This window comes from Pygocentrus nattereri, chromosome 20 (genome assembly GCF_015220715.1).
Source record: "Pygocentrus nattereri isolate fPygNat1 chromosome 20, fPygNat1.pri, whole genome shotgun sequence".
Lineage (NCBI taxonomy): Eukaryota > Metazoa > Chordata > Actinopteri > Characiformes > Serrasalmidae > Pygocentrus > Pygocentrus nattereri.
Window position 1 is genome coordinate 13594893 of NC_051230.1, and position 121896 is coordinate 13716788.

A 121896-nucleotide genomic window follows, 5' to 3' on the forward strand; every position below is an offset into this window, starting at 1 on the left:
ACACAATTAATGTTCTAACACATGTAACTCTTACATGAGTGCTGAGCTCAGTGGTGTGTCTGAAGAGGTCCATAGTGTCATAGCTGCCTACAGTCTCAGCAATAAGAGCCTAGCGCACAGAAAGAGAGAATAAGTCAGTTCTAGTTTTCATTAAGTGAATGGGACATTATCCACATAAAATGCAGGTGTAAGTGCACCCACTTAGAACGGACTAAAATACAAAATCACTTCAGGAGGTGGTCTAAGGCGCATTTTAACCAGAGTTTAATTCAGTATGCTTAAAACAAAGGACAAGTTTGGTTAATCTTTACTTCGCCTCACCGTTATTTAATGTCTCGCTGCAGCACATTAAGTTTTAATGTAAGTGGCACCTGACTATGATGGCTAATACACAATAAATCAATGTCTTTTTGTAAATATCAGTGTAACAATTCTTAACAGGTTGCAACCTAGATACAAGTCACATAAAACATACAGGTGTAAAAGAGGGATTAAGTGGACATTAAGTAATTAACTATGTTTCTTATACCTGCCCAATCCAACAGTTGACATACAACGGTTCCAGAGATTGGGCGATCTTGAAAGCTTCATGGGCAAGCTAAAGGGTAAATAAAAATAATAAGGAAAGATTTTAGGAAAGTACCAAGATGAGACATGACACCTACAGCACTACAAATATTCATGTAAACATTCAAGTAATCAAACCTAACTTACCTCAATGTTGCCCTTCTTTAGATATAAAGTTCCAAGGTTTGTCCATGCTACAACATTCTGAAAATGTAGAAGTATAAATAAATAAATAAATAAATAAATAAAATCAGTGTGATGCTCAACATTTACCCAAACAGGTCACCGGGTTACTGCACTTACATTTGATTCCACCTTGACTGATTTGATAAAACTGTGCTGAGCAAGAGCAAAGTTTTCAATCCCTGAAAGCATGAACAGAATATAATTAATTAAATAAATTTGTACAAGCACAGTTTCAACCACTAGTCAACAAAAAAAAAAAAAACAATTTAAGAACATTAATTTTATTTAAAATGCTAATGGCTTACCTTTAGCCATGGCCACTACCCCCAATGCATTCCAGTAAGTGTGATTTCCACTGTCCAGCATAACTGCTTTTTTAACACACTAAGGGAAGATCAAACAAAATAATTTCTAGCGACATCTTATCTCACTAGAGAAACCTAAAAAACACAGATTCCAAGTCAAAAAGGAATACCTGGAGGGCTTTCTCCAGTAGCGGCTGTATGTCCTGCTCTGTGGACTGAGATAGGAGCAGCCTGGACTGGTGGTAATAGTTGAGACCCAGATCACACCAGATGCTTGGGGTCTCCGCCATCAGTTTCAGAGCACGGCCATAACATCTGGGGCACGGAGGTTACAAAATGTTTCAGATAAGTAAATTGTACAGCTCTGAGAGCGAAACGGCACTATTTCTCAAGCCAATTAGGTGCATAACAGCAAAAAAAGCACAGTATTCGTATCACTTTAGGCATCTAGGAATCCATTCAACATGACAATGCAGATATTCCAACAGTTTTTAGAAACCAACATCTGTGATCATCTGTAACAGAATGAGGTCATCCTTCATGTCTATCTGTACAGTGTGTGCATGCGCATAGCCCACCTCTCCCCGAGAGTGAGTAGTTGTTTTTGGTCCAGCATGTGGTTCTGATCTGCAGGCTCTGCTCCACACAGAGCTCCAGGCACCAATGCACTGGCCCGGTTAGGAGATACAGTACTGCAGCTAGTGCAGGCATTTCCCAGCAACTTCCACAGGCAGGACAAGTCAGAACGCTTCTGCACTGCCCTGCATATGCAAGAGTCACACATATTAGAGATTCCCTAAGGACTTGCCAAATCATAAAGTACATACAGAATAAAAAAGGCTCACAACGGTATGGTACCTGAACAAATATTTAATGGCTTCCTGTATCAGGTCTACTGCTTTGCCATCCAGGTAGTCCTCCATTGCAGTCTTAGCCAAGGCTAAAAGACACTCACCAAGACCTAATAACAAGAATAAAATAGAGTTGATTTAGCTCTTTTGTACTTGACAATAATTACACAGATTTAGCAACTGTTTTCCACCAACTAGGTTTCATCTTTCTTTTATTCAATAAAAATCAAGCTGAAAAACACATTTCATGCCCTAATGTAATCAACAGTATCACACAGATATGAAGCAGATATTTATTTTTTTCCTTGGATATAAATACATGTGCAATCATTGCAGGAATACAAATGTCAAAATGTGGATCAGAAACACAATAATTTTAACAACTTGTATCAAAAAACCTGAAAAAACACGCTCACCCTTCAAAGCTGGCACATATTCTTCTCTCTCTATAATGTGCAGGTACTCTCCTGCAGCCTCTTTGAATCTGCCCAGGATTTGTTTAATTGCAGCGGTCTGGTAGAGGCTGTAGATGGAGCTGGGCTGGAGTAGATGGGCCTTGGCAAAGGCTTTAAGGGCAGCTGTAAAGCTGTGGCGGTTCAGGTAGGCCTCACCTAAACACTCCCAACAAACCCAGTCCTGAGGGTCGGCCCGCAGCGCTGCCTGCAAACTGTTAGGAAAGCTGTTCAGCATTAATTTGGCATAAAAAAAAACAACAAAAAAACACCACATATATTTTATGTTGAATAAGATATACTGAATGAATGACTCCTACTCAGCAATAGCCTGCGGGTGCTGGCCAACTTTAAGGTAGTACAGTCCTCTCCGCATCCAGGCCCATTTGGCTGAACCTGGTGTTGCTCTCTCGGTCACTGACTGCAGAATTTCTAAAGCAGAACCCTATGCAAGAGATAATACGGCATGTTAAAGTATATGCCATCATGTGTAACATCCTCAGTGGTTCACAACTCTGGTCCTTAAGTACCCTTGCCCTTTGTATTTGGAGGGATCCTGGATCTAATACACCCTATTAGCTAGTTAATAAACCCTTCCTGAGTTGATGTGAGTGTGTCAAAGCAGGAAAAGTGCAGAGCAGGTGTGTTTCAGGGCTGTGATTTGGAACCAATACTGTAGGTCCACATAAACAAACGAACAGACAAAAAAAAATCCCAGCAACGAATGCATTGTGGTCTGTAGTACTTACCATGTCTCCTTGCTCCATGCAGAGGTCCACAGTGGCAGCTCCAGCCTCTCCATCAGTGGAGTCTAGCTCGAATGCTCTCTTATAGCAGCCTCTGGCTCTGCCGAGGTCTTTGGCTACCTCCCTGTAGTAGTGACCCAGGTAGCGGAAGACTGAGCCCAGATGGGGATCCAGCTTTGCAGCCTGGACAGATGGTGTAATAATGAAAAACTCTACTCCAAATAAGATAAGATAAGATAATCCTTTATTAGTCCCACAGCGGGGAAATTCACAATGTAAATAAATGAGGTGTAAATCTCTGATGTCACAAATTTCCATAACGATTCTTTAGAATCCACATGTCAAACACAAGGCCCAGGGACCACATCAGGTCTGCAGCACAGTCTTTTCCAGCCCGCAAAATTATTTTGATTTACTATTAGTATTAGCTCATTTCACAACCCCAGCATGTACTGCAACGTAATAGGTAATCCCAATCCGCTACCCCAACAACAATGTACGGGATAGCAATTACACCACACAGTTAAAAAAAAAAGAGAGATCAGCTCAACTTTAAATAACATAGTAACTGGTTTCATGGCTTTTCTTGAGTTCACTCAACTTGAGGACACAAGAGTTCACACAAATCAAACTTAGTTGAGTCAAGAGTTCTCAATTTTTTTTAGTTCTGCATCTCAGTTGGGTAAATAAAATGAACTTGTTTTTTTATACTCAGCTTCCCCACTAGCCAGGACTCTTTCCATCACACAATCCTGCTAGACATTTTCCTCTCGAGTACACACTTATGGATGGCTATGGCATCACTGGGGCTCAAACTCACAACCTCCTGTTGGGTTGACGGCTTAGTCTGATAGTCAGATTTTGTGTCTACAAATGTTTAATACATTTCATGTGGTGAAACTGTTTAATAATTCATGCCAACATCAGGAGATTGTTAGTTTGAATCCCAGCAATGCCACAGCTGTCCACATCCAGAAGCTCAAGAGGAAAATTTGCCAGATGGGACTGTGTGACAGAAGAAGTGGCAGCTAGTGGAGAAGTAAAAACACAAATTCAATTTTGTTTATCTCACCGAGATGCAGACCTAGAAACAGTAGATGGGAGAACTTAGTGGTTGAGACACCCTTGCTTTAGGACAAGTGGTCAGTCCTAGTCGGCTGACCATAAGGCATGATACATAAAAGTCACTTAACCTCGAATTGGCCAGGAACCGCTGACACCCCAAAATCTTTTACTTTTTTTTTTTATTTATTTTTTTTTTTATACACACCTCAATAAAACATAAGACTAACTGAGCTAGTGAAGCCCTTGTAGTTAAAAAAAATCTTAGTATGTAATATGCCTGGTATTTTAAGGGGTTAAATCACATTTGCCTCAACACAAGTACAACTAAAACACCCAGTGAGACTGAAAAGGACAACGGCTGGGGAGATAACTGCAGCAACCCACCTTCAATAGATGAGTGTGGGCTTTGCTCCTGTCTCTCCGTGTCTCCTCTCCCATGCTCCAATATAGCTTTCCAAGCAACAGATACAGCTCTCCACTGTCTGACCTCTGAGATAGAGCTTCTACAAAGCTATAAATCAAAGACATAAATGTAAAATGTCTTTGTTATGTCTAATCAGGATAGACAGTAACTTTAAAACAACCTTCTTTCTGTATTGTCACCGTCCATTATATCAGCTCTTTACCAAAAAGGGCACCTTGTAGCTCCACAATTACAGACTTGTTGTTGTTCAGCAACAGGTTTTAAATGTTATGGCTGATGAGTGTTTGTGGATGTGTGTATGTGCGAGTGTAAAAGAACATGGGGAGAAAGAGTGATACCTCTGCTCTGCTTGTTGGTGCTCATCTTTAGACGCATGAGCCAGTCCCTTTAGGGTTAACCCCTCCACGGAGCCAGGGTGAGAGCTCAGCAACTCAGAAGAAACCTTCAGGAGATAAAAATACACTGTGGACAACGCTGTGTTTTTTCTGCCAAATGAAGTAAGGTAATACATTAAAGAACAAAAAAAGGTTTACATCACAGTGGGGGCCTGGTCTAGCATCACAGATGAGGCAAAGAGACAGTTACTCTAAACCAGCAGGCTAATGGTTTTCAACTATATGTTGTATGCAGCACACTTTGTATTTCAGTAGGTCACTGAACACAGAGAGGAAGCTTCAAGACACAGAGCCAAACACGAGAACAGAGACTAAGAACAGTCCAATTCTCAGAGGTTTTGATGTATGTGTAACAGCTGGGAAACTGAGCCACAAAACTTTTTAAAAGACTAAGATCTGTATCTGCTACTCCTATCTCCTGTGGCCTCTATGCCATTACAGTCAATGGTTCATAATCACATACTTAATGGTCAGCAGGAAGGCTGAACCTAAATAAGAAAAAAAGTGTGAAGATTTGTACCTGAAATGCGTCTGCAAGCTGTCCCTTCTGCAAGTAGGCTCTCCCTTTTAATGCTAACAGTGCAGGGTCATTACTGGCATCTGCCATCTGAAAGAAAGTCATTTTGGCTGAGGCAATGAGCTGATCGCAATGGAATGTAATAATCTCCCCACCCCCCCAAAAAAAAACATTGATCGTATGACCTGAAGCGTACCTGAGAAAGCAGCTTTAAAGCTTCTTCTGTACTCTGCTCCGTTCCAACTCTGACAAGAGCCTCGATCTTCACTCTCAATAGCTTCTGGGTCCAGTCTTCATCATTCCCTGCACTCGCCATCAGCCCTGAAACACAAACCAGGGGCTTATGTTGTCTAAATTGCCATTACTTACATATGTTTTCCATAGTCTTCACTAATAACTTTAAACCTTTCATTTTACTCTTAAATCTGAAAGCTTATTACTTTGTTATCTTAAGGTTTATTGTCCAGTGACTAATGAATTGCTCAATAACAGTGAAATAACTATGTAAGGTGTACAGTCTTATGCAGTATATACACAGTAGTTTTGTTGTGTAGACAGTCTAAATGTAAAACACTACAGCCTTTACAATATTTAGAGAAAATAGCAAATTAGGGTGTGCTCACCAAAGTACACACACGTGCAAACACACACACACACGTGCAAATACACACCTTTGTAAGCCACAAGTCAGGCAATGAGAGACATATTGTACCTTGACTGGAAGACAGTGCACTGTCAGCGTACTTGTGCATTTTCAGCTCAGCCTGAGCAAGGTTGTACCAGCCAATGATGCTGAAGCGCATCCGTCTTAGTCCTGTAAACAAAGGCAGCAGGGCTGTTACAGAAGGCTACTGCAGTGTCTTTCCCTGACTGCCCCAACATAAGACAAGTGCAAAATTGTACAAACTTACATGCTTTGGAGATTTTCTATTTTATATTTTACACATCCTCTACAGGGAACATGCTTAAATATGATATGATCTTATCATTTTAGTGCAGAGCTTCTATGTATTTTAAAGAGTTTAACATACTGGGAAAAAAATAAAACATAAAAAATGTAAAATTTGCAATAGATTTTGCACAGGCCACATTTTATGTTTTATTTTCCAGTCTGTTAAATTCAGCACATAAACAGTAATTGTAACCTTTAAAATGTGCATATGCATGATCACCAAAAAAGACGTATGCTTACTTTCACCAAAAAAAAAAAAAAAAAAACATGTAAATTGACCAGGGGTACCCAAACTTTTGAATAGTTGTATATGTAGACTTCTGAGTGCCATCATGTTTTTCTGCTGCTTTTCATACATGTAAAACTAAAATAAGATTTACTCATTCTGTGACACTGTGCCGTTACATTAACGAGAATAAGTTTCATTCTTTAATTTCATACCTACCAAGACCTAAGCTTTTGACAGCATCTTCATATTTCTTATCCTTAAGAGCTTTTACACCTAGGCCAAAGTGAGCAAGTGAACTGGCTGGGTCCAGCTCCAGCAGACGAGTGTAGCAGCTAACAGCATCCTCACTGCAATCATCTACCAAACACAAACACAACAAACAATGAAAATTACCATTAATACATTCAGCACAAATCAGACATTTATTATCTGCATTACACTGTTAAATGCTGTGTCATTTTATATTCGTAAAATAACAAAAATCTTGACTGAAACCTGTGCCACTAAGTATTCATCTCAGGAGCTTTAGGCAATTGGTATGTAAGCAGAGTAAGGTTTTAATGTCTCTAGACACCACACCTGATATCAGATAGTACTCTCCTAGGACTTCTAGAGGGTATGAGTCTTTTGGGTAGAGGGACAGCATGGTCTCACACATCTCTTTCAGCTTCACCACTTCATGAGGGAGCTGGGAAAACATGCAAGACAGGTCACATGTGCTTATTTTTATTTCTAAAAGTTGACTTTCCTGATAACATGATATTGAAGGAGAGCACTTACTTTTGAGAGACATTTAATATAGTCTTTTGTGAGCTCCATATGGTCTTCACTAGGTACATGTGCTGTTAGCTGAAGAGCTTGTTCAAAGGCAGAGAGGAGCTGAAAGGCACAGACACACTTACTTACCAAAAAGATCCTATGAACTGAAATAGAAAAAAACAGAGCTAGCCAGTATACCATTCAAACATTTTACTTTAACCCATTAATGGCTTCAAATTCTTCATGTAGACCCAAATTTCAATTTCTCACTCTCACAGTGACACAAACTATATGCTGCATTGCTTCCTAATAGTTAACAAATAATTGAAAGCAGTCAGTGAATAATAAGATCAATAGGGTGATATTTATATGCAACCTCACACTAAATATTTAACCACATAAGTCTTATTTCACTCACATGCTGTTGAGTCTCATTGTCCTGCTTTTCCACAGTACTCAGGAGCAGCCTGGTCATTTCCCTCCATAGTTCAAGCAGCTCAAAGTTCTCCACACCTTCCTCTGCTTCCCTCATCTGGATGAGTCGCCGCCACACTCTTGCTACCTGCACAAGACAAGACATTACATGCACTTAAAGACTGAATTTATTTGCAATTTATTCCAAGCTTCTCTCTTCCTCTTACAGATTGCACCTGTAATTGATTACACATCAGGCTGAGACATCACTCACATCTTTTAGGTCATATTGTGTGTTACAATGTGTGCTCACACAGATTTGACTACTATTCAATTAAAATACATTGTCCCTTTTTAGGTGCTGCCGCAATCTTTGTCCATTCATTGTACTACTGTTCTAAATGTTGGATCTATGAGCAAAACCTTTTTTTTTAAAAAAACAAAGAAAACATTTAAAAAATGTATTATAATTAGGTAGCATGCAGTATTAACCCAACTTTCACCCCTTGTCTGAAAACGTTAAGATTATCATGTAAAACACATTGCTGCACAAACTGTATGCATGCATGTAAACAAAAGTAAACCAGTCTGAACATCTCATTTCTTTACCTGTAAATAGTTCTTATCTGCCTGATAGATATCCACCAACTTCTTGCTCACTTCAAAGCATCTGACTTTGTCTGAACTGCAAATCCAGAGAAGCATGTTAACATATACAAAACTCATATACAACATATACAAACAGATACAAACCTCAAAAAAGCTGAAAGTAACACTAAGGGCAAGAGTTATTTAACTCAGATACACTCACGTTTCATAAAGTGTTATGAGTTTTTGATAGATTTTGGGCAGTTCAGCTTTGAAGTCTTCTTGGTTGCTTTTTTCATACAGGTTTGCAAGGCCCTGTAAAACACACCCATCACAATGTTCACTGTTGTTTAAAAAAAAAAAAATGCTGCACAACCAAAAAAGCATGTCAAACCATGTAATTGAGGTTTTGACTACCAGGACAGAGTATCTGCACACATCCTCAACTTAAACTCAATAGTATAGTTTTTGATGCTATACCACACAAAGTTTCTTAAGGGTTCAGCAAATAGCGATATGGATGCTAAAAAGAACAGTCTTTTTATTGGAGACACTTATATCCTTAAATATAAATGAACAAACAGGTATATTAGGAAAGTAAAGTCTAATGAAAGAATTTCTGAACAACCATATTGGTCTTTTGCCTTTGGGAACATAAACTGGAATAAAACATGGACAATTTGCGATAAATATTGTATGAATAATGAAATAAAGGAAGTGACATTAAAAATTTTACTCAACATGTACTCTGTTAAAAGTGTTTTAGAGAGATTTAGAATTATTAATGAATATTCCTGTACCTTTTGTGGTTTGGAGAAGGAAACAATTATCCATCTGTTTTACCAATGTACGTATACTAAAGTGTTTTGGATTGATGTGGAAAACTTTGTAAGAAGACTGGATACTGTATTACACTGGATGTTTCAGATGTTATTATTTATTTTTCTATGGACAGATTAGATGTTAAAGTATTTCTTTTTGTACAATACTTAATTATTATGGGTAAAACCACGAGATTAAGGCACATGGCATTTCTTAAAAAATAAACAAACAAGAAAGCAAAAAGGACTTTAGAATTATATGTTGATTATGATTTATTTAATGTATAAGCACACTCCTGGATGTTGGTTATTATAAGTCATGTTATTGTATAATAATTAAAAAAAAAAAAAGGTAGACCCAATATTTTTAAGCTTTTTTAATCCCACTCCAAAAATAATTTTACACCAGGTTTACACTGATGATATATCAAATATAAAAACACAAAGTAATTCACACCGATATCATTGCACTATATAATGCAATAACTTTGGTGACGAAGCTTTTAGAGACATTAAACTCTTCAGACATCTGGTTTCTATCACCACCACTGTGAACAATTCTGACTCAGGAAATTTCTCTAGAACGGAGCATCTCAAATCAAAACACCCTGAATGACTTCGTTTACATCATAACCATTTAATCATGCAAAGATTGTGAAAAATCGGTGGAATTCCCCTTTAAGTCTTGATATAAGAAAGAGATTACGCATTCAGTAGGACCTGTCAGATGTTAGCAGTACCGACCTGCCATGCAAGCAATTGGTCGGGCTCCAATTCTGCTGCCTTCTTGTAGGCAGTCTGGGCCTGATCAGGCTGCTCCAGCTCACCAGCCGCAACTCCAATGAAAACCCAAGCATTGTAGTTATTCTTCTCAAGTTTGAGAACAGCCTGGAATGAAGATAATGTCAATTTAGTGAGACAACCACCCTGTCAGGACAAAACTGTGTCTGCTTTAGCAATATTGGCACCACCAGCTGCTGTCAGCTGTGAGGAAATTCTCACCTTACAGTGTTTCAGAGCTTCTTTAAACTCCTTATTTTTGATAGCTTCCCTGGCACTTTTTAGAGCCGACTTTACTTCTTTGTTTGACATTGTCTATGAGAAATTTAAAAAAAACGAAACATTAAAATACAATAAAGTAATCTGTTGTATTTTCAAAACATTAGCCTGCTAGCTAACTTCATTTAACGTTACTGGCTAGCAACCGGAAAGCTAGTTAGGTAGAAAAACAGCAAGAAAATAATTTAAATGCGCACCTCAGTAATATAACGCAGCTCAGAGCACAATCTTTTTATACAAGACAAAAAAACTACTCCCAAAAAAGCAGCAGTTATATATACATATAACGATAGTCAAACTTCAAACACGCAACGCTAGTCTGATTCATCCTGTGCTTTTCTGTGAACTGCGCATGCGCACAACAGCAACTTGAGAAGCATTCAGTGACGAATTGTAGATAGCAAATAGATCATTGTGAGCTGCTTACATTTTTAAAAACAATTTAAAATATAGATCTTTCAAACAGTAACACTGGGCAGTCTTACTGGTGCTTACAGAGGGCTTTTATATAGAGCTGAAATTCAGCTCTGTTGCAAGCTCATAGAAACTTGACTGGAAGGAGTTTCTAAGAGGAGTTCAGCCAACAGGCTGCAAGCATATCAAGCAACTAACCAATCAGAACACGTGTACGTCACGGTTAGGGTTTGTGTGCGGTACCGTGTGCTCCATGTGAGCGTGCAGTGTGTTGCTGTGGTTTGTACTGGCTGGAGAAATAATTCCATATATTTATGTTTTCGTTCTTCTGTTCTTGAAATCATTTGCATTTAAAGATGAAGAGGAAACACTTAACATCAGCTCAGAGCCTGGAAAATGAGGTTTGACTTTTATTTTATTTTATTTAGTTGTGCAGATCATGTACTGTGGTCAGCTAACTCAAATTAGGTAACCTAGCTAGCGTTAACTTACAGAAACTAGCATGCTTTTTTCTCATAATATAGTCACGATATGTATATACGGTACTGATAATAAACCCGATCACTGGTATATAATCAACTTATACCATGGGTTCTTAGATTGGAATCCTCTGCTTCTTGTTCATGACAGTAACCTACATCGATTGTACGCTTACAAAAATGATTGGTGCTGACATGTCCATGTACTGTAACAGATGGAAGTATTAAACGAAGGAGAAGAAAGTGCGAAGGATACCGAAGGCATAAAGAAGAAAGCGGAGACAGTGAATGAGGATGGTGTCCTTCGTCCACTTAAGCTTTCCAAAGGAGAGCTGTACAAAGCTCCTACAGTTGAGGAGCTCAACCAGCTGAAGGAGGCAGAGAGTCTGTTCCACTGTAGTTTGCTGAAAATGCAGGTCAGTAGAGCTTTCAGGTGGTTGCCCATCATATACATGTCGTTCCTTTTGTAGCCATGCATGTGACCGTAATCTAAAGACCCATACTGAATTTCAATAATCTGTAAACTTGTTGTGTGACTGGTTTGTATGGTTGCTCTGCAGATGGATGAGCTGCTGAAGGAGGTGGCACTGAGTGAGCGCAGGAAGAAGCTGGTGGACTCCTTTGTGCAGCAAATTACAGATGTCCTGCAGTCTGTCCCAGAAACTCCAGTGGTGGAGGTTAGTAGCCATCCAAGAGAACGGTGTCATCTGATCTGGCCTAAACTTGGGCTATTTAAATGATTTGAATATTTTATCCTGTCACTGTTGCACTTCTCTGAAGATATTCCGTTTTGACTTTTTCCTAGTTGACTGACCTGTCATGGTTGGTGGATTCAGGCATTGATGTCCCATTCATCCTGGTTCCTGATGCAACTAAGGGCAAGTTCCACATGGAGCCTCCTACTTCTATTGACCTGATTGGGAGTTATCCATTGGGCACCTGCATTAAACCAAAAGTTTCTGTTGACCTAGCTGTCACAATTCCTCATGTAAGATTCAACTGCAAGCTGAGTGTGGCAGCTGCCATCTATGTACACTAAATATACACATTACATTGTAATTTTTGGATATGGGGCTGGTTTTGATAATTGAACATTTAAGAACACAACCCACTCTTGAATGTATGATTACTTGTTTTGTTTTGTTTTTTCTCATAGTCTATCCTACATCCAATGGATGGCATAAACCAGAGATACTCTCGTAAGAGGGCTCTGTACCTGGCAGGTCTGGCAAAGCATCTCTCCTGCTCGTCAGCAGTGGGCACACTGCACTATTCATGTCTTCATGGCAACCGGCTCCGTCCACTCCTGTTAGTCACCCCTTCAGGTATGATGTTTTCTTCTTATATTACCAGTGTGAGTTAAAGAAATCTGATTCCAACTATGTTCCTGGTGATCTGCTCGCTCTTCTGAGTTTAGTTCCAAGATCTGATCTAACACACCTGGTAAACCTGATCAAAGAGGCCAGGAACATGTCAGAGAGCCTTGATCACAAACATCATTGGTGTATCTTTAACTGTAATGTTTCAGATTGTGTTATTTGAACTTACAGCCCATGAAAGGTATTTCACCGGAATGCACACATTCAGATTTGCTCCAGTACAGACGATGTGATGTGTTAATGGTCACTTCTGCACAATTTTTCTGTGGTATAAACTTTCAAATCAAAAGTGTCACAGAAACGTTACACATTTCTGGCTATGCTGTACTGCTATCGTGTAGTAGCACCAAAACCTTTTTTTCCCCCTTATGTGTGTTTTTAGCTTCTTTTCTCAGGGACAATTTGCTTGAACTTGTGCAGATAAATAAGATACTGGAGTTTTGACTAGGGTTTATGATCAAATTTAACCTCTTCCTGTTTAATTACGATTAAATGATATTGTAAAAGTGCACGTGTGATATGCAGACTAAGCTTTCTAAGTTAGTGGATCTCTAGGAGTGGGGTTGGGCAGGCCTGCTTCAGGCCATATTAGGCCAGGATGTTCAGATTTGCTGTGGGCGATATCCCAGTACTTCAAGAGATTATCACAATACACAGTATACATCATGATTTGAAGTTTGAATAAGTTGGAACAGATAAATTAAAAAAATTAATAACTTGATATTCCTTTGTATTCAGTGTTTAACATAACGCACTGCACTAGACCTCCTTAAACATGGTTAATTATGCTCTGCTTGGTCAGAGTTTTATTTAAGTATGGATGATACCCACTATAATTTCTGAAAAGCATATTGTTGTTATATTTTGTATTTATCATAATATTAACTGTATTGTGTAGTTCAGATTGTGTGCTGCTTTGTCCCTTGCAGGTAAAGACAGCAACATCTCATTGCGAATCCATGCCCTTCCCCCTCCGAACTTCCTCAAACCCAGCCGCCTCCATCCTCAAAAGAACAACATCCGTACACAGTGGTTCACTGGCAATGATTCTCAACAAGGTAATGGAGTATTTTTTAGCATTCCTCTTGAGAGTTTTACTCTTAGCCTGCTCTTAGCTAACTTTGATATTATTTTTGGTGTTGTTTTTTTTTTTTTTTAAAGACGTCAGCAGTGAGCCTCCCACTCCTCATTTTAACAGCACAGTACTTGGGGATCATCTTCCTCGCTCACACCTGCAGTTCCTCATTGCACACAGTGCACAATGCCCTGCTTTTGGAGATGCTGTGTCTCTGCTCAAAGTGTGGCTGAGGCAGAGGGAACTAGATCAGGTAGGCAATATCAAATCCTATGTAAAGAATAATGTGTTCATCTTCAAATCCTTTTCTCCATCAAAACTTGTCTTGTGTGTTTCCTTAGGGGATTGGGTGCTTTGGTGGATTCCTAGCTGCTATGCTAATGGCTTATCTTCTCTCCACACACAAAGTTGGAAAAACTATGAACGCCTACCAGCTGTTGAGAAAGGCGCTGCACTTCTTAGGTAAGGGCATGCTCTCTGTGTGTGAAAGTGAAGATGACTTATTTTTTTTGTTTATTCAGCTTTGTGACTGTAGAATCCTAGATTTGTATCATTGCAGGCTTTACTTTACTTTTGCAGTGTGGTACAGCATGGTGTGGCTACTAATTTAAATCCATAGCTATCTTTCTGATTGAGTACCTGATTCCTATCGCACAACAGAATCATGAAAGTAGACAGAGTTCTCTGTAGTTTTTGCAATGGTCACATGATTTCTATAATACTAGTGTCAGCAGTACATGCACACAACAGTAACAGGGAGTCATGAATTATTCTTTACTCAGCATTTTAAAGGGCCATGGATAGAATTTTAGAAATGGCTTTCATCTGAATGATGATGCGTGACAATTGTGTGACTAGTCAATGGCCTGCCTTATTTCTAGCTCCACCCATACGTTCCAGTTCGAGCCATTTTGTACCCCGGCAAGGTTAATTCAGCATTGGTGCTCTGGTACAGTCCTCTTGAGTTGATGGGAGTAATTGTGACAAAGTGTGTGACCATGGAATTGTTACTGTACCATGGAAAAATACTGTGAAACACTAAGTGCAGCAAATTCAGTCTTTGTGAAACCTTGCTGTATATTCTCTCCTTAGCTTCCACAGATCTGACTGAGAATGGTATTACCTTGGCTAAAAACCCAGATTCAAAAGCGGTGAGCAGTAATGTAACTACAGTTTTAATTATTAGGTTCATCTTTTCTTCATACTGTGTCATGACTCTTTCTTTTTTTCTTTTTAGCCATCGCTGCCTGAATTCCACAGTGCTTTCCAGGTGGTGTTTGTGGACCCCTCTGGGCACCTCAATATGTGTGCAGACATGACATCCTGCACCTACAAACAGGTCAGAATTGTTGTTAGTTTTTCCAAATTCCATGGCTCTAAAAAAGCAAGAGTATCAAACTGGGTTCTGTCTTGGCCACAGATCTGCGCAGATTGGCATTTTCTTTTGTTCTAGGTGACAGAAATTAGCTGATGAGTTGATTTCAGGTGTGTGATAATACTAAACACTGCCTGTGGTCTGGTAGGGAGTTCCTAAACCTTAAATCCCTCCCCTGAGTTGACAAACTTTTTCACCAGAAGATTTGTTTGTGTTTACATGTGCAGCAGATACGTTACTGTAATTGTTCTAACATAGTATGAAAAGTGCTAACATAATATGAAAAGTGTAAAAATGTCTTGTGCAAACACAAACCTATGGTAAGCACACAAAAAGCTTCAGGAATTACATTTTTAGTCACTTAAGGGATTTAGTAAGGACTAGTTCCTTGGTATAGGCTTTCCAGAAAAATTTCTTACCACATAAGACTATTCATTTGAACATGAGGCTCAGTTTCACATGATACTCTTAAAAAGCTTGCCATTTATTGATGATTTAAGTAGAATGATTTTAAAAAAGTGACAAAGCATGGCACTGTTCATTAAATAAAGGCTTTATTACGACATGTTTATTTCCCTTTTAAAGATCCAGCATGAGGCATCGCTGTCTCTCCAGTTCTGGGATGATCCCACACTAGATGGCTTCCAAGCTCTGCTCATGACTCCTAAATCGATGATCAGAACATATGACAATGTCTATCAGTGAGTGTCCCACCCATTTTCATGTTATATTTTTCACATGCAAGGAGCTATACATTGGGAATGTGTATGGCTGCTCAAGTGCTTGTTTATTTGAGGTGCTGGTATCTGAACACAGAATCAATAAAAAGAATAGTCTCTCACAAACATACCTGTTGGCATACATCGTCCACCAGGGGACCTTACGTAGTAGACGACAAGTCCTCATCAGGTGCCTTAAATTTGAGTTTGTAGAACTTTATTGTAGTTACAATATTTAAACTGTTTCTAAACGACGCTTGTCTTTCTTTCAGACTGAGTGACTTGGTGAAAATGCAGGCCTCCTGTAAGAAGCTCGGTCTCCTCGCCAGTCTCATGGACCACAGTGGGAACTATGTTCTGGCGGCACTACCTTTCATCTTGTCTCTTCTGCAGCGAGGACTTGGGGATAGGATCCGACTTCTGACTCACTCGCTTCCTCCAGACCCTGTGGTAAATTAATGACGAGTAATGTGAAATATATATCATATGTATTTGTTTTTTCATAGAAATAGATTTGAGTTCATATGAATTCATATACTGTAAATAGCTGTTTTTTGGAAACATTGTCCTGTAGTTTCTCTACAGTGTAATGACTTCAGTCTCTCTGGTTGATTTGAATAGTGGCCAGTGAACAAAGAGCCTCCAAAGCACAAGGACCAGCCACCCCTGTCCATTGGTCTTCTGCTGAATCATGAACGTGCCCTTTCTGTGCTGGAAAGAGGACCTCCAGCAGACAGCCCTGAGGTAAAACTGCTAATTACAACTTTAGTAGTAGTTGGACAAGATTAGATTTATATGGAGAGGTGAGGTAAGGTAGTAATGGCAAGAGTATATCTATAAATTTAGTCATGTATGCAAACTCCTTAGACAACAGCAAGTAAATTCCACAAAGACAGTTAGCCAAGTAGATGAATAGGATAAGAGGAATTACAATAAACAGTAGTATATTTTCTACTTGTGAGCAGTCGAATCCACATGCTATGGCAATTAGTAAATCTAATGATAATCCCTTCTCTCTGATCAGCCATTTTGAGAAAAGTGCTGCTTTCTTGCTTACTGTTGCTATGTTTGTTGAGCGTTCTGGTAGCATTGGTGGCTCTTGTGCTAACAAATGATTCAGTAGCATGAAGGAAAAATGCAAAGAGGAGTACATTTGAAACATTTCTTTGTTCAAAAATAAACTGGATTTATGAGATGTTCAGTGCAGGTATGTCTGAGAACTGACAATATATGAATGTAGGCCTAAAAAAAGACAGATTTAGGAAGTCATGTTGGCATTAATCAAACCAGGGAAATGTATTAGTCTCTGGACATGACTGTGGAAGGAGTTTCTTGATGCGTTCGGAACGATACACTTATTGACATCCAAGATGCTGTCTTCTAAGAAAATGTCACCTTAAGAAGTACATTTTTCATTCAGCCACTGCTGTTGTATTAAAGTATATGCATGTAACCCTATGGACTTTTTGGGTAGAATTACTAATTAGCTAATTATTTGTTATTTATGTCATTATGTGAATCATATTTAGTGGCTAAGATAAGCAGCTAAAATTAATATAGAATAAGATGTATTTTTATTTTGTTATTTAGTTAATACACAATAAATGGCATGATTTGACCAGATGTTTTATATACCTACTGCAGCCGTTTATATAAAAACAAATTTGTTTAGTTGAGGGAGGCCCCAAGTTCACAAAACACGGGTAAGGGGGCTTGAATACCCCTGCCTCTGCACCAGCTGAACAGGATAGTGTGTGTCTGAACTGCTCACCAAAACACTGTCATTAAGTCTGATTCATTTATTGACAAGTTTGCTACTGTTCTCTCAGAACAAACTGCAAATGTTTGACCTCCCCTTGATGGAGAAAGTAGTGCTGAGACACAGATTACACTCTGACTCTCAAACATTACAGACAACTTGTGTTAACATTAGACATCTAATCTAGGCAAAATCTAGGCTTTCTTCATGTTCCTAGATTTAAATTGGTTTGTATGGGTGGTTGATCATTTAATGTAGTAGTTCCCAAGTCACAGAATACTGTCCCACAGTTTATTCGGGATGCAATCTCTCTCTTCATTTAAATCTCTGTTAAAGACGTACTTGTTTTCACTGTGTTATTGTTGTTCTGTTTATTCATGAATGTTTGCCTGTATTGTCCTTTGTTTAATGTGTTGTTGTTGTTGTTGTTTAATGTGTTGATGTTCTTTGATTGTAAAGCTATATAAATAAGTGATGATGACATAGGTGTATGCAAAAGTTTGGGCACCCATGGTGAAATGATGAAAATAAGTTAATAAATCCTCTGTATAGAACACACTTTTTACAGCATAATTACTGTTTATTTGTGAAATTTAACATATTAAAAATGCACAAATTATAGCCTGTATGGCACATTTAATATTTCCCAATATCTTAAACTTAGCAAATATATTTTTGTAAAGTTGTGCATTAAGCCTTGAAGAAAAGTGACTGTTAAATTTCCTGTAGAGGATGTCTTTACTTAATTTTGCTCAAATCAACAAAACATAAATTGACCCCATGGTTATAGTATGTTCCAGCTTTTGCATATGCTGGTATGACACTAAAAAGTATACCGTTTGAATGACAGAATCGCTTCTGCAATGGTTACGTTTTTGGTATTCTACAGGCCTCAGAGTTCCAGCAGTTGTGGGGCGGCCGTTCTGAGTTGCGACGTTTTCAGGACGGAGCGATCACTGAAGCGGTGCTGTGGTCTGGCACCACCACCTGCCAGAAGAGACACATCCTGCTGGAGATCATTGTGTACCTTCTGGAACTGTACGTGCAAATCACCATAAATACAATAGAAGCAGCTTTGTACAACATGCATAATACGTAATAAGTTTTATTCTCGTTCTCTCTCTTTAGTCATGCTGATATACCCGAATCATGTGTCCGGTTTGTGGGAGGACAGGTGGATGATGTTATTAAATTTGGAAAAGAAGTATGTATTCATGAAATGTGTAAATCATATGTACTTTTGCATTTTAACTATGCCTACTACTATGTGTAGCCAGTGAAATGACACCTTAAAAATCTGTTCTAATCTTGCTGTTGATCAGGTAAGCAGTACTGGAGAGGAAGAGAGCCTAAAGGTGATCCAGTCTTTTGATGACTTGAGCAGAAAGCTGTGGCAGCTGGACGGTTTACCTCTCTCCATTACCTCAGTGCAGGGTGCCCACCCAGCCCTCAGATACACACAGGTTAACTTTATCATGATCTGCTGTTTTAAGGTTAGTCATTGCTGCCTGTTTCTTTTGTAAAATATGTGTTCTGCCTCCGTAGGTGTTCCCACCTGAACCGGCAAAGCTGGCCTATTTCTTTTTTAAGGCAAAAGAGAAGAACTTCCATGCTTTGCTTCCACCAGAGGGGAAGCCTTGTCCTTACTATATCACTCCTATTAAAGGTGCTATTCCTGCCCAAATTTCAACACATTACCTGTTCTGTACTCTACTTTAAAAGCCACCAGGAGCATTGTTTAGTGAACAGTAGTACAAGGAAAAAGCATTGGTTGTTGGTGTATTGTTGTACACTGACCGGCCATTTCATGAGGTATACCTCCTTGTACTTACAACATTTGTCTATTCTACAAGTTTCATTTACCATATAGGTGTACTTTGTAGTTCTGCAATTACAGATCATAGAATTACCACTGATAAGATAAGATAAAATAAGATAATCCTTTATTAGTCCCACAGCGGGGAAATTCACATGAAGGACTAGAGGATGACCAGCACAAATTGTGCAGCAACAGATGAGCTATTGTCTCTGACTTTACATCTACAAGGAGTCTTCTAGAGTGGACAGTGAATGGGCACAGTGTTTAAAAACACCTGCAGCGCTGCTGTGTCTGATCCACTCATACCACCACCATAGCCACACACACTAACATGCCACTGCCACGACATTGTCACTGCAGTACTGAGAATGATCCACCACCCAAATAATACCTGCTCTATGGTGGTCTTAGGGGGTTCCTGACTAGAGTAGAAGTTGGCCTACAAATTATGCAGAGAAACAGATGGACTGCAGTCTATAATTGTAGAGCTACAGAGTGCATTTATATGATAAATGGACCTGATCAAATGGAGAGAGTGTAGATACAAGGATAGATACTGTAGATAAAGTTCATATGTATACATTGATCTGGAGATAGTGATTCAACTGCATCAGTTTTTGGAATGTTAGTGTCTATTACATGAATGAAGTATGTTTGTTTTTTTTAAGCTGCAATAAAATTCTCTTTTTTCAGACATAATATCGACAAAGGCATGTTGTTGTGTTTTGTCTGTCTTTTGTTTTACTATTTCTCTTTTGTTTCCCCATTTGTCCTCAGTTATTTGTCACATGGAGGGCAGTGGAAAGTGGCCTAATGACCATTTGGCAATCCGCCATATTAAAGCAGCCTTCCACATCCGCCTCGGAGAGCTTCTCAAACAGCAGCATGCCTACACATATCGGGTTACGCCTACATATCTGGATGTATGGAAGGTAATGCATTTGTTTGTATTGCCATACAAAAAAATGGTTTTATAAACCAGCTGTTTTTGTATTGTTATTTGAACAGTGCACTGAATAGTGCAAAGGTGCATTAGTAAAGATTTTGTAGCATTTCACAAAGTTTCTCAACTGAGAGATGTAACTCTTTTTGTAGAGAGATATGCCAGTATGCAAAAATACTGAACCTGAGTTTTTTTTGTTTTTTGATATGCTGTCTTATGTGTATCCAGGATGGACTGGCGTTTCGGATACAGGTCGCATACCACAGAGAGTCACAAGTGCTGAGAGAAAGTGTGACTGCAGAGGGTATGCTCATTCAGCGAGACAACCCAGAGGCACAGGCACTGGAACTTGAGACCAAGCACAAACCCTTCCTCACCAGCACCCTGCATGGGTACGACAACACAGACATGCATGCTTCTGAGCAGAGCTGTATATGGAAATATTTCAATTGAAAGGTTGAGAAATGTGTGCAGTGGAAGTGACTTTAGGTTAGTCAGTAGGATATTGAATTCCATGTGCCTAAAACGCAAAGATTAATGAATACATCAACTAAACAATCATGTCTCCTAGGTTAACTGTGAGCAGTATATGTATGGTAAACTTTCCATGTTTTTTGTAGCAATATCAGATATTCTCTTATTTGGATTTGATGACTTTGTTAAAAATGCAGATTTCAAAAATTATAATTATAATTATTATTATAATATAGAAATAGGTTAATACCTTAAAACCCCACATGGATGCTGCTTTCCGGTAGTCTGTTGTATCATGGAAACACCATATTCACCACATGAATGCCCTTCAATGAATTCAGGTACATAAAAAAAATTCCATATAGCACAAGTATGCTGAGTTGCAGAAAACTAGCAAACCATACAACCTTAAAGACACACATGACAGAAGATCTGTTATTGTTGCTGTGATGTCATGCCGAATATGAGAGTAAGAGAGCACTTAAATCCCTGTAAAATTTGACTAATAGACAACCACATTTTATAGTTTGGTCTACTTTACTGGTCACAGTGTGAAACCAAATGAAAAAGATGGTCACAAAAACCCAGGCTCTTCTGCAGAATTTGGCAAACAATCTTAAGTATGAAAGTGTCTACTTGAACTACAATGTAAACATTGCTCTTATCCAGATTGGCTTAAAATTATGTTATAGAGGCAAATGTAACATTTGGAGTCTTGCCCAAGGACTTTTATTGGCAAACTGAGGAAACGAACCCCATTCTGCCATGGGGAGGGCAGTCATTCTGGTCCATTCCTAACTGATCAGCTGTTCTTAATCATTATGTAAACCACCTAGCTGAGTTGTAATAGTAGAGGCAAGGGTAGGATGGGGTTCTGGCCGTTCAAAGGGTTACATGTCTATCTGTAGCTTCTTATCCCCTGATGGGAAATGTGTGATGTTTCTCAGTCTCCAGCAGCAGCACCCGTGCTTCGGTGCAGTGTGCCGTCTGGCTAAACGCTGGCTGGGTGCACAGCTCTTTAGTGGACATATAAGCGAAGATGCAGCTGACCTTTTAGTGGCTTCCCTTTTCCTTCAGCCAGCTCCCTTCACGCCTCCCAGGTAATATATTTTTGTGAACGTCTAGTAGTCGTCATTGCTGGTTATGTCCTGCAATAATCATTCTTATTATGGAAAAAAAAATGGTTGATGTGAATTGATGTACTAATGTGTACATTTATGCATTTTTTTTCTTTTTCTATGAATTTCAATAAAATATAATTGCAAAAAACGCTCTTGCAGGGCTGATGCCAGAATTAAATGGTTTTGCCTTCTCATTAGTGCTGAAATTATTTGTGAAGTGTTATACTTTTACACTTCGTTGTTGGCTTATATAAAAGTATGTAAATTGGAATTAGCATAACTTTTTTGATCAAAACCTTCACCTTCATTCTGTCACCTGAAAACATTGTGATGTAGTTTTCAGTGGCTGATGCTTTGTTGTGTCACACTTTGGGATGTTCATGTTTAGACTGCAGGCATCATTGTTCTCCTTACCTTCAGTTCTCCTCAGGTTGGTCTGCTTCGCTTCCTCCACCTGCTTTCCTCTTTTGACTGGAGAAACAGCCCTCTAGTGGTCAACCTCAATAGCAAACTCACAGGTCAGCAATGCTTTAAATGCTGCTTGTTTATATCTGTTGTGTTCTGGATTTCATGTTTTAAAATAAGTGTGTTCTCCCTTTTTATAGCTGCTGACTACACCCAAATTAAAAACCACTTTATGTTATCAAGGGAATCACTTCCTGTAATGTTTATTGCCACCCCCAATGACAAGAATGTCTCAATTTGGACCAAGGAGGGACCCTCAGTACAGGTTAGTGAAGAAAACAGGTACCAAGTTATCTAATAGAGACCTCTGATGTTGTATTATTTGAATCTATGCTGCTTCTTCCTTTTAGGTGCTTCAGCGTATCGTGACCGTTGCAGCAGAGAGTCTGCGTGTCCTGGAGGCCCAGCTTATCAACCCCCGCCAAAAACAAGATGTTCGGGTCAGTGTTTTTTGCCAAAGTTAAAACAAACCGGGGTGTATAAATGGATCTGAAGGTGGTCATTCACCTCTGTCAATTTTGCAGCGTTTGAATTGATAAGAAAAAATATTTAATAAATTAATCCTTTTTTGACGAAAATAAAAATTTCTGTCTATTTTCATGTAAAAATGAAAGTTAAATTTTTTGTTTTATTAACAGGTGGTGTTCAGACCCCCTTTGGATACCTATGATGTTCTCATCCACCTCAGATCCAAACAGGTACCCCTTTCAGCCAACGCTGTGGACCGTCCTACTACCACTGTCCTACGGGGCAACTTGGATGGGGAAGTACGCAGCTCAGGAGGACCATTCCCTGTCGTGGACTTTGATCCTGTTAGACTGTATCTGTCTGAGCTCAGGGTGGGTTTTGCCATCATCCTCAATATTACATAGTAGCATTATTCAACTCTAAGCAAATATTATTAATCATTCTCTGTATCATTTGAAATAGATGTGACATTTTATTCTATGAACTATTCTATTCTAAAAATTGTTTATGCTGTGAGCAATTTGTTCAGCAGTAATAAGTGTTACATAATGTAGCATCAGTAAGCATTGTAGAGCAATTTTGTTTTGTTTTTAAAATGCCCATAAAACCGTAATTGTTTCTTAGTTTATTGGGGTTCAAGCACGTTGAACCCTATTGGAATTGTCAAGATTTTTCTTATTATTCTTTTTCTGCCGTAAAACGGAACGCACAGCCCAAACCGTAAGTCCTACAGACTTGAAACTTGGTCAATAGTTAGTAGTCCCTCCCGCTACTCAGGCGCAAGAAATCAGCCCAGTCGGCCACAAGGGGGCGCTATAGCGCAGGTCAACGCGCTCTGGCCTATAACTCTTAAACCAGATTTTTGCCAGACATGACACATTTTTTTTCTAGGTTCTTTGGGTCCAAGCAAACCATTTTCGTATTTGGAAAGAAGAAGAGCCTGAACCTCAATAATTATCAAAAACATTTTGACTTTTCCAAATAACATGGATAAATTCAAATTAATTCCAAATTAATTGAAAAATCTGTAACTCAAGAATCGTTCAGCCAAAAAATTTCAAACTTGATAGTCCGTGTCCTGAGGCCATTCTGAGGTAGCCATTCCATTTTTATGTGCATATGTAATTAGGGGGCAGAGCAATAAAAACAGGGCATTTTCACAGCATTCGTACATCCATTCAAGTTAAAACTTTTCATGCAGCATTATATCGCGACACTACAAATGATATTCGAAGGACAATTGGATACGTCGAAATTTGCGGCCGCCATTGGCCAATAAGCATTTAGCAGGCCTTTTGACAGGCTTAACATTGACCAATCATCATGAAACTTGACAGGTATCTATATGTAACCACTTTGTAACAACCAGTCAAGTTTCAAAAGATTTGGCCACTAGAGGGTGCTATTCACGAAATTCTCATGCTATTACATGTTATTATAATATTATTACAAGTTTCATCTATAGACACATTTATTGCATCATGCCAAACAATTTTGCCAATACATGTTTGTTAAATATGCATAGTTTTTTTTTTTTTTGTAGTCAATAGCTGTTTGAAAATGCTCTTTTTTGAACTAGTCTCTGGATTTTGATCCAAACTTTTCAAAATTGGTCTAGAATTACTCTGGGGCATCTCTAGGTAAATAATTATTGAAAAAATTTTGACTTTTCTACTCTGGGTCATGTGGATCAGTCAACTAACTACTGCGGTCATGGTATTTCTAGCTTGATTTGCTATAACTCAAGTCATTGGCCAGATGATCTCAAAACTTGAAACATGTGAACATACTGAGACTATTAGGGTGTATGCCACTTTTGGTCTAGATTGGCCTTTAGATGGCACTTCAGCACTCAAACACTTAAACCAATTAAATTGTTATTACAATGTTATTACAAGGTTGATCAATAAACACTTGGTGCCATATGACTCAGTTCACTCACCTGAACAACTTTCTAATTGCATGTCGTCAAAAATTGTACTGCTTGTCTGGTATTTTGCCTTATTTGTTCAAGGATTTCACTATACAAAGGCTTATTATACAAAGGTCAAAAGGTCATTCTGACCAAAACCTGGTGAACATCTATGCTTTTAGTCCTTGATCAATACTGATATCAAATTGAGGCCTTTTGACTAATTCTGACCCACTTTCACTGAGCTGCTGTACACCTAAAGGGCTCCTTATGACTGCATTAGGCCTCACTATGGCCTACATCAAGTCAATGGGTTAAATACTGAACCAGTCCTCTGTGCAAGTGGTACTATGTGAGAAATGCTGCCATTAGTCATGTAGTTCTGACATCTATGTTGAAAACCTCTTGGATGTTCTAGCTCAGTACATATGAATGTAAACTTATAATGTGGGTAAAGACCTCTGCTCCTTGTTTATGGCAACTGAAGGCCTTTTGATGAATTGACATCATTTCGGTTCTATTCACTCAGCCTTTGAATAAGATCCGAACAGCTTGAGGCCTTTTTAGGCCTGATGGGCTAAACCTGCGGAAGGGCTGGTACTGCTTGTGTGTTCTTGAACCCGCTCATCGCGGCTTGCGGCTATATTTTTCTTTGTATCTTTTTAAAATAATTGTTTAGAAATAAATTTGATTATTAATTTTCACATTATGATATTAGTATATATGCGCTTTAATTACACAAAACAGTGATTTTTACTATAATCAGTCCATGATTGACTCTGTTGACCTGTCATCGCAGCTTTAGTCTGTACTACTTGAAAAATACTCAAACAGTGTTTATATAATGTTTTCTCAGGATGCGTTTGGGGATCTGGCTCTGTTCTTCTGCGACCCATATGGAGGAACTGTAATCGCAGTTCTGTGGAAGCCTAAAGCCTTTCAGGCACAGCCCTTCAAGGTTAGTTTAAAAAATACGATGCAACAACAGTGTTTTTCGCAACAACATAGTGTTTGTAAAATTAAAAAAAAAAAAAAAGTAGTTCTGACTTACTCATCTGTCTTCCTTTAGACATCTCTGATGAATGCTAGTAAAGTGGAGGTAGCTGAAGATGTGGCCACTACCGTTCCTAATGTAGAAGCCATTGTGCAGGATTTCCAGATCATTGGGGAGGGTCTGGTCCAAAAAGTGGAACTAAGGACTGAAAAATGGGTTGTCTGAGCACAACTTGTATACTCTGTGCCAAGGATTTTTTTGTTTGTTTGTTTTTTTTAAAAAGTGTAATTGTTTTTTTTTTTTTTTGTCCAAGCAATTTCTTGAACAAATGAGAAGAAAATGTGCTTTAAATAGTGTGGAATGTTTTTATGAAAAAAACGATCAGCTAATAATTATAATAAATTGATCATTGCATATGGCTTGTCTTGTTTTTAAATGATGTATTATTTTAATCTCTCCTTAATCTCTACATACTTCACTTGTTAAGTAAACAAAGTAATTCAGAGTTGTTTGATGTCAAAATGTGTTACACACAACGAATTGTATGCATGCACTGTCTGATGCCGGAGATATTGTTTTACGTCCACCTAAATGATGGAACTAATCTAACTTTGTGTAAATAGACCACAATATAGAAATATGTACACACATGCAGTCGAGACTGGCATGTTTCTTTTTTTCTGAATTCATACAAACTTTCATTTTATAGTAAATTAGTTTGTTAGTTTATGTTTATGAACAGAGACCTACAGATCAACATAGTAAAGGAAAATTTATTTGTGATCCTGAGTTTAAAGCAAGATTTTATTAAACTTGCAACTAAGTTACAAAGTAATCTTAATCTTAAACTGAAACTTTGCTTGTGTGTAAAAGTGATTTCAGAGCCACTCGGTTCTCCCTGATGGAAACTGTTTACCTTCAGTGTTTTGTGCTTATGATCATTTTAATAGACGTCAGCGTCACTAATTAATGACGTTCTATTAAAAGACTGGTTTACCAAGAGAGACACTGGAGGATTTTCACCTAAAATGAGTTCATGAAGAGAATCTTATTATAAAAATGATAACAGGAATATTAGAGCCATAATTAACCTTTAGTACTTTTACTTTCCATACTTAAGTACATTTGAAGGCAAATACTTTTGTACTTTTACTCAAGTTGAGGTCTAGAGTAAGGACTTCTACTTTTACTGGAGTAATATTTTACCGTGTGTATCTCCTTTAACTCAAGCACATGATTTGTGTACTTCGTCCACCTCTGGTTTTACAGTAGTTTTGTGACAACATTTGGCTTTAAACTGTTCATGCCAGAGAGGTACATGCAGAGTGTTGTATAGAAAAATAGTTCCCAAAGATAATTATTTTATTTATTTATTTTCAGATTTAACCTGATTTTATTATGAACTAAAGACAGATAAAAGCTCAGAAGACGTGTAGGTTCTCTGGTATTTTGAATATTTTGTGGGAATTTCATGTCTAAAATGCAAATATACAGTGCATCCGGAAAGTATTCACAGCGCTTCACTTTTTCCACATTTTGTTTTGTTACAGCCTTATTCCAAATTTAATTATATTAATCTTTTTCCTCAAAATTCTACACAAAATACCCCATTGTGACCATGTGAAAAAAGTTTTCTCGAGAGTTTTGAAAATGTATTAAAATTAAAAAACAAAGAAATCATATTTACATAAGTATTCACAGCCTTTGCCATGAAGCTCAAAATTGAGCTCAGGTGCATCCTGTTTCCACTGATCATCCTTGAGATGTTTCTACAGCTTAAATGGAGTCCACCTGTGGTTGATTGGACATGATTTGGAAAGGCACACACCTGTCTATATAAGGTCCCACAGTTGACTGCATGTCAGAGCGCAAACACCAAGCATGAAGTCAAAGGAATTGTCTGTAGACCTCCGAGACAAAATTGTCTCGAGGCACAAATCTGGGGAAGGATACAGAAAAATTACTGCTGCGTTGAAGGTCCCAATGAGCACAGTGGCCTCCATCATTCGTAAATGGAAGAAGTTCGGAACCACCAGGACTCTTCCTAGAGCTGGCCGGCCGTCTAAATTGAGCGATCGGGGGAGAAGGGCCTTGGTCAGGGAGGTGACCAAGAACCCAATGATCACTCTGTCAGAGCTCCAGCGTTCCTCCGTGGAGAGAGGAGAACCTTGCAGAAGGACAACCATCTCTGCAGCAATCCACCAATCAGGCCTGTATGGCAGAGTGGCCAGGCGAAAGCCACTCCTTAGTAAAAGGCACAAGGCAGCCCGTCTGGAATTTGCAAAAAGGCACCTGAAGGACTCTCAGACCATGAGAAACAAAATTCTCTGGTCTGATGAGACAAAGATTGAACTCTTTGGTGTGAATGCCAGGCGTCATGTTTGGAGGAAACCAGGCACTGCTCATCACGAGGCCAATACCATCCCTACAGTCAAGCATGGTGGTGGCAGCATCATGCTATGGGGATGTTTCTCAGCAGCAGGAACTGGCAGACTAGTCAGGATAGAGGGAAAGATGAATGCCGCAATGTACAGAGACATCCTGGATAAAAACCTGCTCCAGAGCGCTCTTGACCTCAGACTGGGGCGACGGTTCATTTTTCAGCAGGACAACGATCCGAAGCACACAGCCAAGATCTCAAAGCAGTGGCTTCAGGACCACTCTGTGAATGTCCTGGAGTGGCCCAGCCAGAGCCCAGACTTGAATCCGATTGAACATCTCTGGAGAGATCTGAAAATGGCTGTGCACAGACGTCTCCCATCCAACCTGATGGAGCTTCAGAGGTACTGCAAAGAAGAATGGGCAAAACTGCCTAAAGATAGGTGTGCCAAGCTTGTGGCATCATATTCAAAAAGACTTGAGGCTGTAGTTGCTGCCAAAGGTGGTTCTACAAAGTATTAAGCAAAGGCTGTGAATACTTATGTAAATATGATTTCTTTGTTTTTTAATTTTAATAAATTTTCAAAACTCTCGAGAAAACGTTTTTCACATGGTCACAATGGGGTATTTTGTGTAGAATTTAGAGGAAAAAGATTAATTTAATTCAATTTGGAATAAGGCTGTAACAAAACAAAATGTGGAAAAAGTGAAGCGCTGTGAATACTTTCCGGATGCACTGTAGATGTTTTATTTCCTATCCAGTACAACCAGTGAACCTGTACGTCTTCTGAGTTTTTATATGTAATGTTGACCATAGTGGTAAAATTTGAAGAAATTGTCTTAAGTCACTGCCTGTATCTCTGTATCTGCCGTGAGTGAATTTGACAAAATGTTTTAAGCTACAACCTTATCTCAGCATTGTTAAAGGGGAGTTCCAGTTCAGTGGTTGAGATGTAACTTTCTGTGAGGCAGCATTTGGAGGTGGACGTCGGGTTCCTGTCACCGCCACCGTGAACAATTTCACGCCATTTCACACCAAACCACTCAATGATTTTGTTGATATGTTTGTCATTTCATTTTTAAATTTTGAAAAATGTGGAGTTTCCCTTTAAAACAATGTCTCAGGGTTCTGGCACTGTATTCATAATTTCGTGTTATAACTTTCTGTGAGGGAGACTTTTAAACGTCTGGTTCCTATCTTGTTTCTCTATAATGGACCACCGTACGTCAAATCCCCCCAAATAATGTTTATATATTTACATCACTGGTTTGAATCGGAGAGAAATGTAGAAAAATGTGTGCTTTCCTTTAAGATCCAGCAGGAGGCGCACTGGTGATTAAGTGAAAATGCCACTAGATGGCGATAGATACTTTGTGTTTATTAACGACTGAAAAGGGCACAGGGACGAGGCGGATACACGTCTGCTGGTCATGGAAGGGACTTTTATAAGAAGTGTTCATCTTGGAATTCGTTCCCAGCGCTCAGACAGTTGGATAGCCACACGGCAGGCTTCAGTCTCCGAGAGCGATGAGCAGTAAAAGACGCGATTTAACCTGCAGCAGAAGCAGCTGTTCTGTTGATAAAGCTCACTAGCACAACAGAAATGACAGCTATGTTGCAGAAGACGCTAATTTAGTTTAGCCTTGGATGTGGTCCCGCTGTCCTTTTGAGGGCATATGCAACACTTTGGATAGACGTTGGTCCTGAAGTGAAGGCCTGCACTACCATGAAGCCCGTCTTGCTGCTTCAGCTTTTCCAGCTCCGAGTGGTCTGTTCGTATATTAACAGCGCGTCCCCTCAACCGCCAAACATAGTGATGGTGATGTCTGATGCATTTGTACGTGTTTTTTTTTGTGGGGTTTTTTGTGTGTTTTGTTCTATGTGGATAACATTCATCTAAACTTTTATTTAAAATCTTATGCTTCAATAAAACAATTAACCTACTTAAGTACTTTTCCAAAACTCAGGAACAAGTACAAAAGTACCAGTGACCACCTGCATGGAAGTTTAAATGAAAGGCTTAAAAGGGAAGTCCCATTAAATGGTGAACATGCCAGCAAAATAATTAAGTGGTTTGGTGTGAACTGCTTTGTTCTAGAGGAACTTACAGAGTCAGAATTGTTCACAGTGGTGGTGATAGGAACCAGGCATCCACCTCTAAAAGCTCCCTCGCGGAAATTGTAAGAAATGGTTATGAATATACCGCCTAATGTCTGAGACATTGTTTGGCAGTAGCTATGTGATAGGGATTGGTCTAAAACGCATTTTAGTCGTTTGAGGCCATCTTTGGTGAAGGGATGTATATAAATGGTGTTCTGTAGCAAAATAGTCCCCAAAGAAAACTTCTTTCAGGTTGACCATGGTTTTATCATCATCAATGCTACATGTAAAAACCCAGAAGATGTGAAGGCTCACATAAATGTTGATATTTGTGTTGTAGATGTCAGAAGACTGGGTTCCTATCACTACCGCTGTAAAGAAATCATATGCGAGTATGCAAGTTTCTCTGCGAATGAACCATTTCACATCAAACTAATCTGAATGACTGTTTAAACACCTTAACCATACAGAAAGTTTTTAAAATCCCCTTTTAAGGGGTAAAACGAAAGCTGTAACTATTAACATCAATGTTAATTTTGCAACTGTCAAAGAAAAGTGCTGAACTACGAAGTTAGGGCTCGAAACCTAATTCTATTTTTTTTTTTCTTGTCACTTAAAAGCACCTCATAGAAAGGGGAAAAAAAAGGGAAAATCTTAAGGCTGAAATTTACTTAAGATGTTTTATGACAACAGGTCAAAAACTACCAACGAGTTTACTATAGAACTTCAGTAGAACATCTTAGTACACCCAGCATCCATAAGCATTGAAACATAAGGTTGTTTGGCATTGTTCTTCTCTTTTTTGGGATCATTTCAGTCTATGTCAGTATGCTAAGCCTCAAAAGTGTGATCAATAAAAAGATCAGTATAGATATTGTCACCAATGTCAACAAATCAAAATGTATTCTAAAGAAATTGAATACAAGGAAGGGTCAGTAACTAAATGTTGAAATACCACAAAAAATATGATATGCAGAATAATGTTAAATTGTACCGGAATGAACAGTAAATTACTTTCCTTGCAAGTATATAAGGGTTACAAATAAAAGTGAAAATACTCAGGAATTCATTGTTTTTATACATGTAACTGGGTAAGTGTAACTGGCCGCTGCTAATTTCTGGAGCAGAGTTAGTGTGAATGACTATTTCCTGTATGAGCTGACCATTTGCATAGTATTTTCATTAAGTGAGTTTATTTATGTCTGCTGTAGGACGGGAGATTAACCTTTGCTCCAGGGAATAAAGTTGTCCAACTACCTTTCATTAACTACATCAGGCAGATGGGTGCTGTCTTTCTCAACTCGTACACCAACTCTCCTATATGCTGTCCTTCAAGAGCAGGTACAGTGCGGTACACTGTTGTAGACACACCTACATCACCGGGTTTCTCATGCATGGAATAAGCGTAACCTTGGTTTGAATGGCGATTCACATGTACAAAATCTTGGAAACTAAATGCTAAAATTCATATTCTATTTGTAACTAAAGTTGTGTTTCAGCTAAAGATAGAGAAGTTTATCTCTGAGTAACAATGCAACACTGTATTCACCTTCCAGCCATGTGGAGCGGTCATTTTGTCCACTTAACTGAGGCCTGGAACAATTATAAATGTCTTGCTCCCAATGCCACAACATGGATGGACCATCTAGAAAAGGCTGGGTACCACACCCACAGCATGGGGAAGTTAGACTACACATCTGGAAGCCACTCTGTGAGGTGAGTGGAATGAATTTGATCACTCATAGTTGAGACTGTAAATCTGCGATAATAGACTGAAATAATTCTGTAAGTCACATACAGCAGCTCTGATCTTATTATGCTGAGAGTTTTATTAGTCATGTAGATAGATCTTCTGTTTACTGAAGCTAGACGAATTAATATTTTAATTGATACATTTAAGCGCAAAAGGGAATATAATTATGACCACAATACTTGAAGGCATTCTCATGATATGTGTATTTTAATATTTATTTTTATGTAAACAAATTGAAACAGACAAAATATCTTATTCAATAATGATAAATAAGATAATGATATGGTACAGACATTTAGTCAGGTATTTGTTACTTTGAAGTTTATTCTGCAATTATATATGTTTTGTTGTTGTTTACATGCTCTCTGTAATTGGTCTTTATAATATATGCAGTCAAAGATGGCACAGTACCACTTTTCCAGTACCACTGTTGAAATCTTGAGTATCAGCTGATGTAGATCTGATATTGTTTCCTTTAAAATTACTTTTTAAAATGAGCAATTTTTAAGTGAAGCACTTAAGATGAGCATCTAAAGGCAGGCTATCACACTCAGTCTTCTCAATCACTCTATCTATCTACATCACGTCACACAATGCTATTTCAGTATAGATTTGTTAGAGGATTTAATCAGATTCATTCTTTTTTTTCCTTCCAATATCCAGTCCAGGTGTTTCCTGCTGATATCAGCCCAGTACTGAATTGATGCCATCTGTTCATGCAGGTGTTCAAGCAGAATTACTGATACATACGAAATGCTCAGGAAGTGGATTGTGATGTAACTTCTCATAATAACCCAGTGTTGTATTTCTCACTCCTAAATTCATTACATCCAGCAATCGTGTGGAGGCTTGGACCAGAGAGGTGCTGTTTCTCCTGAGGCAGGAGGGCCGTCCAGTGACAGACTTGGTCGGTGACACTTCTACATTGAGAGTCATGTCCAAAGACTGGAACAACACAGACAGAGCTGTGCAGTGGATCAGGAACAGTGCTACAGCTCTCACGCAGCCATTTGTCCTGTACCTGGGACTGAACCTACCTCACCCCTACCGCACAGAGGCCCTGGGCCCCACTGCTGGAGGCTCCACCTTCCGCACCTCCCCCTACTGGCTCAAAAAGGCAGGTTTCTTCACACTGACACGCTGGTCTAATTACAGCATTTTATAATCAGATATTTACTGCAAATTGAAAGGACAGGAGTTGATGCTCGTAGCACAGGTAAATAAAATGCACTGATGGTTTAAACTCCAGTCCTGGAGGGCCAGAATCCTGCACAGTATGTTTTCCTACTCAAACATGCTTGAGTCAACTCAGTAGCTATTTGCCAGTTGTTGTAGGTGTGTTAAGAGCGGGAAAAATCACCAAAATGGGCTGTAGGCAGCCTTTTAGGACCTAAAGTTTGTTAGCCCTGGTTTAGTCCTGGAATACAGGAATTGTAGTCTATGACATTTTCTTTTTAAACTCTTCGGATGTCTGCGTCCTGTCATCAACAGCGAGAACTGTTCTTCTATAAGTTTCCAACTGAACTTTTCACATAAAACAACTGTGAATGGCGTTGTTTGCCTTTTTAATTGTCTGGAAAGAATGTCGGAAAAAATCTTCTGTCATTCTGTTTTTGTTTCTAAATTTCTGTTTTATTAGACTTAAATGAGATGAGAATCGAGGCGAGACATCAAAGCATCACTCTCCGGAAGTGATAAAGCTAATATATATTTTTTTAAACTGTGAGACACTGTTTAGACGTTTAACTGTCAAATACAGGAAAAAGGCATTTCTGATTGAGTAAAACAGTATGAAGTAATTTAAGTAAATTAAATATGAAGAAATATAAAAGTAAAAAAAATCTGAAAAACTGAATAATTGCTATTGTTATTAATAATTTCAGTGCTAGAAATACTGACACTTTTACTTGACACCTATGCAACTTGTGATAATTAATAAATAATACATTTTGCAGCTGTTCTTGAGACTGGGAGTAAAAATATTTTAGAAACAACAGTAATATCATCCATCCATCCATCCATTTTCTAAGCCGATTCAGTAATATCAGTAACATTAATTTCATCTTTCGTTCTCAAAGGTCTCTCTTGAACAAGTTTCCGTGCCAAAATGGTTGCCATTTTCAGAAATGCATCCTGTTGATTATTATTCTACCTTCACCAAAAACTGCAGTGGTGACTTCTCTGAGCAGGAGATCAAAGACATCCGAGCCTTTTACTATGCTATGTGTGCTGAAACGGATGCCATGCTTGGTAAGCATGATGCAGTGGCACGTTTGGTGAATCAGTTCTAGTTTGGGCATTGTTTACAGTACCTCATCTGGAATCTGATATAGTTTAACTCTGTTACAGGTGAGGTGATTGCTGCTCTCAGGGATACAGGCTTGTTGAATTCCACAGTGTTGCTGTTCACTTCTGATCATGGGGATCTGGCTATGGAGCACAGGCAGTTCTACAAGATGTCCATGTTTGAGGGGAGCTCCCATGTACCTTTACTTATGATGGGGCCAGGGGTTAAGACTGGCCTTGAGATCAGTTTACCGGTCTCACTTGTTGACCTGTATCCCTCAATGCTTGGTAAGTTGATTAACTATCATAGTTATGGCTGTTACATCTATAGTTGTGGTTCATAGTATCTATAGTATGTGGTTCATATGCAAGAAACAGTATGTGAACCATTTGGAAAGACTTCTTCTACATTGGTTAATATGAACCGCACATATAGACAAACCCAATAGGCTAAAGCTATCACCCAAATAGTTATCTTTCATGTCTTTACCAATGAAAGATTCACAGTGCTGGTGAACGTAAGTGGACCCTTTGATTTAATAACAAGTTAAACCTCATTTGGCGGTAACAACCTCAAGCAAGTGCTTCTAGTAGCTTTTTTTGCAAGGCATTGTTCACATCAGCATATGTGTCTTGTGAATATCAAACGCAAAATGTTTAAATATTTTTATCCAAGTTGCTCTAACACATTCAATTCCTTGACTAGACTCTAGGTTTGCTAACTTCAAATGAATTAGCATTAGCCTAGGAGTTCAGACACTTTTTCCAAAGTATCTGTTTGAATGATGTATTTAATATGGACAGGAACAGTACATAATGTTTTGTGCTATTAGTTTAGATTGTGTTTGTTCTTTATTGTAACTTAGATGAAGTCCAGACCATATTTTAAGATGATTTAAGGTTCACATACCTTTAGTGCTGCTGTAGCAGAGAAAAAACCTTATGGTTAAAGGAATGTTTTGGCAAGAGAACCTACATGACTAGTATGGCTAAAAAGCAAAGGAAGTTTATATCCCACCAGTTAGCATTGCAAAACTACATGCCTAAATGATCACATGCTCGTCTCTAACCACATCAAGTTGTTAGTAATATCAAATATATTTGTACGTGGTTTGGACAGCAGACAAATGTATTTCAGAAGAAAACACCTTGGCTGCAAAAAAAAAGAACCATAATGCTAACTGGAAGAATATAACCATATATTACATGTTAGCTACAATAGCTTCTTATCTGAAAACCATGTCTTGTTTGACTGACTAAAAATACAGAATGCAAGGATATTTATACCTACCAAACCATTGCATATTATTCTATATAATATTTGTTTTCCCCCCAGATATTGCAGGTGTTCAAATACCAGATGACCTGAGCGGTCACTCTCTCATGCCTCTGGCCTCACAAGCTAATGAGCCAAATCACCCTGGCTGGATATTAAGTGAATACCACGGTTGCAATGCTAATGCCTCAACTTATATGCTGAGGATGGCTCAGTGGAAGTACATCACCTATTCAGATGGCTTGAGTGTCCCGCCACAACTCTTTGGTGAGCTGCTGGTCATGTTCATGATCATCTGATGTCAATGAAGGGACAGAAATGATGTTATATAGAGTAAGGGTGTCCAGCTCTGGTTCTTTAGGGCCTTAGACCAGCACAGTTTATTAAATCCCTGCTCAAACACACCTAATTCAACTTGGCAGTTAATTAACCAGGGTTAACTTGTGTATTTGAGCAGGGAAATCACCAAGCTGGATGATTTGGAAGCTTCTGATGTAGACAGAACAGATCAAACATGATTTGTATGTTAAAAATGTTAAATTTTATAAACATTACCATTACCACAGTTAGCTCAGAAGATGTTTCAGCCAAAGATGCTTACACACTAGTAGTACATTGGCATTATTTTTTGTTATTTGTAAAGTGTTAATTACTGGTAAATTTTCATGCCTTGTTATCAATGAGTTTTTCTGAAGGACACCTATTGTGATATATTTGTACCAATCCCCAAACACAAATGTGTGTTGCAAATGCAAACAGTAACACCTAGTGTAAGTTTTCCAAAGATATTCAGTCCCTTTGCGATTTTCACTAGCAGCCCTTGGCCAGATCAGTTCACTAATAGACACTTTAGAGTCAGTAGCTTCTCCTGAGGCCTACCCACCTTTAAAATATGTCAAAAATCATCAACAAAAGAATGACAAAAGTAAATGAAGGTTTCCAGAAGCAGAAGTATTTATTGCAAAATCCATCAATTGAAAACCAATGAACGCAAAGCCTGGCAAATGCTACCAAAAATGCGTAGTAGAAAAACTGTATATCTGTTGAAAAAGTTAAATTTCTTTATGTTTGTATTTGCAACATATGTTTTTACAAGCGTGTCTTATGTAATTTTGGGAATTTGGAAACCTCTCTAGTGGAATTATGCAACATGCGTAAGAAGGTTGTGTAATGTTGGTTATACTTCAGAGTGCAGTCTTACCATAGTTTAGCATTTTTTGGCTCAACTTTTGGCACAAAATTAACTCCATATACTCTTTTAGCAATGATAAAATACGTAATTGTATTACAGCTACAGTAATGCTCTGTTTTCCCCACCCAATCAGACCTCTCCAAGGATACAGCTGAGCTACACAACATGGCCTCCCATTACCCTGGTCTGTGTCAGCAACTGGATAAACTCCTGCGTTCTATAGTGGACTACCCCACAGTTTCTAAGGCTGTCCAGCGCTACAACAAGCAGCAGTTTCTAGCATGGAAGCAGGGCCTTGGGAACAATTACACACAGGTCATTGCCAACCTGCGCTGGCATATCGACTGGCAGAAGAATCCACAGTATAACGAGAAAGCCATTGAGGATTGGCTTACAGGCCTCAGAATGACCTAATACTCCTGGGACCAACTAAACAAAAGAAGAACAAGAGTGAAAGCTTCCTACAAGAAAAGCGAATGATTTTTCTTTCTAGCACTGTCTGTGACTGCAGGTGTGATTTTGAAAATAGGTTTTTATTGATTACAAATGCTTGGGTGTAAATGAAGTCTGGTGCTGCTAACAGTGGGACTAAATAAAGGGGAGTGCATGCCAAAAATATTTTGTACTATTATAAGATTGTGAATTAAATTATTTTCTTGAAGTCAGTGCAGATGCTGTGATTAAGTATTCATAATATTTATTATGGCTCACTGATGACAGACCACAGCGTTCACACATTGTTTACATACATTTAAATTTGAACAAGTGTCATTAATACTAGAAATCAAAGGAAATTTATAACTGAAAAAATCTGTTATAGGAATATATTATAGCATGTAAGAATTTAGCTGTCACTGGTATGAACACTAGCACTAGTATCACTTAAATTTTTTCATGTAATTTTGTTTTCATATGACACATTTGAAATTCTTACCAGTGAAAACAGAAATGTTACATTTTCAAATTCAGTTCTTATGTGTAAGAACTAAAAACCTATTTTACATTTGAGAACTAAGATATAACAAATAGATTTGTATTATTGAGGTCCGGACTCTGTGCAGGCTAGTTAATTTCTTTCACACCAAATTCGCTCATCCATGTCTTTATGGACCGTGCTTTGCACACTGGTGTGCAGTCATGTTGGAACATGAATGGGCCATCCCTAAACTGTTCTGACAAAGTTTGGAGCATGAAATTGTCCAGAATCTCTTGGTCTGCTGACGCCTTAAGAGTTCCTTTCACTGGAACTAAGGGGCCAAGCCCAACTCCTGAAAAACAACCCCACACCATAATCCCCTTCCACCAAACTTTACACTTTGTACAATGCAGTCAGACAAGTACCATTCTCCTGGTAACCACCAAACCCAGACTCATCCATCGGAATGCTACCACTTTGTGGCTGAGATGCTGTTGTTCCCAATCACTTCCACTTTGTTATAATACCACTGACAGTTGACTGTGGAATATTTAGTAGTGAGGAAATTTCACGACTAGACTCGTGGCACAGGTGGCATCCTATCACAGTACCACGCTGGAATTCACTGAGCTCCTGAGAGCGACCCGTTCTTTCATAAATGTTTGTAGAAGCAGTCTGCATGGAAATATAGTGTATATATGCATGTATATATGTGTATACATTTTTACATTTATGCCATTTAGGAGACACTCTTATCCAGTGTGTTTGTGGCCATATTCCAAACTAGCTTTCTGTAAGGAAGCTTTTAAAGACATACTAGGGTTTAAAAGGTACTTGAGTAAAAAGATACTAGGGTTTTCTGGTTCCTATCACTGCTGCTGTGAATTGTTCTAACTGTAGAGAAACTTGCTGTGTCAGATTTCTTTACAGGGGTCTTTATGTCTACAGAATAAATATAGCTGTTTAATTCACTGTGAACCTATACGTGTCTAATGATTTTATACATAATGATAATAATGATAAATCTGAGAAAAGGGGGGACTCCTTGACTTAGAAGACATTTTTTATGTATCTGTCCACCATAAATGGATTAAAATATGTTTTAAGCCAATATCACAAACCTTACTTGCTTTTCCGTAATTCAGTGGTTGGGATGTAAACAGTCATTCAATGTGGTTTGATGAACTTTTCTACACAGTGGTGGTGATAGGAACTAGGGGTCGCCATGTCTGCCACACATATATAGACATTTCATTTACTATCCAAAACCACCAGTGTCTTCTGAGTTTTATATGGGATGACGATGGTAAAATAGTGGAAACTGAAAAAATAAGTTCTCTTTGCTCACTGTTCTGCCTTATAAAGCCCTACGCATACTCCTCTGCCATAAATGGATTTAGGAAATGTTTTAGGCAAAAACCTTCTCTCAAAACACATATACATAAAAATATCTCAGACATCAGACAGTGTATTCACAACCACTTCATTCAGATAAGTTTGATGCGAAATGGTTCATTTACAGAGAAACTTGCAGACTCTTGATTTCTTTACAGTGTCAGCGATAGGAACCCAGGGTTCTGATATCTATAACACAAATATCAACATTTTATTTATTAACCAAAACCACCAGTGAACCTTCACATCTTCATAGATGGACTCAAATAAATTGATTAAAATGCGTTTTAGACCAATCCCCATCACATAACTACTGCCAAACAATGTCTCAGACATTAGGCGGTATATTCATAACCATTTCTTACCATTTCTGCGAGGGAGCTTTTGGAGGTGGATGCCTGGTTCCTATCACCACCACTGTGAACAATTCTGACTCTGTAAGTTCCTCTAGAACAAAGCAGTTCACACCAAACCACACTGAATGACTCTGTTTACATCTTAAATATTTACTTATACAGGAGTTTAGAAAAATCTGTGGAGTTCTAGTATCACCTTGTGATAAGATATTTAGTATAAATTATTGTTAATAAATTTAACAAGTTAGTAGTATTATTATTAAAGTTAATGAGAACACTTTTGCTGAGTGTAGATGCTCTTACAAATCTGGCTTGCAGTTGTGTGCAAAAGTGGACTGTTTTAATTAATTTCTTCTTTTAAAATGTTAACAAATGGAAACTTAGACAGCATTGTAAATGTGGCAATGTAGACAACATTCGGACTGCCCTTAGTATTACAATTATATTGCTATGAGTTCTGATTGATCCACCTTACAAAATATTAGAAAGGGAATTTAATAATTCAGACTGTTCTGCATTTTTTACGGCCAAAATCATTTACCATTGTCAGCACATGACATGATTTGTTGACATTTTATCCACTAAGTTATGCAGAAAATTTGAAAAATCAGTGGAATTCCACTTTAAAAGACTTTCCACACTCTTATTATTATTGTTATTGGAGCGAAACACAGAACACATCATATGCATGTAAAAAATGTACAAATAACAGTATTCAAATACATCAATAAATTTGCCAGGGGGATACACACAACTTCACAAAAAATCTTGAAGTGCATACATGCGTTAACAGTTCTAGTAGCTTTTTTTTTAAGAGGGATGTATATATAATTCTATATGATGTTTCATCTCTTTTTCAAAGGAAACAAAAAAAGTCAACTTTTGCCTGAGAGTTTACACTTATGAACTTAAAAACTAGTCATTAAAAGTATATGACTGAGTTTTGCCATTTTTACATATTGCCAATGCCAAAATAGGTGAATGGCTGTCTCTGGGTACTTACTACAGAATGAACAAGTCGTTTCAGTGTTTCATTTTATGAAGTAATTTCAGCTAGGTAGATTTTATAGAAGTTTATATGACATTTCTTTAACTTCTTCATTGACTGTGAAGACTTTCCACACTCATGGCTAACAAGTCTCTGTTTGGTACGTGCTTATCTACTTTGAGCAGGAACGTTGATGTTTGGGCGTGAGGCGCGCAATACCCTGCACAGCCGGATGGGGGCGACAATCAAATCAAAACTTTTTCCTCGTGAGGTGGGATAAACATCAACGCACCAAGTCGAATTTACAAAAGTCGGACGGACTGAAAGAACCACACGGAGTCGGACGGAAATACAGAGCATTCAAATCTTCATCTGTAATATGTTTCTAAAAACTCTTCAGTTGGAGCTGTCGAGGTTCTGCTTGCTGTGGCGTTGTTGCCATTCAGGATTGGCGAGCGACCCAGCAGGACTCTGAGGAGGGGGAAACAGTTCGAAGTCAGTTTTTAGAGTGGGTGTGCTGTCTTCAGTTCGGTTGAAATATCATCGAGCTGACGTTAGCTCAGTAATTCAGAAGGTTTCCTGTGTTATTTGTCGTGTCGTCAAATTAGCATTAGCCTACGTCAACTTGCCCTCAGCGGCAGACGGAGACGGTAGAACACAGCAGGGATCAGGACTGCGTGCTTGGCTGGATATTGTTTTGAACGTTTCTTACGGCTAAGTTGTAGTTCTACCTAAAGATCCATCAGTCCGAAAAGGAGAAAGGAAAGCTTGTAAGCTAGCCTGAAGTCTCGGTTTGACTAATGTCGGATCAGAGTTCGTCTCCTACAAGTTCTGATGAAGATGTGGATCCTGAATCAGAGCAAACGGATGAGCTCGGTGGGACGCTCAGCAAGGTAAATAATTCCAACTGACTGCTGGTACGTTGCATACTAGCCTCCTCGCAGAGCTAACGATGCCTTAAAACAGCCTATTTTAACCTTTATATTTTTCCTGCATTACGAGGCTGAAGATTGTTTAATATTCGCCAGCCTTTTGTTCGAATTTTACCGGTCTGTCTTAAATGGTAGTTATAGCAGTTACAGTCGCTCAGAAGGCGCCAGAATATAACTGCTGGACCATTTAAGGTGGAACGGGAAAATTCGATCAAGAAGCTGACTTAAACTTCGTTCCTGTATTTTAAATCGAGACATCAGATAAGCCTTCATTCAGTCCTCCTTTAAGTATTTTTTAACGTGCTCACAAGATCCTCAGATCACTGTGACTTTTTACCCACTTAAAGACAGAGCAGGCTAGAGAGCAAGGCCTGTGACTGGCAATGCAGTGATGAAAGCACCTGTTTATCTTAAGATCCATAGTTTTGTATAGAATGTATGAGAGATTCTCTTATTAAAAAGTTGCTCATATTATATTGTAATATACTCATATTATATTATATTGTATATAATTTACTCAAAAACATTAAGGTGCATCCTAAAAGTCTACCAATGTTAAAGACTGTCTCGTGCTTTACTTGCAGTGGACCAACTACATCCATGGGTGGCAGGACCGCTGGGTAGTGCTGAAGAACAACACCTTGAGCTACTATAAGTCAGAAGACGAGAGGGAGTATGGCTGCAGGGGGTCTCTCTGTCTCAGCAAGGCAGTCATCACAGTAAGGCTTCCACTACTGCCACTAATCCACGCTTTATTTATGGATGCACAGTTGGTTTATTCTTAGGGTTATGCACAATAGAGTTAGATTTAATAGAGTTACTATTTGAACTATGGCTTGTTGGCTTTTCCTCATGTTCTTTGTATACAGGCCCTAAATAATTAGTTAAATGGAACGAAATCCCTTTGAAAACCTTTTACGATAATAACTTGGTGTGTAGCGTTAGCACACTAATGCTGACATCCACAGTCAGCAGCTGCACTTGCCATACCTGTCTGACATGTTATGTCCAGCTTTTTTGAACTGTACGAGTGAGAGACAGATAGTGAGAAGAGAGCTGGCGTGGATGGAGGGCGTGTACTCTACAGTCTTGTTTGAACAAGCACAGCTTGCAGACTCTAGGTAAATCCTCAAAAAAGTTGAGTCGATACACTGCTCTTTTGTCATGCTGCCTGAAGTATGCGGAAATTGTCAGATAGAAAAGAAGTGGAACAGAATATGGCATGGCTGCTCAAATAGAGAGGTCACACTTTTTCCACCTGCTTTACGTTAGCACAGAGCAGATAACCCCACATGTTATTTATGATGGATCAATGTTGTATTGTATTTGGTTTTGATGGTCATCAGTGTAGCACATTTAATGCTGTCAGCTGGTAGATTTACTTGAATTCCTCCTTTATTGATATTCATTCAGATTAGGGCTGTTATGATTACTTTATAAACGTTTTTATTTAAAGGGCCAATAACATAGAGAGCTGAGTTTTCCCTGTTTTTATTTTTAAAGAGTATGAATCATATAGCATGTAAACACTCTTAAACTTTTTAAATGGTGTATCCCACTCCATTCAGTCTATTTTGTCTGAACTGCTTTTTGAATGGGACACAACACAGGGAAGCCAATCAGAACATAGCTCATTTGCATATATTAATCAAAAAGGCACAGTAACAAATTCTAAGTTCTAAATTCTTAAGTTCTAAGCAGTAGGTCTTGTAAAAATCAATTTTGACTGTTTTGGTGCATTAAGCGACATCAGTGTTGTAACTGTCAGGGTAATAATACAATACATTGAAAATGTAGGTTATGGGCTCATTATTTAATTATTATTTTTTTTAGTTATGTTCTCAGTTAATTGGCAATGATATTTAGCACGATAATAATGCATCGTTTAAATGTTCATTTTAGTGTTTCTTAAAGTGAAATACAGCCTGATAGGCACACCAATTTATAGGCATATTTGCTACAAATATTATTTCTTTAATTTCTATCTATACTTAAATATTTTTGATATATAATTTTTTTTTTTTGGAAACCTATGCATTTGGCACTTGTTCAGTTAAGATTCTGTTGTTCAGTTAATTGTCTAAATAACTGATACATTTCTCAGTAATGCATGTAATTGATAAATTATGGCTTAGATCATATTTTAAGCGATATTTAGGTTGAATTAAATTGTAACACATGCGTTTTTTCCATAGTAGGCCTGTATTTTAGTAGCTCTAAATTCAGCAAGGTAATTTTCTAACAAAAGGAGGATTGTCTCAGCTGAAAAGCCCCACAGTAAAAGTATCCACTGTGGCAGCATTGTTCTGTCTCAGAATTATCTTCATCAGGGTAGCAGACCAGAACAGAAAGAACAGCACAGCATGCAGGCTCTACAGGAAAAAGCTGAGTGAGCTGAAATGTGAAGTTTTATTAAGGCTGTGAGGTCATTCTCCTGCAGCTTAGATTTGAGTAGGAAGAAAAAGACTTTGAATAGCGTCTATCAGAAGTCAGGGACAGTCTATGTAGAAGAATTTGTTCAAGGCTTTTAGTTTTATGAGCAAGATAAGATTTTATAGAGGGCAATCTGTAAATAACACTAAATAAGTTTTTGCTGTTTTGGCTCTGTACTCAAGCACATTGGACTTGAAATGTGACAGACTAGAAGGTTAAAGTGCAAAACATCAGCTGTTTGTATCATTATACAGAATTAATTTTAGAAATATAGTAATTAAACTGTAATCTAAATGCACAAATGTGTTTTTTTACACAAAACAGAAAATTCAGGTCTCCATGTTAAGTATTCATAACAGCCCTATCCTGAATGAATGTCAGTAAAGGAGGTACGCATATAATCCTACCAGCTGACAGCATATTGAAATGTGGGGATAATTTTTACCAAGAAGCAAAATTAAACTGGAGGAGGCGTCAGCAATGATACAAGGATAAACATTGGTGTGGCCCTTCCAAGATGGAAATTACTGATGAGGGACAAATGTTTTCATAGTAACACAGAAATTGGTTTTCTACTGTCCAGGTGATTAAGCGTACCAGGCTACCTACCAATTCTACTATATGCTTGGAAAGGGAGGGGTGAGGGAGGAGTATTCACTTGGTTGTAATCTGCAGCCTCGTCACTAGATGCCACGAAATCTTACACACTGCACTTCTGAGATTCTGTTGTGTACCTTAAAAGTCTTAAGGTACTCCACATTCAATATCCTGGGATAAATACAATTTAAAAAAAACCCTGGAGTCAAGAAACAGAATATGATAAAATTATGTTCCCTAACTAAAAGTACTAAAGGTAGACCCTTGATGGTACCACCACAGTAGCATATCCACTGGACTGTCGACTACTCCTCTCCTATTAGACAGGTTTGAGTGGTGTAAGTTGTCTGGTTTACTAAGAAAATGTGAAATACTGTCTTGGTGGGACGGCAGTTGTGAAACTTGGGTTTAGCAGATGTAATCTGAACATGTAGGATGAGCCTAGATGAGTGAGCTCTAACATCATCTACCATAAATGACTGCCTTTTATGATTCAGCTCTTACTGTTACATTGATGTTAAGGCTTAAGTACATTAATTTGTTTATATGCAGTCTAATCAATTGTTTTCCATCATTGTCCACAGCCCCATGAGTTTGACGAGTGCCGCTTCGATGTCAGTGTAAATGACAGTGTCTGGTACCTAAGGGCTGAAGATCCTGACCTGCGGCAGCAGTGGATTGATACCATTGAGCTTCACAAGGTGAAAGACTAATGCCAGTGTGTGCTGTAAAGTTCTGGTTTGTCTTGTCTTCTGCTGTCTATCTGCTGTTCTCTGAGAGATAATTGTAGACATGTTAAGGTGGAAGAACCTGATTCTACATACTTGAGGGCAAATGAGTGTTGAAACTGGAAGTGCATTTATTGGAATGTTCCCATTCAGAGACCCGACCCTACATTAGCCTTTGGCCAGTATTTCACATTATTAAATATTGCAAGTATTTAAATAAGTGCTGATATAATGCTATAATTTTTTTCATTCTCTTTCATTTGCCAGATGTTTTTATTATTGATTTAACCACTCTTTTTTTACAATCATTCAGATCTAAAGTTTATAATTTATAGCTCTAATTATAGGCTATACAAACAGAACATCAGGAATTAATTACAACGTATATGTACTGTCAGTGGCACTTAAAAAGATTATAATAAACATTTTTAGTCCAGAAAAGAATGCTGGGGATTGTTGAAATGATACTAAAACTAGGATTTTTGGTCAAAATTTGGTATATGAGTAAAATTGACAGGCTTATCCTGATAAAGAGAGTCAGTGAGCAAGTTTGGCAATGTTATTGTTTCCAAACAAGCGAGTACATTGAACTACTGGTTGTTAACAGTATTGTTTGCCATCTGTGCCGAATATAGTTGCTATTATAAATTATTAAATAATATTATAAGTTATCCCAGATGGTATTTGTATGGTAATTATATTAACATCAAGGAAAAAGCAAGCCGTGAGGTCAGTAATTAGAGTCATAATTCTATAATTTATTTCGTCTAGTAGACAGATTAAAAACATGTGCACTGGCCACTACTAAATTTTAAATGTGCCAACTACACAGTGCAATTCATACAAATGTTTACATCCATATACATATTGCAAAAATCACTTGGACGATAATCATTTCTCTAAATTTCCACTATCATTACAGAGCTTAATCTGCTATGACTATTAGCTATGACTAATTATAAGGCCCAGGTAAAAATCAGAATCACTTGATGTTGCCAAGTATGTTTCACATAAAAGGAATTTTCTCGTCATACAAGGAATTTTTACGTTGAATAATCGCTGATGACTCTATGAATAAAATCACAGGAGAAGGCAGTGCTTTGCAACATGTGGCATAAAAAATTCCCACTTTTAATATCCATGATGAACCTCAACTCCTGATGTGCCCCCTCCTGAAGTACATTTCTAGCCTTAACATTTGTACAGTTGTGCAAGTGGGCATTATGTTACATTGTTAAACTTGTTTTCCCCATAAGGCTTCTCTAACCAACTTAATTTTTAGTTGCATACAGTCTAAAGACAAGCATAGTGAAGGAGTGTCTCCAGGAATGTAGCCGTTGTTATCCTGCTCACTCTGGGACCAGAGCTAATCTTTGGGAAAGGTGTGTGAGGCTGTGGTTTCAACACACAGCTGCTCACATGTTTGGATCCAACTTTTTGTAGCTGTGGGCGTGTTTGTCTGCACTTGGGTGGGTGAGTGCTCATGAGTTTGTTTGGGATACTGTTAGGTTCAGATTTATGTGTTAGTTTTGCTAATAAAAAACACACGTTGTCTGTTAGTATAATAATCTCCACTGCTGTTCTGGCTTAGAAAGGGAAAGTGTCTTGGATATGGTATCACAGTTTGAATGAAATATAGTTCAACTTCAATGTAATATTCTGTAAAGGAGTACTAGGACATGATAGTTGTCAGGTTTGTTATAGGCAGTTTTAAGGTGAGACACTATAGCTGAGAAGCGTGATTTTTTTTAAAAAAAGAAAAAAGATATCACTGGGATGTGAATCGATACCAGATACCAACAAGTTTTTTTTTTTTTTAATTTAATTGGAATTTTTGCAAAAAAAAATACATTTAGACATGCAATGAGATGTTATATTCTTAAATATGCATTTATAAAAACAAATATCTAGTCATTGAATGATAGTTATAATGTGAAGGCACAACACACTACAGAGAAAGGATTTTACAGAACTGATTATTAAAGTCTTTTATTGTTAAATCAAGAAAACGGTGGCATTCCTCTTAAAAAAACGTTTCAGGTAGTAAGAAATGTAGCATGGTATGTTCAACAACCTTTTGCATTATCCTTCAGAATATGTTAGAATATTATCTTCTTCTTCACCACAGCAGATCATCTGCTTCCATCTTGCCCTATCCACTGCCTCCTCTACTTTTACACCAACCATCTCCATGTCCGCCTTCACTACATCCATAAACCTTCTCTGAGGTCTACCTCTTCTCCTTCTACCCGGCAGCTCCATCTCCAACATTCTTTGCCCAATATATCCACTATTCCTCCTCAACACATGTCCAAACCATCTCAACCTGGCCTCTCTGGCTTTATCTCCAAACTGCTCCACCTTCACTGTCCCTCTGATCTGCTCATTTCTAATCTTGTCCATCCTTGTCACTCCCAACGAAAATCTCAGCATCTTCATCTCCGCCACCTCCAGCTCAGCCTCCTGTCTTTTAGACAGAGCCAAAGTCTCCAAACCATTCATCATAGCAGGACGCACTACTGTCTTGTAAACCTTCCCTTTCACTCTTGCTGCTATCCTTCTGTCACACATCAGCCCTGACACCCGTCTCCACCCACCCACTCCATCCTGCCTGCACCCTCTTCTTCACCTCTTTTCTACACTGTCCATTGCTCTGGATGGTTGACCCAAGATATTTGAAGTCATGCACCTTTACGACCTCTACTCCTTGCATCTTCACCTTTCCACCTGCCTACGTCTCATTCACACACATGTATTCCGTCTTGTCTCTACTGACCTTCATTCCTCTCCTCTCCAGTGCAAACCTCCACCTCTCCAGATTCTCTTCCACCTGCTCTCTACTCTCACCACAGATTACAATGTCATCTGCAAACATCATGGTCAATGGAGCCTCCTGCCTGACCTCGTCTGTCAACCTTTCCATCACCATTGCAAACAAGAAGGGGCTCAAAGCTGATCCCTGATGTAGCCCTACCTTCACTTTGAAACCATTTGTCACTCCAACTGCACACCTCACCACTGTCTCACTATCCTCATACATGTCCTGCACCACCCTAACATACTTTTCAACTACACCTGACTTCCTCATACAGTACCACAGTTCCTCTCTTGGCACCCTATGATATGCCTTCTCTAGATATGTTATTATGATATAGATGTTAGAATATTATAATATTGTCACATCTTGTTATGAGGATATAAAGTTCTATGAGCAGAAATCATTCTGGCTGTTACTCTACTCATTATGTGTGTGTGTGTGTGTGTGTGTAAGGTGAGACAGAGTGGTTTAACAGCAGAGATGTTCTTTGTAGGGAGCACTGCATAGTTGGAAAATGTCTGAGCAGCAGCATCAGCTGGTGGCAAGTGACTGTATGATGGTAAAAGTGCTGATCAAGCAAGAACGGTTGCTTCTAGTAATTGTGACAAGCCTAGTTTTTTTATTGCGCAAGATCCTCAGCCAATCATTGAGAGATATGATTGATGAACAAAAGAATAATCAAAAATCTTTTTTTTCATGTAGTTTGAGCCTCTTGTGTCCCAGTCATCCTATCTGAGGCTTGCTTGTCTACTTTTGAATGATCAGCAAGCTGCTATTGATTGTTTCCCACTCTGGTGTTGAGCTGCTTCTGGTAGGACAAAATATGCTTCATCGGAATGTTTTTTTAATAATGTAAATATTTTATTATAATCAGAAATTCAGTGATCTGTTTTGCTGATTGCAGGGTTCACATGAAACTCGCATGATTTCCATTATAGACGTCCAGTGAGAGCAACTGTTCCAACTGGTGATTGAGTTTGTATGTTTTATATATTGTTTGAAGCTGCTCCCTTTCATTCATACAGCTCTTGGATTCTTGTTATGGTGGAAGCTATTGATCAGAACTCTAGTTTTCCACTTTCCTATTGTTCTGTTAGTTTGCTGCTTGTTGATTTATCCATAGTTCTCTTACAAGCACTGTTTAATGTAGTCTGCTGAAGGCCAAATGCATCACTTTAAAAGCTATCATATAAAGCTGAATTTGTAGGAGCGGGTTACACTTATGGATTCTGTCGTAGCAGCATACAGACATGAATAGTGCGTTAATTCTAGGGACTATAAAGCACAACCTTTGTTTACTGTCTATGCTAATCAGGCTAACTCCATGTTGCCTTTCTTACATTTCATGCTATACCTATATATATTTTTAAAAAATTTTAAATGGATCAAAAAATAAATTGGGAAAATAGAAATTAAAATATCTACCTAAAGGAACATTATCAGGTCTGCCTTATTTTGCTGTAATGAAAAATGTACTGACTTAGGATCCCATCATATATCGTATCGAATATTACATCATATTGTGCTAGCTTAACCAGAATATGTGTATTAACATATTGCATTTTGTGTACTTAACATGCCTTTTTTCTTCAACTCTCCATTTCCCTCTCTGTCCTTTCATCTGTACGCTTGCTCGTTCTGGCTTCCTGCCTCTTGACGTTGAAGCATCCACTTGACTCTGCCACAAATGGCTTTTAAAAGTAAAAACATTATGTAAAGCAGAGCTTTTCCAAACAAAAGTTCACAGTAGAGTGGATGCTGCCCTGCAGGTCAGTATTGTTTGCCGGTAGGCTTGAATCGCAGTGCTGAAATCTGTGTGGGCGATTCAAGCAGAAGGGGATGGGCTTTTTCCTGCTAGCATTGAGCGTTCCACATGAATAATGCATGGACATGTTGCGGCTGAAGAGGTACAGGCAACGCTTCGCTTCAAGCAAGTGAACTCGTGCTCATTAAGAAAAAGGAGTGGTCCTGCTTTGGATGCGTCCTGTGGAACCCACCACCCCCCACCCCCACCCCTTGCAGATGTAGGTTTTTGGTGCGGTCCACAGCAGATTTTCTTTGGTGTGGTCCATGCATCTGCTCACTTAAAGGTAACAGGAAGAAAGAAAGGGGCATACAGACCCTGCCTGGCACTGAGGAGATTTACTTGCCCGGTGCTCTTGCACTCGCTCTCTCTCTCTCACTCTCTCTCCACACTCACACCACTCTTCGTCTCCACTCAGCTGCTGCAGAAATGGATGCTGCTGGTCGATTTGAGCGAGAGGTTCCTGGATGCTGTAATGTGTATCTGTGTGTGGGTACTGAGGTAGAGTGAATGTGTGTCTATCGTTAAAGCATCTCTCTCTCCCTCCTCTATGTCTGTCTTTGTCTCTCTCTATGTCCCTTTTTTATCTATGTCTCTCTAAACTCTCCTTTTTTCTTTCTGCTGTCTCCTTCCATTATCTGCATGTCTCTTGTCACTCTGTCTCCTTCTCTGTTTCTCTTTCCTTATTTCTATCTTTCATCTTTCTTTTTCACACTGTCTTCCACTCACTCTTGCTTGTTCTCTTTTTTTTTATACTCTGAGTGTATCTATCATTAAAGCATCACTCTTTCTATACCTTTCTATTTACTTTCTCTCTTCATTTCTTTCATATTTCTCTTCCCTCTTTCCTTTTTCTCTCTCTCTCTCTCTCTCTCTCTCTCTCTCTCTCTCTCTCTCTCTCTCTCTCTCTCTCTCTCTCTCTCTCTCTCTCTGTCTGTCTGTCTCGCTTTCTCCCATCCCACTCCGTCATCATGCTTTACAGACCCGCCCATAAGCTCCCCGCTCATAGAGTGCCTTATAAAGTCACACAGGATCCAACACTTTATTTCTTCTCTTCAGTCATTGCTTTTTCTGCTGCTTTTATCTCCTTCTTCACCACGTGCCAGTGAAGAGTCTGCAAAAACGCTGGGACTGTCTGGCGAGGGTGCTAAGGAGCCATGCTTCAGTCAGCCGGCCACAATTGTAGCAGCTCCCTCTTCTGCTTTGGCTGCTGGAATGGACGAATGGTGGGCTTTCACCTGATAGCATGTTAGCGTGCATGCTGCTTTCATTCATTTACTTCTCACCCATTACCATCTCTTCAAAATGACGGAACGTTCTGTGGTCTTTAGCTGTTAGTATACCATGCTGAAACTGCTAATGTTTGTTCAGTGTACTTTATCTGAAGTTCTCTATGAGAGATGCACCAATATGGAACATAGCCAAATATAGCTAATGCTGAGAATCAAATCAATTAATTTTCATGTACATATCTGTTGATGCTGTGTTGAGGCTACATTGACACAACTGAGATTAAACTTGCATTACAGAAAAATTTAAAATTTATTTCCATATTTACAAATGTGGTAAAAAAAAAATGCTGGCATTTTTGCACTGTTACCTAAACATACTGCTCTTCCGGAATACATTAAGCACAAAGATCGTTTTATCATCTTCTGTCAGATCCAAGCCTCGGTCTGCTAATGATGTATTTCTATATATAATGTATTTATATATATATAAAAAAATAGGCTCCACACTAAACATTTAGAGCTGATAGCATATGTGCGTGGGTTAATTTTTATTTTTGGGTTTTATTTTTTAGTCTTGTATCTGCTTTCCATCAGTGGCAACTCCTGCAGACTTGGTAGCTAACATCCATTGTTATTTTCCAGTGGTCAGGTCTGCATGTTTGTCACACCACTTTTCCTCCACTGCTGGTGATGCATCTGTTTTGAACTTGTTTAATTCGCATGTTTGGTTGTATAGTTTTTCAGGAAAACTGTTCTTGTTTGGATGACAGTGTGTTTTATCAGCAGTATAGTCAATATCTCTTTGCAATTTAATGCACACTGCATCTTTTCTATAAATGTTATATTTCATACATGTAGCATACCTATAGTAATGTTTGAAAGTCAGAGATCACCCTACACTTAGTTTCCAGTCAAAATCGCCATGCAGAACAAGTTATGAATTGTTATAGTGCCAGGAAAATAATGAGATTTTTCAGTTTAGTGTTTCATGTGTCCACCCTTTGCTTTTATCACAGCGTCCATTCTTTTTGGGAAGATTGCTCAGTTCTTTAAAGAAATCTGCACAGATAAATCTCCACATCTCCAAAATCCAGTTTTAAAAGTTGTATTTTCTGGTTTTTATGCTATAAGTAATTCCAAACAGATCTGGGCTCAGAGAACATAAGCAGCTTCTGTGTTATATTTGCAAAGTTCTTCCATTAAGTTTGTCTTCTCACAGTGGAGGGAAGGACAGAAATGTAGGTTTTTTCAGGTCTGAAGCAAGAGTGTAGCTTGATTGTCTTGTCTCTTTCAGAGATGATGGCTTTAAGTACTGTTTTTCTGATGGTGACAGTTTTGCTCGTCTGTTGGGTCAAGCTCATTTATTACTGACTGCTTTTTTTCCTGTATCTTTAAATCCTTTTCAAAAACTTCAGTTTTGGAAACTCAAGGTGTCGTCCCCCCCCAATATATTGTCCTTTGACATTCCCCTTCTGTATGCAGGTGGATTCGCTTATATCTAATTTCCTCAAAAATGTCAGCTAAAAATAAATAAAATATTTAATGGATGTTTTGACTGGACAGTAAATAAATAAAAAGAGGCGTATGTCGTGTATACTGTACTCAAACTACTATAAAATACATTTACCCCATTTCTGCACTCTGAGTATATATGTGTGTATATAAAAAGGATCTTGATGAAATGCAGTAATATTACCTGAGTAGGAAAAAAAATGCAAGATGTTTTAATTAGCTATATTTATAGCAGCACTTTGTATCCAGTGCTTTATTCCCACAGCTGTGTCAGTGCCCTCTCTAATCCTTCATTGACCATTAGTTAAACCACTTTAGATAATGAAATCCTTCAAAAGCCTCCATGTTAGTGGTTATATAACAATGAGGGATGGCACAGAGGAATCTGGTTTAGTGTCTTCAACAGAGAGTTGTTTGTATTTCTGTTGTTTGTGATACTGTTTATAATGATAATTTACTTAAAATGCAGTCATATCCAGCTGGAAAAATGAAAGTGTTGGCAACACTTTTGGCATTGTTAATGGTTCAGTAGTTTCATGGAATCTGTAGCTAGACATATATATTCTGAGTAGTGGAATGTGAAATATAATATGAGGCTCCAGTTTTTGTTCTGTTATATGCCTTTAGATAAAGATGGTGCCATTATGTATTAGACATGAGGCATAAATTATCTCTTAAATGTCCCAAGCAAGCTCCCAGATCTCTTCTAAATTGCAGTGTGTTCATGTCTGTGTCCTTCTCTACAGCCTCATGGGTTCTGTGGCTGTTGCAGGAACATGCATGATAAGTACAGCAAGGCGCAATTTGTAACTTAATGACCATAATTTAGATCTAATTTAGGTCTTTTCACTGGGAACCATGTCTTTCTGTCAGCATAAGAAGCTAAGATGTCCAAGTAAAGAACATCTGCTTGCTTCTACATGTTAAGGAGCAATGCTAGTCTTTTGCTAGCTATGACATCTCAGCTGTACGCTCATCTTGAGCCGGACCCTGTAAATTTACCTTAGAAATTCTTAGGTTTCTCAGATATATTGTGTGCACTGTTAAATCCATCTAAATGTATTTAACTGGTATGCCTATACTTCCTTGAGTTTATGGTTCTATAGACTTTTTATTTGGAGAGAGAATTGAAATGACCCTGAAGCATCTAAAACCTGATTGTGTGTCTTTGTAGGCTGAGTCAGGCTACGGTTCTGAGAGCAGTCTGAGACACCATGGCTCTATGCTGTCCCTCACCTCTGCAGCCAGTGGCCTCTCAACCACCTCCACATCATCCTTCAGGGTAAAGGAACTCTGCACAAAGACAGTATTACTTTACTCTAGCTACACTACTTGCTACAGAAAGAGAATATGTATAGGATTTCTTCCTAGAATTAAATGGTGACCCTAATAAAGTGTCCAGTGAGTGTATAATATTTACTTCAACTTACAGCATGGTTAGCTACAGTAGATTTCGGCATGTCCATTTTTATGGGGGGGAACAAGTATTAATGTTTTTGAGACGATTAACAAGATGTCTCAAGGCAATAATCTCATATTTGAGTTTGTTTCCATATTTGTAAATGTAATAAAATAGTATTATGGTTACTATGGTTATATGGTTAACTGTAGCAATTTTAATTTGATATTGTTAGAATTTACTGAAAATTGGATATTACTGGTGACTTCACAGAAAGGCCACAGTCTGCGAGAGAAGCTGGCAGAGATGGAGACATTCCGGGACATTCTGTGCAGACAAGTGGACACTCTGCAGCGGTACTTTGACAATTGTGCAAGTGGAGACTACAGAGACGAGTATCACAGGGACAAAGGTGAGATTTTAAAATGTGTTATGATGTTTTATAAAGTAATCCTAGACTAACCAGTCGTGTACATTGGACTTTCAAAATGTTCCAATAGGGGGCAACATAAAAAGTAAAAGCAGATTGGAAATTAAGAGCTGTGGGTGAAACCAGTTACTGACAATCATCAACTGATTATTCTCTGAACAGCCCATGCTCTAATTAGCTTAATCATTTTATTTGGTAGGTTTCTGTGGGTCTCTACAACTTTGTTTATGTTCATGTGTCTGCACTAGGGTTATATATCTGCTCACTCAGCTGATTTAACTCAGATTCTCTGTTATTCTAAGTTTTGATGTTTTGTCATGCACTAGTTGAGGATGATGAGGACGATTTTCCCAGCACACGACCAGATGGAGACTACCTACTCAATAACAACAGTAGCAAAGAGAAGCGTGAGTATGGTTATGTATTATATGCATATTTGTTTTCTTTTTAACAGTGGAGGGCTGCTTTCTGGACTGAATTATCCACCTCTGCCTATCAAGGCGTCAGCTCCTAAACCAGACAGTACGTTGTCATCCATGCGGGCTGTGTGAGCTGTCTGATAGTTGGCCTATACTCAAAGAAGAATCTCCCCATTTAACTGGAGTTTAAATGGTTAATATGAAAAAAATCAGTTTCCCACCCACTTGTTGACACCTCTAACATCTAAATGTGTTCCTTTTTTTGTCTGTCCCTTAGTATTCCCAATGACCAGAGGACCCACTGGCATTGATTTCAAAGGTGAAGCCATTACTTTTAAAGCCACTACTGCAGGGATCTTGTCCACGCTGTCCCACTGTATTGAGATCATGGTCAAACGGGAGGAAAGCTGGCAAAAGCGTCTAGATAAAGTATGTCCTTTAAATATGTTCTTTGTGACCATTCAGCACCTTTTCCTGAAACAGACAGATTTGCTGTACACAAGACATGAAAGGTCTTTATTATCCTGAAGCAGTATTGCGGACTGACAGGTTTTGGAAGGAAACTTTTCTTTTTTTAATTTTTTTTTTTTTTTATGTGGAATCACTAGATGATGATTGCAGTCGAGTGAATAATGTTGATTTGTCCCAGTCCAGTGGTAAACAGTAACTGATATCTGAAAGTATTTGGTAAAGGTACTTTGGACTGGTACCTATGCACTCAATGCTGCATTTACATAAGCCCTTATGTAATTGGTTGTTATAATTTAATGGAGTCTAATGAATGAAGATGAGACTGTCAGCTGTGAATTCATATTAGCTTTTCAGGAAATTATGTCGTTTTTGGTCTGTATAGCTTAAACCACATTCTCTGACAGCCTTCTCACCCCTAATGAGACATTCAGTAGATCATTATCACTTTCTGAACCCCTTGGAGAGCTTAGGTGGGTGAATTTAAACACATTGAATTACCCAAGGTCCTTTAAGAAAATGTTATGTTACAAGAAGAGAAACTTTCTTTAAGAAAAGATAAATATTTAAACTCTTTGAAATACTAACAGACACTGCTATGCAAAGTCAGGTAGCTCCCTTCATTTATTTAATTTCCAATCAAAACAGCCAAAAAATACAAATTATTCATATTTTAGGAGAAATTACTTAGGAGATGAGATATAAGATATTTTCCTTGCATAAGAAAGGGGAAAGTAAAAAACAAAGCAGATATTTCTAAAACTGGAAATATAAAATATTTAAAAAATATTAAAAGATTTAATTAACCTCTGAGACTAAACCTTGGAGGTCTAGAAAAATATCCCTACAGATTTCTTTTAAAAACTGGCAGCAGGTCTTAAGAAAAGAATTAAAGCTGTGATCAAGGCAAAGGATGGACACACTAAATAGTCCCGAACATTTGCTGCACTCTAACACACACACACACACACACACACACATATATATGTGTGTATATATATATATATATATATATATATATATATATATATATATATATACACACACTGCTCAAAAAAATAAAGGGAACACTCAAATAACACATCCTAGATCTGAACGAATGAAATATTCTCATTGAATACTTTGTTCTGTACCAAGTTGAATGTGCTGACAACAAAATCACACAAAAATCATCAATGGAAATCAAATTTATTAACCAATAGAGGCCTGGATTTGGAGTCACACACAAAATTAAAGTGGAAAAACACACTACAGGCTGATCGAACTTTGATGTGATGTCCTTAAAACAAGTCAAAATGAGGATCAGTATTGTGTGTGGCCTCCACGTGCCTGTATGACCTCCCTACAATGCCTGGTCATGCTCCTGATGAGGTGGTGGATGGTCTCCTGAGGGATCTCCTCCCAGACCTGGACTAAAGCATCCGCCAAGTCCTGGACAGTCTGTGGTGCAACATGGCGTTGGTGGATGGAGCGAGACATGATGTCCCAGATGTGCTTAATCGGATTAAGGACTGGGGAACGGGCGGCCTGTCCATAGCTTCAATGCCTTCATCTTGCAGGAACTGCTGACGCACTCCAGCCACATGAGGTCTAGCATTGTCCTGCATTAGGAGGAACCCAGGGCCAACCGCACCAGCATATGGTCTCACAAGGGGTCTGAGGATCTCATCTCGATACCTAATGGCAGGCAGGCTACCTCTGGTGAGCACATGGAGGGCTGTGCGGCCCTCCAAAGAATTGCCACCCCACACCATTACTGACCTACTGCCAAACCGGTCATGCTGAAGGATGTTGCAGGCAGCAGATCGCTCTCCACGGCGTCTCCAGACTCTGTCACGTCTGTCACATGTGCTCAGTGTGAACCTGCTTTCATCTGTGAAGATCACAGGGTCATTTTGCAGGGCTCTGGCAGTGCTGCTCCTGTTCCTCCTTGCACAAAGGCGGAGGTAGCAGTCCTGCTGCTGGGTTGTTGCCCTCCTACGGCCTCCTCCACGTCTCCTGGTGTACTGGCCTGTCTCCTGGTAGCACCTCCAGCCTCTGGACACTACGCTGACAGACACAGCAAACCTTCTTGCCACAGCTCGCATTGATGTACCATCCTGGATGAGCTGCACTACCTGAGCCACTTGTGTGGGGTGTAGAGTCCGTCTCATGCTACCACGAGTGTGAAAGCACCACCAACATTCAAAAGTGACCAAAACATCAGCCAGAAAGCAAAGGTACTGAGAAGTGGTCTGTGGTCCCCACCTGCAGAACCACTCCTTTATTGAGTGTGTCTTGCTAATTGCCAATAATTTCCACCTGTTGTCTATTCCATTTGCACAACAGCATGTGAAATTGATTGTCAATCAGTGTTGCTTCCTAATTGGACAGTTTGATTTCACAGAAATTTGATTTACTTGGAGTTATATTGTGTTGTTTGTGTTCCCTTTATTTTTTTGAGCAGTATATGTATATGTGAACATACATAAGTTAACAGAAATAAGAAGACATTGCAATACACATAGATAAGTTCATTGCTAGTAGCCACAAGGATGAGCTGTGTTCCTGGTGCTAATTTATCCTCAAGTACTTCTTCTCAGACCAGTGTTACATTTCTCTAGCATCTAACCGCAACATTTTAGACTCGCTCCACCGGTTTTGCCTTGTACAGACCAGCCCAGAAGCATAAGAAGGCAGGAAGTACTTGAATTCCATTCCTTTCCAAGCATGAGCAAAGTAAAGGGGTGTGTCTGTATCTGTTCATTGAATCAGAGGAAATAGACCTGCAGCTTATAACCTGCAGAGTTCCAACATCTGGCTGTAGTTCACCAGTTTTTGTGGATGCTTGCTTGTCTGTGGAGTTAAGATGTTGAGCAGTTCATGCCGTTTCTTCATGTTGAATGCCTGGCCTCTCTGGCTGGCTGAATCTCTCCAGTCAGGCACACAGAACTGGATTCCTCTGTGCACACGGAGCAACTTCTACGCTGTAGGTGATACCTGCTCTGCTTGCTTTGGGCTGGTAATGCCTTTATTTTGGCGAGCATTGGGCCCAAGAACAGGTTTTATGTAGTGCTGGGTGAGAAGTCATCATTACAGGTGTACCATGATAGAGCTTTTCTGTTTTAGCAGTATTTTTGTCATAAATGTGATATATATACTGGGCATAAAATAGCAGTGTTTGTGTTTTGTTTTTGCTTATTTCATTATATTTTGTGCACTTTAATCATGTTATTCATGCCTTGACATATTATTTTGAAATCGATAAAAAATGTACAACAAAAAGGAAAAACTAGGATTTTTCCTTTTCTTTCTGGTTAACACTACTGTGCATGATTGACATAATATAAGGGACGAAAACAGAGCTGTATTAAGTTTGTAAGATATTCATCTTAGCTGAGAATAGCAGTGCTTAAGAAGCACATGATTATTCACATCAGTGATAAATATTATCTGACACCAAGATGTATTCAGATAAAAATGTGGTGCTGTATTTTATGAAGGGCTGGTTTTGAGTGCTCTTTTATTATTTGTTTCCATATTTGCAATGAGAGATATTTACATTTTTGGGTGCGCTGTGAGTGAATTGAACGTGACATTTGCACAAGGTTAAGCTAGCCTTTTCAGGCATGATGCTGTTTGTTCAGTGAGGTCATATGGCATACTGAGGCATTCCTTATTCGTATGTCATTTAACCAAGGTGTTATTGGTGTTTGTTTTCTTTGTTTTCTTCTGAAGGCAAATAAACGTGAAGGTTGCAGTCTTCCAGCTGGTCAAACCACTCCCATACAAAAGACTCAGCTTACCCATTTTTAAAGCAAGCAGTTATGCTGAAACTATAAAAAGAAAGAGAGCCAGTCCATTGTACCTTAAACATGAGGGAGATTACCAAAATGTAGAACTGCTCTTCATTTATAATGGGGTTTAACTTGGTTTATTTACAGTGGTTCATTATCCTAAGCATGAGACTGGAGGTAGGAGAGAAGTGCTGTCTCAATGTATCCTGGGACCAAAGATGTACTTTCAGTATACTTTCAATACTTACTACTTTCATTATCTGTATTTTCAAATTTCAGCCTATTTTCGTCTTGTTGTTGAGTCTAAAGTGACAAAACTAAGAAGTGCATCTATTTTACTTGAAAGGAAATGGAGCGGAGAAGGAGAGCAGAAGAAGCCTATAAGTCAGCCTTAACAGAGCTAAAGAAAAAGTCTCACTATGGAGGACCAGATTATGAAGTAAGTAATCAGTGTCTTACATTTCCAACATTTTTTTTCAGCATATATATAGGCAGTTGAAATACTGTGTTCATGTAATATTTCACTTCCAGGAGGGACCCAATAGTCTCATCAATGAAGATGAATTCTTCGATGCTGTGGAAGCAGCCCTGGACAAACAGGACAAGTTTGAGGAGCAGGTAGGCCTGTCACATTTGTAGGATAGGATGTTCTGTACTGGTCAAAGCTCTAAAATGTAATTGCCTCCTGTGGGATGGCATTAGACTGCTTACGTCAACCAACTTTAGGCTGTTGAACACAAGCTATGTCGATTATGTACAGCAAGTACAACTACATACTTGTGCCTGACTGAACCTGCTGCAGGAGCTGCTTTACTGAGCCATTGACAGATTAGATTTTTTTTTATTGTTTAGTGTTTCTGACAGTACTGAAGAAAAAAATGATTACTTCTGTAAGGATGCTAGCTAGAAGCTGCCATCATGTTTTTTTTGTTTAACTGCTAATATTATACAGGATGACTGGCTTTTTGGGTTTGAACCCAGTTTGTGAAATTTTAAAATGAAGGGCATGTAGATGAAGCCAGATTCTCTGGTTAAACAATATTATCTTCAAGAATGTTAGTGTGTAGATTGACTTGGAAAAAGATTTGCTCACCATCAGCCATGTACAGTGGGTGAAATAAGTATTGAACACGTCGCAAATTTTCGAAGTAAATATATTTCTAAAGGTGTTATTGACATGAAATTCTCACCAGATGTCGGTAACAACCCATCCAATCCACACGCAAAGAAATCAAACCATAGATGTCCATAAATTATGTGTCATAATGAGAAATGACAGGGAAAAAGTATTGAACATGCTTATTGAAATTTATTTAATACTTCGTACAACAGCCACTGTTGGTGGTGTCCGCTTCAAGACGCCTCCTATATGGAGAAACTAGTCGCATGCATTGCTCAGGTGTGATTTTGGCCCATTCTTCCACACAAACATTCTTCAAATCCTCAAGCTTCCATGGGCTCCTTCTGTGAACTCTGTGCTTTAGTTCCTTCCATCGATTTTTCAGTTGGATTCAGGTCAGGTGACTGGCTGGGCCATTCTAGCAGCTTTATTTTCTTTCTCTTAAACAAACTGACAGTTTCCTTGGCTGTGTGTTTGGGATCATTGTCTTGCTGAAATGTCCACCCTCGTTTCATCTTCATCATCCTGGTAGATGGCAGCAGATTTTTATCAAGAATGTCTCGGTACATTTGCCCATTCATCCTTCCTTCCTAATTATATGAAGCATGCGAGTGCCGTATGCTGTAAAGACCCACACCATGAGGTTCCCACCCAAAGTTCACTGCTGGTATGGTGTTTTTGGGGTGATATGCAGTGCCTTTTTACCTCCAAACATGATGTGTATTATGGCGTCCAAAGAGTTTAATTTTGGTCTCATCTGACCAGACTATATCATATGTGTCATGACTTTCCATGGCTTTTTGCACCTCTCTTTCTTCATGTGTTCAATGCTTTTTCCCTGTGTCATTTCTCATTATTAAACATAATTTATGGACATCTGTGGTTTGATTTCTTTACATGTGTCGATTGGATGGGTTGTTACTGACATCTGGTGAGAATTTCATGTCAGTAGCACCTTTAGAAATATATTTACTTAGAAAATTGGTGACATGCTCAATACTTATTTCACCCGCTGTATGTGAAGGGCAGCTTGTTACTTTCATGTTTTTTGTTTTTTTTGTTTTTTTTAGAATGAAAAAATTGTATATATAAACAGGGACACACTTCACATTTGAGATGCACTACCAGCTGCTTGTTTTTTAAACATTTTTGTGGTTCATTGCTGTACACTCAGTAAAAATTTACATTACAAAATTGCAAGATAATGGAAAGCTGTTTTTAATTCCAAACCACTTTTTATTTAAATACCCAGTTAAATAGAAAGAATGCAGAGATGAGTTTCAGTATACCTGCCCTCAAGCTGCCTAAATTTATTTGACATGTGTAACTCACCGAACTTAGTGTTGTCAGCTCTGAAAAGATGATTGTCACAAATAAATGTGTAGGATATGAGCTACTTTTCCGTCTGCCTTCTCTCTCCGCTTCTCATATGCACACAGACATGAGACATGAGATGGCGTGAATACACTTAAAAGCAGATTGTATGGAGTTATTTTACTCCACTAAACAGTCAGTTTGTTTAATAGCAATACGAAGTATTCCATTTTTTTTACATGCACAAGGTTATAATCTTGTAAAGCTAATATATTAGCTAGGGGTCCACTGTCATTCTGGAATCATATCAGTAACAGCAAATGCTTCCTTAAAAACATTAGCAATGGCCAACTGTTTAGATTTGTCTGATATTTCTACTGATATTTTATGTATTTATTTTATAATGTTTAGGCAGCACTGGCTAAAATATCTGCATTTTTATGCATTTTATTGCTGGTATAACCTGAGATGTACATGAGAAATAAATTTTACATTTGTATGTAATGATAATCCAAGAGGATACACTCTAGTTTCTTGATGTTATCAATGTTAAAGTATCTTCAATGGCAGGTACACAAAAAATATTGAATTTTGACACTGCTCCAAAATTTCTATATCAGTGCATCCCTAAAATTTGCAATATTAGCCTCTGTATTCCTTTGAAAAGAAAATGATATTGCCCATCAGTTGTTCGTTTTGTCAAAGAACTCAGAGAAATATATATTTAAAAACATTCCTAACTTTTATCTTTTTTGCTGCCTGTGTTTTAGCATTTTATAGCCGGTACAGTAAGGCAGTAATTAATTTGTCTCAGACGTATGTTCTTTAGTTGCTCACTTTCCAACAGAGTCTCTGTCTTTGCTTATTATCACAGTCGGAGAAGTGCAGGGCCCCTCGACCAATTACACTCAGCCCAGATGCCTGCTGCTCCATCAGTGCTCAGAGATACTTCGCTAAGGTACCAGACCAAGACCACGCGCACACACACACACACACACACACACATAGGCCAGACACAGTCATGAATTTGTAGCTGATGTCTAATAGCCATATTAATAATATAACAATTTAATTGTACTTTTTATTCATTTTATACAACTATTACAAATTGTTAACATGGGCAGATTGCTTTCTAGCAGTGGCTTATATGCTTAATATGCTTATATTATACGAACATTACTCATCTGCCCTCGTAAGGTGATATGAGCAAACATTAAACAAACAACATTGCCATTTTCAAGCCTCTCCTCGAGGAAGCCCAGTATTATATGCCATTAAAAAGCAGCTCCTGGTTTGACCAATCAGTGCTTCAGTAAATTGTGCTCATAATGTAATTGATGATATTAACAAGTCTCTGTGGTGGCTGTGAAGGTGTCAAGAAAAAATATGGACCAAAGAAATTCTTGTTACTTTTTATTGTTTTTATGTTTATTTGAATCATGAATATGACTATGTATATTGTGATAAACTCACTGCTGAGGTAAATTGTTTAAGAATGTGTTTAGATGCCTAAAATGACCAAACTGCAGTTCACATTCCGATTGTTCTAACAGTAACATATGATAGGCATATTAAACATAATCTGGCAGTACTGTCATCTTTGTAGAATGTTTGTAGAGTTATTATGTTTTTCTTTTTCTAGATTTTTGGTGGCAGTTCTGTCTTTAGTCTTGAATTGAATTTCAGAATTAACAACCATTTGTCACTGTGTTTGCACACTGTGAAATTAGACCTCTACATTTAGCCCATCCGTGCAGTGAAACCCCCACATACATGCTGGTGGCTGGTGGTGGTTTTTATCTCTTTACTTTTATTTCGTCTTGCTCACTGACTCTCTCTGTCTCTCTCTCTGTCTGTCTGTCTGTCTTTCTGTCTCTCTCTCTCTGCCCTTTCTGTGATTCAGCCTAATAGCCATGCTTCCTCCCTGTCCTCTCTTGACCTAGTCAGTGCCTCCGATGATGTGCACAGGTTCAGTGCTCAGGTATAGTGCCTTGTCTCTGTTCTAGCATGAGATAAACTGTGTTTCTGTTACCCTTAACCAGTGCTTTCCGTTCCTTTTTATAGTAACATCTCTTGAGGTTATACTTGAGAGAGGTCTGTATTGATTCACAGAGTGTTATCATGGAGTGCTGTTTCTCCTCCTCAGAAGCCTTCCGCCTTTAGTTGGTATTCTGGAATATTCACATGAAGAAAAAAAGTTAAGCATAAAGTTGTAAATGATGAGTCAGAAATCTCAAGAGGAGCCCTTGGACAAGTTCTTTTCTTATGTGGCTTTGATGGCGATACACAGGGGAATTGTTGTTCCTCTGAGTGCTCTGACATCTCTTAAAATGCAGGCCAGAGCAAAGCTGATGAGTCCAAGAGACTTGAGGAATAGAAAACATGAGCGCAGCAAACAATAGTGCTTTCATCTGAAGAAGCTGTCATAGTTGTTTAAGCAGTGCTTGAGCATTTTTCCGAGTTATTCTCATTCTGCTGCATTTCTGACATGCAGACGATTATTACAGACAGTGATTTCAATGAGTTTTATTTTGCTTAGTAATAGGGATGCACGACTGAAATAGGCCAAGATCAGATTTGATCGATTTTGGTTCTAAACAAGCAAACAGGCCATTTATTACTTTTATTTTGGCTGATCTGCATTGCACTTATAATGTGAGCCAGATGAATACACTGGCTTTGATTGCTGCTGCTCCACCTGTAATAGCATAGTTATGTGTAACTCGTTGTGTGAAGTAGCCCTTTGCCCCTGACATTTGACACAGATCCATGGCTTTAATAGACAGCAAATTTTATTGTCTCAGAATTTAAAATGCCAGTTTGGCCGTATTAAATGCAAATATTGTTAATTATGTTGCAACATTGGCTAATAGAGAGTCCTGGACTTGTGCTAGCTTGTTTTTTGTAGGGATGTCAACAATATGATAAACACATCACGACATTCTGCAATTTCCCCCTGGAATCAATAAAGGAATCTGAATCTGAATCTGAATCTTTAAAGACATTTTGACAATACACAATCCACTAGCAGTTCCATATTTAAAAATCATCAAAAACTCTAAGTGTAATGATTTTATTAAACAGTTCTCATACAGTGCTGCTTTAAATCCAGTTCAGCAGGACTCCTTTTGTTTTCTTTGCAATGAAACATGCAGTTGGTCAAATACTAATAATATCTGCAGTGTAGTTGTATGCAAAAGTTTGAGTGCTTTTTGTAAAATGACATGTTTTGTTGATCGTTTATTGAAATAGCACATCCTCTCTAGAATACACACTTCTGCACATTGTGCTGCACAGTTACTGTTTATTTTCTAAAATATGTGACCTGGGCAATACTTATGGCATTTTATATTTAATGTTTTATTTTTTCCAGGATATTAAACTACAATACAAATACAATTGCATGGAAATTAGCAGAAAAATGCTATCTTTAAGTGTGTTCTCTGTAGAGGATTTGTTTGCTAATGTGAATGATAGACACATATTACATGAAAAGCTACTTCCTCCTTGAAGAGTCTTCCTTCAAGCTTTTTTATTTTCCACTCAGCATTTATGTCTTTGCGTCTGAGTGTGATAATCTAAGCCTGCTTTGTGTTGAGAGCAGTGTGGGTGTGGGAGACCGACTTGCATGCCTGTTTGATTTTGCCCAGGTGGAGGAGATGGTGCACAGCCACATGACCTATTCCTTACAGGACGTGGGTGGAGATGCTAACTGGCAGCTTATCACCGAAGAGGGAGAAATGAAGGTGGGTCAGTGCAGATGTACAGTCAGTATGAAGGGTACAGGATACTGTACTTTTTTAATGAATTTAGAGGATGTTTGATAAGCTCAAGCTTGACTTGCTTGAAATAAATCACGCTTAGCCTGCAGCTGTATTTTAAGAGTCCTTGTGTTTGGTTTGTATTTGATCTCACAGACCATGGGATATACGCCCCATTGTGTCATTATTGACGTTGTTATGTATTTGTGACATTATTGTAACTGTGCAAATGTAAACATACATGACTACTCTGTGTGCTTAGTGTTTAATGTGATTAATTCTTTACAGTGCCACCAGATGGCACAGGCGTTCTTGATTTAAGTTTAAGCTTAGTCCTTGGTGATACCACAGTAATTCTGATTCATCACAAGGGGGTGCTGTTAGCACTTTAGTAATATGTTTGTGCATCATTAAAAGTGACAAAGCCCACAAGTGAACCTACACCAGCAAAACTTTGCATATGTTTACTGTTACATGTTTCAAAATGGGAAGAGAAATAGCTCATTTCCTAAAGGTAAATCTCAGTATTTCTTAATATTTGAGTGCTAGCTTTATCAGTTAGTTCTAAAAAGGGGTATGGCCTAAAGAGCACAGCTGGAGGTGCCTCAGCTAAAAAAAATGTCTTTGGGTTAGAGACATTGGGCTTTTTACGTATAACATTATAGCCTGTACAGGAACACTTTGAACTAGTTACTGATAGAGTTTAACCTAATGTACTATAACTACCATAAACACTGAAAATTAGCCTGCATCATAGTTTGCTTGACTACACTTGAGGAGATCAATTGAGCAGTAGGAATATGTTTGATATTGCACACACCATGTAGTGTAGAGAATAGAAAACTACATAATTGACTGTAATTACCATGAGCACTAGGACTTGAAGAAATGTTTGAATGGTTATATGTTCGCATGTGTGATTTTTAATATTTGTAATATTTGTTTTATATATATATATATATATATATATATATATATATATATATATATGTGTGTGTTTTTCAGGTGTACAGGAGAGAGGTGGAGGAGAATGGTGTTGTCCTGGACCCTCTCAAAGCCACTCATGCTGTTAGGGGGGTCACAGGTCACGAGGTCTGTCATTACTTTTGGGATACAGCCTTTCGTAATGACTGGGAAAGTGAGTATTCCACATTTAGTCTGTGTGCAGCCAACATGCTAACAGTGAACATTATTGGGCACACAGTTTAAATTTAATTTACGTTTTGTTTTCTTTGTTTCCTCAGCAACTGTTGAGCACTTTAATGTGGTAGAGACATTATCAGACACGGCAGTAATTATTTACCAGACTCTTAAGGTAAAGTTCAGTTAATGTCAACCAGAATTTCATAAGAAAGTGCATCTGATGTACAATATGTATATACATTTTACTTAGAATTTATTCTAAAGGAGTCTTGCTCTCCTGTTCTGTTCTGTTGTAGAGGGTATGGCCAGCATCACAAAGGGACATCCTTTATCTGTCAGTCATCCGCAAAATCCTCTCCACCAATGAGAATGAGCCAAATACATGGCTAGTCTGCAACTTTTCTGTAGACCATGACAGTTACCCAGTAAGTGACCATTTTTGGTGCTTCTGTGTTTCTAGTATGTATCCCATTAACTCTTTCCAAGCAGTTGAATTCTGAAATGATTTTGCTGTATATTCATTTTCCACGTTTTTTTCAGCCCACAAGCAGATGTATCCGTGCAAAAATCAATGTGGCCATGATCTGTCAGACACTAGTCAGCCCACCAGAGGGCAATAAGGAAATCAGCAGAGACAATATCCTCTGTAAAATAACATATGTAGCCAATGGTCAGTGTTGAAGTTCCTATATATATAGTTCTTTAATGTGAAATTATTAATGTTGTCCTGTGTTACTGTATAAACGCACATATTACTCAATTCCCAGTGAATCCAGGTGGATGGGCCCCAGCATCAGTCTTGAGGGCAGTGGCCAGGCGAGAGTATCCTAAGTTCTTGAAGCGTTTCACGTCATATGTTCAAGAGAAGACCAGTGATGATGCAATCCTTTTTTAAAACAGGTAATTGATTAGTTCAGTTAGTTTTAATGCACCTTTCTTTGTTGTCATTTCAGGTGATTATCCGGTGTAGGTTGGCATGACATGGTTGCATGGTGAAACTTTCTCATAACTAAATAAACTAAATTTCACTTGGTTTGCATAAAGGCTTCCGCAGCTGACTTGAAATATTTTGCAGCTTTATGAAGCCAACTTGAGGAAACAGCCAGTCAAAACGCTGATGTTGTACCATGTGATGTCAAACTATCCTTTAAACCCATCGATTTACGTTATGGTTAATAATCTGTTATCTTATCAACACTAGCTGCTTAGCTAGTTAACTATCCAGCTAATGTTAACTGCTATTTTAGTGGCAGCTTGTCCAAGTGTTTTTGATTTGCCCTTTTAGTTTTGACATTTGGCAATTAATTTCTTTTTTCTTATAAAAAAGCCCAAGCCCAAAATATAATTGTTAACTGATCATTTGTTGTTAAGACAATTAAAAGCTTAATGTTTTGCCATTTTGGGCTTAGCCTATGTTTTTAACATGGAATTAAGCACCCTAGCAGTTTAGCTTCACCCATTCACAATGAAGTTTTAAGTTTTGTGAATGAAGTGCAGTACAGGGCAACTGTGAGAACAGAGGTCATTTAGTTATGGTACAGTATCAAAAATTGCCTGTTTAATTTTAAGGTATAAAGAAAGTATGGAAAACGGTCATGTAAAAATGAATTATGACTGTTTATGGTGCATAAAACCTCTAACAATAGAAAATAGAAGAAAATATCTGCCCTTTAAGAGAATAAAAAGAATGATCAATGAACTGTAAGAATATAAAGAAATAAAAGTAGCAGTTACAAATAAAATAAAAATGAATTGGTAGCGCATAAGGTAAGGCTACCTATAAAGCAACAGCGTGCAATTGGATTGCATATTAAATTAACAAGGTTTACATGTTCCTTTAGGTTGTCTCCACTGTGGTGTCTGCCAGTCTCTGTTAAACACATGCATATGAGGCCTTATCCATACCTAAAGAGCCTAAATCACAATGCAGAGGTAACCTGCCCAAGAGGTCTGACAACTACATTACTGGATGCCTGTTCATCAGCACTCTTATCACATGCAGTGTTCTGCTCAGGCATATCTGAGATGTCATGTAGAGAAGATATCAGGAGGGTAATAAGCCCACTTACAGTTTGGAGCCTGTAAATATTATACCTTTTAGAGGGAGTTCTATGGGCCCTCGAACAAAAGAACACAGGCTATTATTGAACAGTGATTGACTGTACAGTTAGAATCCTTATTTGTGTTTTGGGTGAATACAGATTTTTTTTTTTCCCCATTAAAGTGTTTACTTAAGTTTTGTAAATATTTTGTATTGGTTTTACTTGCACATTGTTAAACTAATTGTCCTCATGAAAAATAAACATTATAAACTTGAATGCCTTTAATGAAAAGCCTTCTCAGTCATAGCTGAGCTTTCTTCCTGGCCTTGTCTTTTGTAACATCAGTGTGGTGTAGAAAGCTTTAACCTAGCAAAATCCTTTGTATACTATGTCTAATAATTTTGTGTTCATAGTGTTATAGTATTTATATCTGATACAAGTTAAATGAAAAAGTTTGTATGTGGAATTTGGAGGATGAAGAAAGTGCAAACAGGATGGTGCTTACATAAATTGGGTTGCCAGATACTGGCAGGGTAAAGTGTTAGAGAAAGTTTAATCACACACAAGTCTGAGAAGGTAAAACTCAGCCTCGAAGAACTTTTAAAAATAATTTTTATTATTATTATTTTTTTTTTTGTAGAACATTTCGCCAAATTTTGCACATTCCACCTGGATATACTTTTGTTTCGCTTTAAGCATAAACATTTTTTGTCAGATATGTAGTAGTGTTTGTAGAAGAAATGTCAGATTTAGTGTGATTTGTTGGGGCCTGTAGTTGCAATTTGTCAAATTTAGCCATGTCCTTATTTTATAGAAGCAGTTGAAACTTACAGTAGTAGTGATCATCACAGCATGTGTCTAAAGTTTGAATTGGCTTGAGTTTAGTTTTTTGTTTTTAATTATTATTATTTTTATTATTATTATTATTATTATTATTATTAAACTGCTTAATTCTGTTCATTCACATAGACTGATATTTGCACTAATAGCATTGATTTACAATCAGATTACATTTATTGCCTTTCTATTAAAGATTTGTTTGCATTATATATAACAAATCCATACTTTTAATGGTACTTTATTCCTGGTCATTGTTCCTGGTAAAATGTAACTTTGATATTTCAAAATGTTTTTTGGAGAATGTCATTTGTAAATATGCAGCAAACAGATATTCTGCTGTTTTGACTTGTATTTTTTACTTCTGTATATAGTACCCTGGAGTGATTAAATCAAGATCTGGATTTAAAAAAAAAAAACGGTGTTTCCAGATATGTTGTGTAATTTGCATTGCTTACCAAAGATCTTGATTTCAGAAACAATAAATGTCATAAATAAATCATTATTTATAACAATAAAATGCATATCACTGTTCAAAAGTTGGGAATCATTTGCCAAGTTATTTTTTGTTAACAATTATTAAACAATAATGAGTATAAGCAAGAGCGTTAATGAAGTTATTTTATACACAATAACTTATACAGTATAGATTTAAATATTAGAAATTAGACATCAGCAGATTACTTTTCTGGCATTTAATTGTTTTAAAGCTATGCTGTTGCCTATGACTAGGTTTAATCTTTGTCCAAAAAATTAAAGTATCTTCAAAATAGTAGAATTACAAGAAAAGACAAAAACATTAATTACTTACAATGTCAGTTGATGTAAAGAGATCTTTCCAAGCAATTTTGGAGCATTTCAATTAGTTCATTCATCATGAAAAGAAAGGGCATATGCTCTTAATAAAAAATGTTTTTGTTTGTCCAAAATTGTTTTTGGACAATGGTGATGTAGTACTTTAATTGTTTGTTAATCTATGTATATATGTTGTCAAACGACTTCAAAACCTTTAGTTAAATTTACCACACCTCATTATCTTCCTGAGCTGGTTGTTCAGAGAGCATTAAAACGAGATTGATTTACCTCTCAGAAGTTGCCTTGCACCAGTCATCCACAAAACTGGTGATCACAAAGTCAACAAAGCTCTTTATCAATACAGCTCCATGTGCACGAGATAATGCTGGTCCCATATTGGAGATTAGTGTTGGAGAGGAGTGAAACCACTAACCCAGATTAACCTGTGTGTGTGTGTGTGTGTGTAAAGCACTCTACATCCTTTTTGCAGGTCTATCTGGAGCCTCACTGAGGCTGAGCCAATCAGCTGCCACTACTCTGGTGAGATGTGATGCAGAGTGCTCTGATTGGCTGACACACACTCTGGTGAGGCCAGAGTCTGTTGACGTCGCCTCAGGAGAACTCTTCAAACATCTCACCAACTTTACACATACAGAAGAACTCAATAACCTCTTTTAAAAATATGCTGTCTTTTTGGTAGTGAAGCTTTAGCCTTTTATATTCACCCGGCCTTGTTTAAGACCCCTTCTCAGAGGAACAACTCATACAGCTAACTGATATAATTTCATGTCTCATTTTCTGGAGCAGGTCATGTGAACTATAATTATAAAAAACATTCAGTATCTCCAAAATGGGAACTTTACAGGAGAAGCCAGAGATTTCATTCCAAGTAATATCCATTAGTCCATTCACCAGGTAATACACAATTTATAGAGCAGCTGATCTGCTCAAATGATATAGAAAAATAAAGATTGAGAAAAATAAAGATTTAGGTGACACGCATGCCCATTACTTGTTAGCTACATTAGCTTTATAGCTCCAGTGCAAAACTTAAAGAAGCCAACTTCAGACACCAAACATGTTATCAACTACATTTGATGTATAGGGGAAATTACATTTGATATTTTGGTGAATTATTCATTTAATGCTTCAGGACTCGATAAATAATTTAAATTTTACATTCAGAATTTGAGTAGAAAGTGCTGGCTGTAGGGATCAGAACACACCAAGCATAAGTAATTAATGAATCACACATGCCCTTTATTTTTATTACAAAAATATACAAAACCATTTCATATACAGTTTTGTACTAATTTCTTACCTTTGGAAAACATAGCCAGCTCTCTTTGTAATGGGACATTTGAAAAGAGACCTTGTGAACAAAGGTAGGCGCTGATTTCACAATTAGTTCCATATGTGCACAAAGCAAAACCATTAAGTGCTAAACGTTGAGGTGTGATAGAAACACAGAAGGTAGTGTATATTGTATATACACAGTGTGCATGTACTTGCACATACAAAAGCAAGCACAGCAACAACTGACTTGTGAATGACAGGTCATAAAGAGTATTATAGCACCTTTGTGAAACAGTTGCACCTTTGCAATCTTCCCTTCAAGAAATCTAGCACATATCATTTTATCAAATATATATATCCGTTTAGCTCCCATCTAATCAAACTAATGTACATTCATAGAAACATAATAAAAACACTGCAGAAGGCTGCATTTGGCAATTATACAGTAATTATCATTCTACCCCAAAAAATCTAGAGAATCATTGCTTTTCAGCTCCTCTATGTGGTGCTGTTGCTGTTCCATGTTTTCTAAATTGTCTCTGTTCAGTCTTTATTCCATCAAGCTGACATACTAACAAATATATGCCCCTATTTTTCAGAGTGAACTGTGAAAAAAATAAATTACTATGATGTGCGTGCATCCAACAAGCACTGAAGGCAATGAGCATTAGTTCTGAGATATGTAAGTAAAATGTCAGAACAGTGTACTACAACAGTAGTAACTTCAGCAGTCTTTTGAGATGACTCAGGATCGGCACTCTGCAAATGACAATGAAAGCTGTATCCTGCTGGAATGGGAACCAGTTCTGTAGTCCATCTTCAGTAAAGTCCTCTTCAGCAAATGTAATGCAATATTCCTGGAGTCTCCTTCCTTTTCAGTTGTCTCCCACATTTTAGCCTCCCACCAGCATCTGATTGGGTTTCATGAAGCTTGTTTTGTGCGGGTTCCTGGTGTTTCCTGCAAATTTAATTTTGACCTAAAAAGAAAGATTTACGCTTTATCGGATAGGATCATTTTCAAAATGAAAGTTCCTTAAAGCCTAATAATAAAACTGTGCAATCCAAGTAAGGTTCAGACAATTTAACCTCCATACACCAGGCATGTCAAACTAGGTTCTTTCCAGGACACGAAGGCTCCAAGAAGATTAGCGTTTTCCCTTGTCTAACACTCTGAATTTAGTTCACGAAGGCCTAATAGCTGAGGAGTTACTTCAGGTGTGCTTTAGTCTAGAACTGGAGTCTGACATGTGACTTAAACCTTAGGGACCTTTATTTAGGCCTTCACTTTAGATCCCTTACAGCCATTATTATATAACTTACATAACTGTGTTATAGCAGTTACTGAATAATAACTGAATAATACACCTAGGGTTCACAAGGTTTAGCTCATACTTTTAGAAATTCATATCTACTCACCTATTGTGCGTCATGTGGCTTTTCACCAGATGTCCGGCAGCGAGGGCAGCCATGAGTGACAGCTCCCCTGCCAGCACTGTGGCACACACTACCCTGGCAAGCTGCCGGGCGTTCTCACCTGGGTGCGCCTCACTGGCGCCCTGCACGCCTAACATCTGAGAGGAGCATGTGAGAAACACATCAGTTTTTATGACTACACAAATAACCTTCTTCCAATTTTTTGTGTTTATCACTCAGGTTTCAAGTTTATTTGTCATTTGCACAACATGTCAGGACATTTATGCACTGAAATGCTTATGGTGAGGCTCAGATAATCACTCTACAGAAAGTAAATAAGTAAAATATAAAAAAACAAACTGAAATATATTAAATATACACAAAATATAGAGAAAATTTACAAAGTGGCTTAAGTGACTCTGTGTTATTGTTCTTTAAAGTGACTTAGTGTTAAGGTGTTATTGTCATAGCAGAGATGATTTAATTCAAGTACTTCGCTAATAACATGTAAGACGTGATACTTTTAGCAGAGCCTTAGAGCTTGAGGTATGATACAGGTTAGTAAAGCCATAAATACCTGAAGACAGGCTTGCTGAGGTGCAAGATTGGTGCCCCCTCCCACTGTGCCCAGCTCTATAGAGGGCATGGTACAGCTAATGTAAAGATCCTCTCCTGTGGGGCCTGATGCTTCCATCAAAGTGATGCAATTAGAGCTGCCCACTGTCTGAGCGGGATCCTGTCACAACAACATCTGTAATTACTTTTAAAGTTCTTTTTTTTTGTTATAGCACTTATATATCATTGTCATGTGAAAACATGGTATCAAATGATATTTTTCATTATATTTCAAAAGGCCAATTGAAGTTTAAAGCACATGAGCATTTCATAGCACCGATAAAAATCATCCAAAATGTTTTTTGGTTAAATACGAAATTATCTTACAACAGTGACAACATATACTGTTCTTCAAACTGTTGTGCATATGTTTGGCACCAACATTTCATACCTGTCCGCACGCGATGTAAATGGCAGCCACTAAGTTTGCAGCATGAGCGTTGTAACCCCCAATACTTCCCGCCATGGCGGAGCCTACCAGGTTCTTATTGATGTTCACATCCACCAAAGCTTCTGTGCTTGTCTTCAAGATCTATCGAAGCAATTTAGGATCATTATCAAGCTGACCTCATAAGCCCACTTTGTAGTTCTCAATATTAGTAATCAGTATCAAACACAGCCTGAAGAATTATACCTCTTTGACTACTTTGGCAGGTATGGTGGCCTCACAGACCACAGACTTGCCCCTACCCTCAATCCAGTTAATGGCAGCAGGTTTTTTGTCAGTGCAATAGTTCCCACTGACTGCCAGGACCTGCAGCTCTGGGAATTCTTCTTTTAGCCTTGCCAGAGCCTGTTCTGTGCCCTGAGGACAGAAATGGTGGCTAACATTTAATAAAAAGTAATTGTGCACCACTTGATATCTTATGGTGGCAAATCAGCAAACACAAAGATATTATATTTTCTTACCTTTGAGATCATGTTCATTCCCATGGCATCTCCAGTTCTGGACTGGAAGCGGATATATAGATTGCGTGAAGCAAGGCCAACCAGGAGCTTCTCCAAACGAGCAAACCTGAGGGAAAAAAGTCAAAACAAACTGAAAATGTTTTAAAAAGTAGACAGTAACACAGTTAGATCCATAATATTTTAGCACCCTAATAAGGAACCATATTTCAAAACCTCTCGACATTGTGGAGCAAAGAGTGCATGTACAGTGTAGACACTTTACTAGAGCGTGTGAGTTATAAGGGCAAGCAACTGTCTTATGGGAAATTTGGATAAAAATGTATATAAAACATATCTTACAACATCTTAAAGAAATCAAATCAGTAAAGAAATAACGTTGGACGATAGTATGTTGCACTGTGCCAAACCCTAATACTACAAACAGCAAACAGATACAGGCTACCCATTATATTGTGTTGTGAGGTTAATTAAACTTCTAAAACCACTTTAGGCCTTAAGACTATCAACTGAAAAATATGGCTAAGTTTTATACTGTTAAAAGAAACAGTTTTGCATACCTGCTGGTGTGGTCAAAGGCCTCTTTAATGCACTTAAATCCCTCAGGACTCTCCAGCCAGGCCTTGACCTCAGCAGCCTGGCAGGCAGAGGGCAGTCGAACCACAGGGCCACGGGTCATACCATCAGCCAAAACCCTGCTGCTGGCTCCACCACCCAGCTTTCAAAGAAACATCCAGAGCATAACCAGTCAAAGACATACACAGGGCTTTTTCATGCATTTCAGCATTGTAGTCAACGGCATGTAATACTACAAATTCTCCTTGTCTGAGAATTAGTCAAGCCTGTTTTTAAAAGGAAATCAATAATGTAGCTTACAGCTATAGCTCTGCAGCCTCGGTTGGTGCTGGCCACCAGACAGCCCTCGGTTGTAGCCATGGGGACCTGGAATTGCTTTCCATCCAACAGCAGAGGCCCTGCGACACCCACTGGAACCGGCATGTAACCAATGACGTTCTCACAGCAAGTTCCCATCACCTAAAAAAAAACAGGAATCAAACAAACACAACAGTCATCTAAAATGGCTTCCTGCACTGAGAAAAATGTTAAATTTCCTCAATTCAAATATGGTCAAATATATTACATTAAATTTAGCTGATTTTTATTCATTTTATTTTATTCATCTGGAAATGATGATGCTTTGTCAGTGTAGCCAATCTAATATGTCTGGCACACTGAGAAATCCTGAAAGCTTTTTTTCGGCCTTACCTGTGAGTAGTCATAGTCTTTATAAGGAAGGCAGGTGAGTGCAGAAGGATTAGGGAGTTTTTGGCACAACATCTTTCTGCGGATCATCACCCCTCTTTCTGGGCTCTCCATCATGGCCTCCAACTTGTAGCCAGGAATGTGCTTTGCATTCACTAATATAATAACCTCAGCATCACTCAGGTATCGAGCACCCATCTGTGGAATCACAATTTAGCATTTCACATATACTATATTCATGTACAAAGTGTTTGAAATATATTGTTTCCAAATAGTTATGGCAATACTAGCCTTTGCAGTAGAGATGTCACAGAAGGCTGTGATATGCACATGATCAAATTGCAATGTCTTTTAAATATATAGCAAAATCTCTAACAGTATATTAAAACAGTATTCTTACAGTAGCTCAAACACTCACTTTCACAGCCCTTACACAACCCATTTAAGTCAGGGGAATCAACTCTTGTAGGCTGATGGTGTCACAAGAGATTTCTAATCTGTTCTCACGTCATACACTAATTGGTTAACAGTAAGTGAATAAGTAAAGTTGGCAAGCTCATTAGAGATTACAGGGGTCATAATCAAGGTAAAAGTAACCACTAACATCACTAACACTGAGCATTCTAATTTAACTTAACTTCAAAAAAGACCAAAATTGAAATCAAAAGACACAAAACTGTTGAGGCAGCTCATGGACTGTTTTAATTCTTTGCCCACCTCAAGATTTTTCAGGATGGTGAGACACTCATCCACTGGCCGAGGCTTTGAGGGGATGTTGGGTTGAGGCTGCTCCACTGCGGCACTGTCCAGGCTTTCCTCTTCTCCCACCACAAATGTGCTTTTAGGGGCTGGTTCTGTGATGGTGGGCAGGGGCTTTATCACTAAATCTACCAGAAGGATAAGGAAAATGTTTTATAGCCCCTAATACACATTTCTAGGAAGCAGAATGTCTGTTGTGAAAAGAGCTACTCAAATAAAATGTATTAAATTGCCCTATTCATGCTCCACCCACTAATATACTCTTTTATAGCTTTGCCGAATGCTGACAAAAATCCCAATAAACCTAATAGGACATTGTAGCACAGTTTGTTTAGAGTCACTAAACTGAGGTATTTTTGCTATAGTTCCTCATTAGCTTGAATGTGATGTTTGTAAAGCTTCTGTAAAGCAGTTGCTAAGAAAAAATGCATTTGTGGGCAAAGCACAGATAAATCAATTGAATTTATTCCAAAAAACAGTTCTGATTAACCAAATAGCCAAGTTGCTAAAGAAATCTGTGGATGTGGTGAGATGAATACAATTGGCTGTACCTCTTTCTTCTTTGGTGATGACTGGAGGGAGAGTTGGGGGCTTCTCGGCCTTGCTGGGGCGGAGAGCAATCTCCTTCCTGCAGCATTGTTCTGGAGACCACTTCTGTGTGAGCATGGAGCTAGGGTTGGGGACTTTAAGTGACAATGTTGACTCCATCTCCACCTGCTCAAAGAAGATGTACTTTACAGCCAGGAAGAGGGCAAGACCCAGAGTGATGACCTGCTCGATGTCCATACTGATCATTCTATGGAGATAAGAAAACAATTATTATTAGCAATATATTGCAAAAGAAACAATATGTAACATACTGAAGAATCTGCAGGTTGCACGTTTCAGGCTCCTTAAAGTAAATATGTCTTTGTTTGCGTGACACTGTACATGACACAGTGTCGTGATACAGTGTTTAATCTGTACTTTCAACATAATTCCTCAGCTTGAGTGAAAAGTAATACATATCAAACTGCACCACACTTTTATCGTCATAAGGGTGATGTCTATGGTCTAAAATCCTGTCTTGAGATTCTCACCTAGACAGGTAGAATTGCCATAGTGGCATATCTGGATCAATCCTTTTTGGGGTATGGTAACTCAGGCTTATTCCAACTTGGGGCACGTCAAGGGTTCCATTTGGAGATGCAGGGTCAGCGATCCATCGGCTATGAGCATGGACCATTACCAAGCCCAGAGACTGCAGGAGAAAGAGAAAGAAGAGACCGGTAAATACATGTGTTTTATATAAAAATGTCACCATTAAAATAGCAAGGCACTGTTTGGTGGCACTGTTTTCAGGTGTCTTTGTACCATGATCATCTTGACTCTCTGGGTCACTGGGTTGGGCTTGTTGTCCTCCTCTTCCTCCAGCACACGAGCAAAGTGGCTCAGTTGCCAGATAGGATGTCCTTCTCGACTCTCCCTGGACAACTGTGAAATATGGAGAAATATTACACACAATATAATGCTGTTTTAGATCCCCACTTCTTTTTACTCATGCAAACAATACAGATGTCCAAGCGCAGAATTTCACTTACTTCAAGCACCAGTGAGACACAGGCCGGGAAGAAAGTCATGAAAACAAAGTAGTTGGCCAGTACAGACATGCATCCAAAGCAGCACATGATCTCAAGCTGGCGAACACCTGTGATTCATCAGGAATGGCAGGTCAATTAAGATTTTTACTATTTCTGTTTATAATGTGTAAAGTTGTTGTATTCACATTGTCTGGTTGCAGTATGATGTAAAAGAATAAACACCTGACATGGTGCCTACGCCAATTACTAGGCACTCCACCAGGGCATCCAGGGTGAACGTAGGACCAAGTACAGCCATTCCTCTGGCGATGTTTTCTCTCACCTCATCCTGAAGCATGAAAATTACAGTTAATGCACCAAAATCAAAAACAATCGGAAAATTGGAAAAACAGGAAATCGCTGTCAAATAATGAAAAAGAAGTGAAAACTAGTGTGCCAAGTACCTGGGAGTTTGAACTTAGAGCAAATTTGGCCAGAGCACAGGCTTTCGAGAGATCAATCAGCAGCAGGAAGAAAGGCAATGCCTCACTAGAGAACAAATATAAAGAATATGTTACTGTATAAAATCAATAAGCTTTAAAACATAAAACTGTGAAACATTAACATCACATTGTAGAAACACAGCTTTCAATTACTTTAAACCTGTGAGCTCCTTATCCAGGAAATGAATCACAACAGTGCTGAAGACAAAACTGGAGAAGATTGTAAAAAGTCCGGCAATACCTAGAAAGATAAAAAAAAATACTAAAAATGTACTTTTATAGAGGCCGCAAGTTATGGTGTATTCAATATGTTAAATTCAGAAAATAAAAATTAATTGTGTGTTAAAATATGTAGAAGTGTGTTCTCTGTAGAGGATTTTATTTTCAGTTAGAAAATCAATAAAACCTGTAACTTGACAGGCTGCCCAAACTTTTGCACACAACTTAAGCTATTAAATAAAAAGAAAATTCAGGTGGTGTTCAATGCATTTGGAGCAAATTCTTATATAAATATATAGGATTATATATAACACAAAGTCTTACCCAATATATATTTTGATCCGAGCTGTCGAAGATTTTGGAACTGGAAGTAAATGTAGATGATGGCTATGCATCGTGTGATGGTCAGAATGATGATGTCACTGCTGAGGACTTGCTGTACAACAATAAGAAGGGAGATGTTTATTACAGACAACTTTACAATATACAGTTAATGATCTATCTAGCATTTCAACTGTAATATAGCGCACCTCTTCAAATTTGGGGCAGTCAAAGTTCCAGCCACAAATCTGGTCATTGCCGGTGAACATGTTCATAGACATCATGCAGATGGTGAGGGTCACTGTTGCCACAATCACCTCCCAGGGGTGGGAGGCCACAAATAGGCCATGGATACGAAAAAGTCTGGTCAGCATTCTGGTCTCTCCAATGTATCGCTACAACATGCAACTGTGAATGGAAGGGAACAAGAAAGAGAAGAAGGGATGGGAGGAGTGAGAGAAAGACATATCAGACAGGACAGGAACAATCCAATTCTCTGAACACTTGAACTTGAGTCTTGCATACTCACACAGGTGTTATGCAACAAGCTTAAAACAATAAAGTAAATGAAAAAAGTCTGCTTGGATAAATTCAAATTTCTCTGGATTTTTATGTTGTTCTTGAACCCATAGTATATATTCTAGATATATTCAAATGCCACATACATTATAGCAAGCAAAGGGAGCCACATGATATAGATGTTTCTTTATAACACAGCAAAAGCCAGTGCTATCTGCTTATTAAAGGTCCCATATCATGGAAAACCCAATTATGTAACATAGTGTAACTAACCAGTTATTTTTGTGATACCACAAAATCTGCCATTTACCTATATTCACCTATGAAGACAAGTAAGCCCACCCATTCTGCTGAAGTTATAAGGAATGTTTCAGCCTGAAAGCCTAGTGCTTTCAGAATGAGGCAAAATACAGGAACAGAGAACACGAGTTCATTTGTGTATGTTTAAGAGATAAAGAGATATGTATTATTATTATTATTGTTATTATTGTTAGCAACAGCCATCATTTTTTTATTATGTGTTTTTTTCTACATAAAACCACACAAATATCATAAGCTGATCTTAAGAGGAGAAATTCATTACAAGAAAAATATTTTATTTTATTATATTTTTCTTGAGTTTATGGTACACTGTAGTAGCCTAGAGTGTGTCATGAGTTAAAGTTCATAGTGGTAGCATTTAATGTAAGTAATAAGACACACGTTATAATTACACTATTATTCACGCTTTATTGAGATCGTGTTAAGGCAAGTATCAACGCTAAAGCTACATTCTCTATGAATGCACGGCTGGTCAGTGTTCTAGGTGATGCTTATGTATTTTAAGCAGATCTGCTGCTGATGTAGAACTACATCACCAACGAGCATCATTAGCACAGCTGAGTCATTTGGACCACCTCTTCACTCCAACGCAAACGGGTGGAAAGTGGACAAACCTACCTAGACTGCTGGACAGGGTCCAGACCTTCAAATAACGTCATATATAATCACCAACTTACTAACGTTTTCACGCTGTCCAATTTAGTGATGGACAAGCCTATGCCTTATGCAAGGACCAGTGACTTGGCTCTTCAGAGTTAATGGTTTGTAAGGTGTACGTATTTATACAGAACAATTGAATAAAAACAGATTCTTATGATTAGTCGGTGTCGTTTGTCGGAGCTGTGCTCTCACACCTAAATCACACCAGGCCTCGTCATTCATTAAAATGGGTCCGTCAAACAGGACGGCGATGATATAAATGACATAAATGTCATCTTAAAAATAAAAAGGGAAGAAGATCGGATCGAGCTTTAGTCGTTAACTAGCTACTTACCCGTGTCAGAATAGGTCAGAGAATTAGACCGCAGAAAGCTCAGTTAATGAATCCTCACATACAGGCTGCACCGTCAGCTCGGCCCTGGGATTATTCCACAGCGAGGAATTAAAAGCGCTCTAAATGCTGAACGCACTTTTCACAATTACCCAGTGTTGTTTTAAAAGAATAGCAGCGGCGTTAAAGACTGTGTTAATCCATAGTCGGGGTCTGAGTGAGCACTGAGCACTGAAACCAATCGCCTACCGGCATCCCCCTCTAATTCGTATGGAGCGGTGGCATGGCACTGCGTCACTGCAGAGCGTAGCCAATCACAACGGCACATCGCGTATGCGGAGGCACAAGCCACGCCCATCTCCAAGGAGACGCTGGAGGAGGCGTCTCCCGGCCAAGGACGCGTGATCTCCCCATAATTTGAATGATATGCGTGGACTGTACTGGTCCAAAGATTTACTTGCAAAAATAAAACACACTTTATCTTTACATGTAGGGTTTGCTCACTAAACATATTATTATTATTATTATTATTATTATTATTATTATTATTATTATTATTGATGCTTTTTTTCTGGACATATTCTGGACAACTTCAAACATCTGAAAGAGTGCACACGGTGTTCAGAACATTGTCCAGATGAGTACAGGATCTTCTCTTGGACAGCACTTACATGTGCTTAGTAGCCCAAAACTGACTAGAACTTATTTAGATAAGATAAGATAAGATACGGCTTTATTGTCATTCGCATCACATATGGTACATGAGGTGGAACGAAATAGTGTACTCAATGTCCCAGTTAACTCCCAAAAGTAACAATAAACAGTAACTAATAAGGTGCAAATATAAATAAGTGGGCATGAGGTGCCATTTTAAACAATCACTGCAAAAATTTACTGCAAAATTTACAGGAAATTACTCGCAATTTTAGTTGCCATTGATGTATTGTAAATTTACAGTATGAAACTGTAAATTATTTTACTGTAATTTTACAGATCTATAAATACCTGTAATAACTGTAAAAATACAGTATGATCCTGTATATATGCAGTGCAATAAAACTATTTTACTGTAAAATTACAGTAAGTTACTAGCTATTTTCATTGTTTCATTTTAGGTATTGTAAATTTACAGCATGGTACAGTAAATTATTTTGCTGTCATTTTACAGAACTAAAAATCCTAGTAACAACGGCAAAGAAGAAAGTATAATCCAGTATATCTACCTACAATAAAATTAACCATGTTTTAAAGCGAAATAATACAGCAAATATTAAATTACAGTAATAACTTTAATATCTCTCTAATGTTAAATGACAGTAAAAAATTGTCTATAGTAAAACTCTTTGTAAATGTATTGTCTGAAAACCTATAGCCAATATTATATTACTTGTAAAAGTCAGTTCAGTTTTTAAGGTAAATGGTTACAAGTGACTTACAGATGGTGTGAAACTGTGTTACTTATTAACTGAATTAACTTCATATTTCACATGAAATCACACCGCTTAGTATTAAATACATTTTTTATCTTTATCATCCCACTAATAGTGACATATCCTTGTCATACATTACTACTAACCCATAAATGACAATTACTTGACACAAAATTTTGATTTCTTCACAGCACATTTACAAGTACAAAAAATAAATTTGCATGGCAGACATACCCACTGCAAAACAAAAATAGTCAATTTCCTAAAAGAAAAGTATGAAGCCTTTTTTCAGCTTTTTTAACAGCAAGTACTTCTAACACTTTCAAATCTAGTGCTGAAACTGTTCAGTGTCTTGGAGTATCAAGAAAAATTTAAAGAAAGGCCAACTTAGAGTGACAATATTTAAATGTAATGGCTGAAAAGATGCTGTACTTTTTTGCTATATATTCTAAAAAAACAGCAAAACATTACTTTCCTTAGCAAAGTGCAGACAGAAGCAACTGTTCAAAACACAAAGACAACACTTAGCTATGTGTCTTTAAACTTAAAAAAAAACTATGTACTGACCAGATCTGTTGCAAATAGCACAAAGTTTTCCTAAAGAGAAAGCCTCTCAAAATCCATCAGTTTCCTGAGCAGAGTGCAGGCATGTGGATTCATTCCATATTGTTTCTTTTCCCGCTTCCAACAACTTTTGTTTTTGTTCCTGTTCCTGGGTTAATACCCATGAGTCCTCTGTAAAATAAACCAATTGACAGTATCTCAGGCAATATAATATAAAACAGTGGGTTTTGAAAAAGTGGCAGTTTAGTATTTCTGATTCTATATTTAGTTATACAATTTAGTTTTAGAGAGTCTTTTGTTTAGGGATGATGAGCTCCAACTAATGTTGACTGATTAACTGGGAAGCTTATCATCTCAGGTATAAGGCCATGTTTGCGTGCCCTGATACTCAAGTCTGATTTTTTGCTGTGACCTGATCTGTCTGTTTTAATGTTTCACATTTGTGTAAGTGAACCATATCTGTCTCTAGTGTGAACAAACCTGAACCCTAAAATGACCCATTTGTCCAAATCATAATCAACTTGTGAATTTTAGCTCCAGAACATAGCCATAGGCACAGTGAGATGGGAGGACATATGACCGTGTTTGGATGGTCCCTTATGCCATTTTGTGTTCAAATTTTGAACATTTCAGTTCAGTAAAACTGCCCAAGAGTCTTCAGCCCTGACTTTGTGTCTAGTGTGGTCACATCTGCTTCCTCCTCCCAGCTTATGGTGAAGCCTTTCCACGATGCTGCACCAAAAACCTTTTAAACAGCTTTTTCTTACCTTTGAATGAATTCCAAAGTGGATGCTGCTCCCTCCTGATACTCAAGGTTGAAGGTGTAATATGTCGCAAACAAACCAGAAAGGCCTTCAATAAATGTGTCTGAATATGACCCCTGGACGATCTTGCCTTCAACTGACAGCATCCACCTCTCGGGGTTCATTTTGTCACCTGCAAAAAAAATTAAAACAGATTTTTGGCATGTTAGAGAATGACACTACAGTTATCGCTGCACTTTTAAAAGAGTGGGAGAAATACAAATATACAGACAAACTGAGAGAAAGGAAGACAGACACAAACAAACTTTATGACTGTGTGTCAATTACAAGACAACCACCTAATGAGATAGGACTAACATTTGTAAACCTACCTATCCTTTTGCAGTCAGACTGTATTCTACAAGGTAAACAGATTTGAAATAGAAAATAAACTGGTTAGCACTGTTTATAACACTGTCTATTTTAGCCTCACCCATTTGCACTGAAGTTATAATGAGCATTTCTGTATGGACTGCTTTGATACAAAGCCAATTTGAACAGAGCTTATTTAAATATCATGTCTTAAAGGCAGAGTAATAAAATAGCCTGTTTAGTTCTAAGGGATAAAGAGAAGTAGCAAAATAAAACATTATTTACATACAAATGTTTTTAAGAGGACCTCAGGGAAACATATAGACAGAAAATGTAGGATATGGGGTCTATAATTACCTTGGATAATCAGCCTGGGTGAATCTGGTAATGCAACTGTTCATTGAACATCTGCTGCAGGGCTGCCACCTATAACTGAAAACCGCAACAAATTAAAATTTAAAATTAGTTAAACAGCAACTGACAGTTAATGTGCCAGGTTGGGACAAATTGTACTACTACTTACATCAGCTTCAAGAAGAAGAGATTCAGATTTCTCCTTAAAGTGGGCCATTAGGAGCAGCAAAACGCATGGAACCAGAGAACATTTTTGTCCAGACTTGGAAAAAATGGCACAAACCTCATTGTTTGTTGGCTTTTCTTCAAAGTATCATAGAATCTTCTTTCCTTTCACCTCAAAGCCCTCCATAATTCTTGGGAGCAAAGGGATATCTGTAAGCAGTTGAAAGTGGATGGAGAGTCCCTTTAGACAGAACAGGTACGGCCATGAGTTCTTCAAACTGGACAAGGACGAGGGTGGAACAGCATTAATGTCACTGACGGTAATAAGAGATAAGATACAATTTTATTATCCCACTGGGGGAAATTTGCATTGTTACAGCAGAATATACAGCAAGTAGTTAAAGAGCAGTAAGTAGACAAAGATGTGCATCATACAAAATACAAAATATAAGATACTATAGAAATAAATAAATAAACAAGGCATCTGTTAACGTTTTTCCTCTAAGGTTTCATCATTTTCTTCAAAAGGAGGCTCCTCTGGCTGCCAGCAGACACAACTATATTGATCAGCTGGTGTTCTTGGGCATTAGTTTACTACTCCACCTGATGACCGAAGATATTCTTTCCTGTGACAAGCCAGCGTATTGCTTCGATTCGAGTTTTTAGCAGAGCCAACAAAGAACCATGCCCGCTACCTACAATCATACTGTCATGCAAAACATCACTAAAGCTCTCTGGGTACTACTTAACAATATTCTGTGCCACAATCTGGCACCGTGCTCTTGTTGGATTGAGTTCATATCTTCGCATTGCATCCATGACCATCCTTATCAGCTGCCTTCGATCACCAGATGATGGTCTTTTTCTTATTTGCTATGGCCAACTTTACTTCTCAAGGCACATTAAAACTTTCAGCCGAAGTACAAGATGCCAAAGGGACAGTAGGAGAAGGAGGAGATGTGGTACATGGAGAATGTAGTGGGGAACTTGAGAAGCTCTGATATCATGGGCTGGGGGTTGAGGCCACTTGCATGTTCTAAGACAGAGAAAAATAAAATGAAACTTTGCTACCTACACGTGTAATTATGGTGTTGTTTTGGAAATTTGATAAGTTGTTATATAGCAAAAATCCTAGTATAACATTTTAAAAATACAACCAAAACTATGAGTGCAATCATTTTTATTCTAAGCTTCACATACTGTGTTACAATACATCCACTTACCAGCACTAATTAGAAACATGTGCAAGAATATTCTTGATATTGTCAGAAAAGCATTTTGTGACAATTTATCATTCTAATCATCATACTGTCCATCCCTACATGTACATACATAAAAAGTGTCCATTTTTTTTCTCTATTTGAATTGCAATTCAAATATCTTCACATTTCCAAGCATTTAAAAGCTTGCTGCACTGGATTGGTTTGAGGTGTTCCAGCAGGTCTTCTTCCTTCACAAACTGAAGATCTGCCTGGGTCTCCACACCAACAGCAACAAGTCCATCTACCAATTTCTTAGGTGTCTCCTCTGAAAGTCCGGGCAATGTGGAGCAGAACACTTGTTTCAGCTCTTCTAAATTGGCCGTGGCTTTATAAAGACAGAATGGGATGGTGTAATGCAACTACTGACAAGCCATAGAGTATGTACTCTTGAAGAGGGTTATAATCCAAAAGCTCCTCTTGATGTGCACACACAACACCTGGGTCCTGTATAGCATCTGTTATGCATGACACACCAATATCTGTCAACGGTAAATGGAGATGTTTTTCAGACACAAAATAAACCTTGGAATTTTGGTGAACAAGAATTAATTTAATTTTACCAATCTGCAGACCCTCATCATTGTTGCCTGGAAATACAACCATACCTTTTTTGTACTTGGTTCCTTTCAGAGAGATCTCAGTTGCTGCTAAAGTATTTCCTGACTGAGTATCTAAAAAAGCTACTGATTTTCTGATTGTTTCATTATAATCATCAGCACAGAACTCAGAGCCATTGTCAAATTGCACACACAGCTGAAATACGTTTCCAGCACTTAAATACGCCTGAAAATGCTGGTGTCTCTCAGCAAGGGTTGCACACAAGTTCTTGAAGTTGTGTAATTTCCTTGCACATTGCTTGAAATATGTATGCTTATTCTCAAACCGCAGGGTCCAGAGATGAATTAGAGGACCAAATTGCACAAATAATGATTTTTTGGCTTGAGAGAGTCACAGGGAAATGTCACACTTCTAAAATGAATGTACTCATCAATAAACACTTTAAGGTATGCAACCTGATCTGCAGATATCATTGGTGCATAAATTAGCTCTACAATTTGTCTGAGTAGCAAAACAAGTTGCCATGCTTGTCCTTCCATCCATCCATCCATCATCTTCCGCTTCTCCGGGGTTCGGGTCGCGGGGGCAGCATCCTGAGCAATGAGGCCCAGACCTCCCTTTCCCCAGCCACTTCCACTAGCTTCCCTCCCTCCATCCCCTGACTGCGCCTAGAAATTCTATCCATAAAAATTATGAATAGAATCGGTGACAAAGGGCAGCCCTGACGGAGTCCAACTCTCACTGGGAACAAGTCTGACTTACTGCCGGCCATGCGAAACAAACTCCTGCTTTGTTTGTACAGGGCCTGAATGGTTCGTAGCAAAGAGCCATGTACCCCGTACTCCCGAAGCACCTCCCACAGAATACCCCAGGGAACACAGTCGAATGCCTTCTCCAAATCCACAAAGCACATGTGGACTGGTTGGGCAAACTCCCATGAACCCTCCAGAATCCTGGAGAGGGTAAAGAGTTGGTCCAGTGTTCCACGACCAGGGCGGAACCCGCAATGCTCCTCCTGAATCCGAGGTTCGACTATGAGCCGGACTCTCTTCTCCAGTACCCCTGCATAGACCTTGCCAGGGAGGCTGAGGAGTGTGATTCCCCTATATTTGGAACACACCCTCCGGCCCCCCTTTTTAAAAAGAGGCACCACCACCCCACTCTGCCAATCCAGTGGCACCACCCCTGATGTCCACGCAATGTTGAAAAGGCGTGTCAGCAAAGACAGCCCCACAACATCCAGAGCCTTGAGGAACTCGGGATGGATCTCATCCACCCCTGCAGCCCTGCCGCCAAGGAGCTTTTTAACTACCTTAGCGACTTCGGCCTCAGTAATGGACAAGCCTATTCCCGTGTCCCCAGACTCTGCCTCCTCACTGGAGAACGTGTTGGTGGGATTGAGAAGGTCCTCAAAGTATTCCTTCCACCGCCCAATGACGTCTTCAGTCGAAGTCAGCAGCACACCATCTCCACTGTATACAGTGCTAGTGGCACACTGCTTTCCCCTTCTGAGTCGCCTGACGGTTTGCCAGAATCTTTTCGGAGCCGACTTAAAGTCACTTTCCAAGGCCTCACTGAACTCTTCCCACACCCGGGTTTTTGCCTTGGCAACGGCTGAAGCCGCAGATCGCTTGGCCTGTCGATACCTGCCAGCTGCCTCTGGTGTCCTACAGGCCAACCATGTCCGGTAGGACTCCTTCTTCAGCTTGACGGCATCTCTCACCTGGGGTGTCCACCACCGGGTTCGAGGATTACCGCCCCGACAGGAACCAACTACCTTGTGACACAGCTACAGTCAGCCGCTTCAACAATGGAGGAGCGGAACATGGCCCATTCTGAGTCAATGTCCCCCACCTCCCCCGATATCTGGTCAAAGTTCTGACGGAGGTGTGAGTTGAAGATCAATCTGACAGGTTCTTCTGCCAGATGTTCCCAGCAAACCCTCACTATACGTTTGGGTTTGCCTGGTCTGACCGTCATCTTCCCCCACCACCTGATCCAACTCACCACCAGGTGGTGATCAGTTGACAGCTCAGCTCCTCTCTTTACCCGAGTGTCCAATACACATGGCTGCAAGTCCGCTGACACGACTACAAAGTCAATCATTGAACTGCGGCCTAGGGTGTCCTGGTGCCATGTGCACTTATGGACATCCTTGTGTTCAAACATGGTGTTCGTTATGGACAAACTGGTTTGCACAGAAGTCCAAAAACTGAACACCACTTGGGTTCAGATCAGAGAGGCCATTCCTCCCAATCACACCCCTCCAGGTCTTACTGTCGTTGCCCACGTGAGCGTTGAAGTCCCCCAGTACGACAATCGAGTCTCCAGGAGGAGCACTTTCAAGCACCCCTCCCAAGGACTCTATGAAGGCTGGGTATTCTGAACTGCTGTTCGGTACATAAGCACAGACAACAGTCAGGACCCGTTCCCCAACCCGAAGGCGTAGGGAAGCTACCCTCTTGTCCACCGGGGAAAACCCCAACATACAGGCACCGAGTCGAGGGGCTATGAGAAAGCCCACACCTGCCCGCCGCCTCTCACCATAGGCAACTCCAGAAAAGAAAAAAGTCCAGCCCCTCTCAAGGAGATTGGACCCAGAGCCCAAGCTGTGTGTTGAGGTGAGCCCGACTATATCTAGCCGGTATCTCTCAACCAACTCACCAACTCAGGCTCCTTCCCCGCCAGTGAGGTAACGTTCCAAGTTCCAAAAGCCAGTTTCAGCAACCGTGGATCAGAACGCCAAGGCCCATGCCTTCGGACACTGCCCGATCCACAATGCACCACACCCCTACTACTGCCCCTCTCATCGGTGGTGGGTCGTCCTGCTTGTCCTGTTGGGTCTATAATCCTGTCACCTACAATAACAGGCAGCAGTCTTAAGTGACACCAGTTCTGAATGGCCTGACCACTAAGTTTCTCACTCCCAGAATAAATCTCAGCTGGTTTATTGGCAGCATCAGTTCATGAATAAGCAAATTGTTTGACACAGCGATTTAGCTCTACAAAAGTAAAACATTTCTCTTGTTTTACCAAATTATTAATGTACAACTGAAGGCAGGGAGGTAAGCCAGGCTGGTATACATGGAAGTATTTCAACTTATTGAAAGGGGAGTCAAATTAGATCCCACACACAACATCACTGCCACTATCTGTGAGTTCCTGAACACTGTTCTGGTAAGATGCTCTTCTTCTTTTAATGCCTGTCTCTAGAGGTCTGGACTGGAATGTGCCCCTATCTTTATTGCAGTACCTGGAGGCTCCGGCTGAAGCTCTCCACAAAACCTCCAATAGTGTGAGATCCCAGGTTATCACCCATAATCGCAAGCAAGGCAGCTTCTTAGTATTTTGCCATTGTTTAGAACAATGCCATCATCTTCAAGACCTCTGAGGTCTTCAGTCAGTGATCTGAAAACTTGGTCTTGCCCAAAGTACTTAAAATGTTGCTCATTATACAGAAGAACAAGTTGCATGTGGTCTATATTTGACCTCTTATGAGGCAAAATATTAGCTAAAGTAAGATACATTGCAAGCAATTTTTGTTTTTTCTTTGCTGAGCCCAATGAATTGACCATTTCAAATGAATCATGATAAATAGTTAAGCCCAGAGCTGATGGGTCAGTCTGAAATAAAACATTTTCAGAAAAGTTCTTGCCATCCTTTATGTCCTGGAACATGCCAGTTTTTGTTGTTAAAAATGCATTTGTTCATACTGTTCCCTCACTGACTTCTATTCAAACAGAGTTGCAATTGTTTGTTTTATAGGGACATACTGAGCATAACATTCCTTCCCTCACTCACTGTTCCCTAGGTAAAGGGGCACAGGATCAACCAAAAAACTTCACAACTAATAGCTTCCCTTAAATCCTCTGATCTTTCATTTTCAGATATCAATACATAATCATGCTGACCAGAGCCAGTGACTTCACTGTCTAAAACAGAATCAGTAAGACTGCTGACAGAACGGTTTTTGTGATTTCGAGACATGTAACACAAATATTGATTTCACCCTAGATTTCTGACAATGCATTAAAATGCACTTGTTCATACTGTTCCCTCACTGACCTGTACCCAAACAGAGTTGCAATCATTTGTTTTATAGGGACATACTGAACAAAACATTCCTTCCTGACTTTCCTAGGTAAAGGGGCACAGGTTCAACATAATGGAAATCAGACTTGAAAGCTGTCTTTCAATATCGATATGATTGACCAATGTCATGAATATTCTGAAATTGAATGAATACAAAGTGACAACATTAACAGATGACTTAATAAGACATCAAGGCATTGAAAAGGAGGCTGAAGTATATAACATGTACTGTTGTAGCTAGTCAGCTCCCATGAATCTTAGCAAAATACAACAATATGTAATTTCAGAAAACAAGATGTTATTGTAAATATTTGCTGTAAAAATTACAGCAATTGTTTACAGTGCACTGAGATGATAATGATAATAATAGTATCATTATCATTATTATTGTTATTATTATTATTAATAATAATATTTAAAAAAATAATTACAAAGCACTTTGGACGGTTGACGTACACTAAACACTTTTTCCAGATAAAGTAGGTTACTACTTTACTTTATTTACTTTAGGCTCCTATTAACAACTGTATTTCTTGAAATAGATTTACATGATTTCTGCCATTTCAAACAGATATACTTATATACTTATATACTTATATAAACTATATTTATATGAAATGTAGTAAAATGCCTGGCACTCGGCCTGTTAAATTTTGTGGATGCTTTTCAGCATTTTGACTGATGATGTTTCTGAAATCTCCAACTCTTAAAATACATTTAAAAATCACAAGAGTTTTACCCCCTTTTTTACTATTTGGCTCAAGAGAAATGTAGCATTTTACCTTTCCTTTAAAATCTATTTAAAAACCCTAATGATGCGGGTTTATTCAGGTTACAGTACATTATTACTGAGTAGAATTCAATAAAGTACTATATTTATTGATTTAATACATTCGTAAAAGTTTGCATGTATGAATGTCACCGTTACAAGATGTGTTATCAGTTTCTGCGCATCAGCTCTGCGCATCTCACTGAGCCGTTTGGCGGGCGAAAACGGTTTGGGGCTAGCTGAGGTAAACTGGTCTTAAAGGAGAAGCGATAAACGTTGTTAACTACTCAATAAAGCATACCTAACTCGTTAGATAAATTCGAGATTAATGAATATGGAGTCGGGTACTGCTGTAGACCAAGAGGAGGCGATTTTAACTGACCCAGAGAGTGAAGAAGTTGACGAAAAATTTTACATGAAGAGGTAACGCTAGCTAGGCTAATGTTAGCTAACCAGTATTTAACACAACTAGGCAGCGTTAGCTAACTAGCTACAGAGTGCTGCTTTTTGTTTCGTTAGAAGCTAACAAACTAGCATGTAACTTAATGTAATAGTACTAATGTGTAGTATAATGTGTAGTATAAATCAGCCATGCTGCTAGCTAGCTAACTACAGTGTGCTAGTTTTTATTTTGGTAGCTAACCTAGTAGCTAGCTGGCAGCAGTTGTATACTAGCAATAGTTTTATACTAGCAATACATGCATTAACTACTACAATATTAATCGTTCATTAGCTAGTTAATGCACCATTAAACTAAAAGAAATGTACATTAGCTGCTGTTGCTAGCTATGTGGACAGTATGTGGACAGTTTCTCAGACATTGGGTCTAGTCTTAGACTAGTGTAGGCTATTTTAGGCCAGTTTATTCTAGGTCTAGGAAACTGGCTCATAATGACTAGCTATATATCATGTAAGTTGTCTTAATAATCTAAACAGATTGTTGATGGTGGGCACCATAGGACCTCTTTCAGCCTCTCCTCGCAGTAACCCATCATCTTCTTATGACAATGGTAAGCAGTCAGCGCTCTGTGTCCAAAGGTTTGTAGGCACTGGCTCATTTATAATAAGGTGTTTGTTTCCCCATTGCTGCAATAACAGCCTTTACTTTTATGTGAAGGCTTTACAGTAGATGTTAGAACATTGCTGTGAGGAATTGATTGCATTCAGCCATAAGAGCATTAGCGGGGTTGGGCACTTTAAGTTCTGTGTTGATAAGTGTATTAGCAACTGTGCCAGCAATGGGTGCACCTTAAAGTAGTTGAATTCACAAATTAGAAGAGGTGTTGGATACTTTTGAACATATTGTCTGTGTGTAAATCAACTTTACACTCAGACTTTTGACAGTGGTAAGTGACCTTGATCTTCTGATGATGATAGTAGGTCAGCGCTGTGCCCTTGACTTGAATTTGCCCTTTGTCCTATTTGCATTAGCCATGCTGGCTGGTTATATAACTGGATTTGGTGTATATATATTTTGTTGTTCTTCAACTAATAATTGTTTGGCAGGAATTTCTCCACAGATTGATGTTTTGCCTCGCAGGGTGCCAAAGAGACCTCTTGAAAACAAAGAGGTAAATTATTGTAGAAACAGTGACAATAAATAGGTCAGACACTAGCCTGTGTTATTGTGATAGACAGTTAAACATACACAGACCACATTGCTCTGGCAGTTTTAAATGGTAATACTGATGTTGAGGTCAGACTGATTAACTTGACATTTCTATAGCTCTACAAAATTTTATTCCTTTAACAAAGGAATTCTTGTGTTATCATTGTCACACAGATTGATGACAACTCACTGATTTATCCTGTGAGGTTTGTATTCTTGATTAAATAACATGTACATTTGCAAATCACAGAATTCGTGTACAGAAGATCATGTATTCAACACTGACATGTTTTGATTTTACTTTATAAGGAGGGATGCTGTTACCAGTGGTAATGATAATTCAGTGCAAGTGGAACACATGACAGGTACTTTAAGTGTATATAAAAGAAAACTTGTGCTGACAGTTTACAATGAAGTTAGGGCAGGCATCAGTAAAATAGTGTCTGACCAATGAAATTAAATCTGGACGATACGTGTGATTTGTACAGTTACTTAACTGTTCAAAATAGCACATTATGATATGATATGACTATGAAATAAGTGATAATAAAGCTCACATAATTAACTCAGATGAAGCAATTATTTTTAAATGTGTCAAAGTAGACAGTACACAAATTAATTCATGTAAGTAGAGTTGAGCTCTTGTGCACTTTGTTGTAACTGCTGCCACCTATTGGCAATTAATTGGCACAACTGTAACTGGTTACAGTCTTATTTGCTATCACGGCTTCTTCTTATTTTGTGTACTATTTACAGAGGCAGTGGGAGCAGTAAAAATTGCTTCAGTGAGCAGAAGAAGCCATACCAAGGTAACAGACCTTAAGAGTGAAATTGCTGTGTCCAGAAAGGGCTGTCAGCTTCGATCTGCCCCTGTCCCTTGCCGCTCGTCTGCTCAAACTAACAATTCTCTGTTCTCCCATGGTCTGTCAAAGAGTGTGTACAATGGACAGAATATAGGACCTCTTCGACGGTCATTGAGAACACTCAACAACACTCAACAAAAAAGTGTAGGAAAACATGAGAAGGGAAAGTCAGAATTCATAAAGAATAAACATAGTAAGAACAGGTTGGTTTCAGAGATGTATGGTAACTAGCATGCCCTGATAAATAACTAGTATTTGTGCATTACACATATTTTGATGAAGTACCAAAGCCTGTGAATTCAGTAGTGAATCAACACTTGCCAAATTCACTTAATATTCATTTTGCTTAGGCCAAAATGCAAGGATACATCATCTAAAAAAAATAGGCCCAAGAAGAGTGCTGTATTATCACATCCATCCAGACGAGGTCAGCAGAGACTAGAAGAAGTGTACAACAGCCCAGGCAAGTGCACAACTGCATGATAACATTAAAAGATATGGGAAATTTAGTCATCTTAATTGAAGAAAAGAAAGATGATAAACCCATTCATGTTCATCAGCTAAATATGACATGTATAGAAAAACACTACTGAATGTCTTATGAGTGGTCTAAAATGATTGCATTTTGTGTAGTATATGTTGCTTCTAGCATTGCCCATTTGTTTATACTTTTTTATTCCAGTTTATTTAATATTGTTATTAACAATCAATTTGGGATTATCTGTTTTGTTAAATGTCAGTAATCCCATACACTGATCAGGCATAACATCATGACCTCCTCCTTGTTTCTATGCTCATTGTCCATTGTATCACTTTGTAGTTCTACAATTACAGACTGTAGTCCATCTACACTGTGTCCACTCACTGTCCACTCAATTAGACGTACCTGTGTTGTTGGTGTACCCTGTAGATGTAAAACCAGAGGCAGTAGGTCATCTCTTGCTGTTAAGTATGAGCTAATCATCCTTTAGTCCTTCATTGGTGGTCACAGTACGCTGTCCACAGGACGCTGTTGACTGGATATTTTTGGTTAATTGACTATTCTTAGTCCAGCAGTGACATTGCGGTGTTTGAAAACTCCAGCAGCACTACTGTGTCTGATCCACTCAGGCCAGCACAACATATACTAACACACCACCATCACGTCAGTGTTACTGCAGTGCTGAGAGTGATCCACCACCCAAATGGCACCTGCTCTGTGAAGGTCCATGGGAGTCCTGACCCCTGAACACAGGGTAAAAGGGGCTAACAAATTATGCAGAGAAACAGCTGGACTACAGGCTGTAATTGTATTTTATTCATCATTATTACCACTGCACAAATGTAACATTCTACTGCCATGTAAATAACACATCGCAACAGTTATTCTATACAGTGTACATCTCCAACATGTTCATGTATATATCTACACACCTATAATCTATTTTTTTGCATATCTATAAGTAATTTATTCTATATACTGTAATGTTGCACTATGCCTATTTATTGCACACTTGCACACTCTCTTTTTGCACTATTTGCTCTTCTGGTAGATGCTAACTGCATTTCGTTGCCATGTACTTGTACTGAGTAATGACAATAAAGTTGAATCTATCTATCTATCTATCTATCTATCTATCTATCTATAGAACTACAAAGTGCACCTATATAGTAAGTGGACTTGATAAAATGGACAATTAGCATAGAAACAAGGTCATAATATTATGCCTGTATATCCTAAGTACTGAATTTAATATGATAAATAAAGTAATAAAACCCATTTTTAACCAATCAGGCAAGCTCAGAATGTATAGGCCAAAGGAAACTAACTAAAAGGATAAATATATGAGAAAAACCTATTTATTTTTTTAGGCTTTCGCAGTATAGCCATTAAAAACCCAAAGACAGGCAAAGTTGTGAGTGTGAACAGCATCCACAGACGAAACTGGTTTGGAGAAACACTGCTGCACACTTCTGTGATGAAGGGAGATGTTCAGTCTGTGGAAGACATGATTAAAATCGGTGCCTGTGTCAACCTGGCAGATAATGCAGGTACGATATGGTGGAGGATATCATATGCTTTAAGTCACAAATGCTCTGGGCATCCTGTAGTTCTGCTGATCTTGGTTGAGATAACTCAGTGTTAATAACTCAATATACTCAAGAACATCTTCACTGCTTGACACATCACGCATTTCTGAACATCTGCTCCATCAGATGATCCCCAGGGTTATAAAAGTTGAACATAATGGGCTGATACCTTTTTCAGGGTGGACGCCTCTTCATGAAGCAGTGTTGCACAAGCGCTATACCATTGTAGAGATTCTGCTTAAAGCTGGAGCTCAAGTCAACCCTGCAGGATACAATGGATTCACACCTTTGCATGATGCAGTACATCTTGGTGACCTTGAGGTGTGTGCTTTATGTGTCTTAGGAGCTTGTCGTACCATTATTCTAGTCTTTTTCTCTAAATAATATGTGATTGTAGACTATAGATCTGCTCTTGAAACATGGTGCTGATCCCCTTCTGAAGAACAAGAGGGGAGAAGCTGCTGTAGACTTGAATAAAGACATGAATATACAGGAACTACTGGAAAAATATCTACCAACTATCAAAAGACAATGCTTATCAGGTATAAGCACCTTCGTGCAAATTGTTTTGTGAAAATATCAAATTTACTTTATCTAAAATATTGTTTTTCAACATCATGTTGTCCTCGTGTGGTGAGTGTGTGAAAATTTGTGTTATTCTAACAGCTCAAAGTGTATCATGTTCCACTTCTTGTGCAAAAAGTGGAAACAATGAGCATTGTCAAGTAAGTTACAATAATATTTCAAATGTCTCATCATTACTTGATAAATTAATAACAGTGTTAAGCTGTAAAATCTTTGACAATCTCAAAAAGGTACATAACAAAGATTCTAAGAACAAGCCTGTTTTTCAGTCAGAAAAAATGTATTTCTAATGGCATATCTTCTCTAAAGCTCTTCCCTTACTGATTGTCAAAATGCTGACGGGTTGAGAGTATCTTAAGCAAAAATTTACACTAAATTGCACTTTTTCTGCTTTCAGATATATGATTGTTCTTTTTTCATGTTTTTTCTATGTCCCCCTAGAGGGCAACACAATTTGCTAATAAAGATGAAGCACAAAACAGTCAAGAGAGCTGTGAAATTGAAGCTTGTGATGGTCCTGATGCACAAGAAACACATAACTCCTCCACAAAAGCAAGGGCCTCTCCTAAAGGTACATCATTTTCTTGGATTGGAGAACAAGATATAGCACATGCAATATTTATTATATGCACATTAAACATGCACAAGCAGGGGGATGCTGTAATGACCCTATACCCTCAAGGCAGTACCATCTTTGATGACCGTAAACTGGTTTAATGATTAGAGCATAAGTGATGTCTCTGTTTTACCTAATGGATGAGAGCGTGAGACTTTCTGCCCAAAGAGAATTATACAGGCTTGTTCTTAACACAGGCTTGTTGATCAATGGAACTGGCTGTGTCCATTTATCTACTAGCATTATTACTTGAACGTTCATTCCATCCCAGTTTCAGTTTGCTGAATCTGAGCTGAGGTGTTCTCTCCTTATTTCTTAGTGAAGTCTTCACTTCAAGCTATGCCCCCACTAAGAGACCAAGCAAAGGACTCCAGTATGTGTGGCTCTTTACTGGTTCAAGATCAGGAGATTCTGGGGTCAGATGCCTCATCCTCTAAAGCCAGTGATGTTGAGAGTGATATCACTGTGGATTACATAGAGGCTCATTCATCATCACCTGGACACTGGTTTTTGAGTGCCACTCAGGATTTCTCTGGATCCATAAGTTAGTATTATACTGCTGACTATCAAACCTCAGACTGAGTCTGTATATCATTAAATGACGAATATACAAATGTCTGTAAAAAATGTTTTGGAGATTCTTCTTCATATTGATGTTGGCATGACAGTTAATAGCCCTGTTTGATGTTAAAATATATAATTTACAAGATATGAAGAGAGGTCAATGTGTGGGCACATGAGGACGTGACATTTTGATATTCTGACAGCTCTTCTATTTGTAAGCATCATACCAGCTGCCACTTCACAGAATGCTTTATAATCTACCATTGCTGGGGCTGCGTTTTCAAGATGTATATAAGTTTTCTAAGAGTTCAATATGTCAGACATTAGAGTATTTCTTTTTACTTATTGTTAACTGGTTTGCCTCAGTTCCCTTTATGAAAACAATTTGTTGTGTGAACTTGGCTCTTTCATTTGCTTCCATTAAATAAAAAACCCTATATTTAATCTTGGCTTGGTCTCTTTTGATTGGAAATATGATATCAGCCCTTGTTTGACCTGAGTATCTAGTGACTAAAAGGCTATTTTTTTCTTTTTCCATTTGCCGCCATTTAAACATGTTCATGATTTTTAGGGTTAGTTGGAGAAACAGGGAGAGAAGATGCCAACACCATAGATGAGGATCTTCATGCAAGTCAGGTGAGCAGTACTTTCTCCGTTATCAGTATCAGTAATAGTTTGTTTTCCAAATGTTTAATTTCCAAATGTTTTCCAAATGTTTAATGCTTAAAACATCTGTACATTTATTTCAGAACTTGGTTTCAGTTGTTAATGAAAGTAATCCACATCAGTACAAAGGCTCATGGAGGGATAGCTCTAAAAATAAAAAAAAGAGGGTCTTGGATGGTTCCAGAGATAATCGTGAAACTATGGCAAGAAAAAAGATCAGACGGATCACAGTGTCAAGCAAGACAAGTGCATTTTTAGATTATTTACTCAACTTTGACTTAAACAGTGTCTCTGTGATGAACGATGTTAGTGGCAGCATAACTAAAAGAAGACCAGATGGTTCTCCCTCTCATCTGAAAAGAAATGTGTATGATCACCATCCAGATCCTGCTGTTGGCCGAAAGGTGGTCTTTTGTGAAGATACACAGACCTCACATACTCAGAGTCTTTCAAATGAGGAATGCAGTATTTCTCTTCTTGCTCCCTGTATAAATGAAATTGAGTCAGAAAGGAAGTCTGTAGTGGAAAATAGGAGATTGCCATTAAGAAACGTGACACACTCACCAGTATCTAAGGAGACATCTCTTGAATCAGCTGACACTGGATCACCATCTTTGCTTATTGGTCTAATCTATGACCAAGGACTCACCTGTAGTCCAGAGCCTAAGGTGGGAGAAAAAGTGTTAGGGCAGTTAAATGTAACAGGTGAGGCATTAAAAGTGACTTATTCAAGTAGTCAAATGTCAAGCAAATCAGTCACAGCTCAGTCTTGTTTTGATGATGGCCCACAAAAGCAAACGTCCACGCTACTGCTTACCTTCGCCAATGAGCCTATCACAATGGATAATACTTCTGAGTGGTCTCAGACCAATATAGACACTCTGAACAATCTGACAAGCTCAGAGGCATTTGAAAGCTCTGAAGAGACCGTCATTTCCACTGTATCATCCTTTGTGAAATGTCATCCTCAGAATGACAAACTAGACGCACCAACCAAACAAGTACAGCAAAGAGAAAACAATGGAAAGACACAACTCAGCTGCAGTCAGGCTTGTGTCAGCCCTAATGAACCAGATGGCCCAGTAAACAATGAGGGGCAGGCTGGTTGCAGTTTAGAGTTAAGGTTAGTTGAGACTGCTCCAGCTGGTTTCTCAGTGTTTCAAGCCAGTTCTACATGTAAAAAGAAAAAATATTTAGTTAGCCCTTCAAGCAGTAACAGTATTGATAAAATCAGCACTAATAACAGAAACACCCCAGATTCTAGTGTTTCTGGAAACTTAACAGCATTGACCTGTGCTAAAGATAATAATGCAGATGCAGAAGAGGACACCAGATGTTCTGCTGATTCAGACTGCACTGTCATTGAAGATCTACAACACCTAAAGACCTCAAACAAAATTGGAGAAGGTGTGATCATTCAGACAAACTTAAATGCTTTTCCACAGGCCAGCATTTGTTATAAAGAAAACTACAGTGAGCAGCATGACTTGCATAAATTTCCTGTTGAGCACAGCGCTGAAGAACAAACAGAGAACACAGTTGACCTGTTAGACACAGGGAGCTCTGTCAGCATGCTGAGTCCCTTGGCACAGACGTCACTATGTTTACTTCCAGCACTACATAACAATCAAGGTACACAAAGTGTAGAAGATGATCTTCAGATAGCTGTGAAAAATGAGGAGGTGTCATACAGTGACAAACTAAGCTGGCACAGAAGGAAAACAAGGAAAAAAATGCAGAAGCTCAGCACAATACCCAACAGTGTTGATGCAGGTGACTTCATAATATAAGCATCGTTTGTCGTAGATTGATATCTGTATGGTGAAACTGTTTTATTTCACACATCAAATTATTTTCATGTGAAGTGAAAATCATAGTATTCTTGTCATATTTGACATTTTTACTCTTCCTGTATAGCCACAAAACCAACTTTAAAGATTACCAACAGAATTCTCCACCATAGAAATAGTGTGGGAGAGACTCATCTACATCGGGCCTGCAAAAAAGGAGACCTGCCACTGGTCAAAAGGCTCATCAAAGCTGGAATCAACATCAATACTTCAGACAATGCAGGTTAGTTAAAAGTTCGATATCTCACCCATAATAAAAAAACTCTCTTCATATATACCTATGCCCCTTTGTGGCCCATCATTGAGTTATTATGCCTCCTCTTATAATGATAAATTAAGTATTGTGCTCAGGATGGACAGCTCTACATGAGGCCATCAGTGCAGGTTATGCGGATGTGGTGAAGCAGCTCTTGCAGGCAGGGGCAGATGTCAACAAAGCAGGGCTGAGAGGAGTTACTCCACTTCATGAGGCTGTTTCTTATGGCAAATATGAGGTAAACAATAGTGTAAAAAAATAAATACATGTAAAAACGCTTCTACAAATTTTACTTGAAAGTGATTTTTTTAATTGTTTACTACAATTAAAACATAATGGTTTTATTTTTAACATAATGGTTATATTTTATTTTTTATTTGTAACAGTAGTGTTATTTGTAAAAATATTTGCTTTCAGCTCTAGGTTGGCCTTAGCACCCATCCAGACACATTTCACCCCGTAACTCAGTGTCATTTTTGTCCACACTTTGCAAGCCATAGATCCCTTGTCTTTATGTGCAGGTCGTGAAGCTCCTTCTTCAATACGGCTCAAACCCTAATGATAAGGATGCAATCGGAAAGAGTGCAGTAGACCTTGCAGAATACAAGAGCATCAAAGAGCTGCTCTTGACATTTAAAGGACCTCTTGTGGTACCCGGAGAGCTGACTGAATCTTACGAGCAAGGGTCTGAAATGTTGACCCATGAACAAATACTGCAAGGTCATATTGTTGCCTTAGAGACATAGGCCAGATAACATATATATTAAGTGCTGACTATCAGATTATCTGTCTGTCTGTTTTCATGAATTTTATACATCTTCTACATTCTTTTTTCAGACAATCAAGTTTGCAAACCACCACCTTCTGGCTCCTTCTGTCAAGATGACATAGAAACACATGTGAAGGATACTCCAGAAAGCAGTGCTGTTTGTAAAGAGACATCTATACAAGTCAGTAACATTGCCCTTTGTGGTTTACTATGTAATATTTATTGACATTATCAGTTACAAATGCATGTTCTCATGATGATAATGATAAGTTATTAATGATTTTTCATTGATTGTTTAATGGAGTCAACACTTGAAGAAGTGGAACGGAAGCAGATAGAGATGTCAGTCTGGAATTTTAGAGAGCCTGAAGATAGGGGTATTTTTTGTTTTAATAAAAACCTTCATGGTAAATCTGGTAGGACACAGCTGAGTAACCTTTTTGTTGATTATTGTCAAAGTGCTATTTCGTCTTTACCACATTAATTTGAATGCCTTTATCTATGATATGACCTTAAAATATCTAGCACAAAGAAAGTAAATCAAAGCATATCACTTAATCTGTATAATATGGACTCTTTGTCCTTATTGTTGCATGTAGACAGATTTGCTGATGCCTTACTAGAAATGCAGTCAGTGTTGAATGGGGTGTTCTTCAAACAACAAGCAGAGAAGCTTCACCTTGGTAATAATTTCAGGTGAATGCTGACTTCTTCATTTATATAAACACATGCAACAAAAGGAACGACAAAGATAGATTTAACAAATATATTTGCATCTTCACTTTACATTTCTTAAGTATGCTGTTAATTTGAGAAATGGTTTGTCAAAGTGTATGATTTCAATTGCAGGATAACACATGACCATGAAGGCAAGCTAAATGGGAATCTGTTGGACCTTGCCTCTCTTCAGAAATACTTACTTATGCTCCTACAGAAGCAGGATGAACTGAAGCATAAATTGAAGAAGTTCACAGACCAGCACTGTTCTAGCATGATTTCCTCAACAGAACCAAATGCTACTCTGTACAGTCAAACTTGGGCTGACTGTAATGAAGGAGACTATGTTGTGGCTGAACATAATTACTCCATTAAATCAAAGAATGTTATCTCAAACATGCAATCAAAGAATGTTATCTCAAACACGGCATGTCCTAGTTTAGGAAGGGCTGAAAATACCGATGACAGGAGGAAGTTAAGTCTAATCAGGAAAGGAGTTAATCAGGCAGGAGACAAGGCTTTGGAAATGGCACTAATGGTAATACATTTTATAGCTCCTTGCAGGGTTGCAAAGGGGTGGAATATTTCCAGTAAATTACTGACAACTTTCCATGGGAACCTTAGCTCGGGAACTTTGGAAATATTGTAAAATGGAACCTTTCCATGGAAATTTTGGGAACTTTGGGAATTTATTGGAATTAATAGGAAGTATTGGATAATTTAAAGGAACTATATCATACACTATCATCAATGTACTGTTTTTTTATCAACAGCAGACATGAAGGCATAACAATACAAATAATAACTATGACACATAGTTGCAAAAGTTAAATAAAAAAACAATCAAAAGAATGCAACTCCTGTGTTAAAACACTAAAGCTAATGGTCTTCAAAATGTTAAATAAATCATTTAAAAGTATTAATTCTTGGTTACAGAAACCCATTGAGGCAAAGAATATAGGTAGCTAGCCTTGGTAAGCTAACCTATTGCTAGCCTGCTAGCCTTGTTAAACTAGTCTTAAATGAAATTGCTCATTAAGCTTTTCTGATTTACCAGATAGCAAGCAACTGTGAGATTACATCTTAATGTAATAGTTGCTTAAATGTTTCAGTGCTATTACTGTCAATAAGAATAAACTTACCTGACTTTAGGTAGTCCTTTGGTCCTAATGTGTGCTTTCAATAGTGATGAGCCTCAGGTTTCTAGAAATCATCTGGACATATGCTGTACATGTGATAGAGGAATGAACAGTGCACGCAGGGGGTGTGGTTTCAGTAGCCCTTCAGTGTATAATGTGTCATGTGCCTGGGATTGAGGAGCAGTTCTGCTATTCAACTGTTTTGGTATCATATCTAATTATTTTAGCTGAGATTATGCTTCAGTATATTTTTTACCAATCATATGTAAGTTTCTCACCTTTAGTTTCGAATATTTCCATTTTATTCCCATTAATTCCCGTTAATTGCCATGGAAAATTTCCCAGGTTTTGAATTTTGCAACCCTAGCTCCTTGAGAAAACTTCTGAATAATTCCTTCTTCCTGATTTGTCAACCCATAATTAACCTCTGTCATTATGCAGTAAATTGACCTTAATACTCAGCATACCTTAGAGGCAGATATATTTTTTAAAATATTAGGAAGAACTATTGTATTTTCCTGTTTATCATAGGGTTCCTGCCACAAGGCCTCACTCTTAAATGATGGCTTTCTTAGAGACACCGGCAACAAGGTCTTTAGATTTCCAGAGCACTCAGTCAGCTCTCTAGGCAGTGCCACTCCTGCTTCCATGGATTTTGCTTCGAAAAAGGTTAGAGATCTGAATGAGTATGGTCAAATACAAGACCAGTTCCAAAAATGCTTAAAACCCATGAGGTGCCTTACTATTAGGATTCGGTGTAGGGTGCTCACAGTGAGTGGTGGCACATTACTGCTCCCTGCATGAATCCTACTTGTTAGTGTTGCTCTCAGCAGAACAGAAAAAAGCATTTGTATATGAATTATTTAATGCTACGATGCAGAGCTATGGCCTAGATCACTTACCGTTTACAAAGTGCAAAAGGTGCTGAAGAAATTACATTAAATACAGAGCATTTGGCCTTAGCAGTTGTTGAAAATACGACTCACTGTAAAACATTTTCATTTCGACAGGTGACATATGTATCAAATTCGCTGTGGGGTTGCAGTGTAACTTCTGATTCAAAGGCAGGAAATGGACCGCCCACTTGCAAAGGATTATATTTAGAAGGTATGGTGGTGAAAAAATACATTGTGGTTAGAAGTTGTTCTCCTTTTAAATGTTTACCTCTTCTTCATAAACATAAGATCAGAGATTAGATTAAACAGCTGCTTCAACCAACACTGGTAGAAGAGGTAGTTGACTCAGAAAGGAAGGTGATTAGACAACAAACCAGCAACCCCTTGCAGTTACTCTTAACAGTGCTGAATAGACTAAATGATTGATTAGATTGAATAGAATTGGTCCATTATAAGATAGTCAGCATGGCCTTTGAAGTTTTAAACATTGTCTTGCTATTAGGACATTATTTAAAGATTGCTAATAAGTGATTAATGGAACCAGTGATTTTTTTTTTTCTACAGAGTCATCAACAAAAGAAATCTTTATGGGCGTTAGCTCTATCCGCTTGATCAGTGATGAAGAGTTCCTGCCATGTTCTGTGATGGACAGATACTGGGATTTATTCATACACAACGAAGACTGGGTCTTTTGAAGAATTGCTAGATTATAATGTAAATTAAGAAAGTTAAGAAAGTTCAGAATTAGAGAAGTACCCTTTACAATTTCAAGTAATAAATGATTGCTTAGACCATTGTTATTAAACAATTACTGTGTTCCTTTATTGTCCATGGCTTGCTTAGCAACTCATTAAACTGGCCATGATGCCTGTAACAGAGCTGTGTCTGAATGTAGAATCAGTTTGTTAAATAACTTATCAAAGGTTTTTTATTATAAAAATAGTAATAAAATATTTATTATTAAAATAGATTCTTACCAAAGGTTGGTTGAGTAGCCTAAACACATGTTCAAATAAAAGTATTGTTACTTTGGTGAAACAGTGACTCGGGTACAAAACTGAGTAGAAGTACAAATCTATCACAATAATAGCTATTTGAGTACTATCTTACAGAGGAAGTAGTACATTCAGCACAGGAAATGACGTTTGCCCTCTTTTGTCTAAAATAAAATAAGTCAGAGGTGTTGCCAGATAAGAATGTGTGTTACAGATGCTGCCACTGACATGTCAGAATGAAATTAAAAGAACTAGTTACTAAACTGAGTGTAAAGCAGATCACATATCTCACAGATTATTTTTCTATCATTGTCATCCTTTATCATTTCAAAATACTCATCTGACTTAAACAAGAGTCCAACTGAGTAAATGCAGCCAGTTAGTTACTCTGTATTTGCCACCTCCTTATTAGTAAAGCAGACTTCTTGTTTCCTTTGTGGCTGTGTGCTCTTCTATTATTGACCACATTCAATGGTTTATTGTTCAGCTGTTAAGAGCATTGACTGCTGCTTGGCTAAGCCCCGCCCACTGCCCACCTCAAGCCAGCGGCACCAATAAGTCAGCAGCGATTAAACTTCACTGTTAAGCGAGGGCGCGTGGAAAAAGGCTTTCACACTGGGTAACTTCGAGTAAGTAGGCTCGATCTCTTTAAACTGTCCTAAATGTGGGGAGAAGGAGATCCGCTTCATTGCTTTTTGATAGTCAAAATTCAGCGGCTGAATTATGAGTGATGGGTATTCGCTGACACGTTCCTGTTATTGGGGGCTGCTTCATCGAGCCGTGCTGTGCTTTGTCGTCTACTTTTTGTTAACTCAGATGAGCTTCTGAGTCATCACACTGTATCTGTTCGTGTTAGAATAGCCTAGACTCAGTCTCTATGGGTGAAAGAGTTTTGTAAACACACCCGGTTGGTTTGGGTTATTCTTTTACAAATGCTCCGTTTAACTGTAGCTTTATTGCTTGTCAACAGTGCCGTGATCAGTCGGACTTTGACTGGCATTGGACTGTGATGTATATTCTTCAAACAGGTTGATAAAGAAGACGTTTTTGATGGCACGCGTCAGAAAGGAAGTGACACTTCTAGAGTGCAAGGTAAGTGCATGACGGCCCAACCCTGTTGCTGAACTTTTAGCGTGCTGGGTTTAGCCCCCCTCCCTATTGCAACAAGCCAAATGTATTAATCGATGCCTTTATTAGCATCTTACTGCTGCAGTCAGGTGTGTTGGAAGCAGAATCCAGAGTTGTAACGCTCCAGCAAAGTGGCTGGGCAGTCCTGTGCAGTACCATTAAGATGAAGATAAAGTAATGCTTATTAACTGTGTTGTAGAACTTGAACCAGTGCAGCAGGTTTCATGCAGTTTCTGTGGATGATTTGGTTGAAAAAAATCTTAGGACTGAAAGCTGATGGTTTTCAGACATGCACAGATATACACTTAAAAAGAAATATTTTAGATGCCTCCACTCTTCTACACCTATTATTATTGGACATGTGAGGGTTTTTTACAAACCTGTTTACTAATCAGTTAACAGTATAGAAATGGCTTCTTTTAGCTTTTGGTTCCCTGAATTTGAAGAGGTGAACTCTCAAAACCTGCAAGATTATGTTATTAAAATCAACTGAATTTATCTTTAAGGATAATGATAGACATGTCTGCAGTAATTGCAATAATTTTACTTCCTTTGCTTGCCCACAGGATGAAAATGGGATGTGCTGCTTTACATAGGCCGAGGCACAAGTTCTACCTATTTTTCGTGTCATTGTTCATAGTGTCTGTGCTGAAGCTCGTCTACGTGAAAGTTTTAGTGAGGAAGAGATTCTACATTGAGCCCTATGGAATTACAGTAAGCTCATCCAAAGCTCAGCCTAACAAAGATGCCATTGACTGCACAGCCATTTATCAGCTGGATCCAGTGGAAATTGGCAAGTCTTTGGAGATAAGGCGTAGAGACATTGTGGATTTGGATGATGAGAGTATTGTGTCCTTCACTGCAGACTGTCCCAGATACATTGAAGCAAGGGGCTACAATGGCATCGCTGTGACTGACGAGGAGCAAAACTTTCCACTGGCCTACTCTTTAGTAGTGCATAAAAATATCCCCATGGTGGAAAGGATTATCAGAGCCATCTATGCACCACACAACATTTATTGCATTCATTATGATCAGAAGTCCTCCAAGAGTTTCATTGCAGCAGTGACCAACCTGGCCAAATGTTTTCCAAACATAATCATTGCCTCCAAATTGGAGTCAGTGCAGTATGCGCACGTCACAAGACTCAATGCGGATCTCAATTGCCTGTCAGACTTAATGAGTTCAGAGGTCAAATGGAAGTATGCTATCAATCTGTGTGGGCAAGACTTCCCACTCAGGTCCAACTATGAGCTGGTGCAGGAGCTAAAGAAACTAAAAGGGGCAAACATGCTGGAGTCAAGCCGTCCCACTGAGCTAAAGAAACAGCGCTTCATTTTTCAGCATGAGTTGAAGGAAGTCCCGTATGAGTATCAGAAATTACCCATTAGGACTACACATGCTAAAAGACCCCCGCCACATGGCATTGAGATGTTTATTGGAAGTGCCTACTTTGTCCTTTCACGTGATTTTGTCCATTATGTTCAGACTAGCCAGGTAGCAAAAGACTTCCTAGAGTGGTCAGCTGACACATACTCACCAGACGAGCACTTTTGGGCCACGCTGGTACGAGTGCCTGGGGTGCCAGGAGAGATCTCCCGAGCTGAGCCTGATATGACTGACTTGAAGAGCAAGACTCGCCTGGTGAAATGGAATTACCTGGAAGGCTCTTTGTATCCACCCTGCACTGGAACACATATGCGCAGTGTTTGTATCTATGGTGCTGCAGAACTCCGGTGGCTCCTGAACTACGGTCACTGGTTTGCAAACAAGTTTGATTCCAAAGTTGACCCTGTCCTTATTAAATGTCTTGAGGAAAAACTTGAGGAGAAAAGAATTAGACACTGGTTGAACACAGTCTCTTGAAGCATTTAGGGTTTGTTTTACCTTGTATTTGTTTCGCCTTGCCTTGCTGACAATCTATGAAATACTTTCATGAGCACCAATGCAAAATGTAAATGTGAAAAAGCTCTATCAAAAACACTACCTCAGCAATCTTAATGTTAAAAATATGTGTATTACTGTGTCATTAAGTGCCCTTTATTTCAGTGCAAGGCATCAACAATCTGTATATTTAAGAGAATTTAATGGTAGCTTTTTGTAATGACAATAATTTTTGCTGCATTTATTGTCTCCATTGCACAAATGAGATAGTGTGTCTCTTATTTTAATAAAGATCATTTCAGAGAGAAACGACTAGCTCTGTTATGTTGATTAGCTAGGTTTCAGTGGATCACTCAGTGGAAGAAAAAAACTAAAAACACATATGAAACTTTGTAAATGAATTGGAGAGGAGCAATTTTATTTGTGTATCAGGCACTCAGAACAAGCATGGAGGTTGCCTGAACTGTAGTTTATAAACTTGTCGTTGGCTCACTCTTGAATGTGATGGTATCATGTCAATAATAAATGAGTAAGTCACTTTTTGCTTAAGTAAGTCAGTAGCTGAACAAAAGGACTTGCAGCAATTAGAAACTTGAGCTGAGGCATCAAGTGAATTGCCGAAACTCAACCAGCCTTTACATGAGCAATGCTACTTTGAATATTATTGGTCATTTTGCACTACTTTGAACATTGTCAATGAGATGCTGATGAGTTTGATTACATTAAATTGTTGTCACACTTTATTTTGATAGTCCCATATTGATGATCTGCTTATCATCAATTAAGTTAGGTTTAGGAGTAGGTTTTAGTTTTAGGTTTTCTGTTGAAGTTCAAGAGAGGGTTAAGGTCAGGTTTAGATTTAATAAAATCTATGACACTTAACCTCAAATTCAGTTATTTTTGTTAAAAATTTAGTTGAATACTTGTTGTAAAAGACAGTGGACAATCAAAATAAAGTGTTACCTAAATTTCCTTATTTTAGATGGTATGGATTATGGATTAATATCCACTTTTAGAATTAAAAAGAATATATCACATTGTTACATGTTATATGTTTAACATAAAAATGTAACAAATATGAACACATGGGGCCATATAAGTGTATTTAACATTCTTGATGTGTTTAATTAGATGTAAGTGTCCTGCGTTTGACCTGCCCCACTTCACTGTTTTTCAGTTACCAAATCCAAGGAGTGGAACTAGAGATCTCAGACCCTCCTTAATATGATTCCCTGTCTAAGACTTAATTGTGCTGCAAAAGGCAGTGCCAATGACCCATGCAGCCTAGTCAGGGTGTTGACAGTGCAAGCTAACACATGCTGGAATGTACTAGGCCGACATTCTTCCCAAACCAGAATTTTTTTTTCTTGCTCTAGTATTCCTGTTTCAAGAGTTGAGCTGCCTTTATATTGAGTATGAGTGTAGTTTGTCCCTCCAAATGTCCACATTTTACAGCTGCAGAACCACATATCAGTGAGCTTTGAATAAAAGTAGGTTGTACAAGAAATATGATGGTCAGATAACAAGATCTACTGAGAACATCTACACATACACATCAGCACCATTTTATGTAGAAGGTATGTATAGGTTAATTACAATATACACAGTTTTCAACTCAGTCGCTTAGATTAGCTGTATTTTATCTTATTATTATCTTATATTATTTTTTCTATAGTCATTCTAAGATTTTGTCTTTGTTTTTCATTTATTGTGTATTGTATAATCTTGTTCAAGAACATATTGTGTATGAAAGCCAGTCACTGGGTATATTTTCCGCTTTATGACATGAAGCTCCCTGTCCCAGTAGACACTTCAGAATGATATCTAATGGTCCATCTACACATGCAGCAGTAGAACTGATTTCAGTGAGGAATCATAATTGGCCTCATGTGAACTAGCTGGACCTGTGGGATGTCAGTGGAAAGCAACATTGTGTGGGCAGGCTTAATTGTTGACTCACCAAGCCATTTTACTGTGATTATAATGTGCTTCAGTGAAAGATTACCGTTGCCATTATATTACATTCTGGCACTGCTCTCTCTGAGTGAACAAATGAGGATGCATAATTTAGAGCTTCTTTTTCAGATGCTTGAAAAGACAGACAGAAAATGATCGCTTTCCTGTGAAAAAGATTACTCAGATGAAAATGTGATTTAAGAGAGTCAGATATGTAGCTTCCTGAAACTGAGACATGTATATTGGCAAGTGGCAAAATGAAGCATGAAAGTTATGACTGGTAAAAGTAAGCAGTTATTAGTACAAGTCATTCAGTTTCACAATAATGCATTCACACTAAATTAATTGCTGGTCTAATTAAATTAATCTGGTCTCAGTATTTGCTCTGTCTAATTATACAGAAATGTATAGAGAATTTATACAGAAATTTATAACCATCAACTCTACTGAGTCAGTTTTCCCAGTGCAGGTTCTCTTTTATACATTCTGCTTATTGAAGGTGAGGGCCATGATAAATTGTATTTGGACGCAGTTTTAATGTAACAGGTCATTTTTCTGACAGTAAGTGAAAACCCACAAATTTAGTCATAGAAACTCATAACATATAGCACAAATATACTTTATATGCCTAAAAACCTAGAGAACTATAGGCATTAACATTAGTAGCTGTACATTAGTAGCTGTGCACCTGTAGCTCATTCATTTGCATTTGTTTGAATGCTTGCAGTGCATCTGGAAAGCATTCACAGCCCTTCACTTTTTCCACATTTTGTGAAAAAAAAAACAAGGTCAAAAAGTGAAGTGCTGTAAATAGTTTCCGGGTGCACTGTATTTAAATCAGTACAAAGTGTTAAGTGGCAGTGAGCAGAAAGGACCTTCAGTATCACTGCACTGATAAACATTTCCATGTTAAGGACTAAGCTAAGGAACATTTGCTTATCTGACATCATCTGCCACACTGCTATCTCATGATAGTGGGAGAATGCGTGGGTGGCAATTTCCTGGGCTGGTCAAACAACAGTTTCTCCCTAAATGCTAAAATGATGGTTAATGTGGGGGGAGCCCGTGCTTACAAAACATGGGGAAACTTTGATGCTGAAGTGCTTCACTGCCTGTTTCCTGAACTCTGAAAAAGAATGAGAACGATAACTTGAAACGTGGTCACGCTTCCCTCCGGCTCCCTAGCCGAACAAGACTCCATTTCCCATAATGCTACAGACTCTCACTTGACGCCAAACCAGATGACTGCACATGACTTAACCCCCCCACTCTCAATTGCTCTCTGCATATACATATATACCTGCTCACACCACGAGCACGGAAAGTGAAAGTAAGTGAAATAGAAGCGGGGTTTGACCTCAGCGGGTGATTTTCAGTACAAACGACGGAAAGTGAAAGTAAGTGAAATAGAAGCGGGGTTTGACCTCGGCGGGTGATTTTCAGTACAAACGACTTCAACATCCATGAAAATGTGTTTGATTAAGCAAAACTCGATCTGTGAAAAAAAAACACAAATGGATCTGGCTTTGTTTGGTTTCTCCATACAGCTGTAGGTTATCTCCTTAGGAATAAGACCTTCTGACTTTGCAGTTTAATTCCACATACACACATTATCAGTAACCTTGCAGATTCCCCTGTTGTACATATTACTTGATTTGGAAAAATATTCACAAACAGATTTTTTTGTGACATTTTCTTGTTTTATACAGGTCTGTTTCCATTACCATGCGTTCAAAATAGGATATTTCTGTCATTTACTCAAAAGGTGACACAGTAACATGAGGAAGTGAAAGCAGGCTAGAATTTGTCGGTCATTGATTAAAAAGCTGTTGCGCAAAACAACCTGAGAAATGTGGTTTTAACTTTGGAACATAATTTCAAATATATACACAATAATAATCACGCAATGCATGCATACACTATAAAAGTCATGCAGTGTTGGTCATCATCTGATTTGTGAAAACTTTCACAAACACAGTATTTGAGTATTTGGTATATTTGAGTGATGTAAGTAGTTCTACTCCCATTATCAAGTGAAAAAGCACAGCTTAGCTTTTGGTGGCAAATATACACCATTAGTGCTTATAATTTTAATTATAACAAGTATAGAGATAAGAGCACACTAATATTAACTTTCCTGATTTGTGAAAACTTTCACAAACACAGTTTGGTATATTTGAGTGATTTATGCAGGTCTACTCCAATTTTCATGAGTAATAACACAGAAGTTCAACTCTTGGTGTTATATTATTATTATTATATACTATTAGTGCATATAACTTTAATAACTAATTATGTATAGAGATAACAAAACACTACTAATAACTTTTCTGATTTGTGAAAACCTTCAAAAATACATTTGTCTATCACTCCTTTATTGATCAGGAATGGCAATAAAAGCGAAATATTTGGTGGGCTTGACTCTAAAACGCCATGTACACTTAGAGGAGCAATGATATTTCACTTGTTTTAGCCGTAACCTGATCTGTGAAAACTTTCACAAACATGGTTTGGTATATTTTATTAATATATGCAGATCTACCACCATTTTCATGTGTAGTAGTAGTAGTGCACAAATACACCACCACCATATCAGTGTTACTGCAGTACCCAAAAAATACCTGATCTCTGGTGGTCCTGTTGTGGTCTTGACTATTGAAGAACAGGGTGAAAAGGGATAACAAAGTATGCAGAGAAACATATGGACTACAACTGAACCGCAGACCAGCTTTACCGTGGTATTTTAAGATGCATGCAGTTGTTAAGCGCTCTAGATGTATTGACAATACTAGGCATGCATCAATCAGCCTGATACCACACTCATTTACTTGAACTTGTAACATATACACCCATTTCCATATCTGATATCTCCCAGTCCTGGGTGAGTTAGTGTACACTGCTGTGCAGACAGACCTTTGAAGTTGTCATTGTTTTGTAATTGGTGCCATGCTCATATGCCTATATCTTATGCCCATATCGCCTTTGGGTTTAAAAGGAATTTTGCATCCTATTGTGATCAAAAATGTCCCAAAGCAGGTATGTTTTGTTCAATTAACATTTTTCTCTAGAATATTACTGGATCATCTGAAATTCAAGGTTGTCAAAAAGTCAAAATGTGAATATTGATGCATGTAAGCTGATGAATTTAACATTTAAAATATACAGTTGAAACTTAAGGCCATTGTTCTACCTCTGAGGGTACATTTACATTATTTTCAATGAGCATTTTTTTACCACCTTAGCATAAAGAAGTCTTCTGACAACAGATGAGCTGTGCGTTCTGGCACAGGCATTATAGATGAGGTCTCATCTCTGTGCTAATCTTCTGTGTGCTATTTCAGAATGTCACGCTCTTATAACAGTCTCATGCAGCTGTCCCCTCTGTCAGAACGCAGTGTGAAATGTAATTTACACTCAATGCTTATCTTGCGTTCTCAGCCAGTGTGGCTACTCCAGAATAATGAAATTTTGATTAAACTACAAAATCGCTCACAAGCTATGCTTTAGCAAAATCAATTTTAGCTTAGGGTTCAGTACTTTTTCTGGAAGAATCATTTTTGTTTCCCGTAAGACGTTTCAGTGGAGGATAATGTAAGGAAATAAATGGCATGCAGGAGTGTGAAGAAAACTGTAGTTGTACATTAAAAGCAGGAACCATTTAAGAGCCTTCGTTTTACTTTGAGGTTCAATTCTTTTAAAAAAAGGTGCCAAAAATGTTCTTTGGAGTGTGAACACACAAGCCATATAAGAAACTTTAAAGAATCTATCCAGGTTTTAAACCACTTAAAAGGAGATTTGACCATTTTATCAAAATGTCTGCATGATTTAAAATCTTTAAGGTGCGATCCGAAATGCTCTATTATCAAGTAAGAGTTGTTCACAGTGGTGGTGATGGCAACCTGCATGCCTGAAATGTTTTATGCCTCTGAAAGCTTCCTCACAGAAAGTTATTACCTGAAATGGTCACATACGTGCTGATTGATGCCTGAGATGATTTTTACAATAGTTTTGAGTAACTTTTCAGCCTAAAATATTTTTAAAATACATTTCATCAACTCGGGAGACGTGTCCTGCTTGTTTTGGATAGTAAGTTATACTTGTATTGTAGATATTGTGACCCCTGGTTTCTATCAGCACCTTGAAGAGTCAGTTCTCTCTACACTGACAGAAATAAAGATATGAAGCTGTCATTGGGGCAGTACTTTCCCTGTCACTGGGGCGGTACCTTTAGTCAGGGAATTTAATTGTACCATCATCTATTAATCATATTTTCAAAATTGTTATGACTCCACAAATGCTGTTTCTTCTCCAGGCTTTTTATTATTTTTCTGTTTTAAAAAAAGGTACAAATGTGTACTTTTCACCTGAAAGAACTTTAACGTAGACCCTAAAACCACTGTTGTAACTCTGAGGGTACATTTACAGTTCTTGTGCCTTGAACAAAAAATTACCTGCACAGTACCTTTATTTTTATGTACAGCGCACCTTTTCATATCAAAACACTCTTTATGTCTTAACCACTGACTTACAGAAAAACAACAGAATTCCCCTTTAAAGTAAAGAAATAAATATTTTCAATATGTAGTTTCTTAAGCCACACCACAAAGCCAAGAACAATTTAGGAACCCTTATTTTTAACAGTGTAGCAGCTTCTAAATTGTCCCAAGAAAATATGGCAGGCAGCCCAAATCACCACAGACTGGTCTGGTCTGCTCTTTGGCCTTCTCTGACCACTGTCATCATAAGCATAATCAGGGCTATAATCATGCCCTTTGTGTGGCTGATGACAGAGGCCCCTGGGTCCATGACAGACAAGCAAGCGCCATGGTGACCACGAGACAAGCCTTGTCACTCAACAGCGCTGGCCCAAGCACGCTGGGACAAAGAGCCTTTATCTAATATCCTCCCCTCCTCAATGCTCAGCCCTCCACACTGAGAGGAGAGACGCCCTCCACCCTCCACTCATCTGCCCCAAGGACGGCAGCCAGAGGTCAGCCAAGCCTGACACAGGCAATGACTTACTGACCAACACAAATACAGAAGCTAGCTGTATGTCTGTTAAAATACTCTTATTGTTGGAAAAATGGAAAATTTTTATCACATTTAAAGTGTTAGCAGAGCAGCTGTGCTTTTTAGCTGAATCAGCTACACTGACCTCCTTTTATACGACATTATGTTCATTTTTATTTGTAGATAATATTTGGAGATATTTGTAAAGACATTAGATATAAGATAATCCATGTGCATAAGGAGTTTCCAAAGCTTGAGTTAAAAAAATTATTAAAAGTAAAAAAGACTACTAACAATCGAGTAAGACCTGGGAGACCACTAAAATGTCAACATTCGATAAACAGAATTTTCATCTTGAACAGTGAGGAGAAAATCAAGCTTCAATAAGAGTCCATTAATGAGAAAAGGAAACAGACAAACAGGCAGAAACTATGCTCTTGAACTCCTAATCTTGACATCTGACATGTGAAGCAAAGCTGTGTGGATTTTGGGAGAAGCAGAAAATGCAACTTACTTCTAAGACTGAACTTTAAAGATGTGAAAAATATGCCAGTAGAAACCTTTGAAAAACTGAAAGCAAGTCTCCTGAAAAGAACGGAAGCTGTAATAAAGGCAGAGGGCAGATTATTCAGTTATTGAGGCTTTTGTTTAATTTTCTTTTCTGTTATTTTTTACATTACATTACATTACATTACATTTAGCAGACGCTTTTATCCAAAGCCACTTACAAATAATGTGGTACATATAACAAACTATTTTATATACACATACAATTACACAGTATCTCACAGAAGTGGAGTACACCCCTCACATTTCTGCAAATATTTTATTTATTATATCTTTACATGGGACAACACTAAAGAACTAAAACTTGGATTTAACTTCAAGTAGTCAGAGCGCAGCTTGTGTAGCAGTGTAGATTTACTGTACTCTGAAAACAACTCAACACACAGCCATTAACGTCTAAATAGCTGGCAACACAAATGAGTACACTTCATAATGAGCATATTCAAATTGTGGTCAAAGTGTTGATATTTTGTGTGACCAACATTATTGTCTAGCACTGCCTTAACTCTCTTGGGCTTGGAATTCACTAGATCTGCACAGGTTGTTACTGGTATCCTCTTCCACTCCTCCATGATGAACATCACGAAGCTGGTGGATGTTAGACACCTTGCACTCCTCCTCCTTCCGCTTTAGGATGTCCTACAGGCACTCAATTGGGTTTAACTCTGGAGACACACTTGGCCAGTTCATCACCTTTACCTTCAGCAAGGCAGTTGTCTTCTTGGAGGCATGTTTGGGGTCATTATCGACTTGGGAAACTGTTATGCGGCGCAGTTTCCCGAAGGGAGGGGATCATGCTCTGCTTCAGAATGTCACAGTACATGTTGGAATTCAAGTTTCCTTTAATGAACCACAGCTCCTCAGTGCACTCATGCAGCTCCAGTCCATGATGCCACCACTCTTCACCAGGGCATCACCACACATGCTGAGCACCATTTGAAACAAGCAAGTTTATCTTGGTCTTGTCAGACCACAGGACATGGTTCCAGCATTCCATATTTTTGGACTACTTGTGTTCAAACTGTTTGCGGGCTTTCTTGTGTGTCAGCTTCAGAAGAGGCTTACTTCTGGGATGATGGCCATGCAGACCGAGCTGATGCATTGTGCGGTGTATGGTCTGAGCACTGACAGATTCACCTCCCACTTCTTCAACCTCTGCAGCAATGCTGACAGCACTCATATGTTATTTTTTGAAGCCAACCTCTGGATATGACGCTTAACATGTGGACTCGACATGTGGTCAAGACCTGTTCTGAGTGGAATCTCTCCTGGAAAACCATTGTATGACCTTGGCCACCATGCTATAGCTCAGTTGAGAAATCAGATAAAGCAAGGTGGATTTTAGCTCAGTAATCAGATTTACATTGCACGCATACTCATATAGATTTCTATCAGATTTCTCTGTCTGCGTAAGCGAAGCAGACAGTGGATGTTGCGAGATGGCAGCAAAACACTTTTGAAGTGCCACTGAAACCAAACAGGAAATAAAGAATGTAAATATTATTTATCTTCTAGATGATGTATATTTGTATTGTCAGGTAAAGTGTTTGAAAAAAAAAAACACGGCATGAAGTTTGAGTTTTACATTATGTTTATGTCACATCTTCTCCTGTGACTTTATTGGCTGGTTGCAAAATAGAAAATAGAAATCTGATTACTGTAGACCCGGAATTTGCCATTATCTGATTGCTCAAGAGTATGTCAATACGTTGATTTTAGTGGATTATTGTGCATGTAAACACACTCAGTGTTATAGACTTACTCACTTCTGTGATTGTATGCTGAGTGTTCTAAAGCAAATCTTATTCAAAAGTAGAAAAGTGGTTCTTTATTATTGTTGGCTGTATGAGCAGCCATGTTGATCTGGCCTTGTTTTCAGTTCAGAGCTGAGAATTCCATCCCAACTTTCAGAAAAGTAATTCTTGGTTAAGATGGACATTTTCTTTGATTTTTCCTAGTCAGAGGTAGAAAATTCCAAGTTGCTAGTTTCATTTGAAAGCAACATTAAATCAACACACAGAGTAAGGGCATAACACATTAAGAACATCTCACATAAACACTTCATAACATGTTCAAAAATGTTTACAACAGCATTGATGAAAGATTTATCCCTTTACCTTACCTGAACTCTGATTAATGAGACGTCAAAATAAAAGTCTGCATATACTATATCCCAATTACACTCCTCATGTTCTGAGATGAACGAGGATCAGATGAGCATTATGGCCTTGTAAAATGTCTTGTCAATGAGCTTACTCACAGTACTTGTACTTCAAGTTTTCTTTAATATATCATGTAGATGCTCTTCAGATAATGTAATACTGAGCTGTGTATATATGTGCTTGTATAGCTGCATGCACAAGTTTGGATGCCCCTGGTATTATTGATTTTCTAAGTAAAAATAAGAATGCACCCTCTACAGAGAACACACTTTGCACAATTACTGTTTTTTTTTTTTGCTGAAATGTGGTCAGTGCAAAATTATGGCATATTTATATTTTATTTTTTTCTATGTTGAACTCAGCATAAATAGAAATTGTGCACTAAAAGTTGCAGAAGTTGTTCTATTTAACTGTCAAGTATATTATCTGTAGAGGATGTGTTAGGTTATTTTTACTTACAAGATAAACATGTCATTTGACCAACTTTTGTACACAACTGTATAGTAATAACTGTAAATCACAAAACCTCCCCCAAATGTGCCAAACTCTCAGAAACACTCAGAATAAGTTACACAGTGGACGATACATAGTTTATTCACACTTCACACACAGTTTACTGTGTTTTTGAAAGATGGAAAACATTTGTTATGGCATTTTTATGGTGTACAAAAGTAACAATACAAAAAAATGTTTAGACAGTTTTGATATAACAGCAACAGTATATTATACAACTTTTTTGTTATGGCGTAATGTATGAGTATGTGTTATGCCATTTAAATGGCCATATTTTATTATTCATAATTAGTTAAAATATATCTGCAATGCACATATAGTCTGCATACAATTCTTTAGGAAAGATATTTACACATGTGTCAGTGCCATGTCTTAGTCATCTTGCTTATCTACAATGGCAGATCTTCAAGTGGTCAAGCAAGCTGTGTTTGAACTGCAAACAGGAGCAGACATCAATGTTTACATCTACATCTACAGAAACAATGTAGATGTATCCATGGGAGCAGCACCTGTACATGTTAATTACACAGTAACACATGAGTGGGGGTGCTGTGTCATGATATATTTCTGCCGGGGTGCTTAACTGTATTTATGTTTATGTATATTAATTCTAATGTTATACCATGTTTTAATGACAAAAACAATCTTCCTGCTGAGATTCCTTCCTGCAGTCCAGACTGAAAGACTGCTTATACCAAATGTGTCAAGCTCCAGTCCTTATGGGCCAAAACAGACTTTAGCAAACTGCCTCATTAAACTCACCTGATACAGCTAATTGGCAAGCCCTTTGTGAACTGAACTCAGAGCATTAGATGAGGGTAAATGTCAATATCCACAACACTTTGGTTTAAAAATAAGCTTTTTTGTTGCTTAATCTCCATGACCAACTGATTTTTCAAGTTTAAAAAAGTAAAAAAAAAAAAAAAAAACAAAGTAAACAAAAAAAAATTAATTTTTTTCCTTCTCCTGTAAAGATGCCACTTTGTAGATATGATTTTTTCTTTGGACAGGGATATGTTAATGCATTGTCAAGTTACTGTATGTTGTAATGTAACAAATACAAAAAAGATAATAAAATACTAATTAAGGCATGTGCAAAAGTTTAGAAACCCTACCAAGTCAGTACTTAACCTCACCCACTCTGAAAGGTCAGTGCTTGGTAACACCTTTTGTAGGCAGCTATGAGCCTTTCTTTTTCTGTTTTGCCAATTTCACCCTCTCTTACCTGCAGCATGCTTCTATTTCTGTGACATTCTTGGGCAGTCTTGCATGAACAGCATGTTTAGCAATGATATTGAAGTCAATGGACTGTGAGGGCTACTCCAAAGGCATTATCTTGCATTTCCTGAGGTAGTTTGTAATGGATTGTGAATTATGTTGTGGTTTACTGTCCTGTTGTAACCACAAGCCCATTTTCATCTTGATTTTCTTGATTGTCACATTTGCTTGCAGAATTTACTGATATTTAGTGGAAGCCATTGTTCCGTTTACCAGTGCAAAGCTTCCATTGCCCATGGCTGCCATGCAGCCTCAAAGCATATAGATCCGCCCTCATGCTTAACAGCTGGCAAGGTGTTCTTTTCATCAAATGCTGCTCCTTTTTTTCTACAAACATAACTTTGGTGACTGTGGCCAAAGGGTTTAATTTTTAAGCCATCAACCCACAACACTTATTCTCAAAATGCCACTGGTTTAGTATGAACTGACCATGGTATAACCACAGTTGTTACTTTTCTTTCAAAACATTTTTGTCAAAATTAGCTGTAGACGCACTGCTTAAATAATGGCAATAAGCTTCAAAGGATAAAGCTTTGGCATGGTCCACAAGATGTAACTCAACACCTGGTCTCAGTCTCAGCCACACAATGCTGCAATTGTTAACAGTATGTATCATATCCTCCTACTTAATATGACTTCCTTTACATCCTGTCTGCCTGAGCATGCAGTGGAGGGGTATTTAAAGTATATTGTTAGATGAGTTCATGAATAAAAGAAACTTGGTGGGCAGGATTTCGCTCAATAATTGATACCAAGGCTTGTGTGTCTTATGTCTTCCAGTCTTTGTCTTGCTGGGTGGTGACAGGTCAGTGACCCCACAGGGAGCAGTAGTTGAAGTAGGAGTAGGGGAGTAGGAAAGGACAGATGAGCCAGCTCTTACATGTTACAGGTTATTCTGTGGCTTCCTGTGCCATATAGTTTCTGGACAGGAGAGAGTAAGAAAGAGAAAGTAGTGCCGGGTGATGTAGTGTCCATTTCAGTGGTGTTGCTTTCACACAACAATACAAATATTGATGTTTTAGTATAAAGTATAAAGAACAAATCTTAACTGTAACATACATTTACTTTAATTTAAAAAAAAAACTATTTACAGAAAACTAATTTAACTGTAAATATGTTTCTTTCTGGAACTCTGCTTTCTGTCTGGTTTACAATGTATGAGGTTCCCTTTGGGGACATTTTAGAAGAATAAAACAGAACAATCTAATCAAAACAAAGTATGTTTGGCTGAGACTTCTCTGAGTGGAAGCACTCAGGAAATATGTATTCATTAGCTTTATTAATGCAAACTATATATTGTCTGATACTGTAATATACAGTAGTGTACAAGTCATAGAACCTAAGAAAATGATATTCAAAAAGTTGTTTTTTTTTCTGGGCAGTTGTGTTTTTTTGATCTGAAAAAGCACTAATATTAGAATATATACAAATAACATTAATAAAATATGTAGTGATTGTATGTGTTTTGCATATCTTCCTGTGCATGTAAGTACTTTGACATTTGCTAAATACATAACACCTTATTTGGATCTTACATGGGAGATGATGTTCATATGCTTTACCTGTGTTATAACACGTCACTCTCAACTTTCACTTCACTCTTACTTAAACAAGCAAGATTCTCACACCATCCCACTGTCAGTGTCAGTGTACAGTCAATGAAACTCTATGTACAGTATTCTCTTAAGCTTTGTTGTTCAGCACATTTTAATTTCTTGTTTTTCGTGTCTAGTGCCTGTTGACTAAGTAAAATTAACAGCATCCTTAAACAGTGGGGAAAAAAACTAGACATAAGGTGGAACTGAGTTTGTAATTTTCTTTAGAATTGTGGACCAGTCAAGCTAAGAGGACATATGGCCCAAAGGAAATTTAGATATGAATACTAATGAAGTGATGTGAGTGAAAATTGCATGACTTTAGAAGTTAGAGGTGTTGACAGAGCTTTTGATACCACAGCACCATCATGTGGTCCAAGAGCATCCTAGCAGTTGAGTATGTGCAGGATATGTAAAGTACAATCCTATATACAGTTAGAAATAAATTGGAGGTTATGAAAGCAGCCTGGATCCACTGATTTGTTTTGTTTTTCATCTGCATTATTAAATGGTTTAGCTGTTAAAAATATCATTCAAGGTGGTTTAATGTGAAATGCATTGTTTTAGAAAACTTAATGGAAATACAAAAAGACATTTTAAAAATGCTGGAATATAAAAAGCAAGTTACTGGCATGAGTTGCAAGTTATTTTTCCTAAAGATAAAAACTTTCAAAGGGACTCACGCAGACATAAACAACAACAAAAACAACCTATTGAAATCTGTATTGTTCAGAATGCACTAGTTTGTTTTCTCTGAATAATGTAACCTGTTCTTTTATGGTTACATCACTACAGCATACTAGACTCCAAAAAGGGTTCTTCTATTGTTACAATGTCAAGCTTATTAATAGAAAAACTCTTTTTGATGCTACATAGAACCCTTTTCAAACAGGTTCTATATAGAAACATCTACAGCACAGTCTCCATCATTCTGAAGAACAATTTCATGATGCAAAAAACCTGTTAATCACACAAAGGATTCTTTGAGTGTGCTGAGATTAGATGTAGCCACATTATTTCATTAGCAGATAAAATATGGGAGGGAATTCAGATTACCTTGGGGGGGAGTAATCTACCCAAGCTACCCAGGCAAGCCTCCAAGGCTTTAATCCCATGCTGACTTATTAATATCACTTAAAAGCATTATATTAGTGCATCAGACTGAACTACAAACCTGATTCATTGTAAATAAATGAACTGCATTTTTATCTAACAGTATTTTTTATGGGATTGTCCTTTAAGACGAGTTCACTGATGAAGGCCATAAACACTGTAGCACATGTTGT

At 38.3% G+C, this 121896-nt stretch overlaps 7 protein-coding genes, 1 long non-coding RNA gene and 1 pseudogene across 14 annotated transcripts in view; 5 read left to right on the forward strand and 4 right to left on the reverse strand.

Annotated features, from left to right (window-relative positions):
- The window catches only part of ttc37 (tetratricopeptide repeat domain 37), a 22643-nt gene extending 11956 nt beyond the window's left edge, over nt 1-10687 (reverse strand). The window contains exons 1-25 of one of the 2 annotated variants that reach the window (XM_017691124.2): nt 10528-10687; nt 10274-10366; nt 10016-10159; nt 8674-8765; nt 8472-8547; nt 7867-8010; nt 7470-7568; nt 7269-7377; nt 6906-7046; nt 6221-6322; nt 5705-5829; nt 5512-5598; nt 4935-5038; nt 4557-4683; nt 3111-3290; nt 2682-2806; nt 2326-2576; nt 1917-2019; nt 1637-1819; nt 1229-1373; nt 1059-1137; nt 871-932; nt 715-771; nt 530-598; nt 35-109 (exon numbers count right to left, since the gene is read on the reverse strand). In XM_017691124.2, the coding sequence (XP_017546613.2) occupies nt 35-109; nt 530-598; nt 715-771; nt 871-932; nt 1059-1137; nt 1229-1373; nt 1637-1819; nt 1917-2019; nt 2326-2576; nt 2682-2806; nt 3111-3290; nt 4557-4683; nt 4935-5038; nt 5512-5598; nt 5705-5829; nt 6221-6322; nt 6906-7046; nt 7269-7377; nt 7470-7568; nt 7867-8010; nt 8472-8547; nt 8674-8765; nt 10016-10159; nt 10274-10363 (2769 nt within the window). In that variant the 5' untranslated portion in view covers nt 10364-10366; nt 10528-10687. Of the gene's footprint in view, nt 1-34; nt 110-529; nt 599-714; nt 772-870; nt 933-1058; nt 1138-1228; nt 1374-1636; nt 1820-1916; nt 2020-2325; nt 2577-2681; nt 2807-3110; nt 3291-4556; nt 4684-4934; nt 5039-5511; nt 5599-5704; nt 5830-6220; nt 6323-6905; nt 7047-7268; nt 7378-7469; nt 7613-7866; nt 8011-8471; nt 8548-8673; nt 8766-10015; nt 10160-10273; nt 10367-10527 lie in introns of those variants that run through there. The other variant, XM_037531896.1, reaches the window with a different exon arrangement.
- Nucleotides 10688-10959: 272 nt separating this feature from the next.
- Nucleotides 10960-26376, forward strand: nol6 (nucleolar protein 6 (RNA-associated)). Its single transcript, XM_017691123.2, has 26 exons — nt 10960-11145; nt 11439-11639; nt 11784-11900; nt 12029-12211; nt 12380-12548; nt 13532-13660; nt 13764-13930; nt 14019-14139; nt 14770-14828; nt 14915-15016; nt 15638-15753; nt 16044-16221; nt 16393-16515; nt 18420-18568; nt 18659-18734; nt 18853-18993; nt 19076-19196; nt 20127-20281; nt 20521-20684; nt 21714-21866; nt 22308-22405; nt 22493-22617; nt 22703-22792; nt 22991-23191; nt 25589-25690; nt 25802-26376. The coding sequence occupies exons 1-26, from the start codon at nt 11101-11103 to the stop codon at nt 25949-25951; spliced, it is 3435 nt and encodes a 1144-aa protein (XP_017546612.2). The 5' UTR covers nt 10960-11100; the 3' UTR covers nt 25952-26376.
- Nucleotides 26377-29507: 3131 nt separating this feature from the next.
- On the forward strand, nt 29508-37378 carry arsk (arylsulfatase family, member K). The gene is made up of 8 exons (XM_017691122.2): nt 29508-29943; nt 31418-31547; nt 31763-31922; nt 32794-33076; nt 34038-34209; nt 34309-34533; nt 35582-35788; nt 36847-37378. Exons 1-8 carry the CDS (start codon nt 29833-29835, stop codon nt 37125-37127), a joined length of 1569 nt encoding a protein of 522 aa, XP_017546611.1. The 5' UTR covers nt 29508-29832; the 3' UTR covers nt 37128-37378.
- Nucleotides 37379-40631: 3253 nt separating this feature from the next.
- On the forward strand, nt 40632-69595 carry cert1a (ceramide transporter 1a). Of its 5 annotated transcripts, XM_017691117.2 has the most exons (18): nt 40633-41261; nt 41885-42019; nt 44915-45031; nt 53599-53706; nt 54097-54235; nt 54580-54660; nt 54950-55101; nt 59263-59355; nt 59448-59534; nt 62225-62308; nt 63254-63331; nt 65001-65096; nt 66117-66249; nt 66356-66426; nt 66551-66679; nt 66795-66924; nt 67022-67154; nt 68096-69595. In XM_017691117.2, the coding sequence occupies exons 1-17, from the start codon at nt 41169-41171 to the stop codon at nt 67147-67149; spliced, it is 1854 nt and encodes a 617-aa protein (XP_017546606.1). In that variant the 5' UTR covers nt 40633-41168; the 3' UTR covers nt 67150-67154; nt 68096-69595. The 5 variants fall into 5 exon arrangements, with proteins under 5 accessions (XP_017546608.1, XP_017546606.1, XP_037387731.1 ...); XM_017691119.2 differs by lacking the exon at nt 63254-63331 and having other exon boundaries at nt 40632-41261; XM_017691121.2 differs by lacking the exons at nt 40633-41261; nt 41885-42019; nt 44915-45031 and adding exons at nt 49924-50181; nt 50787-50906.
- A 1569-nt stretch (nt 69596-71164) lies between these two features.
- Nucleotides 71165-80858, reverse strand: hmgcra (3-hydroxy-3-methylglutaryl-CoA reductase a). Of its 2 annotated transcripts, XM_017690981.2 has the most exons (20): nt 80617-80858; nt 78992-79190; nt 78786-78897; nt 78396-78483; nt 78204-78288; nt 77983-78088; nt 77761-77867; nt 77534-77653; nt 77260-77420; nt 76732-76976; nt 76139-76308; nt 75425-75619; nt 75035-75193; nt 74719-74876; nt 74162-74267; nt 73887-74057; nt 73644-73784; nt 73215-73373; nt 72641-72795; nt 72147-72201 (listed from the first exon to the last, which is right to left on the reverse strand). In XM_017690981.2, exons 2-20 carry the CDS (start codon nt 79154-79156, stop codon nt 72147-72149), a joined length of 2658 nt encoding a protein of 885 aa, XP_017546470.1. In that variant the 5' UTR covers nt 79157-79190; nt 80617-80858. The 2 variants fall into 2 exon arrangements, with proteins under 2 accessions (XP_037387252.1, XP_017546470.1); XM_037531355.1 differs by lacking the exon at nt 80617-80858 and having other exon boundaries at nt 71165-72201; nt 78992-79156.
- Nucleotides 80859-82640: 1782 nt separating this feature from the next.
- Nucleotides 82641-89380, reverse strand: LOC119261867 (annotated as a pseudogene).
- A 5972-nt stretch (nt 89381-95352) lies between these two features.
- ankrd31 (ankyrin repeat domain 31) lies at nt 95353-97214 on the forward strand. The gene is made up of 6 exons (XM_037531881.1): nt 95353-95425; nt 95643-95785; nt 95862-96006; nt 96131-96189; nt 96491-96620; nt 96958-97214. The coding sequence occupies exons 1-6, from the start codon at nt 95353-95355 to the stop codon at nt 97212-97214; spliced, it is 807 nt and encodes a 268-aa protein (XP_037387778.1).
- Nucleotides 97215-97931: 717 nt separating this feature from the next.
- On the reverse strand, nt 97932-99338 carry LOC119261766. The gene is made up of 2 exons (XR_005129181.1): nt 98460-99338; nt 97932-98379 (listed from the first exon to the last, which is right to left on the reverse strand). It is a non-coding gene; the product is annotated as an uncharacterized LOC119261766 (long non-coding RNA).
- Nucleotides 99339-105050: 5712 nt separating this feature from the next.
- Nucleotides 105051-107832, forward strand: gcnt4a (glucosaminyl (N-acetyl) transferase 4a). Its single transcript, XM_017690979.2, has 3 exons — nt 105051-105146; nt 105488-105609; nt 106212-107832. The coding sequence occupies exon 3, from the start codon at nt 106213-106215 to the stop codon at nt 107509-107511; it is 1299 nt and encodes a 432-aa protein (XP_017546468.2). The 5' UTR covers nt 105051-105146; nt 105488-105609; nt 106212; the 3' UTR covers nt 107512-107832.
- The last annotated feature ends 14064 nt before the right edge of the window (nt 107833-121896 follow it).

Excerpts from the sequence above, each read along its gene's own strand:
- cert1a (XM_017691117.2), top strand. The coding sequence starts at position 41,169 with ATGTCGGATCAGAGTTCGTCTCCTACAAGTTCTGATGAAGATGTGGAT. Across the intron at positions 53,707-54,096 it reads CCTCCACATCATCCTTCAGG|AAAGGCCACAGTCTGCGAGA; the intron begins GTAAAGGAACTC and ends GTGACTTCACAG. Across the intron at positions 66,427-66,550 it reads TTATTTACCAGACTCTTAAG|AGGGTATGGCCAGCATCACA; the intron begins GTAAAGTTCAGT and ends GTTCTGTTGTAG.
- nol6 (XM_017691123.2), top strand. The coding sequence starts at position 11,101 with ATGAAGAGGAAACACTTAACATCAGCTCAGAGCCTGGAAAATGAG. Across the intron at positions 13,931-14,018 it reads GGCAGAGGGAACTAGATCAG|GGGATTGGGTGCTTTGGTGG; the intron begins GTAGGCAATATC and ends GTGTTTCCTTAG. Across the intron at positions 18,994-19,075 it reads CAGCCCTCAGATACACACAG|GTGTTCCCACCTGAACCGGC; the intron begins GTTAACTTTATC and ends CTGCCTCCGTAG.
- gcnt4a (XM_017690979.2), top strand. The coding sequence starts at position 106,213 with ATGAAAATGGGATGTGCTGCTTTACATAGGCCGAGGCACAAGTTCTAC.
- hmgcra (XM_037531355.1), bottom strand. The coding sequence starts at position 79,156 with ATGCTGACCAGACTTTTTCGTATCCATGGCCTATTTGTGGCCTCCCAC. Across the intron at positions 78,089-78,203 it reads CTCTAAGTTCAAACTCCCAG|GATGAGGTGAGAGAAAACAT; the intron begins GTACTTGGCACA and ends TTCATGCTTCAG. Across the intron at positions 73,374-73,643 it reads TTTACATCGCGTGCGGACAG|GATCCCGCTCAGACAGTGGG; the intron begins GTATGAAATGTT and ends TTGTTGTGACAG.
- arsk (XM_017691122.2), top strand. The coding sequence starts at position 29,833 with ATGAAGCCCGTCTTGCTGCTTCAGCTTTTCCAGCTCCGAGTGGTCTGT. Across the intron at positions 33,077-34,037 it reads CCCCCTACTGGCTCAAAAAG|GTCTCTCTTGAACAAGTTTC; the intron begins GCAGGTTTCTTC and ends TCGTTCTCAAAG. Across the intron at positions 34,210-34,308 it reads TGAAACGGATGCCATGCTTG|GTGAGGTGATTGCTGCTCTC; the intron begins GTAAGCATGATG and ends ACTCTGTTACAG.
- ankrd31 (XM_037531881.1), top strand. The coding sequence starts at position 95,353 with ATGAAGGGAGATGTTCAGTCTGTGGAAGACATGATTAAAATCGGTGCC. Across the intron at positions 95,786-95,861 it reads TACATCTTGGTGACCTTGAG|ACTATAGATCTGCTCTTGAA; the intron begins GTGTGTGCTTTA and ends ATGTGATTGTAG. Across the intron at positions 96,621-96,957 it reads AGCAAGGGCCTCTCCTAAAG|CTGAGGTGTTCTCTCCTTAT; the intron begins GTACATCATTTT and ends GCTGAATCTGAG.